The 144179-nt window shown below is 45.5% G+C and overlaps 1 protein-coding gene across 1 annotated transcript; it reads right to left on the minus strand.

Annotated features, from left to right (window-relative positions):
- Positions 1 to 41698: 41698 nt before the first annotated feature.
- LOC139268595 (cystathionine gamma-lyase-like) lies at positions 41699 to 114105 on the minus strand. Its single transcript, XM_070886979.1, has 12 exons — positions 113821 to 114105; positions 106421 to 106502; positions 94315 to 94410; positions 83842 to 83951; positions 72837 to 72968; positions 68109 to 68166; positions 65408 to 65485; positions 60896 to 61048; positions 49228 to 49349; positions 47260 to 47312; positions 43766 to 43904; positions 41699 to 42165 (listed from the first exon to the last, which is right to left on the minus strand). The coding sequence occupies exons 1-12, from the start codon at positions 114001 to 114003 to the stop codon at positions 42112 to 42114; spliced, it is 1260 nt and encodes a 419-aa protein (XP_070743080.1). The 5' UTR covers positions 114004 to 114105; the 3' UTR covers positions 41699 to 42111.
- Positions 114106 to 144179: the final 30074 nt, after the last annotated feature.

A 144179-nucleotide genomic window follows, 5' to 3' on the forward strand; every position in this document is an offset into this window, starting at 1 on the left:
GCAGGTAAATAGAATTAAGGTACGGATCAGCCATGATCTAATTGAAAGGCAGAACAGCCTCGAGCGACTGAATGGCCTACTCCTCTACTCCTATTTCTATGTTCCTTAAATGGGTACTCTCTTCATGAAATATCATTTGACCATTTTCTTTACGACTGCAGAATGTTGTGATGTAAATTATATTGAAATACATTTGGGTAAATTTTGGATTTAGTACTCTTGTTTTAGATCATCATTGCCTGCATGATTTTTTTATCCATAGACAGAAAATTGTGTGGTATAAAGAATGAATGTGCTGACTCAACAATTCCTGACACAAGTTCCCAACCTGCAGAGGTTTGTACCAAGGATATTAAGCCGTAATATTTACCTCAATGTGACATCACTCACGCCTGGCGTTGTGATGAATAATGCAAGGGTCTGCCTCTATGCCCTCCCCCAACAAGAATACTTTGCCAAATGTTTTTATTCCATAAAGATAGTTATGTGTAATCATTTCACATAGGACAGTCAGCAGAGACAGAAGCAAGTGTCCTATTAGTCTGAGTTATAATTACAGCTGGCTCCCAGAGGTATTAGAACAACTTGCTAAACCAGTATGTCTGCTAGTCATTAAATCTGTATTTATATACTTGAAACCATAAATGCTTCCAGCATATAGCAGCTTTATTTGTTTAATTTTTGTAACTAGAAATTGTGAAGAGCACAGTCATGTGAGAAGGTGCACAGTGCTTTCGGAGGCTTATTACTGGAAAAAATCTGGAAAAGAAAATTCTATGTTAAGAGGTTGATTTTAATGTGTCTTTTGGAGATGGATTGCATAATTGACGGAGAGCCATAAACCACAGGAAATTTGAATTCTATGTGTCTGGGATAGATCAAGTTCCGGTTCCGAGGAGAACAAATAATTCATTATGCTCCCTAGTGACTTTTTCTCTTAAAACATTTTCATATAATGAGGCAAATAATGTTGCATGGCATCTTTTTAAATAGATTTTTGGGTTAACTAGTTGAAGTTTTTCAGATTACAAGCAGATCTCCTGCGGCACTGCTTAAGGTAGGTTGGAGGATGAGCTGTTTTGTAAGAACAGGAGCATAATACTCTGCAGTGTACAATGCATTATTCTGCTCGAAATCAGCTCATTTAAATATTTTTGGGCCATTCCCACTTATTTCATGATGTACTTGCAGTGCCACAGGGGACTGAGGTTAGAAAGTCAGGCACCAACAGCTATGAAGTGCTGACATTTTGAGGGAGGCACCAAATGTGGTGGAGACTTCAATGCCCTTGCAGGTGTTTGGCCATTTGAAAGTCAAAATAATGATACCAAAATAGGACAGGATTGCCCTGTAAGAAAGAAAATGCCATCCTGGATCAAAGTAGGACAGATGGTCTGTTTTGGATCAGGGGCCAGAGACCAACTAAGAATATGATGCCGGGTACAGTTTGTGGAGGGAGTTGGCTTGGCAGTGAGTGCTACCTTCATGACCCTTTTCAGTACAGGAAAGGTAAACACTTAGTTTGTTGGTTGCAGCCTGCAGCAGTCCCTTTGAGGATTGTTAGACCAGATGCAGACCTATTTTTTCTGCACCCAATAATGTAGCAGGGCCTTCAAACTGGCATTAGGCCTCCTATTTGAATATGCAAAGAGCCTAATGCTTGCTTCAGGTGTGGGCCAGATTCGCTGATTTTTCTGCCGACACCAATATGGCAGGTGGCACACCTCTGGCTTGTATTGAGCGTGCACTTCCTGCTCCCCATATTAGAGGTTTTGGAGGTTGTTTAGCACTGCCTGGTCAAAAGTCTAAGCCCATGTCCTTGCTTATAAAATCCAAATGGTATTGGCCTTTTTTATGGCTTGATACATGTGCACTCAAATTTTCAAATTATCAGAGCTTTAGACAACCTGAATCCAAGTAAACATTTCTGTCATATACCGAATTTAAGCTGAAGAAGACTTATTTACAAATTAAGAACAAAAGAAAATAGAAAATGCAAGAGGAACTTTTTACTAAAAGGGTGAAAATATGTGGAACAGATTTCTGCTACAAGATGCTGGACAAGAAACCCTAATAGGTTTTAAGAAAGAACTATACAGATTCTGGTCAACAAATGGGTTTCACGGTTATTACAAATGCGCTAAGAGAATAATGAGCTACATGGACCAAAGGTCTTCTCCTGCCTGAAACATTTACTATGAATTATGTATTTGTACTTCTAAGTCTATCTGTTCCTCCAGACTCCTCTTCTGGGCTTATTCTTCTATTCCTTGTGTTCCTTCAAATTGCATTACCTCACACTTTTCCTCATTAAATTGCATTTGCCATCTATCTGCTAATTTTGCTAACCTGTCTATGTCCTCCTGAAATATTCCTAGTAAGCTTTATTAAAAGGAAGAAAGACTTGCATTTATATAGTGCCTTTCACGAGCACCGTACGCATCAAAGTGCTTTACAGCCACTGAAGTACTTTTGGAGTATAGTCAGTGTTGTAATGGTATTAAGGAAAGTTTGTTGACCCATAATCATCTCGATACCACCAGAAATGCCATGGACTGGTTAACCTTTAAACAAAACCAAAAATGCATATAGACTCTGACTTTCCTTATCAGAGTATCCAATTATAGTTCATTTCTAGGGTATAATGAACAGGAAAACTGGGCGAAGACCTGTAGTGCTTACTGGACATTACTGGTAGGGCAGATGAAAGAAGCTGCCACTTGAAACTTATTTAAAAGATCCTGACGGACCACGTTGCGGAATTGGAGCTGAGGGTGGATTCACTCTGGAGCATCCACGATGCTGAGAATGACGTGGTTAGCATGTGTAGCGAGTTGGTCTTACCGCAGGTGAAGGGTCCACAGCCAAATAGGGAATGGAAAACCAACAGGAAGAGCAGTGCAAGGAAGGTAGTGCAGGGATCCCCTGCGATCATCCCCCTGCAAAACAGATACACCACTTTGAGTCCTGTTGGGGGGGGTGACTCACCAGGGGAGGATAGCAGCAGCCAAGTTCAAGGCACCATGGCTGGCTCTGCTGCACAGGAGGGCAGGAAAAAGAGTGGGAGAGCGATAGTGATAGGGGATTCAATTGTAAGGGGAATAGATAGGCATTTCTGCGGCCGCAACCGAGACTTCAGGATGGTATGTTGCCTCCCTGGTGCAAGTGTCAAGGATGTCTCGGAGCGGGTGCAGGACATTCTGAAAAGGGAGAGTGAACAGCCAGTTGTCGTGGTGCACATTGGTACCAACGATATAGGTAAAAAAAGGGATGAGGCCCTACGAGACGAATTTAAGGAGCTAGGAGCTAAATTAAAAAGTAGGACCTCAAAAGTAGTAATCTCGGGATTGCTACCAGTGCCACATGCTAGTCAGAGTAGGAATCGCAGGATAGCTCAGATGAATACGTGGCTTGAGCAGTGGTGCAGCAGGGAGGGATTCAAATTCCTGGGGCATTGGAACCGGTTCTGGGGGAGGTGGGACCAGTACAAACCGGACGGTCTGCACCTAGGCAGGACTGGAACCAATGTCCTAGGGGGAGTGTTTGTGAGTGCTGTTGGGGAGGAGTTAAACTAATATGGTAGGGGGATGGGAACCAATGCAGTGAGACAGAGGGAAACAAAATGGAGGCAGAAGCAAAAGACAGAAACGAGATGAGTAAAAGTGGAGGGCAGAGAAACCCAAGGCAAAAAACAAAAAGGGCCACTTTACAGCAAAATTCTAAAGGGTCAAAGTGTATTAAAAAGGCAATCCTGAAGGCTCTGTGCCTGAATGCGAGGAGTATTCGGAATAATTAACTGTGCAGATAGCAGTTAACAGATACGATGTGGTTGGCATCACGGAGACATGGCTCCAGGGTGACCAAGGCTGGGAACTCAACATCCAGGGGTATTCAATATTTAGGAATGATAGACAGAAAGGAAAAGGAGGCGGGGTGGCGTTGCTGGTTACAGAGGAAATTAATGCAATTGTAAGGAAGGACGTTAGTTTGGATGATGTGGAATTGGTATGGGTGGAGCTACGGAATACCAAAGGGCAGAAAACGCTAGTGGGAGTTGTGTACAGACCTCCAAACAGTAGTAGTGAAGTTGGGGAGGGCATCAAACAGGAAATTAAGGGTGCATGCAGCAGTTATCATGGGTGACTTTAATATGCATATAGATTGGGCTAATCAAACTGGAAACAATACGGTGGAGGAGGATTTCCTGGAGTGCATAAGGGATGGTTTTCTAGACCAATATGTCGAGGAACCAACTAAGGGGGAGGCCATCTTAGACAGGGTGCTGTGTAATGAGAGAGGATTAATTAGCAATCTCATTGTGCGGGGCCCCTTGGGGAAGAGTGACCATAATATGGTGGAATTCTGCATTAGGATGGAGAAGGAAACAGTTAATTCAGAGACCATGGTCCAGAACTTAAAGAAGGGTAATTTTGAAGGTATGAGGCATGAATTGGCTAGGATAGATTGGCGAATGATACTTAAGGGGTTGGGCAATGGCAGACATTTAGAGACCGCATGGATGAACTACAACAATTGTACATCCCTGTCTGGCGTAAAAATAAAAAAGGGAAGGTGGCTCAACCATGGCTATCAAGGGAAATCAGGGATAGTATTAAAGCCAAGGATACAAATTGGCCAGAAATAGCAGCAAACCAGGGGACTGGGAGAAATTTAGAACTCAGCAGAGGAGGACAAAGCGTTTGATTAGGGCAGGGAAAATAGAGTACGAGAGGAAGCTTGCAGGGAACATTAAAATGGACTGCAAATGCTTCTATAGATATGTAAAGAGAAAAAGGTTAGTAAAGACAAATGTAGTCCCCTGCAGTCAGAATCAGGGGAAGTCATAACTGGGAACATAGAAATGGCAGACCAATTGAACAAGTACTTTGGTTCGGTATTCACCAAGGAGGACACAAACAACCTTCCGGATATAAAAGGGGTCAGAGGGTCTAGTAAGAAGGAGGAACTGAGGGAAATCCTTATTAGTCGGGAAATTGTGTTGGTGAAATTGGTGGGATTGAAGGCCAATAAATCCCCAGGGCCTGATGGTCTGCATCCAGAGTACTTAAGGAGGTGGCCTTGGAAATAGCGGATGCATTGACAGTCATTTTCCAACATTCCATAGACTCTGGATCGGTTCCTATGGAGTGGAGGGTAGCCAATGTAACCCCACTTTTTAAAAAAGGAGGGAGAGAGAAAACAGGGAATTATAGACCGATCAGCCTGACATCGGTAGTGGGTAAAATGATGGAATCAATTATTAAGGATGTCATAGCAGCGCATTTGGAAAAAGGTGACATGATAGGTCCAAGTCAGCATGGATTTGTGAAAGGGAAATCATGCTTGACAAATCTTCTGGAATTTTTTGAGGATGTTTCCAGTAAAGTGGACAAGGGAGAACCAGTTGATGTGGTGTATTTGGACTTTCAGAAGGCTTTCGACAAGGTCCCACACAAGTGATTAATGTGCAAAGTTAAAGCACATGGGATTGGGGGTAGTGTGCTGACGTGGATTGAGAACTGGTTGGCAGACAGGAAGCAAAGAGTAGGAGTAAATGGGTACTTTTCAGAATGGCAGGCATTGACTAGTGGGGTACCGCAAGGTTCTGTGCTGGGGCCCCAGCTGTTTACACTTTACATTAATGATTTAGACGAGGAGATTAAATGTAGTATCTCCAAATTTGTGGATGACACTAAGTTGGGTGGCAGTGTGAGCTGCGAGGAGGATGCTATGAGGCTGCAGAGTGACTTGGATAGGTTAGGTGAGTGGGCAAATGCATGGCAGATGAAGTATAATGTGGATAAATGTGAGGTTATCCACTTCGGTTGTAAAAGCAGAGAGACAGACTATTATCTGAATGGTGACAGATTAGGAAAAGGGGAGGTGCAACGAGACCTGGGTGTCATGGTACATCAGTCATTGAAGGCTGGCATGCAGGTACAGCAGGCGGTTAAGAAGGCAAATGGCATGTTGGCCTTCATAGCGAGGGGATTTGAGTACAGGGGCAGGGAGGTGTTACTACAGTTGTACAGGGCCTTGGTGAGGCCACACCTGGAGTATTGCGTACAGTTTTGGTCTCCTAACTTGAGGAAGGACATTCTTGCTTTTGAGGGAGTGTAGCGAAGATTCACCAGACTGATTCCCGGGATGGCGGGACTGACCTATCAAGAAAGACTGGATCAACTGGGCTTGTATTCACTGGAGTTCAGGAGAATGAGAGGGGATATCATAAAAACGTTTAAAATTCTGATGGGTTTAGACATGTTAGATGCAGGAAGAATGTTCCCAATGTTGGGGAAGTCCAGAACCAGGGGTCACAGTCTAAGGATAAGGGGTAAGCCATTTAGGACCGAGATGAGGAGAAACGTCTTCACCCAGAGAGTGGTGAACCTGTGGAATTCTCTACCACCGAATGTTGTTGAGGCCAATTCACTAAATATATTCAAAAAGGAGTTAGATGTAGTCCTTACTACTCGGGGGATCAAGGGGTATGGCGAGAAAGCAGGAATGAGTTACTGAAGTTGCATGTTCAGCCATTGAATGGCGGTGCAGGCTCGAAGGGCCGAATGGCCTACTCCTGCACCTATTTTCTATGTTTCTATGTTTCTAGATGTTGAAGTGCTGTTCTTACACCTCCATCATCTTTTTCCACTGGCAATTTGTTGTCTATAGCAACTTTAAATGAGACTGTTAAGCACCGAGCAGCGTAGACAAATTAAAAAGACCTAAACAAAACTTACTTTATCAGTTATGAGGCCATTTTTGACCTAGTTTTCAACATTTTCTGGTCCTGACGATGGGAAAGAGTTTAGCAGGAACTAGCGACACCTTCAATATACACAACACCGAATCATTTAACACGATCGTGGCTGATCCGATCATGGACTCGGGTCCACTTCCCTGCCCGCTCCCCACAACCTTTTATTCCCTTATCGGTTAAGAAACTGTCTATCTCTGTCTTAAATTTGTATCTGTAAAGAAATGGGAAAATGTTAACGCTTCAGACATAACCCTTCATCAGAACTGCCAATCACACCTCTTTCATAACTGATTAGCTACCTATTACCAATCCAGTCCAGCTCACAATTTACCTACCTGTTAAACAATTTTAAACAGCTTCTAAAATGCACAGCTAAAATGAAGTAAATTAAAATAAATTTAAATTCTAAATTCAGTATAATTTATAAATAAAAATGTCAATACTTATGCCTCCATCGCTCCCACTGAGGCTAACCTCCGTTTTCTTCTGGCCCCACATTCTCCTGAACATTAGCTGATTCATGTACCTGTCTGTTTTAAATAGGTATCCAGAGTTACTAGGGTCATGCAGTAAAAGCCTTAGGTAGGCTCTAATAGGCAACACTGAGTGCCTGAAACATCTAGTACATATTTTCCTTATACCCTGGCCAAATCAAGGATTGCTGCCATCATCCACAGTCTTGCATCATGACCAATGAATACAACAGTATTTATCCCAACTATCCCTCAATGAACTGTCATGACACCTTATAGTAATAGTTATGCCAAATGTTATTTACCCTATCAATGTGAGGTGCAGATATGTTAAATGTGCTTTACCCTGGGGTTTCCCCTTTATGACAGTATATACTGCATGGTTTCTATTTCCCAGCTCTACAACCTTTTTTAGTGGTTCTTCAGTTGGAGCAAAAAGTGAGGTGGATAGCTGCTGAGTGTCAGTGTCTGCCTCTAAGGATGGAGGTGGTTCAGTACTTCCTTGTGTTGGCCAATGGCCCTGAAACCGTAAGTGGCACAAGTATTGATACTTGCGTTCCTTGGACCGGTGTGTTATTTGGCACATCTGCCACCATTTGAGAGGGTAGCTAGGTGTTATAGATATAATGCCGACTTGTGAAATTTTGGGCTAAAAATGTTGGTGCGGCCCATTTGGGGGCGGTAACATTCACGAGCCACAAGACTTTGCGCCAGGCACAGAAGTCTCTCCTCTCATGAAAAATTAGGTTTACTGCCCTCGAAAGGAAGTGGAGCATTAAATCAAGTTGCACGGCTCAGCAACGCTACACACTGGGCCGGGTACCGTTGCCGTGTAGTAGTGGCTCTTTCCTGAATTACAGGGAAGGGCCCAAGCTGCATACTCTGCATTAATGAAAGGGTCCTATCTGGACCACCGAGGAGCAGGGGTGCCATACGATCAACCCGGCACTCAAGCAGAATGCCGGGCTGACAAATCGCGGCAAGGACCCTGCGTCCAAAGTGGCAACAGGGCACACAAGAAAACCATCCATTTTATTCTCAAACCGCAACCCACCTCCCCTTTAACTTTCGCCCCATTAATGGCTGGCCGCCCGGTACACATCCCTGAAGCTGTCGCTTTCATCGGCCGGCGCATTAGGGTGATACCCAATTCATGGTCCGGGGCGTTAACGGGGTTCTGCGCATGGTAATGACGTTAGTATCACCGGCACTGCAGAGCGTGGCGTTATGTGTTACTGCCGCTGCTAAACTCCCACCGAATTTAGCAGGAGTTGTTAGTGATGCCACGCCCGGTCATAAAGTTGTTTGCGCCCCGTTCTAATGGGAGGCATAAATGATCCGAATTTATCCCCCATGTTCTTTGTCCTTGCCAGCTCCTGTCAATCCTCTGCTCCTGGGCATTCCCTTAGTGTGCTTCATCCAGCCATTTCTCCCCCTATCCAATAGCAGGAGAACTTTAAGGGCAACCACGTCCACAAGCAGAGATTCATAATGTCATGTATTCAACCAGCATTGTAACCCATGTATAAACTGACCTAAGTTGTACACCGTGAGAACACTGACCACTAGGTGGGAGACACTCCTAACCTGGACCTTCAGGTATAAAAGGGGAAGCTCCACCCACCTTCATCACTTGAGTGCTAAAGAATAAAGGACAGGTCACAGACTGACCTTCTCTCAAGCATGGGCCTTGTGTGCATTTATACTGTGCAGTAAGGACGTATCAATGGCGACAAGAAACTGGGATTTAAACCACGCGAGCATGGCCACTAGCAGAACAGATGAGAGATACTGTGTTAAGGAATCGTTGGGACAGAGATTCAACATTGTTAAAGCAGCACACAGTTCTCCAGGCAGACAAGGGCAGTCAGGCATGCCCCAACATGTAGTCGAACCCAGAAGGGGAGTTTGACAGAGACAATGGCAAGCTGAACAGCGATTCACGCCATTGCAAGGGACAATGCGGCCAGTAATGGGGCCATCAACACCTGTTAATGGTGCACTCAAGGACAATGACAGGGGCAGTCAGGGACGATCGACTGGCAAGGGACCTTTTGTTTCAAACCGCAACTCATGCTGGAGGCGTGGAGGCATACATTCAGCCAGAGTTTGCAAAGATGAGCAAAATACCTGCAGAAATTGCAGAAATGGACACTGGGGGAAATCGCTGGAAGCTGAAGTTCAGCGAGTTCATGTGGAGCACGTAAACAGTTCATACACCAGGACGCCACCGATAATGATGAAAGTGCTCCTCAATGGCATCCCAGTATCAATGGAGTTAGACATGGGCGGCAGCCAGTCCCTGATGGGTATCAAACAGTTCGAAAAGTTGTGGGCATCCAAGGCCAGGAGGCCAAAATTATCGCCGATTTATGCACAGCTACGGACTTACACAAAGCAGATCATTCCGGTGCTAGGCAGCGCCACGGTAGTCGTGACCCAGAAAGATTCGGAGAACAGGTTGCCACTCTGGATTGTCCCAGGGAACGGTCCCGCACTAGTGGGGAGGAGTTGGCTTGCTGTCGTGAACTGGAAATGGGGCGATGTCAATGCAATTTCCTCTGTGGAGCGAGTATCATGCTCACAGGTCCTGGACAAATTTGACTCATTATTTCAACCCGGCATTGGCACTTTCATGGGGGCCAAGGTAGTGATTCATATAAACCCGGACGCCAGACCAGTACACCACAAGGCCAGAGCTGTGCCGTATGTGATGCGGGAAAAGATAGAAGGCGAATTGGACCGCCTGTTGAGGGAAGGCATCATCTCGCCAGTCGAATTCAGTGACTGGGCGAGCCCGATTGTGCCGGTGCTCAAGGCGGATGGGTCAGGATATGTGGCGATTACAAGGCCACCATCAATCGGGTGTCACTCCAAGACAGTACCCACTACCGAGAGCGGAGGACCTCTTTGCGACGCGATCCGGTGGCAAACATTTTTCAAAATTGGACCTGACCTCAGCTTACATGACCCAGGAGCTGGCGAGTGAGTCAATGAAGCTGACCACCATCACGACACACAAGGGGTTGTTTGAGTACAACAGATGTCCATTCGGGATTCGCTCGGCCGCCGCGATCTTCCAACGAAATATGGAAAGCCTCCTCAAGTCGATTCCAGGGACGGTGGTTTTTCAGGACGACATCCTCATTACGGGTTACGATACTGAAGAACACCTCCACAACCTGGAGGAGGTGCTACGCAGACTGGACCGTGTAGGTCTGCGACTGAAAAAGGCGAAGTGCGTCTTCCTAGCTCCAGAGATAGAATTCCTGGGGATGAGGGTAGCAGCAGACGGGATCAGCCCTACTGCATCCAAGACGGAAGCGATCCAGAGAGCACCCAGACCCCGTAACACGACGGAGCTGCGTTCGTTCCGGGGGCTCCTGAACTATTTTGGTAACTTTCTTCCCAAATTGAGCACGCTGCTAGAGCCGCTACACGTGCTCCTACGCAAAGGTCGCGAATGGGTCTGGGGGGACAGCCAGGAAAGGGCTTTTAATAGAGCATGCAATTTGTTATGTTCCAACAATCTGTTAACGCTATATGACCCATGTAAGAAACTTGTGTTAACGTGCGATGCGTCGTCCTATGGTGTCGGGTGTGTGTTGCAGCATGTCAATGCCAAGGGTCAGTTACAGCCGGTAGCTTATGCCTCCAGGAGTCTGTCCCAGGCAGAAAGGGGCTACGGGATGGTAGAAAAGGAGGCGCTCGCATGTGTATATGCGGTAAAGAAAATGCACCAGTACCTGTTTGGCAGGAAATTTGAGCTGGAGACAGATCACAAACCCCTAACATCCCTTTTGGCCGACAACAAGGCCATAAATGCAAACGCATCGGCCCGCATACAGAGGTGGGCACTCACGTTAGCTGCCTATGACTACACAATTCGGCACAGACCGGGCACCGAAAACTGCGCCGATGCACTCAGCAGGCTCCCACTAGCCACTACTGAGGCGGCTACCGAGCATGGTCATGGCTGTTGAAGCTTTCGGAAGCAAAGGCTCACCCGTGACAGCCCGTCAGATTAAAGTCTGGACAAATAGAGACCCGCTATTGTCTCTAGTCAAGAAATGTGTCCTGAATGGGGACTGGGCAGCCATGTACAGGGCATGCCCTGAGAAATTTAAACCATTTCACAGGCGCAAGGATGAACTCTCGATTCAGGCCGATTGCCTACTGTGGGGAAACCGCATAGTCATGCCCCAGATGGGCAGAGAGGTGTTCATCAGAGAACTCCACAATGGGCACCCGGGCATTGTCACGATGAAGGCAATTGCCAGGTCACACGTTTGGTGGCCAGGGATAGACGCAGATCTGGAACTTTGTGTTCGCAGGTGCAACACGTATGCTCAGCTGGGCCATGCGCCCAGGGAAGCCCCCCTTAGCCCCTGGCCATGGCCCGCCAAGCCTTGGTCACGCATCCATGTGGACTACGCAGGTCCTTTCATGGGGAAAATGTTTTTGGTTGTAGCAGACGCCTACTCCAAATGGATCGAGTGTGACATTTTAAATTCAAGCACATCCTCTGCCATGGTAGAAAGTATACGGGCAATGTTCGCCGCCCACGGTCTACCGGACATCTTGGTCAACAACAATGGCCCGTGCTTCACAAGCACTGAATTCCAGGACTTCATGGCAGGCAATGGAATTAACCATGTTAGAACGGCACCGTTCAAGCCGGCCTCAAACGGCCAGGCAGAACGAGCAGTGCAGATAATCAAACAGGGGATGCTCAGATTCCAAGGGGGTTCCCTACAAACCCGCTTATCACGCCTCATGTTGGCTTATAGATCCTGACCACACTCGCTCACAGGGGTTCCACCCGCAGAGCTATTAATGAAAAGGACGCTCAAAACCCGATTATCCCTTATACACCCCACCATGAGAGAAATTGTCAAGAGCAGGCGCCAGTCACAATATCACTACCATGACAGGAATGCGAGGGCACGATGTATTGATGTAAATGACCCTGTTTTTGTCCTCAACTACGCTGCAGGGCCCAAATAGCTCGCAGGCACTGTGGTTGCCAAAGAGGGAAATAGGATTCTGGTAGTTAAACTTACCAATGGACAAATCTGCCGCAAACATGTGGATCAAACAAAAAGGAGGTTCAGCAACCCCATAGAAGAAGCAGAGGAAGAACACGATATAGAGTTCACTCCACCACAGGTGACCGAACACCGGAACCAAAGGGAGGAGAGCCCAGTCACTGTGGGCAGTCCGGACAGGCCTGATGCACCGCAAACAGCAGACACTCAGGCCAGCGCCGAACAACCGGAGCCCCAACTCAGGCGCTCTACAAGGGAGTGTAAACCACCAGAGAGACTCAACCTGTGATCCCAATAAGACTTTGGGGGGGGGGAGGTGATGTCATGTATTCAAACAGCATTGTAACCCATGTATAAACTGACCTAAGTTGTACACCGTGAGAACACTGACCACTAGGTGGGAGACACTCCTAACCTGGACCTTCAGGTATAAAAGGGGAAGCTCCACCCACTTCCATCACTTGAGTGCTAAGGAATAAAGGACAGGTCACAGACTGACCTTCTCTCAAGCATGGGCCTCGTGTGCATTTATACTGTGTAGTAAGGACGTATCACATAATATATAAATGGACTGGTTGGGCTGAATGGCCTGTTTCTGTGCTGTATATTCTATGTAAATACATCAGAAAACTACATTAAATGGGAGGATATTTTTGGGTTGAATGCATGCAAGAATGTAAATAAAGGAACACTTCCAGATGAAAGCTTTGTGGTCAAGTTGTATTCTGCTGCGTAATGAGCATGCATGGGAAGCAACAAAAGTATTTTAATAAAATATATGAGGGGAGGTCATTGTAAGTGCCATATTTACTTAGAACACTGCATTAATGGAATGGAAGGGTCGTTTTCCAACTTTACCCGATCTGATTATGTCATTCAATATTTTGTGGTACTACTCCTCTGTGAGCACATCCTCTGGAGGTGACTTTGGCACTATTCACCAACTCCTCCCATATTTCTTGGCCTGCTCTTTGTGGGGCCCTGTTGCACCCATTGCCAAAATACACCAACCCTCCGCTCCCTGACCACCTGTAGCAGAATTTCTAAGGCTCTATCAGAAATATGGGGAAATATTTGCCTTGCAGTGCGCCTCAGAAATATTTTTAACCAAAGTACCTTCCTTTTATTTTATGTCAAGTTACCATGCCTGCCTTTTTTAGTTGCCAAGTGTCTTTAAGCCCTGCAGCAGTGTCAGATTTCTCAACCACCAGGAGGTTAGCTCCCAGTCACGTGGGTTTTCTATGTTGGGTACTCATCCACTTTATGATAATGAGGCTGACCCTGCAAATACATGTGGAGTTAAAACTGGCGTACTGCTGATTCCTGAAATTGTCCAGGGTTGCTAGGAACTGCTGTTTATAGAAGAGGATACCAAGGGCACTGTACTAATACTGGTAGGAGCATTTTGAGGATATTATTTACCTTTATTATTCCTTTCTTTTTGAGTTTCTGCTTGGGTGGCCAGGAGTGTTGTGTCTACTGTTAAAGACAGCAGATAATTGGAAGTCCCTACTAACAAGCCCGCTAAAAGTCTGTGGGGAACCGTACGCAGGGTGAATGCTGCTCACAGCAAATTCCAGGCTCAATTTTTTGGTCAAATGAAAATCCATATTCTGATAATATGCTGGACTTTTCTGACATAAGTGAGACTGAAGCTGAATTTTGGGCGTGTCTCTAAGAAAAATATGTTGTTGCTGTCTAGGCGTAAGGAAGTTTTGAAGTAGTGGCTCAGTGGGTGGCACTCCCACCTCTGATTCAGAAGGTTATGGGTTCATAGTCCCACTCCAGAGACTTGAGCACAAAAATCTCGGCTGACACTCCAGTGCAGTGCTGAGGGATTACAGCAATGTAACAGGTGCTGTCTTTTGGATGTGTTGTAACGATGAGAGATTCAGGTTATCTCTTTACTTGAGTAGTAACAAAAATAGATATTGCTTCAGTTTCATTGGCCCCAAGTTTCCACACGCGGCGAAAAAGGCGCACTTCAGAGCTGGGCGCCTGTTTTTCGCGCCGAAAACGGCACCGGAAAAAAAATGCGGTATTCTCAAGCTCCTTGGAGCTCGATGTCTGCTTGGCGCAGCGCACAGGGGGCAGAGCCTACCACTCGCGCCGACTTTGTAAGTAGGAGGGGGCGGGTACAATTGAAATGAGGCTTTTTGGTGCCGGCAACCCTGCGCGTGCGCGTTAGAGCGTTCGCGCACGCGCAGTCTGAAGTAAACATTGGCACTCGGCCATTTTTAAAAGTGCTGCAGAAAAAGTGAAGATTTGTTTCTTGGACCCCTGCAAAGGCTTGTATTTTAATTTTCTTGATATTTCTGTGTGTGAGGGAGTGCTTTTAGCAGCACTGCTGAATAAATCACCTGCTGAAATCAGTGAGTTCAGCTTTTCACTGCTAAACTTGCAGAACCGGTGCCTGCAAATTAAGGACTGTGTGTTTGGAGAAATAAAAGTGCCAATTCAACTTTGCAATGGATCAACTTCCACCAAGAACAAAGAATTTCTTGCATGAGGAAGCAAACCATTGCATAATATGTGGTGCACCCATTCTGCAAATTTAAATATAAAGATGTCGATGTGGCTGCCTCTACCTGTCCAAATGGCCTCAGTCAGTCCCCCTCACAGCTCGAAGGCTGCTGCTGTTCTTTCTTCGGCTCCCGACCAGCCACTGACGGCGCTGCAATCTCATGGCCGAATGGCCTCAAGTCCGTCCGGGTGCTGCATCTTCGCGGGGAATGAAGGCCTGCCTCAAGCACCACAGCTCAGCTCGAAGGCTGCTTGCTGCCTGCCGCTGCCGTCGAGACGAGACACTGACGCCACACCCCTGCCTGAAAGGCCTGCCTGAAGCACTTTCACACAGGTAGGAACATGGTTTATTTAATCTTTTCTTTGCTTATAAATTTTTATTCAGGTTGGATTTATTTGTATAATATTTGTATAAGTATAACTAAGGATTGATTGTAGAATTTAATGACTTCCCTTCCCCCACCATTCCCTACGCCTAATTTGTAACCTGCGCCTGATTTTTTAAAGTGTAGACAAGGTTTTTTCAAGCGTACAAAAATCTTCACTTGCTCCATTCTAAGTTAGTTTGGAGTACGTTTTCACTGTGGAAACTTTCAAATCAGGCGTCAGTGGCCGGACACGCCCCCTTGTGAAAAAAAAATTCTGTTCCAAAGTGAAACTGTTCTACCTGACTAGAACTGCAGAAAACTAAACGTGGAGAATTCCGATTTCTAAGATACTCCGTTCTACACCAGTTGATCCTAAAAATCAGGAGCAAATCATGTGGAAACTTGGGGTCAATATCTTTATTTCTTTAATCAGTGTACAAAGCACTTTGCAAGCCAAGTAGATTAAACAGATACAAGTACAGTAGATATAAACATGCATCCTAACATTGTACTAAACTTTAAAACACAAAATGTATGTTTTTATATAATTCTGGCCCTGTAGTGAACTCTAATCTGCTTTTTTTCCTTTGATTAGATTCCTTCTGTCACCTGACTTAATATGACACCCCCTTTAGTAATCTTCCCATGGTGTCCATTTTGAATCAAAGTTCAAGCTCCATGTCACATAACTTTCCTTATCTATTCTCTCCTCAGAACATTATCTGTCTGATTTTCTGTGTGAAAAGCAGCTGCATTTAATAACTCCTTTATCTTTCAAACTCCGTGGGCCCGACTCCATCCTCGGCAGCATTTGGGCACCAAACGCTTTTACTGCTGAGATTGGGAGCTCCCACCGACTGCCGCCCAGATTGGCAACATAAGTCCCTCTTTTGCCACCCGCCGACCTTGAAATGACCTTTTCGATGAAAACCCTGCCCAAAGTACCACCACGTACCTCGACGCCCATCGGCAGTCCTTTGGGCCGCACTTGGGCAGGCGGAGGCCTTCATCAATTCCGGCTCCTAAATATGTCAGACGTATTTGATTTTTAACCCTGTGAAATATATCTTTATTATATCAATCAATGAAGGATGGACTTTTGGATGCCATGAAGTTCAGCTGCAAATGGGACAGAATGAACAGAAAACTACACAGAAGTGGAGTGAGGTAATTGCACACAATTTTCTGTGGTCAGCTGATTTTCTTAATTAATCATGTGTAGCTTTGGCCTTTTGCAGGGAGTTAGCCTCATGCCTAAACCTGAAAATTGCATTTTAGATTAAAGCTAAAGGGAAGTGGCAATCTAAAGATAAGTGGCTGCCTCAGGAAGCAACATTTCCTGCAGCCTTTGGAAAGGCTCATAAGACATCAACCCATTGGCGGCCTTTTCCAAGGCTGTTGGGGGAGAGGGAAAGTAGTATTATGTATGTAATAACTCGATAGACTGAATACTGTAAACTAACAGGTACAATCCTGGCTCTGCTTTATTAGGGCCCAAAGTGATTACATGATGGCTTGCCTTTTATACCTGGGCTGTACAGCCCAATGACCTCTGACAGTGGCGCCACCTGATGGCTAGTAAATCCCAAGCATACATACATGACAATACCCCCCTTTAAGATATTAGTAACGGTCTTTTTACAAATTGAGATGGTCCGGGGCTTTCCGCTCCAGAGTTGATCGTCTCAGTTCAACTGCAGCCTTGAGCGAGCATTCTGAGGCTGTTATGACTGGGGGCTGGGTAGCCGATCTGATGGGAGTGGTATTGACCATGTTAGGGATTGAAAGTCCAGATTCATTGATGACAGCGGAGTCCTCTGATGACTAAGGGTAGGTTGGTTGTTCACTGTCTTCCTCAGACTGTTCCAGTTCATCCGTGTGCCATAGCTTTATCTGATTGACATGTTCCCTGCATGGTTGCCCATTCTTGAGCTGGACGATAAACACTCTGTTATCTTCCTTGGCCGTAACAGTACCGGCGATTCACTTGGGACCGTGACCATAATTTAATACATAGACAGGATCATTGATAGAAATGTCGTGTGACACAGCAGCATGATCATGATACCACTGCTGACTGACGTCTGTATTCAACATGATCATTCAAATCAGGGTGGACAAGAGAGAGCTTGGTCTTGAGACCTTTCATCAATAGTTCAGCAGGGGTGACCCCGGTAAGCGTGTGCGATCTTGTCCTGTAACTAAGCAATACGCATGACAAGCGAGTCTGCAGTGTTGAGTTACACGTTTCATAATCTGCTTGATGGGTTGGACAGCACGCTCTGCTGAACCATTAGATGCGGGTTTGAATGGTGCTGACTTCATGTTTGATACCATTGAGTTTCATGAACTCTTGAATCTCCAGACTAGTGAAGCAAGGTCCGTTGTCGCTTACAATGATGTCAGGCAGACCATGAATGGCAAACATGACACAAAGGCTCTCAATGGTAGCTGTGGATGTACTGGATGATATGATTATACACTCTATCCACTTGGAATATGCATCCACCACAACTAAAAGCATCTTTTTCAGGAAGGGATCTGCAAAGTTGATGTGGATCCTGGACCATGGTTTAGATGGCCACGACCACAGGCTCATCGGCGATTCCGCTGGTGCTTTACTTATCTGCATGCAAATGCTGCACTGATGCACACATGATTCCAGATCAGAGTCAATTCCAGGCCACCATACATGAGACCTGGCAATGGCTTTCATCATAATACTGGAATGAGTGCTATGTAGATCATGTACAAATTTCTCTCTGCCTTTCTTTAGGCATAACAACACGATTACCCCACAGTAAACAATCTGAATGGATAGTTTGTCTTTGTGACGGTTGTAAGGTTTGGTCGTATCACCCATTTGCTTGGGTGTGGCAGACTAACCACTAAGGACACAACGTTTCACAACCGATAATATCGGGTCCTGGCTGGTCCAGGTCTTAACTTGTTGAGCCGTGACAGGGGTTCCTTAACTTTCAAAAGCATCCATAACTAACAGTAGGTCTGCAGGTTGCGACGTCTCCATCTCCGGTGTGGGCAACGGCAGACGGCTCCGTGCATCGGCATAATTCTCGGTGTCAGGTCTATGGCGAATGACAAGCATAGGCAGATAATGTCAGCACCCACCTCTGGATGTGAGACGATGCATTGGTATTGATATCTTTGTTTTCCAAAAACAATGAAATGAGTGGCTGTGATCCATTTTCAGTTCAAACCAAAGACCAACAGGTACTGATGCATCTTTTTAACCCCATACACACAGGCTACTGCTTCTTTTTCTACCATGCTGTCAGCTGTTTCCGCCTTTGACAAACTTTTAGAAGCATACGCAACAGGTTGTACTTTACCCGACTCATTAACTTGTTGGAGCACACAATCAACTCCATATGATGAAGCATCACAGGCCAATACTAAATGCTTGCATGGATCATAATGTACCAACAGCTTGTTAGAGCAAAGCAGATTAGTAGCTTTCTCAAAAGCCTTTTCTTAGCAGCATGTATAGTGGCTCTAATGAAGTGCTCAATCGAGGTAGGAAATTACCAAAGTAGTTGAGCAGACCAAGGAACGAACGCAGCTCCATCACATTCTGAGGCTTGGGTGCATTTTTGATGGCCTCGGTTTTCGAGTACTTAGGCCTGATGCAGTCAGCATCAATTTTCCTCCCCAGGAATTTGACTTCCAGTGCCATGAAGGCGCTTCAATCAATCCCACTTTGTCCAGATGATGTAGAACCTCTTCCAGGTTGTTCAGATGTTCGGCGGCGTCACAACCTGTGACCAGGATGTCATCTTGGAACAAAACAGTTCTAGGGACGGACTTCAGTAGACTCTCTACGTTCCTCTGAAATATGGCTGTAGCCAAGCGAATTCTGAAAGGACACCTGTTGTAGATAAACAGTCCTTTGTGTGTGTTGATGCATGTAAGTTTCTTCGATGTCCCGACCAGCTCCTGTGTCATGGAGGCCGATGTCAGTTCCAGTTTAGTAAACGACTTCCCCCCAGCTTGTGTTGTAAACAGGTCATCAGCCTTCGGTAACGGGTTTGATTCGGTTTCAAAACTCGGTTGATCGTAACCTTGTAGTCACCACAAATTCTGACAGTGCCATCACTATTCAACGCAGGAAAAATGGGGCTGGCCCATTCGTTAAATTCGACCGGTGATATGACCCCTTCACGTTGGAGTCTGTCCAGTTCGATTTCGACCTTCTCCCTCATCATGTACGGAACTGCCTGAGCTTTATGATGGACGGGTCTTGCATCCGAATCCACGTGGATCTGCACCTTGGCTCCCTTGAAATTGCCGATGCCTGATTCAAACAGTGAGGGGAACTTGCTCAGCACTTGAGCACATGGAGTATCATCCTCTGACAACAATGCTTTGATATCATTCCAATTTCATTTGATTTTTATTAGTCAATTCTCGCCAAACAGCTTTGAACCATTGCCTGGAACAATCCACAACGGTAAATCATGAACCGCACCATCATACGACACCTTGACTACTGCACTGCCGATCGCCGTTGAGTGCTTTAGAGTATGTATGCAACTTGGCACTGACTGGACTCAGCTTAGGCCTCTCAGCCTTAGTATCCCACAGCTTGTCGAATGTCCTCTGGCTCATTATTGATAGAATTGGACATGGGTGCGAGTCAATCGGTACCGGCACACCGTTAATGATTAATGTGAAACTTGTCGGTTGGCTCTTTGTTAGAAATGAATACAGTCCATACACTTCCTTCTCTGGTATCTCGGATTTCATATCCAGATCCGCGCTATACTGGTCATCATCCTCCACGTGGTGTGTCGCAGCACGCTTGCTCAGTTGCAGACACATGCGCTGGAGATGCCCCAGCCTTTACAACTGTACTATTTAAACAGACACTGATGAGGCCGATGATTGCCTCCACAATGCCAACACTGTGAAATCAGATTCATTCTCATTGGCAGACTTTGGGCAGCCACAGGTTTTGCATACGCAGTCGAGTAGGCCCTGTCATTGCAGCTCTGCCAAACGACGATACAATCTTGTTTACAGTACTTGCCATGTTCCAATTTTTCGATTATATCTGTTTTAGGTTATTGTCCATTGTCATGCATGCTTGGGCAATCATAATGTCCTTGCTCAAATTCAGCGTCTCCACCAGTAGCTTACGCAGGATCACCTCGAGGTTGATGCAGATTACAAAGAAGTCCCACAGCATGACTCCCAACACATTTTTGAACTTACATGGTCCAGCTAGACGTCTTGGGTCGGCAACGAATTCCGACACATCCTGGCCCTCAGAATAAACATGCGTGTAGAATCGATATCGTGAGATGATGATGCCGCCTTTTGGTTTGAGATGGTCACGTACTAGAGCACACAATTCCTCATAGTCCTTGGCCGTTGGACCTGCAAGCAAGAGAAGATTCCTTGAGTCCATAGATTTTCGGATCGAAAACCATGAAGAAGACTGCCCTGCGCCTAACTGAGTCAGTGGGTTCCTCCATTTTGTTGGCCACGAAGTATTGGTCCAGGCGAGCTACAAAATCTGCCCAGTCCTCTCCCTCCACGAATCTCTCCAGAATTCCAATTGTGCTCATTTTTGCACGCAACGGTTCTCAAGTTACCTTGTCGCCAAATGTTACGTATGTAATAACTCGATAGACTGAATACTGTAAACTAATAGGTACAAACCTGGCTCTGCTTTATTAGGGCCCAAAGTGATTACATTACATGATGGCTTGCCTTTTATACCTGGGCCACACACACGTGCGCACAGCCCAATGACCACCAACAGTGGCGCCACCTGGTGGCTACTAACCCCAAGCATGCATACATGACGAAGTTTAAAGCAAACTGAACTGAAAGGAAAGCCAATGTGGAAGCACAAAACAGAATCTGCAGGAAAATGATGGAGCAGCTCAGCACCTGACCTCCTGCTTCATGGCTGGTGAAGTGGACAATGTGATGCCTGTGGAGTGTGAAGAGAGTTGTCCTCCACGCTATCCTCCCCAATGACAACAGTGCAGCATGCCCAGGGAATAAAAAGGTAAAGGCTAAAGTGACTTTCACAGTCCGTGGCAGTGCCATACCTCTGCAGTTTGGCTGCAGTTCACATTGGAGTGTACAGCACAACTCTGTCTCACCTCTCTTATGAATCAAAGCTTATGCAGGAGTGATGAGGGTACAGGCAGACAGGTACAGAGCAACTCACACAGCTTAACTGCCCAGCACCCCACTATTGGTCCTCTTCTTCCGCCAAAAATGACAAATCAATCAAAATTCTCAGTGGGGAAACTCTGTGCCAATAGTGAGGACAATTGAAAAAGACAGCGATACTAAACAGTAGACACAACACTCCTGGCCACCCAAGCAGAAACTCAAAAAGAAAGGAATAATAAAGGTAAATAATATCCTCAAAATGCTCCTACCAGTATTAGTACAGTGCCCTTGGAATCCTCTTCTATAAACAGCAGTTCCTAGCAACCCTGGACAATTTCAGGAATCAGCAGTACGCCAGTTTTAACTCCACATGTATTTGCAGGGTCAGCCTCATATCATAAAGTGGATGAGTACCCAACATAGCAAACCCACGTGACTGGGAGCTCACCTCCTGGTGTTTGGGGAATCTGACACTGCTGCAGGACTTAAACACTTGGCAACTAAAAAAGGCAGGCATGGTAACTTGACATTAAAAAAAAAAGGTACTTTGGTTAAAAATATTTGAGGAGCACAGCAAAGCAAAGCTTCCCCCATATTTCTGATAGAGCCTTAGAAATTCTGCTACAGGTGGTCAGGGAGCGGAGGGTTGGTGCACTTTGGCAATGGGTGCAACAGGGTCCCACAAAGAGCAGGCCAAGAAATATGGGAGGAGTTGGTGAATAGTGCCAAAGTCACCTCCAGAGGAGGTGCTCACAGAGGAGTAGTACCACAAAATATTGAATGACATAATCAGATCGGGTAAAGTTGGAAAACGACCCTTCCATTCCATTAATGCAGTGTTCTAAGTAAATATGGCACTTACAATGACCTCCCCTCATATATTTTATTAAAATACTTTTGTTGCTTCCCATGCATGCCCATTACGCAGCAGAATACAACTTGACCACAAAGCTTTCATCTGGAAGTGTTCCTTTATTTACATTCTTGCATGCATTCAACCCAAAAATATCCTCCCATTTAATGTAGTTTTATGATGTATTACATAGAATATACAGCACAGAAACAGGCCATTCAGCCCAACCAGTCCATTTATATATCATGAATCTCTGCTTGTGGACATGGTTGCCCTTAAAGTTCTCCTGCTATTGGATAGGGGGAGAAATGGCTGGATGAAGCACACTAAGGGAATGCCCAGGAGCAGAGGATTGACAGGAGCTGGCAAGGACAAAGAACATGGGGGATAAATTCAGATCATTTATGCCTCCCATTAGAACGGGGCGCAAACGACTTTACAAATCGGGCGTGACGTCACTAACGACTCCTGCTAAATTCGGTGGGAGTTTAGCAGCAGTGGTAACACATAGCGCCCCACTCTGCAGCGCCGGTAATACTAACGTCATGACCACCGTGTGCAGCACCCCATTAACGCCCTGGACCCTAAATTGGGCATCACCCCCAGAGGCTGCGTCGGGCAATGACAGCGACAGCTTCAGGGATGGGTACCAGGTGGCCAGCCGCGAATGGGGCAAATGTTAAAGGGGAGGTGGGTTGCGGTTTGAGAATAAAATGGACAGTTTTCTTGAGTGCCCCATTGGACACAGGGTCCGTGCTGCGATTGCTTGAGTGCTGATCGCGCAGCAGCCACGCTTCCCGGTGGTCCAGATAGGACCCTTTCATTAATACAGAGTATGCAGCTTGGGCCCTTCCCTGTAATTCAGGAAAGAGCCACTACTACACGGCAACGGTACCCGGCCCAGTGTGTAGCGCTGCTGAGCCGTGCAACTTGATTTAGCGCTCCACTTCCTTTCGAGGGCAATAAACCTAATTTGTCATGAGGGGAGAGACTTCTGTACCTGGCTCAAAGTCTTGCAGCTCGTGAATGTTACCGCCCCCAAACGGGCCGCACCAAAATTTTTAGCCCAAAATTTCTCAAGTCGGCATTATATCCATAACACCTAGCTACCCTCTCAAATGGTGGCAGATGTGCCAAATAACACACCAGTCCAAGGAACGCAAGTATCAATATTTGTGCCACTTAACGGTTTCAGGGCCACTGGCCGACACAAGGAAATACTGAACCACCTCCATCCTTAGAGGCAGACACTGACACCCAGCAGCCATCCACCTCACTTTTTGCTCCAACTGAGGAACCACTAAAAAAGGTTGTAGAGCTGGGAAATAGAAACCATGCAGTATATACTGTCATAAAGGGGAAACCCCAGGGTAAAGCACATTTAACATATCTGCACCTCACATTGATAGTTATGCCAAATGTTATTTATCCTATTACTATAAAAGGGGTCATGTCAGTTCATTTAGGGATAGTTGGGGTAAATACTGTTGTATTACTACTAGGGGGATCAAGGGGTATGGCGAGAAAGCAGGAATGGGGTATTGAAGTTGCATGTTCAGCCATGAACTAATTGAATGGCGGTGCAGGCTCGAAGGGCCGAATGGCCTACTCCTGCACCTATTTTCTATGTTTCTATGTTTCTATGTTATTCATGGGTCCTGATGCAAGACTGTGGGTGATGGCAGCAATCCTTGATTTGGCCAGGGTATAAGGAAAATATGTACTAGATGTTTCAGACACTCAGTGTTGCCTATTAGAGCCTACCTAAGGCTTTTACTGCATGACTCTAGTAACTCTGGATACCTATTTAAAACAGGCAGGTACATGAATCAGCTCGTGTTCAGGGGAGTGTGGGGCCAGAAGAATACGGAGGCTAGCCTCAGTGGGAGCGATGGAGACATAAGTATTGACATTTTTATTTATAAATTTTGTTATTTTGAATTTAAATTTATTTTAATTTACTTCATTTTAGCTGTGCATTTTAGAAGCCGTTTAAAATTGTTTAACAGGTATGTTAATTGTGAGCTGGACTGGATTGGTAATGGGTAACTAATCAGTTACGAAAGAAGTGTGATTGGCAGTTCTGATGAAGGGTTATGTCTGAAGCGTTAACATTTTCCCATTTTATTTACAGATGCTGCATGACTTGCTGAGTGTTTACAGCCTTTTCTGTTTTTAATTTTGTGATTAGCAGATTTTTCCTGTGACAGTTCGGCTATTGTGCAAATTAAGACAGTGAAACAAGTAGCGAGACATCAATCTCGAGCTGTGAGAGGAGTGTGAAGTTTAGTCTCAGCGGGAGTTCAGCTTTGTGGTGCCATTGAACCAAAGCGATGGCTGTGCAGAAGACCCTTCCGATGAGTGTGGAGTGTGATATACAGGTATATAAAAAGAAAAAAAAGAAGAGTGGCTAAAGTAAATGTTGGTCCTTTAGAGGATGAGACCGGGGAAAATGGAGATGGCAGAAACTCTGAACAAATATTCTCTATCAGTGTCCTCTATCGTAAGGACTAACAATATCCCAACAGTGTACAGTCAGGGGCTATAAGTGGCAGGGGGGGGGAGAAACGTAACATAATCACAATCACTAAGAAGGTGGTACTCAGTAAGATAATGGGACTAAAGGCAGATAAATCCCCTGGACCTGATGTCTTGCATCCTAGGGTCATCAGAGAAAAAGCGGCAGGATGCATTGGTTGTAATTTAACAAAATTCCCTGGATTCTGGGAAGGTTCCAGCAGATTGGAAAACTGCAAATGTAATGCCCCTATTTAAAAAAGGAAGCAGACAAAAAGCAGGAAACTATAGACCAGTTAGCCCAACATCTGTGGTTGGGAAAATGTTGGAGTCCATTATTAAAGAAGCAATAGCAGGACATTTGGAAAAGCATAATTCAGTCAGGCAGAGTCAGCATGGATTTATGAAGGGGAAGTCATGTTTGACAAATTTGCTGGAATTCTTTGAGGATGTAACGAACAGGGTGGATAAAGGGGAACCAGTGGATGTGGTGTATTTGGACTTCCAGAAGGCATTTGACCAGGTGCCGCATAAAAGGTTACTGCACAAGGTAAAAGTTCATGGGGTTGGGGGTAATATATTAGCATGGATAGAGGATTGGCTAACTAACAGAAAACAGAGAGTCAGGATAAATGGTTCATTCTCGGGCTGGCAATCAGTAATTAGTGGGGTGCTGCAGGGATCAGTGCTGGGACCCCAACTATTTACAATCTATATTAATGACTTGGGTGAAGGGACTGAGTGCAACATAACCAAGTTTGCTGACGATACAAAGATGGGAAGAAAAGCAATGTGTGAGGAGTATAATGTTGTAAAGGAGTATAATGTTGTTAAGGATGGAGTATAATGGATGGAGTATAATGTTGTAAAGTGTGAGGTTATGCACTTTGGCAGAAAAAAAACAATCGAAGAACAAGTTATTATTTAATTGGAGAAAAATTGCAAAGTGCTGCAGTACAGCATGAAACACAAAAGGATAGTATGCAGGTACAGCAAGTGATCAGGAAGGCCAATGGAATCTTGGCCTTTATTGCAAAGGGGATGGAGAATAAAAGCAAGCATATCTTTTCTTAAATATGGAAACCAAAACTGTTATAGAGGGTATTGGTGAGGCCACACCTGGAATACTGTGTACAGTTTTGGTTTCTATATTTAAGGATATACTTGCTTTGGAGGCAATTCAGAGAAGGTTCACTAGGTTGATTCCAGGGATGAGGGAGTTGACTTATGAGGAAAGGTTGAGTATGTTGGGCCTCTACTCATTGAAATTCAGAAGAAGAATGAGAGGTGATCTTATTGAAACGTATAAGATTATGAGGGGGCTTGACCAGGTGGATGCAGGGAGGATGTTTCCACTGATAAGAGACTAGAACTAGAGTTCATAATCTTAGAATAAGGGGCTGCCCATTTAAAACTGAAGAGGAATTTCCTCTCAGGGTTGTAAATCTGTGGAATTCACTGCCTCAGAGCTGTGGAGACTGGGTCATTTAATAAATTTAAGTCAGATAGACAGTTTCTTAACCAATAAAGGGAATAAGGGGTTGTAGGGAACAGGCAGGGAAGTGGATCCGAGTCCATGATCGGATCAGTCATGATCGTGTTAAATGATTCGGTAGCATGTATATTGAAGGTGTTTCCAGTTCCTGCTAATCCCTTTCCCATCTTCAGGACCAGAAAATGTTGAAAACTAGGTCAAAAATGACCTCAACTGTTAAAATAAGCTTAATTTAGGTCTTTTTAAATTTACTTGTCTATGCTGCTCGGTGCTTAAAAACCTCAATTAAAGTTGCTATATCATCATAGGCAGTCCCTCGGAATCGAGGAAGACTTGCTTCCACTCCTGAAATGATTTCTTTGGTGGCTGAACAGTCCAATACGAGAGCCACAGACTCTGTCACAGGTGGAACAGACATTCGCCGAGGGAAGGGTTGGGTGGGGCTGGTTTGCCGCATGCTCCTCCCGCTGCCTGCGCTTGACCTCTTCACGCTCTCGGTGTTGAGATTCAAAGAGCTCAACGCCCTCCCGGTTGCACTTTCTCTACCTCGGGCGGTCTTCGGCCAGGGACTCCCAGATGTCAGTGGTGATGTCGCACTTTACCAGGGAGGCTTTGACGGTGTCCTTGTAACATTGCCGCTGCCCATCGCCCATCTTTGGCTAGTTTGCCGTAAAGAGTTCCGCACAAAGCATTTGCTTAGGGAGCCTCGTGTCTGGCATGTGAACCATGTGGCCTGCCCAGCAAAGCTGATCAAGTGTGGTCAGTGCTTTAATACTGCGGATGTTAGCCTGGACGAGGACACTGATGTTGGTGCGCCTGTCCTCCCAGGGGATTTGCAGGATCTTGGAGATATCGCTGGTGACATATCTCCAGCGACTTGAGATGTCTTCTGTACATCGTCCATGACTCTGCTCCATACAGGAGGGTGGGTATTACTACAGCCCTGTTGACCAGGAGTTTGGTGATTTGAGAGCCTGGTCTTCGAACACTCTTTTCCTCAGACGGCCGAAGGCTGCGCTGGCACACTGGAGGCGGTGTTGAATTTCTGCATCAATGTCTGCCTTTGTTGACAAGAGGCTCCCGAGGTATGGGAAATGGTCCATGTTGTCGAGGGCCGCACCGTGAATCTTGATGACTGGGGGTGGGCAGTGCTGTGCGGTGAGGACAGGCTGGTGGAGGACCTTTATCTTACAGATGTTAAGCGCAGGGCCTATGCTTTCATATGCCTCAGTGAAAACATCAACTATATCCTGGAGTTCAGCCTCAGAATGTACGCAGATGCAGACGTCATCCGTGTACTGAAGCTGAACGACAGAGTTGGGGTGATCTTGGACCTGGCCTGGACGCGGCGTATGTTAAACAGCTTCCCACTGGTTCTGTAGTTTAGTTCCACTCCAGCGGGGAGCTTGTTGACTGTGGGGCAAAGCATGGCAGCGAGGAACATTGAGAAGAGGGTTGGAGCCATGATGCAGCCCTGTTAACCCCAGTCCGGACATGGATTGGGTCTGTAATGGATTCGTTGGTGAGGATCACAGCTTGCATGTTATCATGAAGCAGGCGAAGGATGTTGACAAACTTTTGAGGGCATCCAAAATGGAGGAGGACGCTCCATAGGCCTTCAAATTGACAGTGTCAAAGGCCTTTGTAAGATTGAAAAAGGCCATGTATAAGGGCTGGCGCTGCAGGGTGCAGTTGCTATAGACAACAAATTGATAGTGGAAAAAGATGGAGGAGGTGTAAGAACAGCACTTCCACATCTATTAAATATGTTTCAAGTGGCTGCTTCTTTCACCCACCCTACCAGTAATGCACAGTAAGCACTACTGGGTTGACTTAACAGATCTTCGCCCAGTTTTCCTTGTGAAATGATTACAAGGAACCATCTTTATGGAATAAAAACATTTGGCAAAGTATTCTTGTTGAGGGAGGGCATAGAGGCAGACCCTTGCATTATTCATCACAACGTCAGGCGTGAGTGATGTCACATTGAGATAAATATTACGACTTAATATCCTTGGTACAAACCTCTGCAGGTTGGGAACTCGTGTCAGGAATTGTTGAGTCAGCACATTCATTCTTTATAACACACAATTTTCTGTCTATGGATAAAAAAATCATGCAGGCAATGATGCTCTAAAACAGGAGCACTAAATCCAAAATTTACCCAAATGTATTTCAATATAATTTACATCATAACATTCTGCAGTCGCAAAGAAAATGGTCAAATGATATTTCATGAAGAGAGTACCCATTTAAGGAACATAGAAATAGGAGTAGAGGAGTAGGCCATTCAGTCGCTCGAGGCTGTTCTGCCTTTTAGTTAGATCATGGCTGATCTGTACCTTAATTCTATTTACCTGCCGTAACCTGTAATACCATTACCTAATAAAAAGCCATCAATCTCAGAATTTTCAATTGACCTAAGTTTTTTGGGAGAGTGTTCCTGATTTCCATTAACCATTGTGTAAAGAAATAATTACCGGGAACAGTAGCATAGTAGTTATGTTACTGGATTAGCAATCCAGAGGCCTGCACTAATGATCCAGAGACGTGAGTTTAAATCCCACCATGCAGCTGTGAAATTTAAATTCAGTTAATTAAATAAATCGGGAAAAGAAAGCTAGTATCAGTAATGGTGACTGTGAAACTATCAGCTTGCCATAAAAACCCATCTGGTTCACTAATGTCCTTTAGGGAAGGAAATCTGCCATCCTTACTTGGTCTGGTCTATATGTGACTCCAACCCACAGCAATGTGGTTGACTCCTAACTGCCTAGCAGGCCACGGAGTTGTACACAACCGGTACGAAAAACAAAATAATAAAAACAGACGGACCACCTGGCATCGACCTCGGTGCTGGCTTAGAATATGGCACAATGGCACACCCAGCCCACTAGACCCGGCAAACTGAATAACTAGGGCAGTAGACAGGGCTATAAACTAATGAAGGGCGGGGGGAGGGGGGTGGGGAGGGTTGGGAGGTTTCAGGAAAGAGTAAATTTAAAAGCAGCAAGAGAAATGTCAAAGTTCTAGAGCAGAGCAGAGTTTTGGGGAAAAATATGCAAAGCAGGTCAGGAAGGGACAGAGAGAGTAACAAAGGTAAAAAGGTATTCGTGACTAAGGTGACATCAGGGAAGAATATAAATATATCTGAATGCATGAAACATTCACAACAAAATAAATGAATTAATAGCGCAGATAGAAATTAATAGATTTGATCTAATAGCCATTACGGAAACGTAGTTCCAAAGTGGCCAAGGTTGGGAACTAAATATTCCAGGATACTTAACTTTTAGAAGAGATAGGCAAAATGGAAAAGGAGGAGGGGTAGTCCTGATAATAAAGGATGGGATAAAGACAGTAGAAAGGATCTTAGCTCCAAAAATCAAGAAGTAGAATCAGTTTGGGTGGAGCTAAGAAACAGCAAGGGACAGACAACATTGGTGAGAGTTGTTTATAGGCCCCCAAACAGTAGTTGTAATGTAGGGCAGAGCAGAAATCAGGAAATTAGAAGTACATGTAACAAGGGTAATACAGTAATCAATATAGACTGGGCAAACCAAATTTGCAGTAATAGTGTAGAGGACGAATTCATGGAACGTATACAAGATAGTTTTCTAGTTCAAAACAAATTTAAAAGGTCTATCTGAATGCAAGCAGCATTCGTAACAAAAGAAATGAGTTGATGGCACAAATAGATATGATCTGATAGCCATTACAGAGACGTGGTTGCAAGGTGACCAAGGCTGGGAACTAAATATTCAGGGGTACTTAACAATTCGGAAGGACAGACAGAAAGGAAAAAAAGGTGCGGTAATAAAAGGATGAGATCAGTGCGTTAGTGAGAAACAATACTGTCTCAGAAAATCAAGATGTTGAATTAGTTTTGGCGGAGATAACGAATAATAAAGGGAAAATGTCGCTGGTGAGTGTAGTCTAGAGGCCCCCTAACAGTAGCTACACTGTTGGACCAAGTATAAATCAAAAAATAATGGAGGCTTGTAAAAAAGGAACAGCAATAATCATGGTCGATTTTAACCTTCACATTGATTGGACAAAGCAAATTGGCCAGGGTAGCCTTGAAGAAGAGTTCATAGAGTATATCCGGGATTGTTTCCTTGAACAGTACATTGCGGAACCAATGAGGGAGCAGGCTATATTAGATCTGGTACTGTGTAATGAAACAGGATTAATAAATAATCTGCTAGTAATCATCATAGGCAGTCCCTCGGAATCGTGGAAGACTTGCTTCCACTCTTAACATGATTTCTTAGATAGCTGTACAGTCCATGAGAACCACGGTCTCCGTCACAGGTGGGACAGATAGCCGTTGAGGGAAGGGGTGGGTGGGCCTGGTTTGCCGCACGCTCTTTCCACTGCCTGCACTTGATTTCTGCGTGCTCTCGGCGACGAGACTCGAGGTGCTCAGTGCCCTCCCGGAGGCACTTCCTCCACTTAGGGCGGTCTTTGGCCAGGAACTCCCAGGTGTCAGTGGGGATGTTGCACTTTATCAGGAAGGCTTTTAGAGTGTCCTTGTAACGTTTCCGCTGCCCACCTTTGGATCGTTCGCCGTGAAGGAGTTCGGAGTAGAGTGCTTGCTTTGGGAGTCTCGTGTCTGGCATGCGGACTATGTGGCCTGCCCAAGTGTGGTCAGTGCTTCAATGCTGGGGATGTTGGCCTGGTCACGGACGCCAACGTTGGTGCGTCTGTTCTCCCAGGTGATTTGTAGGATCTAGCAGAGACAAGGTTGGTGGCATTTCTCCAGCGACTTGGTGTCTACTGTACATGCTCCATGTTTCTGAGCCATACAGGAGGGCGGGAATTACTACAGCCCTGTAGACCATGAGGTTGGTGGCAGTTTTGAGGACCTGGTCTTCAAACACTTTTCCTCAGGCGGCCAAAGGCTGCACTGGAGGCCGTGTTGGATCTCGTCGTCAGTGCCTGCTCTTGTCGATAGGAGGCTCCTGAGATAAGGGAAGTGGTATCTCTGACACAAATGCTGACTTCATTGCAACAATGACTGAACTGAGACTGAGTATGGAGATTGTCAAGATTGTGACTTTGCCATGACTAAATCATATCTCTTTTGTCTTCCAGGGTCTTCACATGTACAGAAAGTGTTGCAGGACATCCCTGAGGATGATTCCTCAGAGGACCTCATTCCTTTTTAGGATGCACCATCACAGGATTTACAGCCTTGCACCATCACAGATAGTCGCACTTCAGTGGGTCGTCACTTCAGGATGCAGCACACCACTATCACTCTGGACACATGGTTGGCGAGTACTGAAGGGCACCTCCAGGCATATCTAGGCACCTCAAGCAGACCTTCAACATTCTAATGGCTTGCTCGATAACACTCCTGGTGGTCATGTGGCTGTCATTGTAGCACTTCTGTGCCTCATTTGTGGGGTTCCTCACAGGTGTCATAAGCCATGTTTGAAGGGGGTATCCTTTGACTCCTATGAGCCAGCCCTTAAGTCTGCTTCCTGGAACAAAAAGATTGGGGTGTTCGAATGCCTCAGTATGAAGACATCATGACAGGTCCCAAACAATCCGGCCTGGACCTGGATGAACAACTTTTGGTTGCACACCAGCAGCGCAATGATAGACCAATATCACTTGCGGTTTCTAAACACTCCTGGTTGCTGTGATAGTGCTCGGATTGCCACATGTATGCAATCGATGGCACCTTGTATCTGGGGGAATCCAGCCAGAGAGTCGAATCCGAGTGCCCGCTCATTCTGGCTATTGTCATCACAGGTAAAATTTAAATAAGTGTCGGCCCTGTCAAACAACCCATCAGCGACCTGCCTCATGCCGACTGGGAGATCCTGGATAGGTCACGAGCAGCATCCTGGAAGGATCAGGAGGCGACAAAGTTGAGGGCGACGATCACTTTCACAGCCACTGGTAATGTGTGGCCACCAGGCCCAGCAGGGAATAGATCTTCCTGTATGAGACCGCAGATATCTGCCACCACCTGACATGACCACCTCAGCCTGCGGAAGCTCTGCTCTTCCGAGAGGTCAAGGAAGCTGCGCCTCTGTTTGTAAACCGTGTGATGTGGGCCGTGCCTCATATGACCTCGGGCCTATCTCCTGAACACTGAGCACTTACTGATCCCACCACAGCACAATGTCACTGCCATGGATGGTTATGGGCTTCGTCTTCTGATGTGCTGTCAAACACATCCAAACACCGGTATCTTTATCCCCTCTCCTTTTCTCATGCCACTTCCCACTCACATCAGAAGACTTTATCACTTTCTAGCTCCTGATACGGTCTACCTTCCTTGCCCGCCTGCCCTCACCTGAACACGAGTTTTGCGCCATTTGTGTTTTCAGATAATCAGCAAGCAGATGGCCAGCTTGGACCTGAGCAAACCCCCAAGACAGTGACGAGGGAGAAGAGGACCCCCCCCAAGCATCACGTCATTGAATCTCTCACCCGCAGGTACCAGCTCAGAGATTGCCACTATGCAGTCCTCAGAGGTTAGCTTAGCAGAGGGGTCTGCACTGGGTGATGCACCGGGGTCTAGCGGGCTGCAGCAAGGTCAAGGGGAAAGGGTAGCTTGGGAGCGAGCTCCCCGAAGGAGAGTTTGTGCACAATTTCTGCTGCACAGAACTCAGATGAGGACCTCGATGGGGAGGAGTCGGGGGGGCGTTCACAAGAAGGGTGATGGCCATGCACTCCGACATCATAGGTGCAATGGTAAGGATGCCCAACAGGTTCTCGACAATGGTAAGGAGCGTGGCGCAGTCCACGCAGAGCTCTGCGCGCACATTGGAGCCCATCATTTCCAGTTTGCAGACGATGGTAGACTCCCAGAGAGACCGTGCGGATCCAGACCTCAATGCGTGCCATGGGTAATGTGGCAGTTCCCATTGCAGCACAGGCGATAGCAATGCAACGTCTTAGTGCTGTAATGTGGATAATGGTTGGTGGCATGAAAGCTTAGACTGCTCTCATGCAGTCTCAGCTGGATGCCACACGAGCTCTGACTGGTGTCATCGCTGCTAGGTCCACCACAATCAACCGGTTATCTCCGTTTCATAGCAGGACACCAACCTGTACTCCAGCAGATTGGTGGGGATGCTGAGATGCTGCCCCAGGAGAGTGCCAGTGGAGCAGGAACCTGCTGTCCTCGCTCAGGAAGACAGAATTCCTGAGCCCACCACAGCCACTCTGCCATTGCACTTGTTGCTGCCCGTCATCCAGCCAGCTCAGACTGATGCCACCCAGCCTGAAGTGGTGCAGTCTACCGCCAGGCCTTCCAGGTCCAGAGCTGGTAGAGGTCTGCCCAAGCTACCCTTTCCCTTGACCGTCCTGCAAGGTCATCTGTAGTCTCTGGCCCGAACACACAGCAGCCTTCCCCCAACCATTCTTTAGCCACAGTGGACATACTGCAAAGGAGCTCCAGAATAGGTAAACCGCGTATTAAGAGGGGATGTAAGGTATTGCACAAGGGTGATTCTTACATATTAATGATAGTGTTAAATGGTAGGAGATAAATTTTTATTGGACTGCTGCATATTTGGTCATGTCTCTCATTTCAGTTTTGGGGCTGTGGTATGGAAGGGGAAATTGATGTGCTGATTGGGACGTGCAGCACAACCAGGAATTGGGCTGGAATTCACTGGAACCGAAGTCTAATGAGGTGGTCGCAGACCACTCTTGCAGAATGGGAACAGAGTGGCTGCCTCCTTCGTTGCTGCTCCTTCTCTTACTCCTCCTCCTCCTGAGGTGGTGGAGCTATGCCTGGCAGCAATGCTGCGCCCTCATGATGCCCAAGTTAGGCAGCATACAGCAAACAACGAAAAGGGACACCCACTCAGCTAAATATTGGAGGACACCTCCCAAGCGGTCAAAGCAGCGGAACCGTTGCTTGAGCACTCTGATGTTCCTGGTGGCAGCATGGCTTTCATTATACGAGTGTTGTGCAGGAGTGCTGGGGTTGCAGAGGGGAGTCATGAGCCAGATGTAGAGCAGGTAGCCCTGGTCTCCGAGCAGCAAGCCGCAAGCTTGATGTGGTAGCTGGAAAAGAGCTGGCACAACAGTCTGGTTCAGGATGACTGCACCGTGGCTGCTGTCAGGATAGCGGACATTGACTGGGAGGATTCTACCTGTGTGGTTGCACACCAACTGCACAGTGAGTGGAAGCCTTTGCGGTTACGGAATACCTCAGGATTATAATGTGCCCACAAAGCGACATGGTTGTAGTCAATGGCACCCTGCACCATGGGGAAACCCGCTATCCTGGCAAAGCCACATGCACGCTCCAGCTGCTTCTCTCTGGTCATGGGGAAGGAAATGTATTCCCTTCTCTCTCTGTACAGAGCACCTGTGACCACGCAGATCCATCAATAGATGGCAAACTGGGAGATGTTGGAGATGTCTCCTGTTGCACACTAAAAGGATCCACTGGCGTACTGATGAGAACCTTGACTGCCAGTGAGACCCGCCCTCGCCCTGGTCTGAGGCTCGAGGTCTGGTTGCAGGTGGTGGCAGGGCCCTGTGACCATGTCTTTGGTGAAGTGCAGCCTTCCAACACACTGTTCCTCAGTGAAATTGATGTAGGAGAACTGCTGCAGAACACACTGGGAGGGTGAGGTCTGTGCCAGAACACACTGGGAGGGTGAGGTCTGTTGACAGGCCTGTTGGGCTTCCTCCCTCTAGCCACACTTTGCTGCCTTTCTCTCTGCCCAAGTTTCCTCCGACGGAGAAGGAGAGCGAGTGCCAACGCACCCCCCCATGAAATGATACAAACGTTGCACTTTCAAATCTGCCCTCAATGAAAGTCATGAGTGTTTAACAGCCAGAAGACCCCTTCAACTGGAAATCGCTGAAATCTGTCAAAGCGCCTGTCTTCCTATGTGGAAGTAAGCAACAACCATTATTGGCTGACTAAAAATTTTCCCGGAAGATAGAACCTTTAAATAGTGCTGCTCCCGCCGACAAACAGCGCCAGGCGGGATCACAGGGGGAAGATAGTGAATTTAGCTTCCGGGGCTGTTATGGGATGTAATCGAGTGGGACGCGACGTGTTAGTGCCGCCTCAAAACTCCCACCCAATTTAGCAGGAAGCGCCATTCTCGTCATGCCCAGGCAAAACCCATTTGCGCACCATTCACACCCCACCCCCCAATTTTGCTACCTTTATCTTTGCCCAAAGGGTCTGGTTCTGACTAGACAGTTCAGTGTTCTGCTCTTTAGATAGTGGGGCCGAAATTCAGACCCACCAGAAACCTGGCGCACTTATCGTTTAAGTGTTTTCACCGCCGGGTAGGGTGAGGTTGATTCTTGATCGATATTCAGCTTTGTTTTTTAAATTAAAGTGGCCAGAAAATCGGTCATAATGGGGGCAGAAGTACAGCGGTAAGTGCTGGTGAGGGGCGGAACGGATTCTCTGCTGGTGATGACATCATTGCACATCTGTCATGTTATGTATTGTCCAGGTACATTAAATGTATAAGTACAATAGTGTGCCACAGAGGGCGCTGTGGTGGGAGACCTGAAAGTACCTGCAAGACAGAGTATAAAAGGCTGCCCACGACAGCTGAGAGGCACTCTGGAGTTACACTATAAAGGACCAAGATCACAGCAGTTACTACAACAGCAGACTGTGTGGAGTCAGTGATTTGAGTACTACATACACCATGTCACCCCATATCTCCCTCCTTTTAAAAAAGGGAGATTCGACAATTATTTCAGATCGGTCACTGGGCCAGCCGGGAGGGTTTTGGCCGGGCATCCAAAAGGATTGCCAGGCTGCCTGTTGGTGACCCGGCCGAATAGTCCGGCTGACAAAAGAAAATATAATGGCTGCCGCGGCATTGCGCCCTTGCCTTTAATGGCCGCCGTGCAGCCAGGGCTAACAGAGGGAATGAAAGATGCACTGACAGAAAAAGCTGTCGGGGGCACCGTTCGGCCGGCATAAGATTTTTCAGGCTGAATTTTGAGAGGTGGGGGACTCCGGGTGGTGCGTGCACAGATGGCGCATTCATGGCCGCAGCGGGGCGGAAGTAGGGACCGCCAGAAAAATACCCTTGCTGAATTTAGCTTGCGGCAGCCATTCGACCAGAAATCGCCGGCTGCTCGTCTTTGCTGCATGGCTGCCGCAATCCGGCGGTAACGGGCCTTATTCAGTTGCTGAATTTCGGCCTCCGTGTATCTTTCATTGGGATTCATTGTTATTTGCAGCATTACCATCAGTTACCCTGTTTTATCTTTTTACTTTTTTTTCTCAATACAGTTATCACACTGCACTACACTGCCTCCAGTGCAGCCTTCGGCTGCCTGAGGAAAAGAGTGTTCGAAGACCAGGCCCTCAAAACTGCTACCAAGCTCATGGTCCATAGCGCTATAGTAATACCCGCCCTCCTGTATGGCTCAGAGACATGGACCATGTACACAGACACCTCAAGACGCTGGAGAAATACCACCAACGATGTCTCCGCATGATCCTACAAATTCCCTGGGACGACAGGCGCACCAACATCAGCGCCCTCGCCCAGGTCAAGATCCCCAGCATTGAAGCACTGACCACACTCAATCAGTTCCACTGGGCAGGCCACACAGTTCGCATGCCAGACACGAGACTCCCAAAGCAAGTGCTCTACTTGGAGCTCATTCACGGCAAATGAGCCAAAGGTAGGCAGTGGAAACGTTACAAGGACACCCTCAAAGCCTCCCTGATAAAGTGCAACATCCCCACCAACACCTGGGAGTCCCTGGCCCAAGACCACCCTAAGTGGAGGAAGTGTATCGGAGAGGGCGCTGAGCACCGAGTCTCAACGTCGAGAGCATGCAGAAATCAAGCGCAGGCAGCGGAAAGAGCGTGCGGCAAACCAGTCCCACCCACCCTTTTCCTCAATGACCATCTGTCCCACCTGTGACAGAGTCTTTGGCTCTCATATTGGACTGTTCAGCCACCAAAGAACTCACTTCAGAAGTGGAAGCAAGTCTTCCTCGATTCAGAAGGACTGCCTATGATGATGATTTCCATTTTATTACAGCTGTACCACATCAAGCCTCTTTCCCCTTTGGATTTATCTGACCTTTTCCCATCTAGATTTGGCCCCTAGGTGGAGGTGATCAGTCTCCCCTCTTCTTTCTTTCAAGAACTTCCCCTTTCTATGATATCTAAGAGATTGAGGTCTGTGTGGCCAGCACAAAGGCTCCTCCACTGTTACATCAAAGCACCACACACTTTTGTACTGGTTCTATTTCCCCGATAAAATGTATACTACTCACACATAGATGTTCCTTATCCTGTGCCCTACAGTGTAGTGGTCACCATTGCAGATAGTGAAAGTAGTCTACCTCCTGTTCCAGAGCTTGTCCAAATCGAGTTCTTGATAGCTCAGGTCTTACTTCAGTCAGATAACACCACCTCCCCAGTTATCAGAACAAAAAAGGTGCAAATTCAGGCTCTGGCAGCTCGCCAATGATGGAGGTAGATAACCACATGATGGCTCTACTTGCGTAGTAATGAAGATAGTCATGGCACGGGTTTAATACCTTTGTTTCTTCAGTCAGCATGCAAAGCACATTCAACAGATGCGAGTGCAGACATGTAGACCTGCATTTCACTATTCTCTTGCTACAGTAACTTTTCTAAGCACAAAATGTATTTTTATTTGTTCTTTGTCCCCTTACCAAACTCAAATCTGCCTCTTCTCCCTTCCGTCATTTGACTCAACAAGTCACCTCCCTTTGTGCTTCTCCCCCCCATATTGTCCAGGCTGAACCAAGGCCTAGGCTATTCCGTACATAACATTCCCTTATCTTGTCTGTTCCTAACCCTTAAATCAGTCTGCTTTTCTGAGAGAATAATGGAGTCTTACTTATTACAGCTCCACGTCCAATCTGGTTTCCCAAGCAACTGTCATAAAAAGCTCTTCTTTGGCAAGTATGTGTTCAGCAATAGCCGACTGGATTTCTTAGGATTATCGTGCTCATCTACCCTGTCTAGAATAATTACTTGCTTTTCATAAAATAGTTGTCAATTTGGTACAAGTCACAGTAGCATGTACAGGTGACGAGCATTTTATACAAGGATTGAGAGTGGTGGCACTCATGAATGGTATTATTTAAGTGCCTTTGACAGCAGTTGAGATCGACCCAATTATGGAGAAACTTAATTTGATTGATTCACCCAATGTATTCAACACAACACTACTGAAGAATGAATACCGAAGAACCATTGTCCAGTTTGGGCAGACATTGTGCAGAGTGTCAAATTCTATTAGAATTTGACATTCAGCCCACCAGCGCCTGATTGCCGCCCAAAATACCGCTAAGATTGGGCAGATTACCAGCAGCGAAAACGTCCCCCCAAAAAGTTTTAAAATCCACCAAGCGAAAAACATGGGCCTTGTACCCCCATGCTGGGCGAAAGAGTGCAATTTAGGGTCAAGTGGACGGTTCCTAAACAAAATGGGCGAAAATATTTTTTTTTTAAATTTCCCCAAGGCTGCAGGTTGGGCCTAGTAGCAGGAAAACAAAAATCTCAAAAAACATCACCTAAAAATAAATCAAAAAAACATTCCCAAGACCCGTTTAAACTAAATAACTACAACAGATTTTTTAATATAATTAGTAAAAGACCAATTACTAACCTTTTTCTTGAAGAGCTACCCTATCTACCGCCCAGCTCCGCTGATCCTCGTGGGTGTTTTAAAAAAAAATCATACCTCACCTATGGGTCACTGCTGACCCAAATATCGCACCAGGGTAATCTCAGGAGGGTGCACGCCGACAGTCCGCTCCCCAGCGGTACCTCAAAATCACCGGCATAACTCAGGTAGGGAATTTTCCGCTTACCCAATTAGCACGCACAATCGCCAATACCGCCCAAAAACTGGACGGCAAGCCATAGGAAATTCTAGCCCTTGAAACTTACAGCACAGAAGGCCATTCAGTCCATCGGCCCATATTGGCTCTTGGAGCAGTCATGGCTAATCCCACATCCCTGCTTTTTATCCGTAACCTGCAAATTCCTCATCTTCAAATAATGTATACTTTAGCCCTTTACACCTATTTAGCCAGGTGTCCTGGCCAATATTTATCCCTTAATCAGAACAAAAAACAGATTATCTGGTCATTATCACATTGCTGTTTGTGGGTGGTGCCAGATTCCAGGGCCTGATCTTCAAACACACTCAGCCTCAGGCAGCGCTAGTGCACTGGAGGCAGTGTTGAACCTAGTCATTGATGTCTGCCCTTGCTGATAATAGGCTCCCGAGGTATGGAAAGTGGTCAACGTTGTCCAGGGCCGCACCTTGGATCTTGATGACTTTGGGGGGGGGGGGGCACAGTGCTGTGTGGCAGGGTCAGGTTGGTGGAGAACTTTTGTCTTACTGATGTTTAGCATGAAGCCTATGCTTTCGTATGCCTCGGTGAACATGTTGACTATGATTTAGAGTTCAGTCTCTCTGTGCACGGATGCAAGCGTCGTCCGCGTATTATAGCACGACGACAGAGGATGGGGCAGTCTTGGATCTGGCCTGGAAGTGACGAAGGGACAAAGGTTGAACAGGTTCCCACTGGTTCTATAGTTTAGTTCCACTCCAGCGGGGAACTTGTTGAGTGCGAGGTGGAACATTGCAGCGAGGAAGATCAAGGTGGTGGTTGGCGCGATGACGCAGCCCTACTGGACCCGGTCCAGATGTGGATTGCGTCCGTGGTGGATCCATTGGTCAGGATCACGGCTTGCATGTCGTCGTGGAGCAGGCGGATGACGACTACGACAAACTTTTGGGGGCAGCCAAAACGGAGGAGGACTCTCCATAGTCCCTCGTGGTTAACCCCCCTTGCAAGGTCAAAGACCATGTACAAGGGTTGTTGCTGTTCCCTGCATTTCTCTTGCAGTTGTCGTGCTGTAAAGATCATGTCCGTTGCATCCCTTAGTGGACAGAATCTGCACTGTGACTCCAGGAGGAGCTACTCAGCCACTGGGAGAAGACGGTTAAGGAAGATTCTAACAATGACCTTTCCAGTGGCTGATGATAGCGATTCCTCTGTAGTTACTGCAGTCGGACTTGTCCCCTTTTTTAAAGATGGTCACAATTACTGCATCTCAGATCTCCCGGCATGCTCTCCTCCTTCCAGACGAGAGAGATGAGGTCATGCATTCGTGCCAATAGTGCTTCTCCGCCATACTTTAGTACCTCAGCGGGGATTCCATCTGCTCCTGATGCCTTGTTCTTGAGCTGACGGGTGACCTCGTGCAGGGTTTTGCTGAGATGGTGGTGGGTAGCAAGCTGTGGGATGGAGTCGAGGACACTCGTGTCAATTGAGATCTTCGAAGTGCTCCTTCCAGTGGGTCCTGACTGCCTGTGTCCTTGATAAGTGTCTCCCCATTCTTGGCCAGCTTTGGGGTAGGGCCTTGGACTTGACTGCGGTGAAGAATCCTCACACATCATGGCTGTCGACCAGCTGCTGAATCTCCTGTGCTTTCTCCAACCACCATCTATTCTTTAGGTCGCAGGTTTTTTTGTTGGACCTCGGCCATAAGGCGTCTGTAAAGCTGCTTTGCTGCTCCAGAGTTGGGTTGTTGTTTTAGGTTCAGAAATGCCCTACGCGTGTGATTTATTAGCTCTTGGATCTCCTGGTCATTCTCATCAAATCAGTCCTGGTGTTTCCTGGTTGAGTGATCGAGCGTCTCTTCGCAGGCACTGGTTATGATGGCCTGAAGGGCAGACCAAGTGCTGTGGGCATTCTGCGTCTCGAAGTCATTAAAGGATATGGCTGAGAGACGTGGACCATATACAGTAGACACCTCAAATCACTGGAGAAATACCACCAACAATGTCTCCGCAAGATCCTGCAAATCCCCTGGGAGGACAGGCGCACCAATGAGTGTCCTCAATTTGGCCAATATCCCCAGCATCGAATCACTGACCACACTCTACCAGCTCCGTTGCGTGGGCCACATTGTTCGCATGCCCGACACAAGACTCCCAAAGCAAGCACTCGACTCTGAACTCCTACGTGGCAAGCGAGCCCCAAGTGGGCAGATAAAATGTTTCAAGGACACCCTCAAAGGCTGCTTGTTTAAGTGCAACATCCCCACCGACACCTGGGAATCCCTGGCCAAAGATCACCCTAAGTGGAGGAAGAGCATCCGGGAGGGTGCCGAGAACATGCAGAAAACAAGTGCATGGAAGCGGAAGGAACGGGCGGAAAACCAAACTCCCCACCCATCCTTTCCTTCAACGACTGTCTGTCCCACCTATGACAGTGACTGTAATTCCCATATTGGATTGTTCCGTCACCTAACAACTCAAGTCTTCCTCAATTCCAAGGGACTGCCTATGAAGGTGGTGTTTGTGGGAGCTTGCTTGTGCGCAAATTGGTTGCCACATTTCCCACATTACAAGAGTGACTGCATTCTAAAAGGTACTTCATTGGCTGTAAAGTGCTCGAGACGTCCAGTGGTAGTGAAAGGCGCTATATAAATCCGTCTTTTTTTTTATAAAATCAAAAAATAAGAAATACAAGGACATGTACCACCGTTAGAAGTTTAATATTTAGACAGCAGCCTAGAATCATAAATATTACAGGTCATTGCACCTCAATATTGTAAAAAATATTTTCCTGGTTCCCCACCACCATCATTCCAAAGAGTGAATGATAGTTTAAAAATATCTTAATTGCAACTTTTGCAAATGAACCAAGTCAGCCCTTTGCAAAGCTACTCAGAATAAAATTGTAAAATACATAAATCTGCTACACAGTTTGCATATATATTATGTTTTTCAGTTTCAATACTCAGATTATTCATCACAGATCAAAACATGTTAAGAAGCAGAAATTAAGTCTAGCTTAATCAAAGTTGATAATGGATATATGTTTTGCCACTTCTTGAGGTTTCCCCCAAATCAATAATTGCATTTCCTTCAAGGGAGCACTCTCTGGTTAATTGCGAAGTGATTTGTTGCTTTTCTCGACAGGTGTAATCACATTCGGATGCTGGAGAAACAAAATGAACAAAAGTAAGTGACGTTCTTTTCCCCACTTCACTCCCATTATTTAAATCCTACTCTCCTGGTACTTCATCCAAAAATGGAGCGCCAAACTCAAAAGGAACAGAACTGGGGCCAGATGATGGCAGGGGTAGAGGGTCCCTAGTGATGATTTTTGTCAGCAAACAGACAAGCTGACTGGGTCACCAAAGTGCTGACCATAAGAGTGCATCAACCTCCACACATCTCCTGAAAACAGGTACTCCTGTGGTAAAATTTCACAAGGGCCATAAACTGCCCTGTACCTCACCAAGTGCCCATTCTTCAGAAGATCAGTAGGCTATTTCCTCCAAACCTGTCCTCACCCGACATCCATACGCTTTCCAGAATGAGTCACGTGATCATGGAAATACATTCAGCCCAACCAATTCATGTTGGGGTTTAACTTCCATGTGAGCAAATAATTAACATGACGACATTTACCTATCAAGGGTCCTGTTCCTTCAACTCCCTTCACCCACCTATCCAATTGTAGCCTTGAATGTCAAAAGTTTCTGCCTCAACCACTAACCTTGGAAGTGAATACCACAGCATCAACTCTGAAGGTACTTCTCCTGCCCTCTGTTCCAAGTGTCTTATAATTAATCTTGTATCTATGTCCCCTCATTCTTCATGCCCCAATTACATGCTTCTATTTACCTGTCCCATCCTTAGGTCATTCTTAAACATCTACCATAATGTGTATTGTTCGAACAAAAAAGATGCAATTTTTTCAAGTCTTTCCTCACACCAGGCAGCATCCTAGAGAATCAGGATTGCACCCTCTCTAAAGCCTCCATGTCCTCCCAAAGTATATGCTAATTGGAGGTTTTGTATAGGCTCATTAAATAGCTTGGCTTTTATATTCTATACCACATGATAAAACCTAGAATTCCATTAATTAAAAAAAAATAAAAACAGCCTCATCAACCGGACATGTTGCCTTTAATGTCCTGTGAACCTGTACCCCCAAATTCCTCTGCTCTTTCACAGCACCAAACACCTACTTCTATTCAGAGTATACTTACTGCTTTAAAAAAAAATCATCTCACGCTTGCTGACGTTGGAGTCCAACTGCCACTTTCAAGTTTATTCCACCAGATCATCAATATACCTTTACAGCTTCCATTGATCTTCTAAGCAATTAACTATACCTCCTATTTTGACATCATCTGCAAATTTTGACACCGCTCTCTCTAGGTTTATATCCTAATCATTGATACAGTGAACAGAAATGGCCAGAATTGCATCCTGTGGGACACCATTACCCACTTCCAACTAGAGGCAAGAACTTGGACCGATTTCCTTCCCCAGCTATGTCAGGAACACCAAGGCCACATACAGGATCCCTATAAGAATCAGGGATCAAAGTTGGGCATCAGCACTGAACAGCTGAGAACAGGAGATTGGGGGAAGACAGGAGAGAATGGAAGCATTCCAATTTAACACTAAAGAAAAAAAAACTTGCATTTCATGCTTTTACTTAGATGGTCTGATGCAGAGGTCAGAAGTAATATTCAAGAAACATTAACTTTGATTTCCCCTTTAAATTAGATTTTATTTCTTACTGCAGCTTTTAGTGCTTGACGTAGGTCTTCAATGATGTCTGCTACATCCTCTAAGCCAATAGATAATCGGATTAGGGTATCACTTATCCCCAGCATATCGCGATCCTTCTTCAGAACAGAAGCATGCGTCATAATAGCCCTAAGAGAGAATACAGTTCATTGGTGTTGCACTGTTAATTAGGATATTTTCTGGCAAACATTTTTACTATCACGCTTCCTCTCCTTCCTGTAGTTTTTAAAAAGGAGACTGCGTGTGTGTGAAGAAAGAGGAGAGGAAGGTGGAGGAGGAATGAGCTTTCCCTGCAAGCCCATTACCCACCTCATCCCAATGGCCAATATTCAAAACGTGAACTGACTGTATGGAACAGTCAGGAGAACTGAATGATGCCCATGGAACTTGGATTCAAATCTAACCCAGATTGATAGGCTACTTGCACCCTATATGCAAGATAACATTTCATAACATTGTTTGGAAAAAGGCAGGTATGTTAGATGAAGTGAGTTAGGGCAGGTTCAACACAGCCTCTAGTTGGCATGAGTGCACAGTTTAAAACTGCCTCTAACTTGGCAATCTCAGAGGAAAACTGGGTGCTGTGGAAAAGGGAAAAGTATCACAATGGTACAGGGGATGCTTTTATGGAATGGGGGGGGGGGGGGGAAAATGTAAAATTTGCAAAGATTTGCTATGATCAAGTTTTGAAGTGAAGATTTTGTAGAGGAGATTTACAAACTAGAATTTAAATAGCACGTTACCCTGCATCATTCCTTTCATTTTGTAGAGTTAGACAAGCCTAAATAGACTTACAAACTTATTGGGCCGTATTTTGCAGCCCCTACGGGTGCGTACGAGGTGCGCGAAAACCAGAAACTTGAGATCAGTCAAGAATTTTCTTGACAGATCCAACACATCCCCGGGAAAAGGGCATCAGCAGACAGAGTTGGCACAAGACCTGCTTTTACCAGCGTAAGAGTTTAAAAAAAAAATAAAAAATAAAACATAATTTATACATTTAAAAATTTTGTACAAGGTAAGCTTATTTTTAGCCTCATTAAAACATGTAAATTTATTTTTCACTTAATTAAAGTTGTTTTAAATATTTAATTAAATACCATTTATTTAATTTTAAATACGTAATGTTTTTTTATTTATTTAATGTCTAGATGTATTTTGGGGGGTATTGCCATTTATACTTATGGGGATTCCATATATACACCCTTCTTTTATTGGTTGGCCAATGTGATCCCAGGGGCACTTGCGAACTGCGTGCTCCCCTACACACAGGTTCTGAGGCCAAGGACCGCGAATCTCTGCACTTCCCGGACTACCAGGAACGTGGGCCTTTTATTTGCAGATTGGAGGCATTTCTCTGCGGGAAACCTCCGACCACAAATTCAGGGCCAATAACTATGCCCTACATTTTGCTACATAGCAATGTCTACAGTTCAAAAATAACTAGTACGTGAATCACAGACATCCTGAGGATGTGATAATGCATGTTCTTTATGTTTGTAAATATTGATATTTTATCATAGCCAAGCCTTTTTTGGATAATTTTGCCTTTTAATCAGCCACTTATAGTGGGGGGGGAAAAAATCAAATCAGGATGTAGACGGTTAAAAGAAAACACATGGATGAACTTTTGAACGGTTTGTGGAGTGATAAAATGTACTAAATATTTTAATCCCTGTAAAAGTGGACAATAAGTCAGCAGCAAAAGAAAAATCCTTTGAGGCTTTCTGAAAACTGAAGTAGAAAAATGATAACGCGGCACTAAAAGTTACCCTGGTGCTAAAAGAACTAAATATAAACAACATTTAATGAATCACCATAACCGTTTAATTGTTCTGTTTGCAAATCAAAGAATGAGTAAAAGTAGTTAAATGGAAATGTCCAATAAAATGATTTAGGCAAAATGCTAATGACTCAATTAGCAAAATTATTGCACATTAGACAATCTTTTGAACTTTAATAAAATTTCATACAAATGGTAATATTGAAAATTAATTCAAAGGAGTTGTTGTAAAATCAAATGCATAATTGTGATCAAAAGCCAAAGTAAAATTTAAAATATAAATGGAGCAAGGAATCTAATTGAATGTTTTTTGATTATTCTGTCTGCTACAGTAACTTTAAAATAAAAGTGGCTAATGAAATTAAAATAGCAAAACGAGTTGCTGTAAAACTAAAGCATTTTTGACCATAATGACTGCACAGGCTACTGCTGTTAACTCGGTCATCTTTGCTCCAATAAATGAGAATTGATCAATTTAAATAAACAATTTTTGTTTGAAAGAGCTTTGAAGTAACCAAAAATTAGAATTAAGTGACCTTAAATTTAGTGTAGCATTTGAATTTTGTGTTTAGAAGGAATTAGGTCATAAAAATATTTCCAATTTTAGTCAAAAGTCACAAATTGTTTTTCTGCATTAATGCATCCGTGTGAAAAAAAGTCAAAAAAATCCTTCAAAATAATTATTCAAACATTATAACTTAAAAATGTTTCAAGGCCTCATGAAAATAATTTTTTCAAAAATCCTTGCAATAATGAGTAAAAGGTAATGAGTATAAAGCAAGACATTTTTTTAAATTGCTCTCTAGTCAAAAAGAATGAATGTGATTATATGGTTAAAAAATTATACGGAAGTGTTTCTCACTAATGGCTGCCTTGGGAATACTAGTAATTGGGTGGGGAGGGAGATCACATGATTGCCACAAACAGGGACATTTGATCGTCACATGCATCTCATAGATCAGATAGCACTAAATGGAGAAACATCAGGACAATGGATTTTGAAATATAGATGAAACATTTATACAAAATCTCAAATACCATCCTTTTTCACACCATCCTCAGTCCAGATTAACAAAAAAAAGTGAATCCAAATGTTATTACAGAATTGTTTTGAAACTGCAACTATTTTAATATATGCATGTGTTTACACAGTACAGCATATCCCTTCGAGCAGGTGCAACTGTAACCTTATATCTTGCAACATCCTGAGGGCTTTAATCTCATCACCAGCATAAAGGCTTTAAAAAGAACATGGACAATGAACATTACTACAGGGAGTTTCTTGCAGTTCATTGCAATTTTTTTTGTAATTGACATTTGATATTTCTTCTGTACACACATATATATGTTGTAATATATTAACAAATGTTGTTTCCTTGCATTACCTGTATAACTTATTAAATATTCATTTTCAAATAACCGATCCTTAAATATCTTTTAAGTTAGAATAGTGTGACTCGTAACTCTATAGCCCTTATTAGATGGTGCTCTGCGCATTTATTTGTTCCTCATTGTACTAAGAAAACTGACTACTGCCAGTTACCAATTTATATTTTCCTTTGCATGTTGAAAAGCCAGTCTTTCCAAATTTGAAAGTCTTTTTTTAAAAATACAAATAGGAACCACTACAACAGTCAGCCAGGCAGGGTCGGATCAATAATTTGTTTAAAAGTATATATAATTTGAAAAAAGATTCCTTACGGATGCTCCGCTAGACTTTCATATCCTCCCAAACTCTCGGCAAGAGCAAACAGCTGAAATTTAAAAAAAGTACAGCATGAAAAGTTCATTCTGCTCAGAATCTCACTCCTGATACAGATCATGTACAGTGCCCCACTGGGAACCACAACATATCTATTTACATTCATGGAATTTGAAGATAAGCAATGAAATATGCCAGATTTTTCTCCTCCATAGAAATACACAACTAAAATCCTGAAATAGCCCCATATTATTCCAAAAGTCAAGCAGCTCTGCCCAAATGTGACATTGAACCATAAAGACCAGAAAGATCAGAGGTTAAGGCACAATCAGCCTCGTTTGGTAATATCAGCCAAGTCAGCATCAAAAGAATGCAACCACTGGCTTTGATGGGGAAGAAACAAAAATCAACTGCTGAAAAGTACATCTGGGGGATATAAGGCAAGGCCAAATTTGGGGTCACCTGTGATGCCCCATCATAATCCAATAGCTTGTTGAAGAATGAGCGCCTGGACTGGGTACTGAAATACAATTAACCAAATTTATCTTACTCTTATTTTTCTTCCCTCCCCCAAAAAAAAGTTATTTCTCTTTTTAAACAAAAATTGAACAGCTGCTCATTTAATGGCCCATATGTTTCAGTGCTCAAATAGGACTCGGGCATATTGTAGACAGAAATCTAAGTGGACATAATGGGCCCAAGTTTCCACACGATAAAAAACGGGCGCCCCTCCGAGCTGGGCGCCCGTTTTTCGCGCCTAAAAAAAAAAACTCTGGAGCATTCTGCAGCTCCTTGTCTGCCTGGCGCGGCGCTCAGGGGGGCAGAGCCTACACTCGCGCCGATTTTGTAAGTGGGAGGGGGCAGGTACCATTTAAATTACTTTTTTTCCTGCCGGCAACGCTGCGCGTGCGCGTTGGAGCGTTCGCACATGCTCAATGCGAAAAAAACATTGGCACTTGGCCATTTTTGTAGTTCTTTGTAGCTGTTTAATTTTTGAACATTTTTTTAATAAAAGCACATTGCCATCTGCACATCAGCACTTGCAGCCTTCTCACTGTCTCCTCCTCCTCTCCTCTCCATCCCCCCCCCCCCCCCCGCGGGAAAGAACGGGTGCCTCCTCTCCCCTCTCTTCCCCCACACCCCCCTCGCGGGAAGAACGGGCGCCTCCCCCCCCCCACCCCCCCGCGGGAAAGAACTGGCGACTCCTCCCCCCGAGGGAAAGAACGGACGCCTCCTCCCCCCCCCCCGGCGGGAAAGAACGGGCGCCTCCTCCTCCTCCTCCCCCCCCCCCCCCGCGGGAAAGAACGGGCGCCACACCCCCCCCCCGCGGGAAGAACGGGCGCCTCCTCCCCCCCCCTCGTGGGAAGAACGGGCGCTTCAGGCTGACAGCAGCATTCTCTGTGCCTGAAGCACTTTCACACAGGTAGGAAGATGGTTTATTTAATCTTTTCTTTGCTTATAAAATGTTTATTCAGGTTGGATTTATTTGTATAATATTTGTAGAAGTATAAATAAGGATTTATTGTAAAATTGAATGACTTCCCTTTCCCTCCACCTCATTCTGGACGCCTAATTTGTAACCTGCGCCTGATTTTTTTAGTGTAGAACAGGTTTTTTCAGTTCTACAAAAATCTTCACTTGCTCCATTCTAAGTTAGTTTGGAGTACGTTTTCACTGTGGAAACTTTGAAATCAGGCGTCAGTGGCCGGACACGCTCCCTTGAAGAAAAAATTCTGTTCCAAAGTAGAACTGTTCTACCTGACTAGAACTGCAGAAAAAAAAAAGTGGAGAATTGCGATTTCTAAGGTAGTCCGTTCTCCACCAGTTGCTCCTAAAAATCAGGCCAAATCATGTGGAAACTTGGGCCCAAAGTAACATGCCCATTCTCATTTTAGAAGTGGGCTCACCAAAACACAACAATTCAGGCAATGTTAATAAGAAAGAACTGTGGCTGGAATGTCACTCACTTTTAGATTTTGAAGGAATGTCTCGGCATTTTTCAGCCCTCCTTTAATCAAGAAAACCATCATGCCAGAACTGCCAGTGCACTGCTGCTTCATAAGTTTGTATTGTGGATGAGAAGGGAGACCTGAAAAGAATTTGGTGAAAAAGGAGGTATTTTAATAATATAAAACAAAATGTAAAGGAATATAAACCACCAACACTTAAGTAAGGACTCTTCCTACTTCACCAGTTTACTTTGAAATAAAATTCTATGCAACTTTTGAGAACCACAAGCTGCAGTGTTGGAGGACCCTTTGAATAGTGCACAAACAAATTTTTCCACCCCACGTCAACCAAGATGCATGTACAAATAAGTCGAAGTTGAATGTTTGAGGATTTCTCTGCCTCCCTGTGATAGAGGTTTAGTTTCCTCACTGTCAAACCATACCAATGCCGGCACGATTAAGAACTCAGTTGAGTTTGAGAGGCTGGCAAGGAAGGAGGAAATTGGATTCGACCGTTCCATAGCAAACATCAATCTAAACTCAATTAAACAGTATGTTGGTATACTTTCTAAAATGTCAAAAATCAGAAATGCTTTAAATTCATCAAGAACAGATTAATGTTAACTCTGAGATAGACATCACCTCCACAATCTCCTACTGCTTTTTACAATAGGTATCACCATAACTTTTAGAACATATACCAAGTTTGAATATGTGTTTTTAAAACCTGTTTGGAGAAAGGTTTGTAATAAAATTATAATTCGTGTGTTAAATGCACCTCGGGTTGAAATGACTTGTGTTAGGTTAACAACGGCGCATAATTTGCAGTCAGTGGTGAACCAAAGGAGTTTGCCTCTGGCCCCGAAGTAAGCTTCCCACAAAGATCTCTATCTCTGTGGTGAAAAGTTAGGCTTTTCCGAAGTGCAGCTGAAATCAACGTAGTATAGTGGGACTCTCAGTGCGAGCTGCTGTGATGGCGACAAGCTGTCGAAGCAGCCAATCACCTTGCAAAATTCTCAGGCAGGGATCCAGGAAATAGAAAGTACTAATAATCATCAACCCACTTTTTAAACAACATTTACAGAAAGTGAAAAGTTTTTTTTTTTTAAACATCGATATTGGGTTACGATAGAAGCTGAAATATCATGAACAAACTTCTAATAATTTTTAACTTAATGGATACATTTGACGTTGCACCAAAATAAAATTAGCTTTTCAAGGCCAGAACAGCTGTTCAGAAGTTATTACATAGATCCAACGTTCCCTTAAAATGCAAAGAACCACGCATGCGCAAGTCTGAATGGGCCACGCGGCCATTAAAAGGGCTCTGCGCCCCCTTAAAAAAAAAAATTAGGGCGAACATTGCTCAGATCGCCACTAAAAACCCAGCTGCACCTCATTTGAATGTGTCTAACTTTTTATGGGGTTTCAATAAGAACATAAGAATTAGGAACAGGAGTAGGCCATCTAGCCCCTCGAACTTGCTCCGCCATTCAACAAGATCATGGCTGATCTGGCCGTGGACTCAGTTCCACTTACCCGCCTGCTCCCTGTAACCCTTAATTCCCTTATTGGTTAAAAATCTATCTCTCCGTGACTTGAATACATTCAATGAGCTAGCCTCAACTGCTTCCTTGGGCAGAGAATTCCACAGATTCATAACCCTCTGGGAGAAGAAATTCCTTCTCAACTCAGTTTTAAATTGGCTCCCCTTTATTTTGAGGCTGCGCCCCCTAGTTCTAGTCTCCCCGACCAGTGGAAACAACCTCTCTGCCTCTATCTTGTCTATCCCTTTCATTATTTTAAATGTTTCCATAAGATCACCCCTCATCCTTCTGAACTCCAACGAGTAAAGACCCAGTCTACTCAATCTATCATAAGGTAACCCCCTCATCTCCGGAATCAGCCTAGTGAATCGTCTCTGTACCCCCTCCAAAGCTAGTATATCCTTCCTTAAGTAAGGTGACCAAAACTGCACGCAGTACTACAGGTGCGGCCTCACCAATCCCTATACAGTTGCAGCAGGACCTCCCTGCTTTTGTACTCCATCCCTCTCGCAATGAAGGCCAACATTCCATTCGCCTTCCGGATTACCTGCTGCACCTGCAAACTAACTTTTTGGGATTCATGCACAAGGACCCCCAGGCCCCTCTGCACTGCAGCATATTGTAATTTCTCCCCATTCAAATAATATTCCCTTTTACTGTTTTTTTTTTCCCCCCCCCCCAAGGTGGATGACCTCACACTTTGACATTGTATTCCATCTGCCAAACCTTAGCCCATTCGCTTAACCTATCTAAATCTCTTTGCAGCCTCTCTCTGTCCTCTACACAACCCGCTTTCCTACTAATCTGTGTCATCTGCACATTTTGTTACAGTACACTCTGTCCCCTCTTCCAGGTCATCTATGTATATTGTAAACAGTTGTGGTCCCAGCACCAATCCCTGTGGCACACCACTAACCACCGATTTCCAACCCGAAAAAGGACCCATTTATCCCGAATCTCTGCTTTCGGTTAGCCAGCCAATTCTCTATCCATGCTAATACATTTCCTCTGACTCCGCGAACCTTTATCTTCTGCAGTAATCTTTTGTGTAGCACCTTATCGAATGCCTTTTGGAAATCTAAATACATCACATCCATCGGTACACCTCTATCCACCATGCTCGTTATATCCTCAAAGAATTCCAGTAAATTAGTTAAACATGATTTCCCCTTCATGAATCCATGTTGCGTCCGCTTGATTGCACTATTCCTATCTAGATGTCCCGCTATTTCTTCCTTAATGATAGTTTCAAGCATTTTCCCCACTACAGATGTTAAACTAACCGGCCTATAGTTACCTGCCTTTTGTCTGCCCCCTTTTTTTTTTATAAAAGAGGAGTTACATTAGCTGCTTTCCAATCCGCTGGTACCTCCCCAGAGTCCAGAGAATTTTGGTAGATTATAACTAATGCATCTGCTATAACTTCCGCCATCTCTTTTAATACCCTGGGATGCATTTCATCAGGACCAGGGGACTTGTCTACCTTAAGTCCCATTAGCCTGTCCAGCACTACCCCCCTAGTGATAGTGATTGTCTCAAGGTCCTCCCTTCCCACATTTCTGTGACCAGCAATTTTTGGCATGGTTTTTGTGTCTTCCACTGTGAAGACCGAAGCAAAATAATTGTTAAGGTCTCAGCCATTTCCACATTTCCCATTATTAAATACCCCTTCTCATCTTCTAAGGGACCAACATTTACTTTAGTCACTCTTTTCCATTTTATATATCTGTAAAAGCTTTTACTATCTGTTTTTATGTTTTGCGCAAGTTTACCCACGTAATCTATCTTTCCTTTCTTTATTGCTTTCTTAGTCATTCTTTGCTGCTGTTTAAAATTTTCCCAATCTTCTAGTTTCCCCACTAACCTTGGCCACCTTATACGCATTGTTTTTTTAATATGATACTCTCCTTTATTTCCTTGGTTATCCACGGCTGGTTATCCCTTCTTTTTCACTGGAATATATTTTTGTTGAGCACTATGAAAGAGCTCCTTAAAAGTCCTCCACTGTTCCTCAATTGTGCCACCGTTTAGTCTGTGTTTCCAGTCTACTTTAGCCAACTCTGCCCTCATCCTACTATAGTCCCTTTTGTTTAAGCATAGTACGCTCGTTTGAGACACTACTTCCTCACCCTCAATCTGTATTACAAATTCAACCATACTGTGATCACTCATTCCGAGAGGATCTTTTACTTGGAGATCGTTTATTATTCCTGTCTCATTACACAGGACCAGATCTAAAATAGCTTGCTCCCTTGTAGGTTCTGTAACATACTGTTCTAAGAAACAATCCCGTATGCATTCTATGAATTTCTCCTCCAGGCTACAGGTTAAAAACAGTGATAGGTGTAGACTCGTTGGGCCGAATGTCCTCCTTCTGTGTTGTACTATTCCATGATTTGTTCGGAAAAGGTGAAGTTTTCCTCGGATCAGTGATTTCAGGCACTGGAGGTGGGGGGGGGGGGGGGGGGTGGGGGGAGGGGCCGGGGGTTGGTTCATAGAGGAGCCTGTTTAGAAACAATGAATGACAGACAGCAACTTCAGGATTTACGCATTAGGCTGCGCATGTGCTAAAGCCGTGAGTTTCAAAGACAAAATGATGACGAATGCTGCCAGTTCACCACCATCAGGACCACAAGCTCTTGGCCATTGTAATGAGCTGTGCATGCATGTCGAAGGTTTTCTGTAGCCCCTCCATGTACTAGTGCAGAAGACACACACACACTTATTTTCTCAGTTGCAACTCCATTCACATACACCCACCTCTTTCCAGTTGGGATTTTTTCCATTATCTTAATTTCCAAATTCAACAGCTCCTTCACTACAATTTTTCAATCTAGTATTTTTCCCAATGACTGGATGAGAAAGTGAAGTCCCAAATTGGCTGGAATCCATTCAATTTTCTTTTCAGCCAGAGGAAATGTTAAATTAACCCCTTCCTTGCAGCCCCCCCCATCACAATAAATTGTCAGTTAGAAAATAAAATCTTTAAGAACTGTGCTTTCATATAAATGTGTATAAACCCATGTACCCAGAGGTCTGGCCTAATGATCCAGAGATGAGAGTTCAAATCCCACCATGGCAGCTGGCGAATTTAGTTAATTAAATAAATCTGGTTAAATAAAAGCGAGCATCAGTAATGGTAACCATGAAACTATTGGGTTGTCGTAAAAACCCATCTGGTTCATAAATGTCCTTTAGGGAAGGAAATCTGCTGTCCTTACCTGGTCTGGCCTATATCTGACTTCAGACCCACAGCAATGTGGTTGACTTTTAAGTGCCCTCTAAAATGGCCTAGCAGGCCACTGAGTTGTAACAAACCACTACGAAAAATAGTAATAAAACTGAACAGACACGTCAGCGGCACACCGAACCCAGTCGGCCCTGCAAAGCCCTCCTCAGGAACATCTGGAGACTTGAGCCAAAATTGGGAGAGCTGTCCCAGTGCAAGTCTAGCAACAGCCTGACAGTCATATTTAAGAAGCATACCATTTAGCCAATGTCCGACTTCTTCCATTACCATCCGAGTATGCCCTGTCCCACCAGCAGGACAGACCCACCAGAGGTGGTGACACAGCGGTATACAGTTGGGAGGAATTGGCCCTGGGAGTCCTCAACCTCGACTTCAGACCTCATAAAATCTCATGGCTTCAGGTCAAGCATGGGAAAGGAAACCTACCACCCTCCCTCAGCTGATGAATCAATACTGCTCAATGTTGAACACGACTTGGAAGAAGCACAGAGTAGCAAGGGCACAGAATGTACTCTGGGTGGGGGACTTCAATGTCCCCACTACTGACCAAGTGGGCCAAGTCCTGAAGTACATAGCTGTCAGACTGGGCCTGCGGCTAGTGGAGAGTGTGTACCAGCACAAAGGAAAAACTTAACCTCTTCCTCACCAATCTAGTAGCAAACTTTTAGTAATACTGTGGAGGAGGATTTCCTGGAGTGTATAGGGGATGGTTTTCTAGACCAATGTGTCGACGAACCAACTAGAGAGCAGGCCATCCTAGACTGGGTCTTGTGTAACAAGACAGGATTAATTAGCAATCTGGTCGTGCGGGGACCCTTGGGGAAGAGTGACCATAATATGGTAGAATTCTTCATTAAGATGGAGAGTGACACAGTTAATTTAGAGACTAGGATTCTGAACTTAAGGAAAGGTAACTTTGATGGCATGGGACGTGAATTGGCTAGGGTAGACTGGAGAATGATACTTAAAGGGTTGACAGTGGATAGGCAATGGCAGACATATAAATATCACGTGAATGAACTACAACAATTGTACATCCCTGTGTGGCGCAAGAATAAAAAAAAAAGGAAGGTGGCTCAACAGTGGCTAACAAGGGAAATTAGGGAAAGTATTAAATCCAAGGAAGAGGCATATAAATTGACCAGAAAAAGCAGCAAACCTGAGGACTGGGAAAAATTTAGAATTCAGCAGAGGAGGACTAAGGGTTTAATTAGGAGGGGGAAAATAGAGTACGAGAGTAAGCTTGCAGGGAACATAAAAACTGATTGCAAAAGCTTCTATAGATATGTGAACAGAAAAAGATTAGTGAAGACTAATTTAGGTCCCCTGCAGTCAGAATCAGGTGAATTCATAACAGGGAACAAGGAAATGGCAGACCAAACAAATACTTCGGTTCGGTCTTCACTAAGGAAGACACGAATAACCTCCCGAAAATACTAGGGGACCGAGGGTCTAGTGAGAAGGGGGAACTGAGGGAGATCCTTATTAGTTTGGAAATGGTGTTAGGGAAATTGAAGGGATTGAAGGCCGTTAAATCCCCAGGGCCCGATAAGTATTCTAGGATGCAGACTAAGGAAGTAGCCCTAGAAATAGTAGATGCATTGGTGGTCACTTTCCAACATTCCATGGACTCTGGTTCAGTTCCTATGGATTTGAGGGTAGCTAATGTAACCTCACTTTTTAAAAAGAGGGAGAGAAAACAGGGAATTATAGACCGGTTAGCCTGACATCGGTAGTGGGGAAAATGCTGGAATCAATTATTAAAGATGAAATAGCAGCGCATTTAGAAAACAGTGACAGGATCGGTCCAAGTCAGAATGGATTTATGAAAGGGAAATCATGCTTGACAAATCTTCTAGAATTTTTGGAGGATGTAACTAGTAGAGTGGACAAGGGAGAACCAGTGGATGTGGTATATTTGGACTTGCAAAAGGCTTTTGACAAGGTCCCACACAGGAGATTGATGTGCAAAATTAAGGCACATGGTATGGGGGTAATGTATTGACGTGGATCGAGAACTGGTTGGCAGACAGGAAGCAAAGAGTGGGAATAAACGGTTCCTTTTCAGAATGGCAGACAGTGACTAGTGAGGTGCTGCAGGGTTCAGTGCTGGAGCCCCACCCATTTACAATATACATTAATGATTTAGACGAAGGAATTGAATGTACTATCTCCAAATTTGCAGATGACACTAAGCTGGGTGGCAGTGTGAGCTGTGAAGGGGATGCTAGGAGGCTGCAGGGGGACTTGGACAAGTTAGGTGAATAGGCAAATGCATGGCAGATGCAGTATAATGTGGATAAATGTGAGGTTATCCACTTTGGTGACAAAAACAGGAAGGCAGATTATCTGAATGGTGACAGATTAGTAAAAGGAGGTGCAACAAGACCTGGATGTCATGGCACATCAGTCATTGAAGGTAGGCATGCAGGTACAGCAGGCAGTAAAGACAGCTAATGGCATACTGGCCTTCATAGCGAGGGGATTTGAGTGTAGGAGCAGGGAGGTCTTACTGCAGTTGTACAGGGCCTTGGTGAGGCCACACCTCGAGTGTTGTGTGCAGTTTTGGTCTCCGAATCTGAGGAAGGACATTCTTGCTATTGAGGGAGTGCAGCGAAGGTTCAGCAGACTGATTCCCGGGATGATAGGACTGACATATGAAGAAAGACTGGATCAACTAGACTTATATTCACTGGAATTTAGATGAATGAGAGGGGATCTCATAGAAGCATATAAAATTCTGATAGGATTGGACAGGTTAGATGCAGGAAGAATGTGGCCGCAGTTGGGGAAATCCAGAACCAGGGATCACAGTCCAAGGATAAGGGGCAAGCCATTTAGGACCGAGATGAGGAGAAACTTCTTCACTCAGAATTGTGAACCTGTGGAATTCTCTACCACAGAAAGTTATTGAGGCCAGATCGTACGATATATTCAAAAAGGGAGTTACATGTGGCCCTTACGGCTCAAGGGATCAAGGGGTATGGAGAGAAAGCAGGAATGGGGTACAGAAGTTGCATGATCAGCCATGATCCTATTGAATGGTGGTGCAGGCTTGAAGGGCTGAATGGCCTACTCCTGCACCTATTTTCTATGTTTCCATATCTACCTGTCGCAGATGCATCTGTCCATGACAGCATCGGTAGCAGTGACCACCGCAAAGTCATTATGGAGACAAAATCGCTTCTTCATGCTGAGGATACCCTCCATCTTGTTGTGTGGCACTGCCACCGTGCTAAATGGAATAGATTCAGAATAGGTCTAGCAGCTCAAAACTGGGCATCCATGAGGCGCTGTGGGCCATGAGCAGCAGCAGGATTGTATTTCGCCATAATCTGTAACCTTATGGCCTGGCATTTCCCTTAATCTACCATTACCATCAAGCCAGGGTTCAAAGAAGAGTATAGAAGAGCATGCCAGGAGCAGTACCTTTTTAAAAAAAAAGGCGCCAACCTGGGGAAGTTGCAACACAGGACAAAACGCATGCTAAAAACAGTGGAAGCAGCACGCGATAGACTGGGCTAAGCGATCGCAAAATCAACGGATCAGATCAAAGCTCTGCAGTCCGATCACATCCAGTCATCATGAATGGTGGTGGATAGACAACTAAGAGGAGGCTCCATGAATACTCCCATTCTCAATGATGGCGGCACCCAGCATGCGAGTGCAAAAGAAAAGGTTGAACCGTTTGCAACCATCTTCAGCCAGACCCAGAAGTGCCGAGTGGATGATCCATATCAGCAACTTCCTGAGGTCCCCACCATCAGAGAAGCCAGTCTTCAGCCAATTCGATTCACTCCACGTGATAAAGAAATGGCTGAGTGCACTGGATACAGCAAAGGCTATGGACCCCGACCAAAATCCCAGCTGTCGTGATGAAGTCTTATGCTCCAGGACTAGCCATGCCTCGAGCCAAGCTGTTCCAATACAGCTACAACATTGGCATCTATCTGACAATGTGGAAAACTGCCCAGGTATGTCCTGTCCAAAAAACCGGGCAAATCCAATCCAGCCAATTACCGCCCCAGTCTACTCTCAATCATCAGCAAAATGATGGATGATGTTGTCAACAATGCGATCAAGCGGCACTTCCTCACCAATAACCTGCTAACTGATGCTCAGCTTGGGTTCCGCCACGACCACATTACAGCCTTGATCCAAATATGGACAAAAGAGCTGAATTCCGGGGGTGAGGCAAGAGCATCTGCCCTTGACGTCAAGGCAGCTTTTGTCAGAGTATGGCATCAAGGAGCCCGAGTAAAATAGAAGTCAATGAGAATCAGGAGGAAAACTCTCCACTGGCTGGGGTCAAACCTAACACAAAGGAAGGTGTTTGTGGTTGTTGGAAGTCAATCATCACAGGCTCAGGACATCGCTGCAGGAGTTCCTCAGGAGCAGTGTCCTAGGCCCAGCCATCTTTAGCTGCTTCATGAATGACCTTCCCTTCACCATATGGTTTGAAGTGGGGATGTTCGCTGATGATTGCAGTGTTCAGTGCCATTCGCAACACCTCAGATAATGAAGCAATCCATGTTGCATACAGCTCGACCTGGACAACATCCAGGCTTGGGCTGATAAGTGGCAAGTAACATTTGCACCACACAAGCACCAGGCAATGACTATCTTCAACAAGCAAGAGTGTAACTACGCCCCTTGACATTACCTTCACCATCCTGGGGGGCAAGGGGGGTCATCATTGACCAGAAACTTAACTGGACCAGCCACATAAATAATGTGGCCACAAGAGGTCAGAGGCTGGGTATTCTGCGATGAGTATCTCACCTCCCGACTCCCCAAAGCCTTTCCTCCATCTACAAGGCACATATCAAGAGTGTGATGGAATACTCTCCATTTGCCTGGATGGGTGCAGCTCCAACAACACAAGAAGCTCGACACCATCCAGGACAAAGCTGCCCACTTGATTGGCACCCTATCCTCCACCTTAAACACTCACTCACTTCACCACTGGCGTACCATGTCTGCAGTGTACACCATCTACAAGAGGCACTGCAGCAACTCGCCAATGCTTCTTCGGCAGCACCTCCCTAACCCGCAACTTCTACCACCTAGAAGGACAAAGACAGCAGGTGCCTGGGAACACCATCACCTCCAAGTTCCCTCCAAGTCACACACCATCCTGACTTGGAAGTAAATCGCCATTCTTCATGGTCGCTGGGTCAAAAACCTCCATAACAGCACTGTGGGAGTACCTTCACCACACGGACTGAAGAGGTTCAAGGCGGCGGCTAACCAACTTCTCGATGGCAATTAGCAAAGGGCAATAAATGCTAGCCTTTCCAGCGATGCCCACATCCCATGAACGAATTAAAAAAAATTAAATTTCCCGCCACGATACACCCCAATGTCGTAGTGGGCAATTGCATTGTTCACTGTGGGACTGAGCCCTACTGACTAGGAAGGTTTGAGGTGTTAATCCCAGTCTCTGGAGCTAGCCGATTTCAGCTGGCACAGTAGTAACAATGCTAGGTTGGCATCGGGGCCTGAGTTGGAGTAGGAAAAAGCCAGGCTTCCCACTCCTGATCATTATCCAGTGATCCCTGCTGAAAAGCATGCATGTATGGATTTTAAGGGAAGGCCGCACCACCCTGTTTGAGTATCAGCAAGCTATTCTCAGTCTAGGATCTCACATGAAAGTAGCCACTTTTGCAAGGCAAAAAAACCAGTGCTCTCAGGAGAGATGAGAGGGCACAGAAAAGAGAAGAATGTATGCATATGTGGCTCAACTTATACAAAATCAAATGCAAATGCCAGGAATTTGGGATTAGAGAAACTTAACCCCTCACACCAATGTTACTGTATCGTAATGTTTAGTATTTTCAGTTTTTACTATTTGAAGTATTTGTGGCCTCACAGTAAGCTTTATTATTTATTAGATTATACTTTTGTGTCCATAGTAAATATTGTATTCACAGCTACGTGAAAAAAGCCAGCACTCTATAGATCCCATTTTAAAGGAAAAATGATCTAAATGAAGGTTGCTTCAAACTTTCACAGCTCCCTAAAGGACTCAGTTAACAACTGCACTGTCCAACATAGAACGGAGCTATACAGATGAGGAAGTCCTCAGCTTCAATCTCTAATCTGCATTGATTTAGCTGGGCCAGCAATACAGACATGACAAGTTGTCTCAGCTGTGCCTACAGCCCATTGCTGACAGCAACCAAGCAATTTCTGCTGAGAATGGCATGTAGGTAGATGCGAGCTAAAGACAGGATTAGGCTTGGTTGCCAGAAGAGAAGTGCTGTAGGACATCTAGCACTCATGGAACTGTATCCTTCCATGACTCAGCATTTCCAGAGAAAAGGGATGCTTTTCAGCAGCGGGAGGTGGGGTACAAAAGTTTATTCATCTGACAAACATGATGAAGGGCAAAAGGTTTACAGTTACAAGAACACGCTTTTTAAAAATAAAACAAAGTAGCCAAACTAAGTTTATCACAAATCCAGAAATAGTTCGCCTCTATGAATTTTCTACAACTTGTGCCACACCACTGATGAATACAAGCTGTCAATATTAAAAAGGACTTTTCGTTTTTACACTCCATTCCACAGAAATGGCAGTGCAACTCTACACTGAAATGGTTGTTTAAAATGTTGTCGATAATGCACTCAGAAGTGCAGTACAAGACCACGAGTTATTGGAATGAGACAAATGCAAACAGTTAACAGCACTAATTTTATGAAATGGAAGAGTATCTAATGAATTAAGTCACATCTGAGAGTTATTAATTGGAAGAATTATGGATAGCAAAACGACAACCAATAGAATACAAACAGTGCAAGATCATCAACTCTACGACCTCTATCCAGTTAGTTTACTCCAGAAATAGCCTGCAACATCTAATAGAAATCATGTCCGAATCACTGACCTGGAAAAATGACCTTCTCGACCCGGGGGTCTGCCTCCAGAAATTGGGCTACAATCACTGCATTCTTGAAGTGCTGTTTCATTCGAAGGGCTAAGGTCTTCAAGCCACGATTACACATGTAGCAGTCAAATGGAGATGGAACAGCACCAATTGCTGCAACACAATTAATATTCCTATAAAAAAAGATTTCTTTACACATTCTATAAATCACATTTTGCACTTCGGAAGAAGTTATTTATTTGAACAGTAGGTAAACCAAACATGGCCTAAGATGTGAAGTACAGATGGACTCTTACATCTAACACCCCCTCCCCTGCCATCACAACCCTGGAGACCAGAAGTGCACACAGTCCTCCAAGTCGGATCGAACCAAGATTCTATACAAATGTCACATTACCTCCATGCTGTTGTATTTTATTTCTCCATAAAGGAACCCTAGTACTTCTGTTTGCACTCTATGACCTTATCAATTGTGTTGCTACTTTTAATGATTTATATATCTATACAGGTGTGACATCTGAAATCCGGAAACCTCGGGACCAAGGCTGTTCCGGATTTTGGAACGTCTTTGCCTGGACTGACGGAGGGGAGGGGGCGGTCGGTCAGGCCGCCGGAGGAGTCCAGATTTCGGAACATTTTTCGGTTTCCGGACGACCCCGCAACAGATCAGCCCCCGTGTCCGGATTCAGGATTTTGGACATGGCACCTTTATTACCAAATCTCTGCTCCTCTACAGCATTTAGTTTCTAAACATAACTTTCCACTAACAGAATATAATTTTTGTTTGAACTAGGAAAATATTGTTTGACCAGAAAGATAATGCAAGAAGATTTCTGGCTAGAAGAATAAATAAGTGGAAGCAGCTATAGCAATCACAACAACCACCCCGGTGGGTATCAACAGGGCAGGGGACCCAATTAAAACTAACCAGCAGCTTTGTGAATTCTAGTCTTCTGTACCAATCGGAATCGCAGGCAGCAGCCATGGAGTAAAACCAGTATTACATGTTCTGAGGTTCCAAAGCTAGACTGATCCATGTTTGATCAATTGTATATGGCATAAAGCTCACTGATGTCCAAGGATATTAGAGACATACAAAAGGGGCAGTCACCAGCCTTGGATAGGTACATTGGGGAATTCCATATTTAAAAAAAATTGTACCCAAGTTTGGTCACAATTACTGAAAATCTGAACAAATTACTAGAAACCAAACTCTGCCAACATTCAAAGATCACTACTGCAGTGCATCATAGAAAATCATTGGCTAGGATAGATTGGCGAATGATACTTAAGGGGTTGACAGTGGATGGGCAATGGCAGACATTTAAAGACCGCATGGATGAACTACCACAATTGTACATCCCCGTCTGGCGTAAAAATAAAAAAGGGAAGGTGGCTCAACCGTGGCTATCAAGGAAAATCAGGGAAAGCATTAAAGCCAAGGAAGTGGCATACAAATTGGCCAGAAATAGCAGCGAACCCAGGGGCTGGGAGACATTTAGAACTCAGCAGAGGAGGACAAAGGGTTTGATTAGGGCAGGGAAAATAGAGTACAAGAGGAAGCTTGCAGGGAACATTAAAATGGACTGCAAAAGCTTCATAGATATGTAAAGAGAAAAAGGATAGTAAAGACAAACGTAGGTCCCTTGCAGTCAGAATCAGGGGAAGTCATAACTGGGAACAAAGAAATGGCAGACCAATTGAACAAGTACTTTGGTTCGGTATTCACTAAGGAGGACACAAACAACCTTCCGGATATAAAAGGGGTCAGAGAGTCTAGTAAGGAGGAGGAACAGAGAAATCCTTATTAGTCGGGAAATTGTGTTGGGGAAATTGATGAGATTGAAGGCCGATAAATCCCCAGGGCCTGATGGTTTGCATCCCAGTGTATTTAAGGAGGTGGCCTTGGAAATAGTGGATGCATTGACAGTCATTTGCCAACATTCCATAGACTCTGGATCAGTTCCTATGGAGTGGAGGGTAGTCAATGTAACCCCATTTTTAAAAAAAAGGAGGGAGAGAAAAAACAGGGAATTATAGATCGGCCAGCCTGACATCGGTAGCGGGTAAAATGATGGAATCAATTATTAAGGATGTCATAGCAGTGCATTTGGAAAGAGGTGACATGATGGGTCCAAGTCAGCATGGATTGGTGAAAGGGAAATCATGCTAGACAAATCTTCTGGAATTTTGAGAGGATGTTTCCAGTAAAGTGGACAAGGGAGAACCAGTTGATGTGGTGTATTTGGACTTTCAGAAGGCTTTCGACAAGGTCCCACACAAGAGATTAATGTGCAAAGTTAAAGCACATGGGATTGGGGGTATTGTGCTGACGTGGATTGAGAACTAGTTGGCAGACAGGAAGCAAAGAGTAGGAGTAAATGGGTACTTTTCAGAATGGCAGGCAGTGACTAGTGGGGTACCGCAAGGTTCTGTGCTGGGTCCCCAGCTGTTAACATTGTACATTAATGATTTAGACGAGGGGATTAAATGCAGTATCTCCAAATTTGCAGATGACACCAAGTTGGGTGGCAGTGTGAGCTGCGAGGAGGATGTTATGAGGCTGCAAAGTGACTTGGATAGGTTAGGTGAGTGGGCAAATGCATGGCAGATGAAGTATAATGTGGATAAATGTGAGGTTATCCACTTTGGTGGTAAAAACAGAGACACAGACTATTATCTGAATGGTGACAGATTAGGAAAAGGGGAGGTGCAGCGAGACCTGGGTGTCATGGTACATCAGTCATTGAAGGTTGGCATGCAGGTACAGCAGGCGGTTAAGAAAGCAAATGGCATGTTGGCCTTCATAGCAAGGGGATTTGAGTACAGGGGCAGGGAGGTGTTACTACAGTTGTACAGGGCCTTGGTGAGGCCACACCTCAAGTATTGTATACAGTTTTGGTCTCCTAACTTGAGGAAGGACATTCTTGCTATTGAGGGAGTGCAGCGAAGGTTCACCAGATTGATTCCCGGGATGGCGGGACTGACATATCAAGACAGACTGGATCAACTGAGCTTGTATTCACTGGAGTTCAGAAGAATGAGAGGGGATCTCATAGAAACGTTTAAAATTCTGATGTGTTTGGACAGGTTAGATGCAGGAAGAATGTTCCCAATGTTGGGGAAGTCCAGAACTAGGGGTCAGTCTAAGGATAAGGGGTAAGCCATTTAGGACCGAGATGAGGAGAAACTCCTTCACCCAGAGAGTGGTGAACCTGTGGAATTCTCTACCACAGAAAGTTGTTGAGGCCAATTCACTAAATATATTCAAAAAGGAGTTAGATGTAGTCTTTACTACTAGGGGGAATCAAGGGGTATGGCGAGAAAGCAGGAATGGGGTACTGACGTTGCATGTTCAGCCATGAACTCATTGAGTGGCAGTGCAGGCTCGAATGGCCTATTCCTGCACCTATTTTCTATGTTTCCATCACACCCCTACTACAGTATTAAAGGCCCATCTGACTTTTAACCACTGATTGCAAGAGTATTGCGTGGCATTGGTGCTTCCACATATTATGCAGTGACGGGGTTGGATTTGTAAAAGGACTTACTCCTCAGATGTTGGACTCCTTGCACCGCAAGTATCTCCCCATGGCCAGTGTATTGGTTACCAAGGCGACATTTAATAGAGGAGAGCAGGTGAACCTTTTCCATACCCAAGACGACTTCAGCCAATTTTAACTTCTGGCTTCAGTTAATATTATATCAGATTAGATCATCGTCTCCTCATTTGATTGGGCTCAGAGCACAAGGTGTGGATGTTAGTCCCTTCCAGACTTGGAATCCTCAGCAACTGCCACAAGAATCAAGCCTCACAGCCAAGGATAGAGTTAAGAGGATAAAGACAAGATTTCCTTATACCCACTCAACATATTACAAATAACCCTAGTTCTTCTCCTTCATCTGATGACATTAATTCAAGATTATGGCTGGATTCCTTAATATAAAAAGTTAACTGGGCAAATCAGAGGCCCATCTGTTAAATGGTAGGCACTTGCACAGTTGAAGTTGTAGGATATGACCTTACCTGATCTCCAAAAAGGGATCGTCTAGTTGTGCTTAAACACAGCTGGACCTTAGCAGAATACATTCTGCATTACATGGTCCAACTGCTTGTAACTCAAACAGCACTTCAGACTTACCACAAGCAATGTCATAGCAGATACATTAATATATTAAAACTACATAACTACACAGATATCATGCTTTTATATAGACGCCAAGTAATCTTAAAATGTTATGTGCTTTGGAGCAGAAACTGTCAAGCACATGCCAATTTGCAAAATTCCCTAACCAGCCAATCATTAAAACCAGGAAAGTAATTTCAAGGTTAACTCCACCTTGCCAGAAGAACACTATTTCACAGTAGAACAACCCTCTCCTATGGAAGCGCAGTATTGTTACCATGAGGAATGCCACAGGAGAACCTTTAACAGCTGTTACACATTATTTGTTTTTACTTAAAAAAAAACTAATTGTATCTATAGCATTTAGAGAGCTGTAAATCATTACCATTTTGCAAGAATTTCAATCTTTCATATAGGTCATCCCGATTCATAGAAGCCAAGCCCATGACTACATCACTGTGACCTGGAAATGTAAAAAGTTATTTTAAAAAGTTTTAGTAATGCACACATTGTGGTCACATGGCTATTCAAGTGAATAGCCTCATTAAAGATTTAACTGAATAAATGTTAGATAAAGCTACAAAAAAATTAAACCGTGCTAAATGCTTTGAACTCAAGATCTAGCAAAACAGCTGCTGTCTGTTACAAGACAACCAAAATTAATCTACAAAATTATAATTGCAAATTTTATTAATTTATCAAATGGCTGGAAACAAGAAGAATGCAACCGGGCGGACCAATCAGTTCTGAATAAGTCATCAAATCAGGACACGAGGAATGCACACAGCCCAGTCGACCGTACAAAATCTTCCTAACATCTGGGGAGTGGTGCCAAATTTGGGACTTCTGTCCCACAGACTAGCCAAGCAACAACCTGACAAGTCTGCAACATCCTAACTGCTTCCCGTTACCATCCTGAACAGAACCGCACATCTGACGAAGTTACGGCAGCAGGGCGGAACCAGCTACATGGAAATTCCAGGTAGTTTTTGAAATGGCAGGCCAGTTTGATGGTGGCAGCGGGTTATAGAAAGGATGAAGCCAACAGCAGTTGTGAGAGAAGTGGGAGTATATAGGTACAAACTGTGAATGAACAGTTACAACGAGCAGTGCTTAGATCAATCTGGTGCATCTGGTAAAGCATTTATTGTGGCAGGCATGATTATAGGGTTCATAGGAATATGTTATTTGGTTTCTAAAGGAGTTAGGATATGTGCTGGGGTAACAGAGCGAGCGACACACAGACACAGAGAGAGAGAGACAGAGAGAGAGACAGAGAGAGAGAGAGACAGAGAGAGAGAGAGACAGAGAGAGAGACAGAGAGAGAGACAGAGAGAGAGAGAGAGACAGAGAGAGAGAGAGAGAGAGAGAGACAGAGAGCGAGACAGAGAGAGAGCGCGAGACAGAGAGAGAGCGCGAGACAGAGAGAGAGAGCGAGACAGAGAGAGAGAGCGAGACAGAGAGAGAGAGCGAGACAGAGAGAGAGAGCGAGACAGAGAGAGAGAGCGAGACAGAGAGAGAGAGCGAGACAGAGCGAGACAGAGCGAGACAGAGCGAGACAGAGCGAGACAGAGCGAGACAGAGCGAGACAGAGCGAGACAGAGCGAGACAGAGCGAGACAGAGCGAGACAGAGCGAGACAGAGCGAGACAGAGCGAGACAGAGCGAGACAGAGCGAGAGAGCGAGAGAGCGAGACAGAGAGACAGAGCGAGACAGAGAGACAGAGCGAGACAGAGAGACAGAGCGAGACAGAGAGACAGAGCGAGACAGAGAGACAGAGCGAGACAGAGAGACAGAGCGAGACAGAGAGACAGAGCGAGACAGAGAGACAGAGCGAGACAGAGAGACAGAGCGAGACAGAGAGACAGAGCGAGACAGAGAGACAGAGCGAGACAGAGCGAGACAGAGAGACAGAGCGAGACAGAGAGACAGAGCGAGACAGAGAGACAGAGCGAGACAGAGAGACAGAGCGAGACAGAGAGACAGAGCGAGACAGAGAGACAGAGCGAGACAGAGAGACAGAGCGAGACAGAGAGACAGAGCGAGACAGAGAGACAGAGCGAGACAGAGAGACAGAGCGAGACAGAGAGACAGAGCGAGACAGAGAGACAGAGCGAGACAGAGAGACAGAGCGAGACAGAGAGACAGAGCGAGACAGAGACACAGAGCGAGACAGAGACACAGAGCGAGACAGAGACACAGAGCGAGACAGAGACACAGAGCGAGACAGAGACACAGAGCGAGACAGAGACACAGAGCGAGACAGAGACACAGAGCGAGACAGAGACACAGAGCGAGACAGAGACACAGAGCGTGGAAGAAAAAAAGATAGTTATAAACTGAAATCGAAAGAGAAAGTTAGAAATTGGACCAGGCTTTCAGATAATGGGGAACAGATGATTGGAGGAAAGGCCGAGGGAATTTAAAAAACAACTTTTTTTTCCCCCAACAAAAAAAAAGGGAAAAAAAAAACCACATGATGAAAAAGGATTTAACAAAAAAGATGGGACGGAGGGTAAATAACAAGAGGAAAAATGGGGGTTAAGCAACTGGGGGGAGGAAGGGTGTGTAACAGGAAGTTTTAAGAGCAGGTCCCTAAATTGAACCAACAAGGCACAACAGGGATTTGATGAGCAGGACAGAGAAAGGAATTAAAAAAAAACATCAGTGCAACTAGGGCTGCAGCAAACACCCAAAGTCACAAAGCAGGCCTGGCAATCACAAAGTTTAAAATATGGTGCTGGACCACAAATATCAAGCAAAATAGAAAAGAAATTCAGAAACTTGAGGCAAGTGTGTCAATTTTTATTAAGAAAAAGAGGGGTTGCATCACAGAATGCTTTAAGCTGAAGGCCATATAGATTTTGAAACTGCAGTACTTAATCATGTAACTGCAGCCATTTGAAAACTGGAACTTGGTGAGGGAGGAAGTAATACTTATGGGGATCATGGCATGTCAATTGCTTACAACCATTTATACACATCACAAACATTAAACAGATCATCAATGCACTGCAGCAGAATTTCACTTTATTTTTCAGATGTCAGATCATAACATTAAACTGCAAATATAATGCTTTATTTACCATTCATGTATTTTGTCGCAGAATACATACAGATATCAGCACCAAGGGCCAAAGGACGCTAAAGAAAGGAGAGAAAAAAAAAATTATTGCTGTGGAGACTTAGATTTCTTCTTTTAAATGAAACATTAAATTAGATATAATTTCAAATGGGATTATCCAACCAATTCCCAACTCAGCAGGATAGTCCCAATTAGAAGGAATCGTTAGCTAAATAACAATTATACTGCAAAGCTGCATTCACTCAACCACAATTGTAAAACACAAATTTTGACACAAGCCTCCTACACTTCAAGTTGGTGACTCTGCATTGGATTGATGGTCAACTAGAGTCCAATGAGAGCAGCTGACATAAAATACTATTTAATAAAGGAGGTAAACAAAAAGCAGGAAACTATACACCAGTTAGCCTAACATCTGTGGTTGGGAAAATGTTGGAGTCCATTATTAAAGAAGCAGTAGCAGGACATTTGGATAAGCAAAATTCAGTCAGGCAGAGTCAGCATGGATTTATGAAGGGAAGTCATGTTTGACAAATTTGCTAGAGTTCTTTGAGGAAGTAACGAACAGGGTGGATAGAGGAACCAGTGGATGTGGTGTATTTGGACTTCCAGAAGGCATTTAACAAGGTGCCACATAAAAGGTTACTGCACAAGGTAAAAGTGCACAGGGTTGTGGGTAATATTAGCATGGATAGAGGATTGGCTAACAAACAGAAAACAGAGTCGGGATAAATGGTTAATTCTCTGGTTGGCAACCAGAAACTAGTGGGGTGCCGCAGGGATCAGTGCTGGGACCCCAACTATTTACAATCTATATTAATGACTTAGAAGAAGGGACTGAGTGTAACGTAGCCAAGTTTGCTGACAATACAAAGATGGGAGGAAAAGTAGTGTGTGAGGAGAACACAAAGAAATCTGCAAAAGGACATAGACAGGCTAAGTGAGTGGGCAAAAATTTGGCAGATGGCGTACAATGTTGGAAAGTGTCAGGTCATGCACTTTGGCAGGAAAAAAAAAAAAAAAAATCGAAGACCAAGTTATTATTTAAATGGAGAAAGCTGGCAAAGTGCTGCAGTGCAGCGGGACCTGGGGGTACTTGTGCATGAAACACAAATATAGTATGCACGTACAGCAAGAGATCAGGAAGGCCAATGATATCACTAGGTTGATTCCAGGGATGAGGGGGTTGATTTATGAGGAAAGGTTGAGTAGGTTGGGCCTCTACTCATTGGAATTCAGTAGAATGAGGGGTGATCTTATCGAAACGTGTAAGATTATGGGGGGGGGGCTTGACAAGGTGGATGCAGAGAGGATGTTTCCACTGATGGGGGAGACTCGAACTAGTGGACATAGTCTTAGAATAAAGGGCCGCCCATTTAAAACAGATGAGGAGACATTTCTTCTGGGGGTTGTAAATCTGTGGAATTCACTGCCTCAGAGCTGTGGAAGCTTGGATATTGAATAAATTTAAGACAGAAATAGACAGTTTCTTAAATGATAAGGGGTTATGGGGAGCGGGCGGGGAAGGGGAGCTGAGTCCATGATCAGATCAGCCATGATCTTATTGAACGGCGGAGCAGGCTCGAGGGGCCGTATGGCCTACTCCCGTTCCTTATTGCAAAGGGGATGGGGTATAAAAGCAGGGAAGTCTTGCTACAGCTATACAAGATTTTGGTGAGGCCACACTTGGAATAATGCGTACAGTTTTGGTTTCCATATTTACGAAAGGATAGGCTTCCTTTGGAGGCAGTTCAGAGAAGGTTCACTCGGTTGATTCCGGGGATGCGGGGGTTGACTTAAGGAAAGGGTGCATTCCTCTACTCATTGGAATTAAGAATGAGGTGTGATCTTATTGAAACGTATAAGATTATGGGGGGACTTGACAAGGTGGATGCAGAGAGGATGTTTCCACTGATGAGGGAGACTTGAACTTGAGGGCATGATCTTTGAATAAGGGGCCGCCCATTTAAAACAGAGATGAGGAGAAATTTCTTCCCTCAGAGGGTTGTAAATCTGTGGAATTCGCTGCCTCAGTGAGCTGTGGAAGCTGGGACATTGAATCAATTTAAGACAGAAATAAACAGTTTCTTAAATGATAAGGGTTATGGGGAGCAGACAGGGAAGTGGAGCTGAGTCCATGATCAGATCAGCCATGATCTTATTGAATGGTGGAGCAGGCTTGAGGGGCCGTATGGCCTACTCCCATGTTATGTTCTTATATAAACCATAGACCATCAAAAGATCATCTTTTCTCTTCCCTTTCTCTCCCACAGCCCAAATTTCTCACTTTACATCATGAACGATTTGACCTCTTCCTAGAGTATAGGTATCTTGTGGTACTTCAAGCAATTAATACTTTACATATGTAATCTAAACAGAGAGTTGGCTGACTATTTAACCCTAGCTGCACCACAGGCAAGCTTGATTAGACATGTACTTCCAGCTGAATGTCAACAAGCACAAAACATGAAAATTTCTGTACCTAAACCCACAGCGTGACAGCAGTAAATAAAGAAAATAGGATTCTGCATTATATGGCACAAGGAATAGAACTCAAATTACAGGATGAGATATTGACCCTATACAGAGCATTGGTTCATCCCCATCTGGAGTACTGTATTTTTTCCAGTCACCATATTATAGGAAGGATATCATGGGACAGGAAAAGATGCAGCAAAAGGCTATCCAATACTTGGTGAACATTTGAGCTACAAGAAAAGACTACAGAAACAGTTTGTTTACACTGAGAAGTCGGAGGGGGTCTTATTGAGATATTCGAAGATTCTTAAGAGCATCAGCAAAAGAATGTTTATCTTGACCCCACCATCATCATCATAGGCAGTCCCTCAGAATCGAGCAAGACTTGCTTCCACTCTTAACATGAGTCCTTAGGTGGCTATGCAGTCCAATGTGAGAACCACAGTCACAGCTGGGGCAGATAGTCATTGAGGGAAAGGGTGGGTGGGACTGGTTTGCTGCACGCTTTTTCCGCTGCCTGCGCTTGGTTTCTGCATGCTCTCGCCGACGAGACTCGGGGTGCTCAGTGCCCTCCCGGATGCACTTCCCCTACTTAAGATGGTCTTTGGCCAGGGACTCCCAGGTGTCAGTGGGGATGTTGCACTTTATCAGGGAGGATTTGAGGGTGCCTTTGTAACATTTCCGCTGCCCACCTTTGGCTCGTTTGCCATGAAGGAGTTCCGAGTAGAGACCACTTGACCAAGCATGACAATGAGAGGGCCATGAAATGAAGTTCAAAGAGGGATGGTGAATGCACAGATCAAATATAACTATTTCACATAGGGGATGGTGAAAGTTTTACGCAGCGACTGGTTAGGATCTGGAATTCACTGTTTGAAAGGGTGGTGGAGGTAGATTCAACTGTGGCTTTCAAAGGGAATTGAATAAGTCGCTGAAGGAACATTTGCAGGGCTACAGGGAAAGGGCAGGGGAGTGGGACTAGCTGAAGTGCTTTTGCAGAGAGCCGGCACAGGCTCGATGGGCTGAATGGCCTCCTTCTGTGCTATAATTATTCAATGACTGAGCAGATGGACTGAAATGGGTCTTTTTATTCCATTTCAGTAATGGATTTGATGTCAAAATGCATTCAAAAGACTGTAAAATGATTAACATTTAATTATGGGCAAGTTGTATTAAAATTAGCAAAATGCTATGGAAGTCCATGTTGTAATGTATGCGCCTGTGAGTATGCCCACAGGTTAGTTGAGCGGTTGAGTTGGGAGCTGCTTTGCCAGTCACGTGATGTTCACAAGACTTCCGGACCATCAGCAGGCCGGGGCCATTGAAGGGAGCAGCGTACCGCTTCAGGGAGCAGCATGTGCTGCTTCAGGAGGGTGACGGCTGTAAAGTCAGGTCACTGATTGCAGTGCGGGCAGGCACAGCAGGAGGGGCGAAGAATTTGTAAAGGGAAGTGACCAGGACCCAGGAGATACGGGAGTTTGGGGCCCATGAGAGCCGAGGGCCCCAAGGGCAGCACAGACCAGCCCAAACTGCGATATGTGCGCGCACTAGGTCCATGCAGCAGAGCTGGTCTCCAGTCGTCTTGGGTAATCCTTGTCACTGGACCAAAACCTAGCTCTGTCAAGCCCGTGTGGTGGCTGGTGTGCAACGTTAAAAAAAAATCCATGCACAGGCATCTTCCACCCTTCAAGATGTAGTTCGGGATCTGGAATATTAGGTCCTTCATTGAAACACCTGTGAACTCATCCCTTTTTGCTGTGGAAGCAAGTCATCCTCGCTTCGAGGTACTGCCTATGATGATGATGAAAACATTAAACAAAATTATCTCAAGGAGTCTTGGATCTAGAATTATTTATAGAAACCATTACATTCAATGACCAGTGAAGCTGTAAAGTTTGCAATATGTAAAACTTAGTGCACAATGTTTTGTAGAATGTAGTTAAGATGGTGGTGCAGCTATTTCTGCAACAGCTGTATGATGCAGCTTTATTGTTCCATGTTTGTGTCCTTGTCAGATAGCAAGAACTGTTCATATTCAATCATTTTACATACACCCTTCAATTTGAGTGCAAACATATTACAGTAACCGTGGCAATTTTACAGTACAAAATACTCAGACATGCCAAGAACCATATGCAAAGAAAAAGTGATAATTGCGTCAATAAATTAACCCATGCCAAATGTTTGAAAGCACTTTCTGAAATTGAGATTAGATTCAGTAGCCTGGATATTTGTGGGCCATCACCATTACCTGGAAATAGGCTGACATGAAGGTGTTATCCACTACCAGAATGATGTCTCCATGCTTGTGTACAGTTTCTGCACAAGCTTTGATGTCAGTAACACTCATCATAGGGTTAGTAGGAGTCTCAATCCAGACAAGCTGTGAAAAAGAACCATAAACAGATTAGAGGCAGAGGTTTCTCCAAAGGGACACTCCTTTTTGAGGGGAGTGAGGGGAAAGGGAGAAAAAGGTAGTGCAGTCTATTGGTTTCTCAAAGGCTATGACTGAGATCAAAATGGATCTTACGCTGTTTACTGGGTCTTGGTATGAAAGTTTTGGAAACTGGCATGACCAAGGAAGGGGGAAGTTTGGCTGATTGATAAGCTCCCATACCCAGCTAAGTACTGCATTTCAGTATTGTGCAGTCAGGCAGAGATGCTACTGGAATGTGTCTTGGCCTGGTCAATATTGAACGCACATACGCACACACGCACACTATATTCTTAGTTTAACCAGACAAAGTTTCCCAACTGAGGTCTTTCTTCTAAGTACTGGAAACTACAGGTTACCTGATCCACCTTTCAGTTGTAACATCCCTGAACAGCTTTAGGAAGAGCTAGTGAGAAAGTCACTGCTGAGTGCGATTAACTCAAAGAAATATCAGGAACCCATTTTGGTCGACTTCTCATGAGGCTCATTGGAACATAGAAACATAGAAAATAGGTGCAGGAGTAGGCCATTCGGCCCTTCGAGCCAGCACTACCATTCAACGAGATCATGGCTGATCATTCACCTCAGTACCCCTTTCCTGCTTTCTCTCCATACCCCTTGATCCCTTTAGCTTTAAGGGCCATACCTAACTCCCTCTTGAATACATCCAATGAACTCGCATCAACAACTCTCTGCGGCAGGGAATTCCACAGGTTAACAACTCTCTGGGTGAAGAAGTTTCTCCTCATCTCGGTCATAAATGACTTACCCCTTATCTTTAGACTGTGTCCTCTGGTTCTGGACTTCCCCAACATCGGGAACATTCTTCCTGCATCTAACCTGTCCAGTCCCGTCAGAATTTTGTGTGTTTCTACGAGATCCCCTCTCATCCTTCTAAACTCCAGTGAATACAGGCCCAGTTGATCCAGTCTCTCCTCATATGTCAGTCCTGCCATTCAGGGAATCAATCTGGTGAACCTTCTCTGCACTCCTGCAATAGCAACGTCATCCTTCCTCAGATTACCATGTGAATGTTTAAAAATGTATAGAGACATTGAAGTTGAGAACATGGGAATTGTATAGGGACAGTATAAGCTAACAAAGAATTCATGGAGGAATAGCCATGACATCTCAGACTCGAGACTGCGAAATGTTACAACACTAACACATATTGAAACACAACCCACAGCTTGCAGAAAAACCTCAAGGTCTTATTAAATCATGTTATTAACCTGAAACATTAACAGAAGGTCTTTGTTTAAAATCAGACCATACTTAGGTCGGCTTATGAGTGAACAAAGGGAAAGAGGGATCAAAAGGGATAGGCTGAACTAGGATGTCACTCTAGCCCTATCTTGTTATCTTTTGCCGAAAATGTATAACCGTCGTCCCTTTACAATGTAACGTCACTTTGTCCGTAGGAGGTGAGTGCGTTCTATCAGAGTTGCATTCCTTCTGTCTGATAAGGTCCCCGATCGGGATTTGCTTTATAAATAAAAGTTTGCTTTGTTTAAAGCACAAACGGTATTCGTTTCAGTAATTTTGCTGAACCAGATTGGAGGGAAAAGAATCCACATTTACAACCAAGGCCCTGTACGACTGCAGTAAGACCTCCCTGCTCCTATACTCAAATCCCCTAGCTATGAAGATCAATATACCATTTTTGCCTTCTTCACTGCCTGCTGTACCTGCATGCCAACTATCAATGACTGATGTACCATGACACCCAGGTCTCGTTGCACCTCCCCTTTTCCTAATCTGCTGCCATTCAGATAATATGCTGCCTTCATATTTTTGCCCCCAAAGTGGATAACCTCGCACTTACCTACATTATACTGCATCTGCCATACATTTGTCCAGTCACCTAACCTGTCCAAGTCACCCTGCAGCCTCTTAGCATCCTCCTCACAGCTCACACCGCCACCCAGCTTAGTGTCATCTGCAAACTTGGAGATATTACACTCAATTCCTTCATCCAAATCATTAATGTATATTGTAAATAGCTGGGGTCCCAGCACTCAACACTGCGGCACCCCACTAGTCACTGCCTGCCATTCTGAAAAGGACTCATTTATCCCAACTCTCTGCTTTCTGTCTGCCAACCAGTTCTCTATCCCCAATACCATGTGCTTTAATTTTGCACACCAATTTCTTGTGTGGGACCTCGTCAAAAGCCTTTTGAAAGTCCAAATACACCACATCCAATGGTTATCCCTTGTCCATTCTACTAGTTACATCCTCAAAAAATTCCAGAAGACTTGACAAGCATGATTTCCATTTCATAAATCCATGCTGACTTGGACCAATCTGGTCACTGCTTTCCAAATGCGCTGCTATTTCAGCTTTTATAATTGATTCCAACATTTTCCCCACGACTGATATCAGGCTAACCTGTCTATAATTACTCGTTTTCTCTCTCGCTCCTTTTTTAAAAAGTGGTGTTACATTAGCTACCCTCCAGTCCATAGGAACTGATCCAGAGACGATAGACTGCTGGAAAATGATTACCAATGCATCCACTATTTCTAGGGCCACTTACTTAAGTACTGTGGGATGCAGACTATCAGGCCCCGGGGCTCCATCGGCCTTCAATCGGATCAATTTCCCGCCTAATAAGGATTTCCTTCAGTTCCTCCTTCTCAGTCGGTCCTCTAGTATTTCCAGAAGGTTATTTGTGTCTTCCTTCGTGAAGACAGAACCAAAGTATTTGTTCACCTGGTCTGCCATTGCTTTGTTCCCCATTATAAATTCACCTGAATGTGATTGCAAGGATAGATAGACAGACAGACAGATATATTCTTTATACACACACACACACACACACACACACACACAGTCAGTTTTTATGTTCCCAGCAAGCTTCCTCTCATACTCTATTTTCTCCCTCCTAACTAAACCCTTTTTCCACCTCTGCTGAATCTCCCAGTCCTCAGGTTTGCTGCTTTTTCTGGCCAATTTATATGCCTCTTACTTGTATTTAACACTATCCTTAATTTCCCTTGTTAGCCACGGTTGAGCCACCTTCCCTGTTTTATTTTTACTCCAGACAGGGATGTACAATTGTTGAAGTTCATCCATGTGATATTTAAATGTTTGCCATTGACTATCCACCTTCAACCCTTTTAAGGATCACTCGCCAGTCTATTCTAGCCAATTCACGTCTCATACCATCAAAGTTACCTTTCCTCAAGTTCAGGACCCTAGTCTCTGAATTAACTGTGTCACTCTCCATCTTAATAAAGAATTCTACCATATTATGGTCACTCTTCCCCAAGGGGCCTCGCACAACAAGATTGCTAATTAGTCCTCTCTCATTACACATCACCCAGTCTAGGATGGCCAGCCCTCTAGTTGGTTCCTCGACATATTGGTCTAGAAAACCATCCCGAATACACTCCAGGAAATCATCTTCCACCATATTGCTACCAGTTTGGTTAGCCCAATCAATATGTAGATTAAAGTCGCCCATGATAACTGCTGTACCTTTATTGCATGCATCCCTAATTTCTTGTTTGATGCTGTTCCCAACCTCACTACTACTGTTTGGAGGTCTGTACACAATTCCCACTAGCGTTTTCTGCCCTTTGGTATTCCGCAGCTACAGCCATACAGATTCCACATCATCCAAGCTAATGTCCTTCCTTACTATTGCGTTAATTTCCTCTTTAACCAGCAATGCTACCCCACTTCCTTTTCCTTTCTGTCTTTCCATCCTGAATGTTGAATACTCCTGGATGTTGAGTTCCCAGCCGTGGTCACCCTGGAGCCATGTCTCCGTGATGCCAATTATATCATATTCATTAACTGCTGCTTGTGCAGTTAATTCGTCCACCCAATTACAAATACTCCTCGCATTGAGGCACAGAGCCTTTAGGCTTGTCTTTTTAAACACACTTTGCCCCTTTAGAATTTTGCTGTAATGTGGCCCTTTTTGATTGTTGCCTGGGGTTTCTCTGCCCTCCACTTTTATTTTTATTTTTTCTATTTTTTGCTTCTGCCCCCATTCTACTTCCCTCTGTCTCCCTGCATAGGTCCCCTTCCCCCTGCCATATTAGTTTTACCCCTCCCCAACAGCACTAGCAAACACTCCCCCGAGGATATTGGTTCCGATCCTGCCCAGGTGCAGACTGTCCAGTTTGTACTGGTCCCACCTCCCCCAGAACCAGTTCCAATGTCCCAGGAATTTGAATCCCACCCTTCTGCACCTCTGCTCAAGCCACATTCATCTGAGCTATCCTGCGATTCCTACTCTAACTAGCACGTGGCACTGGTAGCAATCCTGAGATTACTACCTTTGAGGTCCTACTTTTTAAATTTAACTCCTAGCTCCCTAAATTCACCTTGTAGGACCTCATCCCGTTTTTTTTTTACCTATATTGTTGGCACCTATATGCACCACGATAACTGGCTGTTCACCCTCCCCCTCCAAAATGCCCTGCAACTGCTCCGAGACATCCTTGACCCTTGTACCAGGGAGGCAACATACCATCCTGGAGTCTCGATTGCGGCCGTAGAAACGTCTATCTGTTGCCCTTACAATAGAATCCCCTATGACTATAGCTCTTCCACTCTTTTTCCTGCCCTCCTGTGCAGCAGAGCCATCCACAGTGCCATGGACTTGGCTGCTGCTGCCCTCCCCTGATGAGTCAACCCCCCCAGTAGTACCCAAAACGATGTATCAGTTTTGGAGGGGGGGGGGGGGATGACCGCAGGGGACCTCTGCACTACCATCCTTCCACTGCTCTTCCTGTTGGTCACTCATTCCCTATCTGGCTGTGTACCCTTTACCTGTAGTATGATCAACTCACTAAACGGGCTATTCCCGGCATCCTCAGCATCGCGGATGCTCCAGAGTGAATCCACCTGCAGCTCCAGTGCCGCAATGCGGTCTGTCAGGAGATGCAGGATACACTTCCCGCACATGTAGTCGTCAGGGACACTGGAAGCGTCCCAGAGTGCCCACATAGCACAGGAGGAGCATGACACGTTTCCGAGCTCTCCTGCCATGACTTAACCCCTAGATTAACTTAATTTGGCAACAATGATAAAGGTTACCTACTGATAAAAGGAAAAGAAAAAGAAAAACTACTCACCAATCACTTACCCCCTTGGCTGTGTCGTCACCTTTCGATTTCTTTCTACTTCTTTGTTTACCTTCTGCCCCTGCACCAGCACCGGCTGGCCTCTGACGCTGCCCGAACTCCTGATCTCACAGGCCTTTTATAGGCCTCAGACTCCCCGGACTCCCGCCTATCCAACACTGCCCAAGCTCCTGATCTCGCGGACCTTTTATAAGCCTCCGACTCCCCGGACTCCCGCCTCTCCGAACTTCCATGTATCCCTTTCCTCCTGGACTGGTGGGGATGGAATTTTTTCAAATTATGCCTATTTTCCTCCACCACCTCAATGCAACCACTTGAGTGAACTAGTAAAGTTTATTCTAAAGATATTACCCTTTCCTCCTGCCTGCCTGCCCATTGCCAACATCTTCCAGCCGTTATCCTTTCCTATAGACCCAGGTCTGGTGCCGCCTGGCCCACTGCCCTAACTTCACGGGGTTCCCAATTCAGGGCCAGCAGATCCCACAACCTATCCAAACTGAAGCTCTGAGAGCATGGAAGCCACTCGCAGTGCTGCCAGGCCCGGAGATTTACAACAATTGTAGGAGACTCCAGGAACATCCGCAGTGCGGTCAGATAACACCACCACCCCTCTCCAGTTCTCCCAGAGCCCAGACAACGCTCCTTTTTTCTGCTACCATTAGTGCATGCCTCCCCAGAGCAAACAGGCCTGTGATTCTACATTCCAACCCCCAGGAACTACCCTCCCCAAACCCCAGTTCTGAAAAACAGCCTCCCAATCCATGATGCTGCCCCCAGAGATCATCCAAACTCCAGGATTCCACCCCAATTAATACCAAACTCTAGGACCACCCTAAACTTCAGGAACCCTCCCCAATGCTATAGAAGCTCAGATTTCACACCAGGTTCTTAACAAATTTCAAGACAACCCACTTCCCCGGAGCACTACTCCAACAACCCCTCACTATGCTACTAAACTCATGACCCTGCTGTATGCTACAAGTTCTCATCACCACCTTATCAAACCAAAGTACCCCACCCCAGTTCTGCTAAGCTCCTCTGCTAACCCCCAATACTATCACAGACCACCCCAATGTAGCTTAAGTTCCCATGACCCGTTCGGTCAATCCAGTGCTCTTAAATGCTAGGTGCAAACTCCAATATGGCAAGTCTGGTCAACCATCTTGCTCTGTATCATTTTCCAACAGTCTATCGACTCTGGATCAGTTCCCATGGACTGGCGGGTAGCTAATGTAACATCTCTTTTTAAAAAAAGGAGGGAGAGAGAAAACGGGTAATTATAGACCGGTTAGCTTGACATCAGTAGTGGGGAAAATGTTGGAATCGATCGTGAAGGACGTAAAAGCAGCGCATTTGGAATGCAGTGACAGGATCGGTCCAAGTCAGCATGGATTTATGAAAGGGAAATCATGCTTGACGAATCTTCTGGAATTTTTTGAGGATGTAACGAGCAGAGTGGACAAGGGAGAATCAGTGGATGTGGTGTATTTGGACTTTCAGAAGGCTTTTGACAAGGTCCCGCACAAGAGATTGTTGTGCAAAATCAAAGCACATGGTATTGGGGGTAATATACTGACGTGGATAGAGAACTGGTTGGCAGACAAGAAGCAGAGAGTCGGGATAACGGGTCCTTTTCAGAATGGCAGGCAGTGACTAGTGGAGTGCCGCAGGGCTCAGTGCTGAGACCCCAGCTCTTTACAATATACATTAACGATTTGGATGAAGGAATAGAGTGTAATATCTCCAAGTTTGCAGATGACACTAAACTGGGTGGCGGAGTGAGCTGTGAGGAGGACACTAAGAGGCTGCAGGGTGACTTGGACAGGTTAGGTGAGTGGGCAAATGCATGGCAGATGCAGTATAATGTGGATAAATGTGAGGTTATCCATTTTGGGGGCAAAAACACGATGGCAGAATATTATCTGAATGGCGGCAGACGAGGAAAAGGGAAGGTGCAACGAGACCTGGGTGTCATGGTTCATCAGTCACTGAAAGTGGGCACGCAGGTACAGCAGGCAGTAAAGAAGGCAAATGGTATGTTGGCCTTCATAGCTCGGGGATTTGAATATAGAAACAGGGAGGTCTTACTGCAGTTGTACACGGCCTTAGTGAGGCCTCACCTGGAATATTGTGTTCAGTTTTGGTCTCCTAGTCTGAGGAAGGACATTCTTGCTATTGAGGGAGTGCAGCGAAGGTTCACCAGACTGATTCCAGGGATGGCTGGGCTGTCATATGAGGAGAGACTGGATCAACTGGGCCTTTATTCACTGGAGTTTAGAAGGATGAGAGGGGATCTCATAGAAACATATAAAATTCTGACGGGACTGGACTGGTTTGGTTAGATGCGGGAAGAATGTTCCCGATGTTGGGAAAGTCCAGAACCAGGGGACATAGTCTTAGGATAAGGGGTAGGCCATTTAGGATTGAGATGAGGAGCAACTTCATCACTCAGAGTTGTTAACCTGTGGAATTCCCTGCCACAGAGTTGTTGATGCCAGTTCACTAAGAGGAAGTTAGATATGGCTCTTACGGTTAAGGGGATCAAGGGATATGGAGAGAAAGCAGGAAAGGGGTACTGAAGGAACGATCAGCCATGATCTTATTGAATGGTGGTGCAGGCTCAAAGGGCCTACTCCTGCACCTATTGTTCTATGTTTTCTATGTTTCTATGTCTCCTGCATTTGAAAAGTGTAAAAAGAAAAATTGGTGATTCAGAGAGTCATGCCATGGGACATCTGCTAGAATTAAAGTCTTCATTCTTTCTTACAAAACCCTTCAGAATTTTATGATCCATTAAGCTTCTCTGCTCGATAATGGAAATAGACTCAGTCTCTCAAGTATATCCAGATAACTATATAGTTTCCCGTTCCACACAGTAGAATTCCCCAGGACAGGAAAATACCAGAGCCACAATATCTGCAGCCCTCAAGTTATCTTCCCATAAGTAAAACCAGGATTCTAATCCACAGCCTGAACAATCAACTTTTGACTATTTACCATCAGTTGCACTTTGTAGCCTTAAAAGGGGCACATCATCATCATAACATTACTGCACTGTACTGCTCCTTTAATAAAAATATCTGACTTACTGTAAACAATGCTGTGGGAAATCTGTCACTAATAAAGCTTGAAACAGTACATAAAAATAACACTGGAATAAGGGGAGTGACCAATGTAGCACCCAGTTAAAAGAAAGGGAGAGAGAGCTAATCTGGGTAAACACAGGCCAGTTAGTTAAAATTTTCTCCACCACAGATAGGGATGCAATTACCACAGAGCTAGACACAGAAAATAGAAGTGGCCAATACAGCTTTCAAAAGGGACGATCCTGCTCAACAGACCTCAAACCTCAGGCCATATTTAGAATATTGTATCAAGGTTTGGACATTTTACTTTAGGAAGGATCATCATGAAGATGCAGATGAGATTTAACAAGACAATACCAGGGACAATTAGTTTTAGTTATGAGGAGCAGCTGCATGGTCACTTACCGATACCACCTTTTTATTTTCAGATATCTTAAACTGAATTCAAATTCTCAAACTACCATGGTGGGATTTCAACTCTACTGCACCCAGAAATCTGATAGAAGTGTTTATCAATGAGAGAAATATTCATAGAAACATAAAAACATAGAAAATAGGAGAAGTAAACCATTCGGCCCTTCGAGCCTGCACCACCATTCAATAAGATCATGGCTGATCATTCACCTCAGTACCCCTTTCCTGCTTTCTCTCCATACCCCTTCATCCCTTTAGCTGTAAGGGCCACATCTAACTTCCCCTTGAATATATCTAATGAACTGGCATCAACAACTGTGTGTTAGAGAATTCCACAGGTTAACAACTCTGAGTGAAGAAGTTTCTCCTCATCTCAGTCCTAAATAGCTTACCCCTTATCCTTAGACTGTGACCTCTAGTTCTGGACTTCCCCAACATCGGGACCATTCTTCCTGCATGTAACCTGTCCAGTGCCGTCAGAATTTTATGTTTCCCTCAGTGTGAATATCACACATCCAGACCCACACAGTGTAACCCTACCCCCCTTTCCTCGTGCACGCCCAGACGCGCAACGCACACCGGCCGGCGCACAGCGCGGGCAGCAGCCAACGTGTAACGCGCATGAGCAGGCACGACGCCCGCAGACACGACACACACGTACCGACAGACACCACGCACAGTCAGACAGACACAACACACACAGTCAGACAGACACAGACTGAGCAGCAGTGAGAGGGTTAAGGTTTTAAGTGGGTTGAAATCAGTGACAGAGAGTGGGGTTTTAAACAGGCTTTTAAAAGCACTTGTTCGGCACGCAACATTCAATCTGCAGATTTCGGTCTAATCTGACCTCTCACCAAGGACTGTGTTTGATCTCGCCACATTCATTTTACAAATTCTTCAGATTGGTGGGGGGGGTGAAAGGTCAGAGTTTTCACCCTCTGACACCCTGCTAAAGATTGTTGAGAGTGATGTACCGTGTCTATTCAGAATTCACCGTAGAATTACACATTTAATTCAACATTAAATGAGGTTTTATGTAAATAGGTAGCTACAGTTTCCCAAGTTCAGCAAACTAGTAACTAGAGGGCATAAATTGCAGATCATTGTCAAAAGAACAAAGAATGGAATTAGAAGATTTCATTTTTATTCATTAAAACGAGTTGCTAGGAATTAGAATGCTCACAGAAACAGTGATGGAAGCAGAATCCATAATGGTTTGTTAAAAAAATTAATGCAGAAATATTGCAAAAAGAAACATAAGACGACATGCTGGGGAAATGGGACTAAGTGGATAATTTGGAGAGTCAGCACAGGCACAATGGGACAAATAGAATCTTCTATGCTGTAAAATCCTCCAATTTTACATTTATATTGCTCATACAAGTCAGATAATAGCTTTTTTTTTTAAAAACTTAAATTGTGTCTGCACTAGATATTGTCTTGGGTTCAACATCACTGGCTACTCCTGTAAGCAGATTCCATGTTCCCTTCAATCAGGACTTTGCCCTTACTGCCCAATATCTAGTCATATGACAGTGTGCCAAGGAGTGCAATGAGACACCTTATTTGTGTGGTGAATACTGCAATCTTATGCGTGCCCCTATATGCACATCCTCCATATTCCAGAAGACAGACTAATATATCCGCCCATTATGTTTTGCCCTCGGCAGATCCTAACTCAAGTCCTGACATATTCTTTATCTACTTACTGGGGCAATAGGACTGAACAAATTAAGTTAAGTTTTCAGTGAAATTCATTTGGTTTTGTATAATGTCTTATAACATGGAAAATAAAGTACACCACTCAAATTAGCCTGTTTGCAAAAGTAAATTCTACAGACTGTCTCTAACCATACACATGTTCGTATCTCAGATGACAGACACCCCATGCTTTGCTGGCTGATGTATAAAAGGAGACAGAGAGACAGAGTAAATAGTCTTTCTTTTCATATTTAATAGTCCTGGCAAAGCATCCTACCACTCCATTCACTTTTACAATAGCCCTTTGTGCACTGATTTTAAACTTAATTGCAAAATCTTATTAATTAACCCAAAATCTCTGAGGCCTTAATTGATCTCCACACTTCAAATTGCATATAGCCATACTTTAAACTTCATGCAATTTTTTTTTTTTTTTTTTTAAACTGCATCAAAAGGAGGGGAGTGATTAGGTGGAAAGATATGGAAAATAGCTTACACCCACAAATCTCCAGTTACCTTAGTATTTGGTTTAATAGCTGCATCCAGACACTTCAATGATGTGCAGTCAACAAGAGAGGTTTCCAAACCCATTTCGGATGCAACTTTGCAGAAATATCGGTTAGTACCTGAAATAAGCGTTACACATGCATTCAGAACGTTTCCAATAATACTGTGTTTTGTAGCTATAACAACATCTTATCCTTCTTCCTTTCACTAAGGTGAAAAGAAACAAGCCATGGTTTCCAAGACACCTCAACAACAAAAAACTCAGCCACGTTCTCTCCTTCCCTGGGTATTCTATGCTGTCTTAAAACCTGTGAATGATGCAAACTTGAGTGTTTGCTAAAGCTATTCAAGTCAGCTAATAGGTACATCAAAACCTTATGGGTCAATGCCATCTCTAATTTCCCTTCCCACCTTGCAAGGAAGCACCAAGCATCAAACTAGCACTTTTCCACTTGGGTATTGGGAACTCGGGAGAATTTTGTCACAAACCTCCCACCTCCACATTTTTCCCCCCATTTTCTCCTATTCAATGTAGTCAGAGAAAACTCATGGCACTCGCCAGATTACCTGTAAACTGAAGTATAGACCCAAATGCTACTGTAAATTAAAGTACAAACTCAATATAGCAGCAGGCAATTTATGAATTTCTATACTAACTCAACCCTAGTTTTTTTTTCCCCCAGAGAAGGGCAAGTGGTCATAAGAACATAAGAACGAGGAACAGGAGTAGACCATATGGCCCCTCGAGCCTGCTCCACCATTCAATATCATGGCTGATCTGATCATGGACTCACTCAGCTCCACTTCCCTGCCCACTCCCCATAACTCTTTATCCCCTTATTGATTAAGAAACCATCTATTTCTGACTTAAATGTATTCAATGTCCCAGCTTCCACAGCTCAGAGGTAGCGAATTCCAGATTAACTACCCACAGAGAGAAGAAATTACCCCTCATCTCTGTTTTAAATGGGCAGCCCCTTATTCTAAGATCGTGCCCTCTAGTTCAAGTCTGCCCCATCAGTCGAAATATCCTCTCTGCATCCACCCGGTCAAGCCCCCTCATAATCTTATACGTTTCGATAAGATCACCTCTCATTCTTCTGAATTCCAATGAGTAGAGGCCCAACCTACTCAACCTTTCCTCATAAGTCAACCCCCTCATCCCCGGAATCAACCGAGTGAACCGTCTCTGAACTGCATGCAGCATTCCAGGTGTGGCCTCACCAATACCTTTTATAGCTGCAGTAAGACTTTCCTGCTTTTATACTCCATCCTCTCTGCAATAAAGGCTAAGATACCATGGACCTTCATGATAATAGTTAGTATGCAGGTACAGCAAGTTAAGTCCTGACTCTAATGTACTGACTTACACAAGAAACATACTGAAGTCAAGGTCTCTCAGGACCTGCACCTTTAATTCCAGCTCTCCAGTGCTGCACTTGCCCGAGACCTGCCTTTATATACCACAGTGGGACAGGTATGGCGTATCTCCTGCAAGTGCACCCCTGGTGGTAAGGTATGCTTATTGTTACAGGTCATATCGAGTTAGTCATGTATAGCATGGTAAGATAGTTATATACAGTAATGTGAGATACATGACATCACCCTCCCCAAAGGTCTTATTGCCTTTATAGATTCAGTCTCTCAGGTGGTCTGCGCTCTAGCGTGGAGCGTCTTAGTTGTGGTTCAGTTGTTTGCCTTGGTGCCTGTTTTTCGTTTGGTGCAATTGCTGGTATCTCGCCTGGGCTGTCTGTTGAGACTGCCCTTTCCCTCAGGTTGTTCCACCTGTCTGTCCACCAGGTGTGGTGTGAGTTCCACATTGTAGTCTGCCTCTGGTTCTTCAGTGTTATCAGTGAATCTACTTTTTACTTGGTCTACATACCTCCAGCAAGTTTGGCCATTGTCCATTTGTACAACCAGTAGCCTGTTTCCCTCTTTGTCTGTTACTGTCCCTGCAAGCCATTTGGGACCCCAGCCATAGTTTAGCACAAACACTTTGTCCCCTATCCCATTCCACCTCCCCCTCGAATTTCAGTCATGGTACTCAGTTAGCTTTTGACGCTTAGCCTCAACAATTTTATGCATGTCTGGGAGGATTAACAAGAGCCTGGTCTTTAAGGTTCGTTTCATCAATAGTTGCGCGGGGGGGAACCCCAGTCAACGAATGCGAATGAGATCTGTGTGCCAGCAGCAGTCGCGACAGGCAGCTCTGCAGTGTGGGACCTTGGATTCTGAGCATGCCTCGTTTAATGATCTGCACTGCTCACTCCGCCTGGCCATTGGAGGCCGGCTTGAAAGGTGCCGTCTTAACGTGATTTATATCGTGGTCAATTATAAAATTGTGAAATTCTGCGCTGGTGAAGCACGGACCATTATCACTGACCAATATGTCAGGAATGCCGTACGTTGCAAACATGGTTCTGAGGCTCTCCACAGTGGTGGAGGTGGTGCTCGAGTTTAAAATGGTGCACTCGATCCATTTTGAAAATGCATCAACGACTACGAGGAACATTTTGCCCATGAATGGGCCCACATAGTCTACATGCACCAGCGACCACAGTTTGGTGGGCCAGGGGCTTAGGAGGGGCCTCCCTGGGGGCATTACTGAGTTGGGCACAAATGGTGTACTGACGGACGCAGAGCTCCAAGTCTGCATCAATGCCAGGCCACCAGACATGAGATCTGGCTATGGCCTTCAGGAGGACGATCCCCGGGTGCTCGCGATGGAGCTCCCGGACAAACACCTCCCCTGCCTCGTAAGGGCATAACTACTCGGCTGCCCCACATCAGGCAGTCTGCCTGTAGTGAGAGTTCATGCACGCGCATATGGAAGGGTTTGACCTCCTCGGGGCAGGCATGGCGAGCCTCTGCCCAGTCACCGATTAAAACGCATCTTTTAACTAGAGATAACGTGGGGTCGCTGGTCGTCCAGGCTCTGATTTGGCGAGCCATCATGGGCGAACCTGTGGATTCAAAGGAATTGATTGCCATGACCATCTCAGTCCTGTTCATCGGACCCTTCTGTCATTGCCAGGGGTAGCCTGCTAAGTGCGTCTGCACAGTTGTCTGTGCCTTATCGTGTAATTGTAAGCCGTCAGCATGAGTGCCCACCGCTGAACTCCAACACCTCGGCACGCAATGACTGCCTTGCACTCGGATAGTAGGGATGCGAGGGGTTTGTGGTCGGTTTCTAATGCAAACTTGGCCCCGAAAATGTATTGGTGCATCTTTGACACCGTACACGCACGCGAGCGCCTCCTTCTCAACCATACCGTACCCGCGCTCCGCCCACAAAAGCAACCTGGAGGCATAAGCATCGGGCTGCAATTTACCCGCATCATTGATGTGCTGTAAAACACACCCGACCCGGTGTGCTGACGCATCACACGCAAGGACTAACTTTTTATCTGGGTCAAAAAAGGCTAAAACACTCTTGTAACATAGAAGGTTGCGTGCCTTATTGAAGGCGCGTTCTTGGGCGTCCCCCCAAAACCAATCGCACCCCTTTCTGAGTAGCACATGGAGAGGCTCCAGCAGCGTGCTCAAGTTCTGCATAAAGTTCCCAAAGCAACGGAGTAGCCCGAGAAAGGCACGTAGTTCCGAGACATTCCGGGGCCTGGGTGCCAGGCGAATCGCTTCTGTTTTGGATTCGGTTGAGCGGATTCCATCAGCGGCAATCCTTCTGCCCAAAAATTCAACCTCAGGCACGAGAAACAGACACTTGGATTTCTTAACTCTTAGGCCTAACTGATCCAATCGACTGAGTACTTCCTCAAGATTGCAGAAATGAGAGTCGGTGTCCCTGCCCGTGATGAGTATGTCATCTTGAAACACAACCGTCCCCGGGATGGACTTGAGCAGACTCACCATGTTGCGCTGGAATATAGCAGCTGCCGACCTGATGCCGAATGGGCATCGATTGTACATTAAAAGGCCTCGATGTGTGTTGATGGTGGTGAGTAGCTTAGACTCTGTCAGTTCTTGCGTCATATACGCAGATGTGAGGTCAAGTTTCGAAAAAAGTTTTCCTCCAGTGGCAAATAGGTCCTCCGCTTTGGGCAGCAGGTATTGGTCCTGTCGGGAGACTCTGTTTATGGTAGACTTGTAATCCTCTTAGATTCGCACGGATCCATCAGGCTTCATGACGGGGACGATGGGGCTTGCCCAGTCGCTGAATTCCATGGGAGAAATTATGCCTTCCCGCAGAAGCCGGTCTAGTTTGTTTTCAATCTTTTCCCTCATCACATAAGGCACAGCTCTAGCCTTGTGATGGACCAGTCTGGCATTCTGTGTGATGTAGATTCTAACTTTAGCCCCTTTGAAGGTGCCCACACCTGGCTGAAAGAGATGTTCAAAACGGCTTCGAACTGTTGAGCAGGAGGTCCGTTCCTCTGATGACATGGCGTGAACATCATCCCATTTCCAATTAAGTTCTGCTAGCCAGCTTCTCCCCAACAGGGCTGGGAGATCCCCAGGGACAATCCACATGGAAAGTCGATGCACCATCCCTTTGTGTGTGACTGAGAGCATGGCGCTGCCAAGAACTGGGATGATTTCTTTAGTATAGGTCCTTAGTTTGGTGTCGATCTGTGAGTTCTGATTTGTTGCTTTTGTGTGGCCACAGCTGTTCAAATTGTTGAACACTCATGAGGGGTTGACTGGCCAGTGTCCATTTCCATGTTGACGGGTATCCCGTTGAGTAGAACCCTCATCATAACTGGGGGCATCTTGGTGTAAGAACAGTGAACATTGATCGTGTTAACCCGCTGTACCTTGGCGTCCCGTGCACTGTTCCAACCGTCTTCTGGTCCGCTTTCCGACCCTTCTGATTTGTGTACCAACCGAGCTGCTGTTTTTCTGCACATGCGAGCCAGATGCCCTGTGTAGTTGCAGTTTCTGCAAACGGCATGCTGAAATCGACACACCCTGGTTGAGTGCCTTCCTCCACATTTCCAACAGACCTTTTTCATTGTTTCCAAAGGATGAGCTGCGTCTGGCTGATCTCCCTCGAGTTTCTCTCAATCTGTTGTTGAGTGCTCGCATTGTGGCTTGATGAGGTTTGATCAGCCATTCATGTGGCCCTTGATTTTGATGGCTTCTGGTGCCACTGTCTGCTGTTGAAGGCCTGCTCTCCTGCCTTTGTCTGTGTGGGGGTAGCGGTTTGTTTCACAATGTGAACCCGTTGCTCAGATGCCTCGTTGGTTGCCGTACTCGAAGTATAGATCAGCCTCGTTTCTTCTTCGCCTGCCAAGAACGTCTGTGCGACCAGTGATGTTGCCTCTAGAGTCAAGTTCTTAGTCTCTATAAGCTTTTGGAATATGCCTGCATGGTCTATTCCTTCAATAAAAAAGTCTCTCAGTACTTCTCTCCTTAGTTCATCGGGGAACTCACATGAACTAGCCAGCCTCCGAAGTTCTGCCACAAAGTCGGGTATGCTTTGGCCCACACAGCGTCTGTAGTTGTAGAACCTGTGTCTGGCCATGTGTAGGCTGCTCGCTGGCTTCAGGTGGTCTCTCATCAGTGTGCTCAACTCCTCAAAACGACTTGCTTGCTGGCTTCTTGGGTGCCAGCAGGTCTTTCATTAAAGTATATGTTTTTGAGCCACAGCTGGTCAAGAGATGGGCTCTTCTCTTGTCTGCCTCATCGTCGCCTAACCAGTCTTTGGTTACAAAGCTTTGCTGGAGCCTTTCTATAATCATCCCAATTATCTCCAGCATTGTATTTCTCATCTGAGCTGTTGATAGCCATTCTGTGGATTCTGTGATCCCGTAACTCGTCGCCACTGTTAAGTCCTGACTCTAATGTACTGACTTACACGAGACACATGCTGAAGTCAAGGTCACTTAGGACCTGCACCTTTAATTCCAGCTCTCTAGTGCTGCACTTGCCAGAGACCTCCTTTTATATACCACAGTGGGACAGGTATGGAGTGTCTCCTGCAAGTGCACCCCTGGTGGTAAGGTATACTTATTGTTACAGGTCATATCCAGTTACAGTCATGTATAGCATGATAAGATACAGTTATATACAGCAATGAGATACACATGACACTAACCTTGTGTTTCATGCACAAGTACCCCCAGGTCCTGCTGTACTGCAGCACTTTGCAATCTTTCTCCATTTAAATAACTTGCTCTTTGATTTTGTTCTGCCAAAGTGCATAACCTCATTCTTTCCAACATTATACTCCATCTGCCAAATTTTTGCCCACTCACTTAACCTGTCTATGTCCTTTTGCAGCTTTTGTGTGTCCTCCTCACTCATTGCTTTTCCTCCCATCTTTGTATCGTCAGCAAACTTGGCTCCGTTACACTCAGTCTCTTCTTCCAAGTCGTTTATAATAGATTGTAAATAGTTGGGGTCCCAGCACGGATTCCTGCGGCACCCCACTAGTTACTGGTTGCCAACTAGTGAATGAACCATTTATCCCGACTCTCTGTTCTCTGTTAGTTAGCCAATCCTCGATCCCTGCTAATATATTACCTCCAACCCCGTGAACTTTTATCTTGTGCAGTAACCTTTTATGTGGCATCTTGTCAAATGCCTTTTGGAAGTTCAAATACACCACATCCACTGGTTCCCCTTTATCCACCCTGTTCGTTACATCCTCAAAGAACTCTAGCAAATTTGTCAAACATGACTTTCCCTTTATAAATCCTGACTCTGCCTGACCGAATTTTGCTTCTCCAAATGTCCTGCTACTGCTTCTTTAATAATGGACTCCATCATTTTACCAACCACAGATGTTAGGCTAACTGGTCTCTAGTTTCCTGCTTTCTGCCTTCCTCCTTTTTTTTAAAAAAATAGTGGCGTTACATTTGCAGTTTTCCAAACTGCTGGGACCGCCCAGAATCCAGGGAATTTTGGTAAGTTACAACCAATGCATCCACAATCCCTGCCGTTACTTTTCTTAAGACCCGAGGATGCAAGCCATCAGGTCCAGGGGATTTATCTGCCTTTAGTCCCATTATCTTACTGGGCACCTTTGCGATTGTGATTGTGTTAAGTTCTTTCCCCCCTATAGCCCCTAGACTATCCACTGTCAAAATATTGTTAGTGTCCTCTACTGTAAAGACTGATGCAAAATATTTGTTCAGAGTTTCTGCCATTTCCATGTTCCCCATTACTAATTCCCCAGTCTCATCCTCTAAAGGGACCAACATTTATTTTAGCCACCCTTTTCCTTTTTATATACCAATCTTATCTGTTTTTATGTTTTGCACTAGTTTACTTTCATAGTCTATCTTCCCTTTCTTAATCATTTTTTTTTAAATCATTCTTTGCTGGCTTTTAAAAGCATCCCAGTCTTCTGTCCTTCCACTAATTCTGGCCACTTTGTATATCCTTGTTTTTAAATTGGATACCATCCTTTATTTCTTTCGTTAGCCACAGATGGCTACTTTTCTCTGACACACTTTCCTCCTCACTGGAATATATTTTTCCTGAGAGTTGTGAAATATCTCCTTAAATGTTCATCAATCGTCCTACTCTTTAAATCTATTTTCCCAGCCCACTTTACCCAACTCTGCCCTCATACCTTCATAGTCTCCTTTATTTAAGCTTAGTACGTTGGTTAGAGATCCAACTTTCTCACCCTCCATCTGAATTTGAAATTCAATCATGCTATGATCACTCATTCCGAGGGGTTCCTTTACTTGGAGATTGCTTATTAATCCTGTCTCATTACACAGGAGCAGATCCAAGATAGCCTGCCCCCTGGTTGGTTCCGTTACATACTGCTCAAGGAACCCGTCCCTTATGCACTCTATGAACTCCTCAAGGCTACCCTGACCAATTTGATTTGTCCAATCAATATGGAGGTTAAAATCACCCATGATTATTGCTGTTCACTTTTTACAAGCCCCCACTGTTTCCTGATTTATGCTCCGACCAACAGAGTTGCTACAGTTGGGCGTAGTCTATAGGCCCCCTACCAGTGACTTTTTCCCCTTATTGTTGCTTATCTCCACCCAAACTGTTTCAACACCCTTATCATTTGAGCCAATATCATTTCTTACTATTGCAGTGATTCCATCCTTTATCAATAGAGCTACCCAACCACCTTTTCCTTTCTGTCTGCCCTTCCGGATTGTCAAGTACCCCATATATTTAATTCCCAGTCCTGGTCACCTTGCAACCACGTCTCTGGCGACGGACAAGATACGGGATAAAATATGGCTCAGCTCAGGATCAAACAGCACACCAAGATTGTACACCAACTGGTTCAGCCTGAGGGAACAGTGAGAATTATTTGGAGCTTATCGAGGTACCAAATAAGATGGCTTTAGTTTTCCCAATGTTTCACTGGACAAAGTTCTGACTCATCCACGACTTACTGTCATACAAGCAGTTTAACAAAACAGAAGTGCTTGAAGAAGAACTGAGTAAGATATTCCAGGGATGGCTGGGCTGCCATATATGGAGGAGAGACTGGATCAACTGGGCCTTTATTCACTGGTGTTTCGAAGGAGAGGGGATCTCATAGAAACAAAAAAGATTCTGACAGGACTGGACAGGTTAGATGCGGGAAGAATGTTCCCGATGTTGGAGAAGTCCAGAACCAGGGGACATAGTCTTAGGATAAGGGGTAAGCCATTTAGGACTGAGATGAGGAGAAACTTCTTCACTCAGAGTTGTTAACCTGTGGAATTCCCTGCCACAGAGAGTTGTTGATGCCAGTTCATTGGATATATTCAAGAGGGAGTTAGATATGGCTCTTATGGTTAAGGGGATCAAGGGGTATGGAGAGAAAGCAGGAAAGGGGTACTGAAGGAATGATCAGCCATTATCTTATTGCATGGCGGTGCAGGCTCGAATGGCCTACTCCTGCACCTATGTTTCTATAGAGCTTTAGCAGAGAAGGCAGGAGTGGGTTTTCTGTGGAGGGGCAAGTACAGCAGTTTTGAAGGGGAGAAAAATGTTGCTTATGCAAAGAAAAATTAATGGCCAGCGAGCCCGAGGGCAAAGAAAGGTAATCAAGTAGTCAGGAGTTCAGTGGGGAGAAGATAGAGGAAGCAGAAGGCTGGTCACAAAAGGAGAGAAGCCAGACTGATATGGGAGGCAAGGGGAAGGAGAAAAGGGGCATGAGCGGGAAAAGGAATGAAAGAAAGAAGTAGACAAGTGGTGGAATGCAAAGTAGGGACAAAGGGGAAAGGAAAAATTTGTACTTCTGCAGTGCCTTTTAACATCAAAAGTATGGAAAAAACAAATGGCAAGTCAAAGGAGATAGAAGAGGTTTAGGAAGAAAATTCCAGAGTATGGGTTCTAGGCACCTGAAGGCACAGCCGCCAATGATGGGGCAAATGTAGCGGGGGGGGGGGGGGGGGGGGGGGGAGAATGCGCAAGGGAGCAGAGTCAGAGGAATGGAAAAATCTGCAGGCTGGGGCCGGGGTGCAGTTTGGAGGCAGTTACAGAAATAATAACGGGCAAAGCCATGGAGGGATTAAAACACGATGAAAATTTTAAAGTTGAGGTGTTGGGGAACTGGAAGTCAAGGTATACCAGCAAGGACATGGTGATGGGTGAGCAGGACTTGGAGCAAGATAGGAGCAGCAGAGTTTTAGATGCACTGAAGTTTACGGAGGGTGAAGGATGGGAACAGTCACATCTGGAGGTGACAAAAGCAGGGGTAGAGACGGGCAGCGACAAGGAGGTGGAAGTAAGCAGTCTTTGTGATGGAGCAGATATGGTGTTGGATATTCAACTGAGGATCGAATAGGACTGCGAGATTATGAATAATTTGGTTCAGCTGCACGAGTAGTCAGCGAAGGGAATGGAATTGGTGGCAAGAGTGCAAGGTTTGTGGTGTGGGCCAAAAACGATAGCATCAGATGTTTAAAGAAGACATTTTTAACTCCCAGGCAGGAAAGCAACCTAGCAAGTGACCAGCCCATCAAGACAGGTAGCGGGAGGCCCAGACTTATTAACATGCCGCTGGCCAACTTCCCGACCAAAATATCCAGGAAGTTGGAAGTGGATGCCTGGCCATTAAAACTGGGCAGCTCCAAGGACATGAGCCAGGCCAAGTAAATGTGGGCACAGGGGTTCTGAGGCAGGTTTGAGAAGGGAAGGGGTGGTGGAGGGAGAGGAAGTCCAGAGCAGGTGAGACCTATACACTCTGTGGGGCAGAGAAGCTATCTCTTACTCCTCCAGGCCCCACAAAAAAGGAACTAAAATATACTTCCGTCTGAGGGGCCTTCTCTCTGTGATTAGTATGCTTCAGCCTGGCAGGAAATCCACAGCTGCTTTCCCCATTCAGGTCAACGTTAAAATGGCAGTTGGGTCTCAATGACATCAGGATCCGATCTGCATATTTAAAGGACCCCAACAGCATCAGGCAGGCGTTCTCAGTTCACAGGAGGCCAACGAGCATGTCTCCCACTTCATTTTATCTGCCTGCCCACCTGGTTTCAGTCAGTAAAGGAGTTAAAATTCCCCTTTATATTCTTGCATAAATCCCAATTAAGATAATGCAAACTATACCTCCATACACATCATTCATGCAAATGATGTTATCACCAGACTTCAATAGATGTGCAATCGTCATCGTAGTTGCCAAACCAGAAGCAAATGCTAAACCTATGGAAAGAACAGCAAAAAAAAAAAAAATCAATGAGCTACCCAATAAAATGCAATGCAAGATATGATGGTGCAGTATTGTTAAAATGCTGTATCCATATTACCTTCACCAAAATATGCATTCTACATGGTTCAGTGGGAAAGTGTAATGTCCAGGAGTATGGCAATGAACCACACAAACCAGGAAGAGCTCCGGTTCAGTCTCTGGACTGTATAGAGGTAGCTCTCAGGTTAACAATTACAGCACTATAATTGACATCTGTGGATAAGGATTGGAAGAAAAAAAAAGCAGCTAGGATTCGGATATTTGATTGCATCGAGTAACACCCTGCTAGAAAGTGAGTGCATGGAGATGTCAGATAATCAGGCTCAAATATCTGCCCTCACCAGGGTCAGGGAGTCCAATATTCACCATCTGGGATCACGAGAGAGTCACTTTACAAAGTTATCTAATGTTGATGTATTTAGTGCAGGAAAGTATATAACTAATTGGAATAACTCACACAGAGGACAGGTCTCCGCTTTACCTGCAGACACACACTTAAGAAATCCAGTAGTAATGAGAGTTGCTCTCATTAATGGCCCCGGCCTGCTGGTGGTCTTGCAGGCCAGAACCACGCTGATTAGAGGGAGCAACGCGCGGCGGCCCAGCCCAGAGTGTTTACATACTAGTTACAGGGCTCTATGGTAAGCAATTAAATGGCCCATTAAGAAACAAAGTTTCAACGTGCCCAAGTTTCCACATGATTTGCGCCTGATTTTTAGGAGCAACTGGTGGAGAACGGACTATCTTAGAAATCGCAATTCTCCACATTTTTTTTTTCTGCAGTTCTAGTCAGGTAGAACAGTTCTACTTTGGAACAGAATTTTTTCTTCAAAAAGGGGGCGTGTCCGGCCACTGACACCTGATTTCAAAGTTTCCACAGTGAAAACGTACTCCAAACTAAGTTAGAATGGAGCAAGTGAAGAATTTTGTAGAACTGAAAAAACCTGTTCTACACATTAAAAAATCAGCTGCAGGTTACAAATTAGGCGTCCAGAACGAGGTGTGGGGGGGGAGGGGGGAAGGGAAGTCATTAAATTCTACAATAAATCCTTATTTATACTTCTACAAATATTATACAAATAAATCCAACCTGAATAAACATTTATAAGCAAAGAAAAGATTAAATAAACCATCTTCCTACCTGTGTGAAAGTGCTTCAGGCACGGAGAATGCTGCAGTCAGCCTGAGGCGCCCGTTCTTCCCGCGGGGGGGGGGGGGGGGGGGGGGAAAAGAGAGGAGGCGCCCATTCTTCCCGCTGGGAGGGGTGGGGGGGAGACAGTGAGAAGGCCGCAAGTGTTGATGGCAATTTGCTTTTATTAAAAAAAATTTCAAAAATTAAACAGCTACAAAAAACTACAAAAATGGCCGAGTGCCAATGTTTTTTTCACACTGAGCATGCGCGAACGCTCCAACGCGCACGCGCAGCATTGCCGGCAGGAAAAAAACTAATTTAAATAGTACCCGCCCCCTCCCACTTACAAAATCGGCGCGAGTGTAGGCTCCGCCCCCCCTGGGCGCCGCGCCAGGCAGGCAAGGAGCTGCAGAACGCTAGAGAATCGTGAGGTTTTTTTTAGGCGCCGTTTTAGGCGCGAAAAACGGGCGCCCAGCTCGGAGGGGCGCCCGTTTTTTATCGTGTGGAAACTTGGGCCCAACATCCCTATACCAGTATGCATTCGTACTCCATGGCTAAAGCAGAAGCAAATCAGTCAAATTCACTTCAGATTTAAGAACATAAGGAATAGAAGCAGGAGTCGGCCATACAGCCCATCGAGGCTGCTCCGCCATTCTATAAGAATTTGGCTGAACCGCAACATCAACTGCACCTTCCCTCCCACCCGATCCCCGTATCCTTTGATTTGCTTAGTGCCCAAAAATTTATCAATCTCAGTCTTCAATATAATCAACATCTGAGCATCGACAGCCTTTTGGGGTAGAAAATTCCAAAGATACAGTGAAGAATTTTCTCATCAGTCCTAAATGGCCAATCTCTTATCTTGAGACTACGGAGCTGAAATTCAGCCTCCCGAGAAGGCCAGTTATCGACAGAAAGCGACAACGAGGCGGTGTCGAACGGCCGCCAATTTTTTGTTGGATGGTCGCCGCTCACAAAATTCTCCTCGGTGGTTTTTCCACCGGTCCCAACTTCTACCCCGCTGCTGCCAAACCCTCCTACGTGTGTCATCAAAGCACTACCGCCGATCTCCTGCCCCGCAAGCAAAATTCAATCCAAAAAACATCTTTCCACTGCCATGCGGTGCCTACCCAACAATTATTTCTATCGGTGCACTGTGTTTGCAGTGCGTGCAAAGTGGTGGTGCGGCCGCCATTAAAGGGGAGGGCACACTGCTGCGGCAGCCATTTTTTATTTGTCGGCTGGGGCACCAACTTAGTGCTGTCTGCTCATTAATATTTATCGTGCATCCAGCGTTAACCGCGCTGTTCACTGACTAACCCGCATCAGCAGGGGGCCCCAATATCGTTACTTGCTAGCACTACTTAAATCTAACCTGCATCTCTTAAAAGGGAAGGTGCATTGTGGCTGCTGGAGGTGCAGAGATCATTGGGAATAGTGCTATGCAATAATCAACAATGGCTGACCATGGGAGAGCGTGCATCAAGATTTACGGATGCTGAAAGTAGGAACAATGTCCTGTATCCGCAGGGGATCAGGAGGCTATACAGGTACATGATGAGAAGGCAGTGGGAACCAGGAGTTCAGCCCAAAGATCCTGGATGCAATGCTGAAAGAAGTTTAATGACCTCACACGAGTGGTGATGTTAGTGAATGGATCTTCAAATGCCATATCCTAACAACTGCATCACTAGCCTCAGCAAACTCACAAAATTCACCTACCAACAAGCTCTACCAATAATGGGTGACTTTAATATGCACATAGATTGGGCTAGCCAAACTGGAAGCAATACGGTGGAGGAGGATTTCCTGGAGTGCATAAGGGATGGTTTTCGAGACCAATATGTCGAGGAACCAACTAGGGGGGAGGCCATCTTAGACTGGGTGTTGTGTAATGAGAGAGGATTAATTAGCAATCTCATTGTGCGAGGCCCCTTGGGGAAGAGTGACCATAATATGGTGGAATTCTGCATTAGGATGGAGAATGAAACAGTTAATTCAGAGACCATGGTCCAGAACTTAAAGAAGGGTAACTTTGAAGGTATGAGGCATGAATTGGCTAAGATAGATTGGCTAATGATACTTAAGGGGTTGACTGTGGGTGGGCAATGGCAGGCATTCAGAGACTGCATGGATGAACTACAACAATTGTACATTCCTGTCTGGCATAAAAATTAAAAAGGGAAGGTGGCTCAACCGTAACTATCAAGGGAAATCAGGGATAGTATTAAAGCCAAGGAAGTGGCATACAAATTGGCCAGAAATAGCAGCGAACCCGGGGACTGGGAGAAATTTAGAACTCAGCAGAAGAGGACAAAGGGTTTGATTAGGGCAGGGAAAATGGAGTACGAGAAGAAGCTTGCAGGGAACATTAAGGCGGATTGCAAAAAAGTTTCTATAGATATGTAAAGAGAAAAAGGTTAGTAAAGACAAACGTAGGTCCCCTGCAGTCAGAATCAGGGGAAGTCATAACGGGGAACAAAGAAATGGCAGACCAATTGAACAAGTACTTTGGTTCGGTATTCACTAAGGAGGACACAAACAACCTTCCGGATATAAAAGGGGTGAGAGGGTCTAGTAAGGAGGAGGAACTGAGGGAAATCCTTATTAGTCGGGAAATTGTGTTGGGGAAATTGATGGGATTGAAGGCCGATAAATCCCCAGGGCCTGATGGACTGCATCCCAGAGTACTTAAGGAGGTGGCCTTGGAAATAGCGGATGCATTGACAGTCATTTTCCAACATTCCATTGACTGGATCAGTTCCTATCGAGTAGAGGGTAGCCACTTTTTAAAAAAAGGAGGGAGAGAGAAAACAGGGAATTATAGACCGGTCAGCCTGACCTCAGTAGTGGGCAAAATGATGGAATCAATTATTAAGGATGTCAGAGGAGCGCATTTGGAAAGAGGTGACATGATAGGTCCAAGTCAGCATGGATTTGTGAAAGGGAAATCATGCTTGACAAATCTTCTGGAATTTTTTGAGGATGTTTCCAGTAAAGTGGACAAGGGAGAACCAGTTGATGTGGTATATTGGGACTTTCAGAAGGCTTTCGACAAGGTCCCACACAGGAGATTAATGTGCAAAGTTAAAACACATGGGATTGGGGGTAGTGTGCTGACGTGGATTGAGAACGTTGTCAGACAGGAAACAAAGAGTAGGAGTAAATGGGTACTTTTCAGAATGGCAGGCAGTGACTAGTGGGGTACCGCAAGGTTCTGTGCTGGGGCCCCAGCTGTTTACATTGTACATTAATGATTTAGACGAGGGGATTAAATGTAGTATCTCCAAATTTGCGGATGACACTAAGTTGGGTGGCAGTGTGAGCTGCAAGGAGGATGCTATGAGGCTGCAGAGTGACTTGGATAGGTTCGGTGAGTGGGCAAATGCATGGCAGATGAAGTATAATGTGGATAAATGTGAGGTTATCCACTTTGGTGGTAAAAACAGAGAGACAGACTATTATCTGAATGGTGACATATTAGGAAAAGGGGAGGTGCAACGAGACCTGGGTGTCATGGTACATCAGTCATTGAAGGTTGGCATGCAGGTACAGCAGGCGGTTAAGAAAGCAAATGGCATGTTGGCCTTTAGCGAGGGGATTTGAATACAGGGACAGGGAGGTGTTGCTACAGTTGTACAGGGCCTTGATGAGGCCACACCTGGAGTATTGTGTACAGTTTTGGTCTCCTAACTTGAGGAAGGACATTCTTGCTATTGAGGGAGTGCAGCGAAGATTCACCAGACTGATTCCCGGGATGGTGGGATTGACCCATCAAGAAAGACTGGATCAACTGGGCTTGTATTCACTGGAGTTCAGAAGAATGAGAGGGGACCTCATAGAAACGTTTAAAATTATGACGGGTTTAGACAGGTTAGATGCAGGAAGAATGTTCCCAATGTTGGGGAAGTCCAGAACCAGGGGTCACAGTCGAAGGATAAGGGGTAAGCATTTTAGGACCGAGATGAGGAGAAACTTCTTCACCCAGAGAGTGGTGAACCTGTGGAATTCTCTACCACAGAAAGTAGTTGAGGCCAATTCACTAAATATATTCAAAAGAGAGTTAGATGAAGTCCTTACCACTCGGGGGATCAAGGGGTATGGCGAGAAAGCAGGAAGGGGGTACTGAAGTTGCATGTTCAGCCATGAACTCATTGAATGGCAGTGCAGGCTAGAAGGGCTGAATGTCCTACTCCTGCACTTATTTTCTATGTTTCTATCAGGACTCATACCAAACATTCACATGCCTCACCTCACCCACTTAGCACTACTGCAAGCCTCATACCTGCATCCCACAGCTTGCACACACTGCTAGCTATTCAACCATTACAGCCACATCATAGAAACATAGAAACATAGAAAATAGGTGCAGGAGCAGGCCATTCAGCCCTTCTAGCCTGCACTGCCATTCAATGAGTTCATGGCTGAACATGAAACTTCAGTACCCCCTTCCTGCTTTCACGCCATACCCCTTGATCCCCCGAGTAGTAAGGACTTCATCTAACTCCCTTTTGAATATATTTAGTGAATTGGCCTCAACTACTTCCTGTGGTAGAGAATTCCACAGGTTCACCACTCTCTGGGTGAAGAAGTTTCTCCTCATCTCGGTCCTAAATGGCTTACCCCTTATCCTTAGACTGTGACCCCTGGTTCTGGACTTCCCCAACATTGGGAACATTCTTCCTGCATCCAACCTGTCCAAACCCGTCAGAATTTTAAATGTTTCTATGAGGTCCCCTCTCACTCTTCTGAACTCCAGTGAATACAAGCCCAGTTGATCCAGTCTTTCTTGATAGGTCAGTCCCACCATCCCGGGAATCAGTCTGGTGAATCTTCGCTGCACTCCCTCAATAGCAAGAATGTCCTTCCTCAATTTAGGAGACCAAAACTGTACACAATACTCCAGGTGTGGCCTCACCAAGGCCCTGTACAACTGTAGCAACACCTCCCTGCCCCTGTACTCAAATCCCCTCGCTATGAAGGCCAACATGCCATTTGCTTTCTTAACCGCCTGCTGTACCTGCATGCCAACCTTCAATGACTGATGTACCATGACACCCAGGTCTCGTTGCACCTTCCCTTTTCCTAATCTGTCACCATTCAGATAATAGTCTGTCTCTCTGTTTTTACCACCAAAGTGGATAACCTCACATTTATCCACATTATACTTCATCTGCCACGCATTTGCCCACTCACCTAACCTATCCAAGTCACTCTGTAGCCTCATAGAATCCTCCTTGCAGCTCACACTGCCACCCAACTTAGTGTCATCCGCAAATTTGGAGATACTACATTTAATCCCCTCGTCTAAATCATTAATGTACAATGTAAACAGCTGGGGCCCCAGCACAGAACCCTGCGGTACCCCACTAGTCACTGCCTGCCATTCCGAAAAGTACCCATTTACTCCTACTCTTTGCTTCCTGTCTGACAACCAGTTCTCAATCCACGTCAGCACACTACCCCCAATCCCATGTGCTTTAACTTTGCACATTAATCTCTTGTGTGGGACCTTGTCGAAAGCTTTCTGAAAGTCCAAATATACCACATCAACTGGTACTCCTTTGTCCACTTTATTGGAAACATCCTCAAAAAATTCCAGAAGATTTGTCAAGTATGATCTCCCTTTCACAAATCCATTCTGACTTGGACCTATCATGTCACCATTTTCCAAATGCGTTGCTATGACATCCTTAATAATTGATTCCATCATTTTACCCACTACTGAGGTCAGGCTGACCGGTCTATAATTCCCTGCTTTCTCTCTCCCTCCTTTTTTAAAAAGTGGGGTTACATTGGCTACCCTCCACTCGATAGGAACTAATCCAGAGTCAATGGAATGTTGGAAAATGACTGTCAATGCATCCGCTATTTCCAAGGCCACCTCCTTAAGTACTCTGGGATGCAGTCCATCAGGCCCTAGGGATTTATCGGCCTTCAATCCCATCAATTTCCCCAACACAATTTCCCGACTAATAAAGATTTCCCTCAGTTCCTCCTCCTTACTAGACCCTCTGACCACTTTTATATCCGGAAGGTTGTTTGTGTCCTCCTCAGTGAATACTGAACCAAAGTACTTGTTCAATTGGTCTGCCATTTCTTTGTTCCCCGTTATGACTTCCCCTGATTCTGACTGCAGGGGACCTACGTTTGTCTTTACTAACCTTTTTCTCTTTACATACCTATAGAAACTTTTGCAATCCGCCTTAATGTTCCCTGCAAGCTTCTTCTCGTACTCCATTTTCCCTGCCCTAATCAAACCCTTTGTCCTTCTCTGCTGAGTTCTAAATTTCTCCCAGTCCCCAGGTTCGCTGCTATTTCTGGCCAATGTGTATGCCATTTCCTTGGCTTTAATACTATCCCTGATTTCCCTAGATAGCCACCTTCCCTTTTTTATTTTTACGCCAGACAGGAATGTACAATTGTTGTAATTCATCCATGCGGTCTCTAAATGTCTGCCATTGCCCATCCACAGTCAACCCCTTAAGTATCATTAGCCAATCTATCTTAGCCAATTCATGCCTCATACCTTCAAAGTTACCCTTCTTTAAGTTCTGGACCATGGTCTCTGAATTAACTGAATTCTCCATCCTAATGCAGAATTCCACCATATTATGGTCACTCTTCCCCAAGGGGCCTCGCACAATGAGATTGCTAATTAATCCTCTCTCATTACACAACACCCAGTCTAAGATGGCCTCCCCCCTAGTTGGTTCCTCGACATATTGGTCTATAAAACCATCCCTTATGCACTCCAGGAAATCCTCCTCCACCGTATTGCTTCCAGTTTGGCTAGCCCAATCTATGTGCATATTAAAGTCACCCATTATAACTGCTGCACCTTTATTGCATGCACTCCTAATTTCCTGTTTGATGCACTCCCCAACATCACTACTACTGTTTGGAGGTCTGTACACAACTCCCACTAACGATTTTTGCCCTTTAGTGTTCTGCAGCTCTACCCATATAGATTCCACATCATCCAAGCTAATGTCTTTCCTAACTATTGCATTAATCTCCTCTTTAACCAGCAATGCTACCCCACCTCCTTTTCCTTTTATTCTTTCCTTCCTGAATGTTGAATACCCCTGGATGTTGAGTTCCCAGCCCTGATCATCCTGGAGCCACGTCTCTGTAATCCCAATCACATCAAATTTGTTAACATCTATTTGCACAGTTAATTCATCCACCTTATTGTGGATACTCCTTGCATTAAGACACAAAGCCTTCAGGCTTGCTTTTTTAACACCCTTTGTCCTTCTAGAATTTTGCTGTACAGTGGCCCTTTTTGTTCTTTGCCTTGGGTTTCTCTGCCCTCCACTTTTCCTCATCTCCCTTCTGTCTTTTGCTTTTGCCTCATTTTTGTCTCCCTCTGTCTCCCTGCATAGATTCCCATTCCCTTGCAATATTAGTTTAAATCCTCCCCAACAGCACTAGCAAACACTCCCCCTAGGACATTGGTTCCGGTCCTGCCCAGGTGCAGACCGTCCGGTTTGTACTGGTCCCACCTCCCCCAGAACCGGTTCCAATGCCCCAAGAATTTGAATCCCTCCCTGCTGCACCACTGCTCAAGCCATGTATTCATCTGCGCTATCCTGCGATTCCTACTCTGACTAGCACGTGGCACTGGTAGCAATCCCGAGATTACTACTTTTGAGGTCCTACTTTTTAAATTTAGCTCCTAGCTCCTTAAATTCTTTTCGTAGGACCTCATCCCTTTTTTTACCTATGTCGTTGGTACCAATGTGCACCACGACAACTGGCTGTTCTCCCTCCCATTTCAGAATGTCCTGCACCCGCTCCGAGACATCCTTGACCCTTGCACCAGGGAGGCAACATACCATCCTGGAGTCTCGGTTGCGTCCGCAGAAACGCCTATCTATTCCCCTCACCATCGAATCCCCTATCACTATCGCGCTCCCACTCTTTTTCCTGCCCTCCTTTGCAGCAGAGCCACCTACGGTGCCATGAACTTGGCTGCTGCTGCCCTCCCCTGATGAGTCATCCTCCCCAACAGTACTCAAAGCAATGTATCTGTTTTGCAGGGGGATGACCACAGGGGACCCCTGCACTATCTTTCTTGCACTGCTCTTCCTGCTGGTCTTCCATTCCCTATCTGGCTGTGGACCCTTCTCCTGCGGTAAGACCAATTCACTACATGTGATACTCACGTCATTCTCAGCATCGTGGATGCTCCAGAGTGAATCCACCCTCAGCTCCAATTCCGCAACGCGGACCGTCAAGAGCTCGAGGCGGATACACTTCCCACACACGTAGCGCCCAGGGACACCGGAAGTGTCCCCGAGTTCCCACATGGTACAGGAGGAGCATATCACATGGCCGAGCTCTCCTGCCATGCCTTAACCTTAGATACACTTAAATTGGTAATAACAATGTTACAGTTCACTTACTGATATAAAAAAAAGAAAAGAAAAGCTACTCACCAATCACCAGCCAATCACTTACCCCATTGTCTGTGACGTCACTTTTTGATTACTTTCTACTTCTATTTTGCTTTCTCTCCCGCTGTAGCTGCCTTTTGATAGGCTGCTCCCGCGTCTCACCAACTGCCGCTGGCTCTCGATCTCCCGCTGGGCCTTTTATAGGCCGCTCCCCTCTCACCAACTGCCGCTGGCTCTCGATCTCCCGCTGGGCCTTTTATAGGCCGCTCCCCTCTCACCAACTGCCGCTGGCTCTCGATCTCCCGCTGGGCCTTTTATAGGTCGCTCCCCTCTCACCAACTGCCGCTGGCTCTTGATCTCCCGCTGGGCCTTTTATAGGCCGCTCCCGCGTCTCACCAACTGCCGCTGGCTCTCGATCTCCCGCTGGGCTTTTGATAGGTCGCTCCCCTCTCACCAACTGCCGCTGGCTCATCCAAACATATTGTATGACACTCACTGACACACGTCCTCTCGTGCAGGAGAAAGTGACGCAAAACCGGAAGAATGAACCAAAAGGGAGGAGGGGAACACCTGCATGTTCTAACCCCCATGGCAGAGACAGTGATGGCCATTATGGGAAGGGCCATTGCTGAGGCCACCAACGAGGCTGAATTCATTCAAGACGATGGTATCATACCTAATCCTCCTTCTTACATCCCACAATCTCTTGTCTTACAAGCTGCAGATGGTGCAAGTATACACTTCGTACACAGTCTCCTCTCCACTCACATAACCTAATCTTTTTCTGTTCAGATACGCAAGAACTGCAACCTGCCCAGGCAGTGGAGGAAGACCAAGAAGACAGTGATAATGAAGACACACCGTCACTTGATTTCACACTCGCAGCCACCAGGTCAGATACTGACACTGTGCGCATCTTTAGAGGATAGCATTCAGGCAGGATCTGCATAGCACAGCAGCCAGCTGGCAAGAGGGCATGGTCTCACGAGATCTGGTGCAGAGAATTCAGATGAGGACTTCGATAGGCCAGGCTTTCGGGAAAGGCTGAAAATACTCAGCAGCTCAGGCCGCATCCATGGAGAGAGAAACAGTTAACGTTTCAGGTAGTTGACCTTTCTTCAGTTTGGGGCCGGGTTTTTCCATGTTAAATTTTGTGTATAAATGTGAATGGGTCGTGCTCTCAAAAAAACACACATTCGGGGAACCATAGTAATCAGTGGCGACCTGCACCATGGGGAAGCCTGCAATCCCTCATGCTTGCCACCTGCTACTATCTGGCAAGAAGGAATTAAATGAAGTTCACTCTTCAAATATATAACCTCAGTGGCCTCCTTTATGTGACAGTGCACTGCAAAGTGTGAGATGTTCCTCATATCTCCAGCAGCAATCACATAAAAGTTCATAGTTACAGTCAACCTCATAGCCACTGGCAGTGGGGTCCTTGCCCTGCTCAGAGGTTGGAGTTGTGGCTGCAGAAGTTGGTAGATTTCAGTGACAACCACCTTAGTGAAGCGCAGGCGTCTCAAACATTGATTGTCGCTGAGTTTCAGGTCGAATAATTGCACCCTGAACGGATATGGCCTCCAGAAAGAGTCCTTCTATCCCTTGTCCCGCTCTGTGTGGTCTCTGTTCATTCTCCCAGTTGCGCTCAGTTCCAAGAGGATGGCCGATTGGTGCACCATGTCTGGGAGCAACTGGTTTGTGCCAAAGCCTCGAAGACAGCAAAAAAGTACTTCAGTGCCTGCCACACCACTCCCTGTAAACTTTTGAAACAACTATCGAAAGTATAGTTTTGTAGCAACTCTGTAGAATTGTAGCAACAGCCAGAAGAAATAAACCAGCAATTGTCTAAATAATTGATGATTCCTTTAAATAGCACTGGTGGGGGAAGAGATATATCCTTCCTGCTGTTGAACAAGTGTTCAGCTGTGCGAGTTTAAGAGAGGACGTTAGCTGGAGCGTTGAGCTCCAAAATGGCACAGCTGGCATCAAATCAGCGTCACACGATGATTGACGTCATGATCTACCTGCTCAGAATATATCCGGCGGCCGTTAAGTTCACACACTAAACCCTTTACCAAGATGGTGCCCAGCGCGTGCCACCGATGCCATTTCTGAACCCTAAAGGGGACTTGTAGCACCCAAAAAACGAATCCTCTTCAGATTCCAAAATGCCATCTGCAGCGTTGTGGGGGGGGGGGGGGGGGGGGGGGGAGAATTGGGCTTGGTTGTGCCCAAAAAAGACAGGCACTACTGGACCCAATTTTGCCCCCACCCACCACGGACACCATTTTGAAACCCCAAGGGGACTCATAGCGCCCAAAAAGCAGGTGCTACTTAGCCCAATTCCCCTCCTAGTATGCAAAGCTGGCAGACTTGTACATTCACCAAATCCCTAATAATCTAAAAATACCAGTTACTGTGACCTACTGTATTTTGCTCCATCAACTGCTGCAATAGCTTTCTCCAAACAGTTCCGTGTAGGGTTTCCACTGCGGCTGTATTCAAAGCCCTGTAGAAAAATCCAGAATCAGACACTTTAGCAGTACAATAGATTCACAAAAAGGCCTTTGCAGATGAAGCGACATAAGCCTCTGGCATGTGCAGTTAAAAAGAAACAAAACCACCACCACAAGTTTCTATAGCCTACAGTTTCAGTCGAAATGCAACATACACTATTATCCCTTGACAGCTAGAAAAAAATTTTTTTTGGAAGGAAAAGATTCTTGTCCTTTCACTCACTTGCATCAAACAACCCTTGATGCGACAAGGTGACTTACCATAAGCTCTCTGTACCACCTCAGAGGTACACAAGAGTAACACTTGCAGAAACCTCTGCCAATTCCCACCCATAAGAAAATGTTTTGCTTCTGCACTGTTGTAACAGGGGGCACTTGTTTGCTGTACATGCAAAACATCATGGTCACATGTCTCTCTCCCTTGAATGCACGCACACGTAGATTGGGCTACAGACTCAGGGCTCAGCACTGGCTCCTGCAAGTTCTAACTAGTTATGCAGGTGCAGCATCTAAAAGACACAGAAAAAAGGTGCAGGATTAGGCCATTTGGCCCTTCGAGCCTGCACCACCATTCATTATCATGGCTGATCATTCAGCTCAGTACCCCTTCCCTGCTTTCTTTCCATACCCCTTGATCCCCTTAGCCGTCAGGGCCATATCTAACTCCCTCTTGAATATATCTAATGAACTGGCATCAACAACTCTCTGCGGTAGAGAATGCCACAGGTTAACAACTCATCTCGGTCCTAAATGGCTTACCCCTTATCCTTAGACTGTGAGCCCTGGTTCTGGACATCGGGAACATTCTTCCTGCATCTAACCTGTCCAGTCCCATCAGAATTGTATATGATTCGATGAGATCCCCTCTCATTTTTTTAAACTCTAGTGAATACAGATCCAGTCAATCCAGTCGCTCCTCATATGTCAGTCCCGCCATCCGGGAATCAGTCTGGTGAACCTTCACTCCCTCAATAGTAACAACGTCCTTCCTCAGATTAGGAGACCAAAACTGAACACAATATTCCAGGTGAGGCCTCACCAAGGCCCTGTACAACTGCATTAAGACCTGTACAACTGACTCCCGGAGAGTCGGAACTCCCTGAAGACAAGCCAGCATCGATGTTGCATTAATAAAGTATAACTTGGAGTAACTTGGTGTCCGTGTCAGTGTTTTCGCTAAGACAGATTGAGGGAAAAGAATCCGTATCAACACCTTCTTCACCACCTGCTGTACCTGCATGCCAACTTTCACTGATTGATGTACCATGACACCCAGGTCTCATTGCACCTTCCCTTTTCCTAATTTGCTGCCATTCAGATAATATTCTGCCTTCATGTTTTTGCCACCAAAGTGGATCACTTCACATTTATCCACATTATACTGCATCGGTCATGCATTTGCCCACTCACCTAACCTGTCCAAGTCACCCTGCAGCCTTTTAGCATCTTCCTCACAGCTCACACCACCACCCAGCTTAGTGTCGTCTGCAAACTTGGAGATATTACACTCAATTCCTTCATCTAAATCATTAATGTATATTGTAAATAGCTGGGGTCCCAGTACTGATCCCTGCGGCACCCCACTAGTCACTGCCTGCCATTCTGAGAAGGACCCATTTATCCCTACTCTCTGCTTCCTATCTGCCAACCAGTTCTCTATCCACATCAATACATTACTCCCAATACCACGTGCTTTAATTTTGCACACCAATCTCTTGTGTGGGACCTTGTCAAAAGCCTTTTGAAAGTCCAAATACACCACATCCACTGGTTCTCCCTTATACACTCTACTAGTTACATCATCAAAAAATTCCAGAAGATTTGTCAAGCATGATTTCCCTTTCATTAATCCATGCTGATTTGGACCGATCCTGTCACTGCTTTCCAAATGCACTGCTATTTCATCTTTAATAATTGATTCCAACATTTCACCACTACTGATGTCAGGTTAACCGGTCTATAATTACCCGTTTTCTCTCTCTCCCTCCCTCCTTTTTTAAAAAGTGGTGTTACATTAGCTACCCTCCAGTCCATAGGAACTGATCCAGAGTCGATAGACTGTTGGAAAATAATCACCAATGCATCCACTATTTCTAGGGTCACTTCCTTAAGTAGTCTGGGGCGCAGACTATCAGACCCTGGGGATTTATCGGCCTTCAATCCCATCAATTTCCCCTAACACTATTTCCTGACTAAAGTCCAGAACCCTCGGGGCCAAGGCCATTCTGGATTCCGGGCTTTCGATTTATCGGAAACACCCGAGCCCAGTACAGCAGCAAGGCCCGGAGGTCAAGTATTTCCGGATTTCGGTACATCAGAAAGAGGGGGGGTTGGGGGGTGGGGGTGAGTGGGCACAGCAGGGGAGGTTCCCATCAAGGAGCTGTTCGGGCCGGCCCTGCAGAGGGGGTCGTTGTCGGGCGGGGCCCCGCCACAGATATCGTCAGGCGAGCTGGCCTCGCCGGAGGAGTTGTTAGCATCGGGCACGCCCTGCCAAGGAGGCCCCGAGGTCAGGTGGGCCGTCGGGTCCAGACGATCCTGCCACCGATCATCCCAGAGTCCAGGTTCCGTAACATCCCAGATTCCGGAACTCTGGATTCTCAATGCAGCACCTGTATATACACACTTAAATAAAATGTTAATACACTTCTGAAATGCCTGGCTTTGACTTCTCAGAGGGATCAACACAACAGTATCACTCAGAATTATTATTTGGGGATTGAGATGTCTTCATATAAACACCACTGTTTTTCCAAATACTACCACTATTCACCCATTGAGTACAGAAGCATTGTATGTAATGACACACAATCTCAAGTAGTGTCTTTCTTGGAAAGCCAATCTCAAAAATACAACATGAATTAGCAGGTGGTCATGCAAACCTGACCCAAGCCTCCAACTCCCACCTTTCCCTTTCAGTCATTTTCAGGGCCTGTGCAGCTCTCTCTGCTACATCTCATTTAGCTAGGAGCCCCTTCATCATGGCTCATGATCACACCTCTACTCCACACTACTGCTCAGTCAACCTTCACTACCACCACAGGCTCGGGACCCTTTAGAACACACCCACAGACTCCCCTAGTATTATCCACCAGTTCCAGCATGGAACCAGTTACTCACTCTCCCAGAGCAGCAATTCCAACTCTGATTCTCTGCTCCCTGAGACCAGTTCACCTAGTTTGCTTCACAGGGTTAACCTCATCTTTATCCCAACATTTCCATTGTCCTTTCCTTTCCTCCCCCTACCCCACCAAAAGGATCAATAATCATCAAACTCTCTAGAATGTTTACTCTCAAAGAAAGCTCCCTCCATCAATGACCACACGATAGCTGAAACTGCTGATATCCTGGCATTGACAGAAACATAGCCATAACTACTTCCCCTCACCAAAGCCATCTGGCTGCACATTCCATTCTCAGAATGATCTTGGAATGCAACAATAACCCACAATTCCTTCTCAAGCCTTTTCTCTCTTCCAACACCAAATTCAAAAATTTCACTAATTTCTTAGACTCCCATGTTAGAAACTATTTGTAGAGCTGCCTCTACCTCTTCCCCCATTTCCTGCACAGCTTACTCCCAATTCACCCTCACTCGCATCACTCTCTATTTTTTCTTTCATCTCCCACTGCCTTCTCTCAAGCTTACTTCTCGTTTGCTTGATTGCACCCACACTCCGCTCCAGATGACTCAAATACCCCTCTTACTCATGACATGATAAACTTGCTCTTTGCTAAAGAACGATCAATGTCATCCTGAAAAAGCTTACCCGCGATCCATCCATCCTCTCCAAGTACCACCCAATCTAACTGGCCTCTAAAAAAAAAAAAAAAAAGTTCTTGAATGTGTCGCAGTCTCCATGCACATTTCTCCCAAAATTCCTCAGTCCAGCTTCCACATACTTACAGCACCCAAGACTGCCCTGGTCAAAAATCATAAATGACATCCTGACGGCAACCTTCTTGCCTTCCCCAACCTCTTGTAGCATGTGGCATTGACATTATCCATTGCCTCCTCTTACTCAACTCCATGGGACTGCCTTCACATGGTTCCTCCCCTACCCATACCAATGCACCCAGCAAATTTACAGCAATGACTTCTCTTTCCTCACATGGTGTGATCAACTTCAGAGACCCCCGTGGTTCCATCCTTCACCACTCTTCCTTCTCATCTGCATGATGCTCCTTGGTGACATTGTCTGCAAGCATGGGGTTAGCTTCCCGATGTATCCTAATGACAAGCTCTGTCTCGCCACGAGTTCTCTCAACCACAGCTATACTGTCAGACTCCTGCCTCTCTGACATCAGGCTTTCAATAAATAAAAATCTCTTCCAACTGAAATCAGGAAAACTAAAGCCATCATTTTCAGCCCCACACCCAGATATACACCAGCAGTTTTCTGCCTCCAACTTTTGGATATTCCTTCAGGCACTAATGTTTTTGAAGGAATGCTGCCCAAGTTACAAAGACATGTAACTTGCTTTCACAAATCGGGCCAGTTATTTCTCGTTGTCAAAGTTGGCGTACATGTAATATTAACACTGGAGTAGAGAGATACAAGCTTGTCACTAAAGCAAGGTGCTTACATGAATCTTATTAGAGCCGATGTAATAATCAGGCAGAGATTTTAAAAAATTGAGCTTCAGCCTTTTAAATGGAGTTAATTGCTGTTAACCACCCGAGTTAGCAAACCATCCACAGCACAGCAGCTGAACTTGGTTTCAAGTACATAGAATATGAACTTAGAACCATATAAGATTTACAGCACATGAGGAAGCCCTTTGGCCCATCATCTGTGATCGTACTTGGCTTAGAGTAATCAGAAGTTAACCCCACTGCCCCTATAGCCCTGTATTGTTCTGATTCAAATTATTCATCCAGTCTTCGCATAAAAGATGCAAAGGTCAGTCTTAACCACTCAGTCAAAGCATTCTATGCGCCAACAACCCTCTAACTAAAAATACATTTCTCCTAACCCCTCTCCTCACGGACAATTTTAAATGTTTCCTTCGTCACTGACTTCCAACGAGAAAACATTTTTCTATCCCTATTTACTCCATCAAAATCCTTTAAATTTTTAAAAGCCTCTTTTAAAATTTCCTTTTAGTCTTCTCTTCCTCAAATATTACTTTGTAAGTTTCTCCTCATAACTATACTTTCCTATCCTTAACCAAAAGATGAATTACTGTACAAATGTTGAACTCAGTCGATTTTAAAGCTGCAATCAATTATAAAATTTAAAGGTCAATAAAGTAATACACATTACTCTATTCAAAAGTTTAAATACATGTTTCAAGATGACCATAGAAGATTCTAGACAAGTTGTGCAATGTGTGAAAGGTTACATGGGTGCAAGGATGAGTGCAGCAACTCTACCACCTAGAAGGACAAAGGCAGCAGGCACATGGGAACACTATCACCTGCAAGTTCCCCTCACACACCATCCTGACTTGGAAATATATTGCCATTCCTTCATAGTCGCTGGGTCAAAATCCTGGAACTCCCTCCCTAACAACACTGTGGGAGTACCTTCATGCAAACTGCAGTGGTTCAAGGTACTGGCTCACCACCTCCTTCTCAAGGGCAATAAATGTTGGACTTGCCAGTTAAAATCAGGTTTTTGATTAAAATGCATGTACAAGGTTAACAGTGAACATGTTGTTTACTTCACGGAAGGGAATTTGAGACTGTTCCAAAATGTTAGTTAATTTAAAAAGCAACATTTTGCAAAGTTTTTTTTTTAAATGTTGGGAAAGAATATTCAGCTAGTTATTTAGGGAAATGATTAATTCCAACTTCAGAGCCAGACTGAAATAACAAATACTCATTCTTGATTATTACTAAATATTAACTAAGAAAGGATGGACAACTTTCCAATGAGATGAATTGATTATTTTTTGAGACTTTGGTTCAGGAAAGAATACTAGTCTGGACAAACAGGACTGCCTAATCTTGTTTTACTGGCTCAGGTAGAGATGAAAGTCTAATCCAAAGGGCACCACTTTGAACAAAACAACACTGCCGTCAACACTCCCAAGTCCAGGAGTGGTGCTTGAACACTCAAGCTTCTGATCGAGGGGTAACACAGTAACCAGCTGAACCAAAATGACTCTCAAAAATCAACGTTACTAGAGTTAGGAAATAAAGTGAAGATAAAATGTCAATTTCTATTAGTGTGTGCCAAAATACTTTTCCAGCAATTTGTCTATGTTGTAAAAACAACGTTCAACACATGAATTTCACTCCTATACACTCCTATATGGCTCAAATGATAACAGCACAACCCATATCACATCACTGATCAAACAAAGAGAAAATATTCCAGGTTCTATCTCTGATCTGTACTCGCCTCATGCAGTACCCTTCACATTCCAAATATTATTAGGGAATATACTTAACTAGACATTGAAATTAGCTTCTGCCTGCCTAACGCAATCTTTATAGAATAATAAATTAGTAGCACTATAAAATTGCGCACTCGGGGTGGAAGAGAGAAGAGAAGGGGGGAAAAAAAAAGGTGAATGGGAAAGACAACATTATTCAACCCATCTAGTCAAGGGAAGGGAACTCTTGTCCAGCTACTTGCTCCGCACCCCCGCCATTTGTTATCTGTAAAATGAATACACGCGAGAAATAGGAAAGCGCCACGTTAGGTTAAGTGTCTAATAGATGTGGTTTTTTTTGACAAAACCAACTTTTTTTTTGTGACTTCCAGACTTGATTTACCATACTGGCACGGCACCAACTTCAGCGGCTGAATAATAAAGATCCATCTATCCTGGTTTTATCTCTGCGTCCAATTGCAACTCTTTTGGAGTAAACAATATTAAACATTAAATCTTAAACATTAAATCGTGCCCCCCGATCTGGGGGACACTCCAAACATTTCCCAAGGCCCTTTTTTTTTGTAGTTTTTTGTGGGGGGTTTTTGGGGCTCTAAAACCATAATTCAAGTCAATTTGAAAAACTGCACCTGCAACTTATCAAAGTGAGTTTTCGCTCAAAATATAACGTAGTAATCCACAGATCAACACTTCAAAAAAAGTGTTATGTCTATGTAGTCAAATCGGAAGTGCATGATGAAATTTCACAATCCATTGACTGTTAAATACAAGATTCTTCGCACACTTCCAAGTCCTCTCGCCGGTAAGCCATCTTTAAACTTTAAACGATGCATAAGACTGGCACATTTGCATCGTTTAAATGATGTCTTTGTTTTTTCAGTAACGCTTTATTAAAACCCATGCACACGTACAGAGGCGCATACGGGGCTCTTGCCGGAAACCGAACGCTGTTTTACCTTTAACACTTACCGCATGCTTCCCCGGGGCACTCTGTTTAAATGTGGTAGACAGAGATATTGGAGGCACAACGGCCATAGACGTCCACTGCTCAGGCTCCTGCCCCACATGAAGTGCCCGGGTGGCAAAATGTTCAAAAGGCGGCTGGAACCCGCTCAACAGCTCGCTTTCCTGGTCTCCGGCAGACATTGCCATGTTTCGGCAGAATAACCCTGACTGGAAATAAATATGCAGCCGGCTTTCACCAGGACCAAGCTCAAAAGACGCAAAACAAGAGCTCCCCTTACAACAGGACTCCGCTGATTCGCAAAATCAGGAGGCGCGGCTTCCCCGCGTGACAGGACATGTTAAGCAGCCGCTCTTAACCATTTAAATGCTGCCAACTCCATCAGCTCCCTCAAATCATCATAGAATCATAGACGTTTACAGCACGGAAGGAGGCCATCGTGTCAGCGCCGGCCAACAAGAGGCTATCCAGCCTAATCCCACTTTCCAGCTCTAGGTCAGGTAACCCTGCAGGTTACGGCACGTTAAGCGCACATCCAAGTACTTTTTAAATGTGGTGAGGGTTTCTGCCTCTACCACCCTTTCAGGCAGTGAGGTCCAGACCCTCACCACCCTCTATATGAAGAAATTTCCCCTCAAATCTCCTCTAAACCTTCTACCAATTATTTTAAATTTATGCCCCCTGGTTGTTGACCCCTCTGCTAGGGGAAATAGGCCCTTTCTATCCACTATATCTAATTTTATATACCTCAATGAGGTCTCCCCTCAGCCTCCTCTGTTCCAAGGAAAACAAACTCAGCCTATCCAATCTGTCCTCATAGCTAAGATTCTCCACTCCTGGCAACATCCTCGTAAATCTCCTCTGTACTCTCTCCAGTGCAATCACGTCCTTCCTGTAATGCGGTGACCAGAACTGCACGCAGTACTTCAGCTGTGGCCTAACTAGTGTTTTATACAGTTCAAACATAGCCCCCCTGCTCTTATATTCTATGCCTCAGTTAATAAAGGCAAGCATTCCGTATGCCTTCTTAACCACCTTATCCACCTGGCCTGCTACCTTCAGGGATCTGTGGACATGCACTCCCAGGTCCCTTTGTTCCTCTGCACTTCTCAGTGTCCTACCATTTAATGTGTATTCCCTTTCCTTGTTAGCCCTCCCTAAATGCATTACCTCACACTTCTCTGGATTAAATTCCATTTGCCACTGTTCTGCCCACCTGACCAGTTGATTGATATCTTCCTGCAGTCTGCAGCTTTCTTCTTCATTATCAACCACGCAGCCTATTTTTTTTCATCTGCAAACTTCTGAATCATACCCCCTATATTCAAGTCTAAATCATTAATGTATATCACAAAAAGCAAGGGACCTAGTACTGAGCCCTGTGGAACCCCACTGGAAACATCCTTCCAGTCACAAAAACACCCATCAACCATTACCCTTTGTTTCCTGCTTCTGAGCCAATTTTGGATCAAACTTGCCACCTTGCCCTGGATCTCATGGGCTTTTACTTTTGTGACCAGTCTGCCATGTGGGACCTTATCGAAAACTTTGCTCAAATCCATATGCACTACACCATACGCACTGCCCTCATCAACCCTCCTGGTTACCTCCTCAAAAAATTCAATCAAGTTAGTCAGACACGACCTTCCCTTAACAAATCCGTGCTGACTGTCCCTGATTAATCCATGTCTTTCTAAATGTAGATTTATCCTGTCCTTCAGGTTTTTTCCCAATAATTTTCCCACAACTGAGGTTAGGCTGACAGGCCTGTAATTACTCGGTCTATCCCTTTCTCCCTTCTTAAACAAAGGTATCACATTAGCAATCCTCCAGTCCTCTAGCACCACATCTGAAGCCAGAGAGGATTGCAAAATGATGGTCAAAGCCTCTGCTATTTCCTCTTTTGCTTCGCTTAACAGCCTGGGATACATTTCATCTGGTCCTGGGGACTTATCCACTTTCAAAGCTGCTAAAGCCCTTAATACCTTCTCTCTCACTATGTTTATTTCATCTAGTATTTCACACTCCTCCTCCTCGATAGCAGTTTCTGCATCGCTCCTCTCTTTTGTGAAAACAAACGCAAAGTATTTATTAAGAACCATACCCACATATTCTGCCTCTAAACACAGATTACTCTCATGGTCTCCAATAGGCCCTACCCTTTCTTTAGTTATCCTCTTGCTCTTAATATATTTACAAAACATCTTTTAGGTTTTCCTTGATTTTACTTGCCAAGAATTTTTCATGCTCTCTCTTTGCTTTCCTAATATCTCTTGTAAGTGATTTTGCCCTTGGTGGTTTCGAATCATCCCCTTTACAACAGTTCTAGACACCAGAATTATAATGGTGAACACAAATACATAGTTATAGCCAGATCTTTCGGTCTCAACGGTCACAATGTTTTTATTCAAGTTAAAACACACACCTGCACCCAGTAAAACACACCCTGGTGGTGTAAAACAAACAAACATAGTACAACACGCAATAACCCTGGCCCGTCTGAGCAGGCCCCTAACATGAAGTACCCAAGACTAAAACACCCCTGCTCGGATTCAAAAGTGTACCACCGAATCTGTCCAACAGAATTGTGCGTACACTTACGATCCGTGCAAAAACCTTCTGACTAAACCCCTAAGGCTTGGTTGGGACACACGACACCCCTTCACACTATGCGGTGGTCTTAAAGATGTGTCGGCTGGGATAAATGCTCACCAGTTACCCCTCCGACTTACTCGCTGCTTCTCCCGATGAGCGTATCTTCTGGTTCTGTACCAACCTGTGGTATTCAAGTGCAGTCTCAAGGTCAGCTTCCCAGTCGAAGTAGCAAGGCTCTCTTTGCTCGTAGATGGTGGTTTCTTTTCTCTATCCCAGATGGCATGCTCGGCCTTTGAGTGTGTTGAATGAAACAAGCAAGCGTAGAAGAGGAGAGAGAGCAAGAGATGGCAGCCAAAACTGCCTCTCTTATACCTACAAAAATGCTTCTTCTCGTGCCAAAAGTTAGTCCTTTGCCTGAGGTAGTACAACTAAAAAGCAAATGAAACATCCTTTTCGGCTGGTGTCTTTGTCAACTGGCCTGTTCCTTGGGATAGGCTCCAACAAGTCTGGGTGGCCGAAAAGCTTCCTTTGTGTCTTGAGCACCGATCAATTTACTTGATCTCTCACTGATGGGTTCCCATTACATGACAAAGAGTCCCCCCATCAACCATCTTCCTGTGATTTCAGCCATTGATCCATCCCTACCCACCTGATGTGTATTCATGTGGAGCATGTTTGGACCTGTCCCAAGTCATGCAGTCTGCCCTTCTGCAGTAACTGCAAATGTGTCCAAAAGCAAAGTCCAAAACTTAAAGTCCAAAAGTTTATGTTTTTGCTGCCGATGTTTTTGCTGAATCTTTTCACCCTTTTAATTTCACCCTTGGACTTTCTATGCTCCTCTAGAGATTCTGCAGTATTTAGCCCTCGGTATCTGTCATAAGCTTCCCTTTTTTTTCTTTATCCTACCCTGTATGTCCCTAGACATCCAGAGGGCTCAAGATTTGTTAGTCCCACACTTTTTCTTTAAGGGTACATATTTGGCCTGAACCCTGCGGATCTACTCTTTGAATGCCTCCCACTGCTCGGACACTGATTTACTTTCAAGTAGCTGTTTCCAGTCCACTATGGCCAAATCACCTCTCCGCTTAGCAAAGTTGGCTTTTCCCCAAATTAGAACTTTTATTTCTGGTCTAACCTTGTCCTTTTCCATAACTACCTTAAATCTAACTGAATTATGGTCACGAGCACCGAAATGCTCTTCCACTGATAGCCCTTCCACCTGCCCTGCTTCATTCCCAAAAATTAAATCCAGAATCGCCCTCTCCCGTGTTGGGTTTGCTATATGCTGGTTAAAAAGTTCTCCTGAATGCATTTTAGGAATTCCGCACCCTCCATACCCTTCACACTAATGTTGTCCCAGTTAATATTAGGATAGTTGAAATCTCCTACTATTACTGCCCTGTAGTTTTTGCACTTCTCACAAATTTGCCTACATATTTGCTCTTCTACCTCCCTCTCACTGTTTGGGGGCTATAGTACGTTCCTAGCAGTGTGATTGCACCTTTTTTTTTTCAGTTCGACCCATATGGCCTCGTTTGATGATCCCTCTAACATATCATGCCTCCTCACAGCTGTAATAGTTTCTTTAATCAATATCACAATGCTCCCCCGCCCTCCCTTTTTACTCCCCTTTCTATCCTGTCTGAAAATCCTGTAATGTTGAGCTGCCATGCCTGCCCCTCTTTTAGCCATGTCTCTGTAATAGCTATAATATCATGATCCCAAGTGTCTACCTGTGCTCTCAGCTCATCTGCCTTATTCGCTATATTCCTTGCATTGAAGTATATACCATTTAGTATAGCCAGATCTCCTGTTGCCTACTTTCTAACCCTTGTTTCCTCTGTCTTTCAAATTCACTTTCTACATTTTTGCTTTCCAATTCCAGATTTACTCCCCTCCCTGCTGAATCTATTCTTAGATTCTCATCCCCCTGCCAAGCTAGTTTAAACTCTCCCCAACAGCACAAGCAAAGGCCCCCCGTGAGGATATTGGTCCCGGCTCTGTTGTGGTGCAACCCGTCCGGCTTATACAGGTTTCACCTCCCCCAGAAGTGGTCCCAATGCCTCAGGAATCTAAAGCCCTCCCTCCTGCACCATCTCTCCAGCCACACATACATCTGCTCTGTCCTCCTTTTTCTGTACTCACTAGCTCGTAGCACCGGGAGTAATTTGGTAAGAAATCATGAGTTGCTATTTTTTTCAAACATAAACCAATATAGATTGACAGTTTGTTTATAACACTGATCAGTGGCTTTATTTAATCTCTAACAGGTCACAGCTCTTTTCCTGCTTCTGAAAATAAAACTGTTTAAAAATTCTCCCTGTTATCACCACGTTGAGCCCAACACAACTACCACGCAATGCAGTCCCTGCAGCTGCCAACCAAAGGTAATTCGGAAATCTAATACCTTTCCCACTCTTCTTATTGGCCAATCAGTACAACACCCTCCAATGTCATCTACACAAATAAAAATAATATCACAAAAGTGCCCCTTTTTATCCCCATTGAGAGTCAAGCAAGTTACAACTCTTTTAAATTATACAATTCAACTATGTGGCCCCTTGTTAAAGGGGCCGACCACTAAAACTTGCAAATTAACCAAAAACGTTTAAGAAAACCAACTAATCGGATCAAAATTTGGTTGCCGGGGGTGATGATGCACTCCGGTCCCTCTGGTGCCGACCGGTCGTGGAAGGCCTCGAGCGTACCAGTAGACACCATGTGCTCCATCTCCAGGGACACCCAGGTGTGAATGTAGCTGCCTTTCCTCACCTCAACTCTTTTAAATAATACAATTCAACCATGTGGCCCCTTGTTAAAGGGGCACAACCACTAGAACCCGCAAATTAACAAATAAACGTTAAAGGGAATCTTAATAAATTACATTAAAATTCTGTTCTCTGTTGTAATGATGCATCGGTCGTGGAAGGCCTCGAGTGCGCCGGTAGATACTGCATGCTTCATCTCCAGGGACACCTGGGCGCGAACGTAGCAGTGGAAAAGAGGCAGGTAATTGGGCTGAATGATCCCCTCAACCACCCAATGTTTGGACCTGTTGATGGCCACCTTAGCCAGGCCCAGGTGCAGTCCTCTGACCTGCCCATTCCCCCCTGCACCAATTGCCCAAAGATCAGGAGCGTGAGACTGAAGTGCTGCCAGAAATCGAGGAGCAGCCCCTTCAAAAAATGGAAGAGGGTGCCCATTTTTATTAAGTTTCCTTTCTTTTGTATAATTTGGGTATTTACGGTTCAATTAAATCATAATGGCCTGGATTTTGCAGTCAGTGGCGAACAAATTCACAGAAATGACAACTTTCACGATTTAATCACAGAGTCACGCAATTTTTAATGAAAATCACCCCCAATTCACGATTCCCCTCAGAAAATGCTTGCTTTTTCTTCGCAAAGCATTAAGAAGGTGTGACCATGCCAGTAAGTCACTGACTGATTGATCGTGCAGGAATCCGCAGCAGGGGCAGTGCAGGTGTGGGCCTCTCTACCTCAGCAGTGACTGGTCTGGGAGGATGGGTGGGGCTAACTGCTTGTCTGCTGGTTGATTGAAAGTTCTGTATCTGCCCTTCCTAAGAACGCCAGGTTTGCACAAAAAAAACAGGTTCACAGGGTTTTCCATAACAAATAATCGACCGACCAAGCCACCTCCTCCCTCCACGCTCAGCTTCCTCCCCTCTGCCCCCGGCTGACGATTGCGCCACAGTCCCTGTTGTGTTGATTGGCTCCATAACCTTAGAGCCCGTCCTCCTCCTTCTCACAAATGCAATATCTTGCGCTTCCTACGGGGTTGCCGTGGTAATGGATAGGCAGCGTGAAGAGGCTGGAGCATGAGGTGAGGGAGTGAAAGAGCTGAGGATGGTCGAACAGAAGAAGATGTTCACGTCTACTCACTGTCAAGTGACTCCTTTTGGCTCATGTGCGTAAGGACGATGATCCAGTGAGGGCACAGTTTCCACAGTCGAACACCCCGGATTGTCTTCCTCATGTACGAATGGGTACTTGAGCGAGGTACAAGGAAATGGTCAACTCTCGTGGAATTGCACCCCAGAAAGAGTTAGCACCAGAGGTGGATAGGACTCTCGCCTCTGAGTCAGAAGGTTGTGGGTTCAAGTTCTCTTGAAAGTCTTGGGCACATAATCCAGGCTAACACTCCCAATGCAATACTGAGGGAGTGCTGCACTGTTGGAAGCGCCAACTTTAGATATGCGGATAGGGTGGGAGGGGGGTTCGTGTGTGGCATAATCACCGGAATGCACCTGTTGAGAAAATGACCTGTTACTGTGCTATATATTTGATGTAACTCTATTCTCAAATGTATTTTACGGTCAGAGTGAAGCCTATGTTTTTTTTTGGAACGAAGTCAAGTATTGAACCTTAAATTAATCCAGTTCATGGAGAGAACAGTATTACTTACACTTGCCCACAGACCTCATATGGGGTTTGGCATAATTTTTTGAACTAGAAGAGACTCGCAAAATCTTTATTACAACAGTACTTGTTTAGACTATTATCATCTTCTTCATCTATAGAATCAACACTGATGGCCTCCCTCCTCTCTCTCCCTCCCTCTCTCACTCTCTCTCCCACCCTCCTTCACTCCCTCTCCCCCTCTCCCTATCACCCACTCCCTCCTACTGTCTCTCTCCCTCCCTCCCTCTTCCCCTTCCTCTCTCCCCCTCCCTCTCTCCATCCCTTCCTCACCCCCTCCCTCCACCTCCCTCTAACCCCCTCCCTCTTTCACTCTCCCTCCCTCAGTCTCCCTCTCCCTCCCAACCTCTCCCTCTCATCCACCTCCCTCTCTCCCCCTCATCCTCCCTTCCCTCTCTCCCCCACCCTCCCTCTCTCCCCCTTCACATCCCTCCCTCACTCTTCCCATCCCTCCCTCACACCCTCCCTCTCCCCCTCAAGTCTGCGCCAGTTCTTCCAAAGAGCAATCCAGTGAGTCCCACTCCTCTTTCCCCATATTCCTGAATTTTTTTTTCCTTCAAGTATTTATCCTATTCCCTTTTGAAGGCTACTATTTAATCTGTTTCTACCACCCTATCAGGCAGGACATTCCAAATCCTAACCACTCGTTACGTAAAAAAGTTTGTCCCAATGTCGCCTCTGGTTCTTTTGCCAATCACCTTAATTCTGTGCACCAATTAGGACAACATTGTGTTGCCCCAGTGTCATCAACCAAAAACCAAACAAAAGTTGTGCCCCCTTTTTTAGAGGGGCACAACTAATAAAGAACTTAACCATAAAAAGCAAAGGAAACTTGTAAACGTAAGTAATAATATTGTTACTCGTGTCCACTATACGCTCCAGTTCCTGTAGTGCCCACTGGTTGTGGAAACCTCAAATTTAATGTGATTATCTTATATCCGGCTGCCATGTTTTCTAGAGTTTGATTTTTAGAAAGGATTTGGAAAAATGAATCGCCTTTAAATGGTCAGTTGTTAAAGTAAATTGTAGAAAAATAACTTGAAGAAAACTGGTTACTATACTGATAAGTTGGCTCCCCCAAAGACAATTAGTTAGCCTATCTTGGCAGTTGATAAACATATCACACCTAATGTGCTGCACAATCTCTGATCCCTTTCTGAGTGTGAACAGAGGGAAGTACACATTGAAACACAAGCAGTCAATCAAGTTTTTAATGCAGAAGCTCCAAGAAAGTTAAAGAAAGATTTGCATTTATATAGCGCCTTTCATGACCACAGTATTGTGTTCCTAACACAGATGAGACTGCACACAGGGAGGTTAAAGTAACAGTGACCTCAATCTTTATAAAGACACTCCAGAGTGAGGAACAGGCCTTAGGGGCCGGCATATATACAGTGCTCCCAAGGGATCTTCGTGGGATGCGCTCCCTGGTGGCGGAACATGGGAGTGCATGCTTTACAGATACACAACATCACTTCCCCCCCCCAAAGGCAAAGTGAAAACTATTCACAAGGTGAGGTGGTCGGGAGCCTTTCTTTCCCTGGTGGACTGCCTCGGTACAAATGTCTGTTCTGGTGTTGGCTGTGCCCTCGCTGGGCTGGCGTGTTGTTGGCCCTGCAGGGCTGCTGGGCGAGCCTGGCCTTGCTGGGCTATTGGGCGTGATGGGTTCGATTTCCTGGTCCGGCGTGGTGTCGTTGATCTTTTGGGTGTGTGTTGTGGGCTCGAAAAAGGTGGTGTCTGCTGTGGGTTGTTCAGGGCAGTCTGTGAACCGTAGCCTCGTTTGGTCCAGGTGCTTTCTGCAAATTTGTCCATTGTCTAGTTTGACTACAAACGCTCTACTCCCTTATTTAGCTATCACCGTGCCCGCGATCCACTTGGAACCATGTCCATAGTTTAGCACATACACAGGGTCATTCAGATCAATTTTCCGTGACACAGTGGCGCGACCATCGTTTACATTTTGTTGCTGCCGCCTACTCTCTACCTGATCATGCAGGTTGGGGTGAACCAGCGAGAGCCCGGTTTTAAGTGTCCTTTTCATGAGTAGCTCAGCCGGGGGCACCCCTATGAGCGAGTGGGGTCTCGTGCGGTAGCTGAGCAGTACTCGGGACAGGTGGGTTTGGAGTGAGCCTTCTGTTACTCGTGTGAGGCTCTGTTTGATGGTTTGTACTGCCTGCTCTGCCTGCCCATTGGAGGCTGGTTTAAACGGGGCCGAGGTGACATGTTTGTTCCCATTGTGGGTCATGAATTCTTTAAATTCGGCACTGGTGAAACATGGCCCGTGTGTCACTGACCAGTATGTCAGGCAGGCTGTGGGTGGCAAACATGGCCCTCAGGCTTTCAATGGTGGCGGTGGCGGTGCTTCCCGACATTATTTCACATTCAATCCATTTTGAAAAAGCATCCACCACCACCAGGAACATTTTACCGAGAAATGGGCCCGCATAGTCGACATGGATCCTCGACCATGTGCTGGAGGGCCAGGACACAAACTTAGTGGTGCCTCTCTGGGCGTGTTGCTCAACTGAGCACATACGCTGCATTGCCGTACACAGGACTCTAAGTCAAAGTCGATACTGGGCCACCACACGTGGGATCTGGCTATCGCTTTCATCATTACTATACCCAGGTGTGTGCTGTGGAGATCCGAGATGAACGTCTCCCTGCCCTTTTTGGGTAGCACTACGCAGTTACCCCACAACAGGCAGTCTGCCTGAATGGACAGCTCGTGCTTTCACCGCTGGAATGGCTTGATTAGCTCTTGCATTTCAATGGGGATGCTGGCCCAGCTCCCATGCAGTACACAGTTTTTTACTAGGGACAGCAGAGGATCTTGGCTGGTCCAAGTCCTAATCTGGCAGGCCGTGACAGGTGATTTATCATTTTCAAACGCTTCCATGACCATCAACAAGTCTGCGGGCTGCGCCACCATCAACAAGTTTACAGGCTGCGCCATTTCCACCCCCGTGGTGGGCAATGGTAGCCGAATGAAAGCATCCGCACAGTTCTCGGTGCCTGGACTGTGGCGGATGGTATAGTTATACGCTGATAGCGTGACTGCCCACCTTTGTATGCAGGCTGAGGCATTAGTATTTATCCCCTTGTTTTCAGCGAACAGGGATATGAGGGGCTTGTGATCAGTTTCCAGCTCAAATTTGAGGCCAAACAGGTACTGATGCATTTTCTTTACCCCGAACACACACACTAATGCCTCTTTCTCAATCATGCTGTAGGCCCTCTCGGCCTTAGACAAGCTCCTGGAGGCATAGGCGACAGGTTGCAACTTCCCCGCAATGTTAGCTTGTTGTAATACACACCCGACTCCATATGACGACGCATCACATGCTAGCACAAGTCTTTTACACGGATTATACAATACAAGCAGCTTGATGGAGCATAAAATGTTTCTGGCTTTCTCAAAAGCAATTACTTGGTTTTTTTCCCCATACCCAGTTCTCACCTTTGTGCAATAACACATGTGGGGGCTCTAAAAGGGTGCTTAACCCCGGTAGGAAGTTCCCAAAATATTTGAGGACTCCCAGGAACGACCGCAGCTCCGTGACGTTCTGTGGCCTGGGCGCGTTCCTGATAGCCTCTGTCTTGGCGTCTGTGGGCCGAATGCCGTCCGCCGCGATCTTTCTCCCCAAAAACTCCACTTCTGTTGCCATGAAGACGCATTTCGACCTCTTCAGCCGCAACCCTACGTGATCCAGTCGCTGGAGGACCTCCTCCAGGTTTTGTAGGTGCTCGACGGTGTCCCGAACCGTGACGAATAGGTCGTCCTCAAAAACCACCGTGCCTGGTACCGACTTTGAGTAGGCTCTCCATGTTTCCCTGCAAGATCGCTGCAGCCGACCGAATTCCAAACGGGCATCTGTTGTAGATGAACAGTCCCTTGTGCGTGTTGATGCAGGTGAGGCCCTTCGAAGACTCCTCCAGCTACTGCGTCATGTAGGCCGAAGTCAGGTCGAGCTTGGTGAACGTCTTGCCTCCTGCCAGCGTCGCAAATAGGTCGTCTGCCTTAGGTAGCAGGTATTGGTCCAGTAGCGAGAAACGATTACTAGTTACTTTATGATCGCCGCAAATCCTGACCGTGCCATCACTTTTGAGTACTGGAAAAATCGGGCTGGCCCACTCGCTGAATTCCACTGGGGAGATGATGCCCTAGCGTTGCAGCCTGTCCAGCTCGATTTCTACTCTCTCCCTCATCATGTGAGGTGCTGCTCGCGCCTTGTGGTGGATGGGTCGTGCCTCTGGGACCAAGTGGATCCACACCTTCGCCCCAGAAAAGTTTCCAATGCCTGGCTCAAAAAGGGAAGGAAATTTGTTCAGAACCTGGGTACATGAGGCCGCATCAACATGTGATAGCTCTCGGATGTCATCCCAGTTCCAGCGGATTTTGCCCAGCCAGCTCCTTCCAAGCAGTGTGGGGCCATCGCCCGGGAAAATCAAGAGTGGCAGTTCGTGCACCATGCCCTCGTAGGTGACCTTGACCATGGCGCTGCCCAGGACGGTGATAAGCTCTTTGGTGTACGTTTTCAGTTTTGTGTGGATGGGGCTCAGGGCTGGTCTGAGTGCCTTGTTGCACCACAGTCTCTCAAACATCTTCTTACTCATGATGGATTGGCTAGCGCCAGTGTCCAGTTCCATGGCTATGGGTAAGCCATTCAATTTTACATTTAGCATTATAGGTGGACATTTCGTCGAAAATGTGTGCGCCCTGTGTACTTCAGCACCTGCCTCCTCTCTCTGAGGCTCGAAATTGCTTTGATTCACCATGGACCGATCTTCCTCTGCCACGTGGTGGTTAGTGGGTTTTGCAGAGCTGCAAGCTCCTTGGAGGTACCCCATCGTTCCACAGCTCTTGCAAACATACCCTTTGAAGTGGCATGAATAGGCTGAATGGAAGCCTCCACAACGCCAACAAGGTGTGAATTGCCTTGCATTCATCCTTTGTTGGGGACTCTGAGACTCGTGGTTTCTGCCCTGTACATTTTTGCTCACAAACACAGTTCCAGTTAATTTATGAACATTGCTAGCACTTGTGTGCTGAGAGATTTGTTTGGTATTATCACTGGTGGACATAAACGCCTGTGCTATTGCAATGGCCTTGCTGAGGGTCAGTGTCTCTCCAGTCAAAAGTTTTTGTAGGATGGTTTCGTGGCCAATGCCCAGTACAAAAAAGTCTCTGAGCATTTGCTCCAGGTAGCCATCAAACTCACATTGTCCTGCAAGTCACCTTAGTTCGGCGACATAGCTCACCACTTGACGTTCAGATCGCTGGCACGTGTAGAACCGATACCTTGCCATCAGCACGCTCTCCCTCGGGTTAAGATGCTCCCGAACCAGTGTACGCAGCTCCTCATATGACTTATCTGTGGGTTTCACCGGAGACAGAAGATTCTTCATGAGGCTGTAGGTCGGTGCCCCGCAGACCGTGAGGAGGACCGCTCTCCTTTTTGCAGCGCTTCCTTCTCCGTCCAGCTCGTTGGCTACAAAGTACTGGTCTAGCCGTTCGACATAGGCTTCCCAGTCCTCACCCTCCGTGAATTTCTCCAGGATGCCCACAGTTTTCTGCATCTTTGCGTTGGATTCGTATACTCGTCGCCAATTATTGTGTTCCTAACACAGATGAGACTGCACACAGGGAGGTTAAAGTAACAGTGATCTCAGTCTTTATTAAGACACTCCAGAGTGAGGAACAGGCCTTAGGGGCCAGCTTATATACAGTGCTCCCAAGGGATGCTGGGATCCCTTGGGACTTCACGGGATGCGCTCCCTGGTGGCGGAACATGGGAGTGCATGCTTTACAGATACACAACACACAGGACATCCCAATGCACTTTACAGCCAATTAAATACTTTTTTGAAGTGTAGTCACTGTTGCAATGTAGGAAATGCGGCAGCCAATTTGCGCACAGCAAGCTCCCACAAACAGCATTGTGATTACGACCAGATAATCTGTTTTAGTGATGTTGATTGAGGGATGAATTTTAGCCAGGACACTGGGGATAACTCCCCTACTCTTCTTCAAAATAGTGCCATGGAATCTTTCACAGCACATCTGACAGTGCAGTAATCCCTCAAGCTAGTTTTTTGTGCTCAAGTCTCTGCAGATGAGGAGTTCGAGTTATTTTAATTGTAAACAAGCTGGAAAATGGAGGAGAGGCGTTGGAGCAGGATGGTCTAATCGACAGTGTTCAAGGCCTTGGAGATGTTGAAAAGACAAGGAGGGAAAGTGCACAATGGTTACTGTCACAGAAGATGTAATTTGGCCAGGGTATATTGGAATGAAAACCTGATTGGAAAGATTCAAAGATGGAGTTGCAGGAGAGCTAGGCATGGATTTATTTGTAGTTTTCAAAGTCAGAGGGGTCGAGAGTGGGTTTTTGAGGAAGGAAGTGATAACAGTAATTTTGAAAAATGGGGGGATAATACCTGAGGGGAATCCAAATACAATGCCAGTTAGCATGGGGGCCAGGAAGGGAAGTTGGCTGGTCAAAAGTTTAGTTGGAATGAGAGCCAGAGAACCTCATTGACAGGATGAGCTCAGAGAGGGAGGAAGAAAGATTTGTCACTGTTGTAATGCAGAAAACGCAGCAGCAAATCTGCACAGCAAGATCCCATAAACAGCAATGAGATAAATAACCAGATAATTTGTTTTAGTGATGTTGGTTGAGGGATAAATATTGTCCAGGACATCGTGAGAACTCCTTACTGTTATGGGATAATATTATGGGATCTTTTACGTCCACCTGAGAGGGCAGACATGGCCTCGGTTTAATGTTTCATCCAAAGGACGGCGTAAATGGAAAAGATGTAAGCGAGAGTTGCGGGTCCAGGGCTGGGGCAAGGGGCAGTCTGGAGCGAGGTTTGGCTTGGTGAATTAGGGAAAATGAGCAGTCGGCAGAGGCAACTGAACAGATGGTTTCAATCTTAGTGACAAAGTCCATGAGCTTGATGTTGAAAGTGAGGCTGGAGGGACAAGGTAAAAAGATTTTAACAGATGTTAGTAGTCGAGAAAAGAAACCCTCTGGAGTAGTGGTGACCAGTTTTGGCAAAGAAAAGTGAGGCTCGAAAGTATGATGTGCTTCAGCCAGATCTGGTGATGGATGGCTAAAACAGGTTTGTGCCATATACATTCAAGTTTGCAACACTTTGACAAGTGAAAGCAATGGTGGGGGTCTACCAAAGAGATCAACTGGAATGGGAGAGAGTAAAGGTTTTGCTGGGGACAAGGCTATCAAAGTTGGATGTGAAGGAATGGTTGAGCATTTTTGTGCAAGTCAGGAGTGTAATGGAATACTCTCCTCTTGCCTGGATGAGTGCAGCTCCAACAACACTCAAGAAGCTCGACACCATCCAGGATAAAGCAGCCCGTTTGCTTGGCACCTCATCCACCACCTTAAACATTCATTCCCTCCATCACCGATGTACCATGCATGGCTGCAGTGTGTACTATTTATAATTTGCACTGTGGCATCTCACCAAGGCTTCTTCGGCAGCACCTCCCAAACCCGCGGCCTCTACCACCTAGAAGGACAAGGGCAGCAGGCACATGGAAACACCACCACTACCACATTCCCCTCCAAGTCACACACCATTCTAACTTGGAAGTATATCACCGTTCTTCATCGTTGCTGGGTCAAAATCCGGGAACTCCCTCCCTAACAGCACGGTGGGAGTGCCTTCACCACATGGACTGCAGTGGATTAAGAAGGCGGCTCACCACCATCTTATCAAGGGCAATTAGGGATGGGCAATAAATGCTGGCTTTGCCAGTGATGCCCACATCCCATGAATGAAGAATTAAAAAAATTGACAGTTGCAGAACTATTGTGGCAAAGGCAAGTTGTTCTGATTGAAACTGTTTATGTTCACAAGTTGTGAAATATAGCAGCTTCTTGATTCATGTCTGGCCTTGTCTCACCAACTGTTTGTTTGGTCTGAACATAAGAACATAAGAATTAGGAACAGGAGTAGGCCATCTAGCCCCTCGAGCCTGCTCCGCCATTCATCAAGATCATGGCTGATCTGGCCGTGGACTCAGCTCCACTTACCCGCCCGCTCCCCGTAACCCTTAATTCCCTTATTGGTTAAAATTCTATTTATCTGTGATTTGAATACATTCAATGAGCTAGCCTCAACTGCTTCCTTGGGCAGAGAATTCCACAGATTCACAACCCTCTGGGAGAAGAAATTCCTTCTCAACTCGGTTTTAAATTGGCTCCCCCGTATTTTGAGGCTGTGCCCCCTAGTTCTAGTCACCCCGACCAGTGGAAACAACCTCTCTGCCTCTATCTTGTCTATCCCTTTCATTATTTTAAATGTTTCTATAAGATCACCCCTCATCCTTCTGAACCCCAGTCTACTCAATCTATCATCATAAGGTAACCCCCTCATCTCCGGAATCAGCCTAGTGAATCGTCTCTGTACCCCCTCCAAGGCTAGTATATCCTTCCTTAAGTAAAGTGACCAAAACTGCACACAGTACTCCAGGTGCGGCCTCACCAATACCCTGTACATTTGCAGCAGGACCTCCCTGCTTTTGTACTCCATCCCTCTCGCAATGAAGGCCAACATTCCATTCGCCTTCCTGATTACCTGCTGCACCTGCAAACTAACTTTTTGGGATTCATGCACAAGGACCTCCAGGTCCCTCTGCACCGCAGCATGTTGTAATTTCTCCCCATTCAAATAATATTCCCTTTTACTGTTTTTTTTTCCCAAGGTGGATGACCTCACATTTTCCGACATTGTATTCCATCTGCCAAACCTTAGCCTATTCGCTTAACCTATCTAAATATCTTTGCAGCCTCTCTGTGTCCTCTACACAACCCGCTTTTGCACTAATCTTTGTGTCATCTGCAAATTTTGTTACACTACACTCTGTCCCCTCTTCCAGGTCATCTATGTATATTGTAAACCATTGTGGTCCCAGCACTGATCCCTGTGGCACACCACTAACCACCGATTTCCAACCTGAATAGGACCCATTTATCCCGACTCTCTGCTTTCTGTTAGCCAGTCAATTCTCGATCCATGCTAATACATTTCCTCTGACTCCGCGTACCTTTATCTTCTGCAGTAACCTTTTGTGTGGCACCTTATCGAATGGCTTATGGAAATCTAAATACATCACATCCATCGGTACACCTCTATCCACCATGCTCATTATATCCTCAAAGAATTCCAGTAAATTATTTAAACATGATTTCCCCTTCATGAATCCATGTTGCATCTGCTTGATTGCACTATTCCTATCTAGATGTCCCGCTATTTCTTCCTTAATGATAGCTTCAAGCATTTTCCCCACTACAGATGTTAAACTAACTGGCCTATAGTTACCTGCCTTTTGTCTGCCTCCTTTTTTAAACAGAGGCGTTACATTAGCTGCTTTCCAATCCGCTGGTACCTCCCCAGAGTCCAGAGAATTTTGGTAGATTATAACGAATGCATCTGCTATAACTTCCGCCATCTCTTTTAATACCCTGGGATGCATTTCATCAGGACCAGGGGACTTGTCTACTTTGAGTCCCATTAGTCTGTCCAGCAATACCCCCCTAGTGATAGTGATTATCTCAAGGTCCTCCCTTCCCACATTCCCGTGACCAACAATTTTTGGCATGGTTTTTGTGTCTTCCACTGTGAAGACCGAAGCAAAATAATTGTTTAAGGTCTCAGCCATTTCCACATTTCCCATTATTAAATCCCCCCTCTCATCTTCTAAGGGACCAACATTTACTTTAGTCACTCTCTTCCGTTTTATATAATCGGTAAATGCTTTTACTATCTGTTTTTATGTTTTGCGCAAGTTTACTTTGGTAATCTATCTTTCCTTTCTTTATTGCTTTCTTAGTCATTCTTTGCTGTCGTTTAAAATTTTCCCAATCTTCTCGTTTCCCACTAACCTTGGCCACCTTATACGCATTGGTTTTTAATTTGATACCCTCCTTTATTTCCTTGGTTATCCACGGCTGGTTATCCCTTCTCTTACCCCCTTCTTTTTCACTGGAATATATTTTTGTTGAGCACTATGAAAGAGCTCCTTTAAAGTCCTCCACTGTTCCTCAATTGTGCCACCGTTTAGTCTGTCTTCCCAGTCTATTTTAGCCAACTCTGCCCTCATCCCATTGTAGTCCCCTTTGTTTAAGCATAGTATGCTCGTTTGAGATACTACTTCCTCACCCTCAATCTGTATTACAAATTCAACCATACTGTGATCACTCATTCCAAGAGGAGCTTTTACTAGGAGATCGTTTATTATTTCTGACTCATTACACAGGACCAGATCTAAGATAGCTTGCTCCCTTGTAGGTTCTGTAGTATACTGTTCTGAGAAACAATCCCGTATGCATTCTATGAATTCCTCCTCCAGGCTACCCCGTGCGATTTGATTTGACCAATCGATATGTAGGTTAAAAAGATTAATATTGGCCAGGACACCAGGGAGAACTCCTCGGCTCTCCTTTGAAATACTGCCATGAGATCTTTCATGGCCACCTGGGAGAATAGACAGGGCCTCAGTTTAACGTCTCAGCCAAAAGAAGGCATCTCTGACAGTGCAGCACTCCCTCAGCACTGCACTGCAGTGTCAGCCTAGATTTCGTGCTTAACTTCCTGAAGTGAGACTTGAGCCCAGAACCTTCTGACTCAGTGACAAGAGTGCTACACACCCAGCCATGGCTGATACCGGACACTAAGAAGTTACAAATGGTGGAGAACTGTTAGAAATAAAGTTTAAGTCAAAAAAGATGATCCACTGATGTGGAAAATCTTGGTTCTTAATGTTCTGTTATTTCAGGCTAGTATTAGTACACGAAGATAAATTGTAATGACTGAATTCAGTGAGATCATAATTGTTCTTCTGGTATGTTCACCTTACTGTGAAATAAAGTAGCTTATTTATTCATATCAAACTTCAACTCACCAAGTCTTTTCTCAGTTTACCTTTGTAGAGATTGAAGAAATTTGTGTGCAAAAAGATATGAATATCTGATTCAGGCCACAAGGGGGTGCTATTGTTACACTTCTGAGTTACCCCATTATACAGGCAGAGCATCATCATCATCATCATAGGCAGTCCCTCGGAATCGAGGAAGACTTGCTTCCACTCCTGAAGTGCGTTCTTTGGTGGCTGAACAGTCCAATACGAGAGCCACAGACTCTGTCACAGGTGGGACAGATAGTCGTTGTGGGAAGGGGTGGTTGGGACTGGTTTTCCGCACGCTCTTTCCGCTGCCTGTGCTTGATTTCTGCATGCTGTTGGCGATGAGACTCGAGCTGCTCATCGCCCTCTCGTATGCACTTCCTCCACTTAGGGCAGTCTTGGGCCAGGGACTCCCCGGTGTCAGTGGGGATGTTGCACTTCATCAGGCTTTGAAGGTGTCCTTGTAGCGTTTCCGCTGCCCACCTTTGGTCATTTGCCGTGAAGGAGCTCAGAGTAGAGCATTTGCTTTGGGAGTCTCGTGTCTGGCATGCGAACTATGTGGCCTGCCAGTGGAGCTGATCGAGTGTGGTCAGTGCTTCAATGCTGATATAGAGCAGATGTAGAGGCAGTGTAAATCAACTCCCATAACAGTAAAATCCTCAGCCTTGCTTACAGAAGCAACTGATGTAATTGAACTGAGAAGGTATCTATAGCGAGCCTGAATTTATAATAAAGGGCATCGATTACAAAAGTAGACACATATTGCGAAACCCATATAAATCAGTGGTTAGTCAGCAATTAGAATATTGGCATAGAAATTCCCCGGTGTAGCGCCGGCCGTTAAAGCCGGTTTTGAAGCAGTCACTTCGCTTCCCCCTGCTTCCGGTGTAGGACACGGTGCCACCATTTTGATGAGGGCCATATCATCATAGGCAGTCCCTCGGAACCGAGGAAGACTTGCTTCCACTCTAAAAATGAGTCCTTCGATGGCTGAACAGTCCAATACGAGAACACAGTCCCTGTCACAGGTGGGACAGATAGTCGTTGAGGGAAAGGGTGGGTGGGACTGGTTTGCCGCACACTCCTCCCGCTGCCTGCGCTTGATTTCTGCATCTTCTCAGCGATGAGACTCGAGGTGCTCAGCGCCCTCCCGGATGCACTTCCTCCACTTAGGGCGGTCTTTGGCCAGGGACTTCCAGGTGTTGGTGGGGATGTTGTACTTTATCAGGGAGGCTTTGAGGGTGTCCTTGTAACATTTCCTCTGCCCTCCTTTGGCTCATTTGCCGTGAAGGAGTTCTGAGTAGAGCGCTTGCTTTGGGAGTCTAATGTCTGGCATGCGAACAATGTGGCCTGCCCAGCGGAGCTGATCAAATGTGGTCAGTGCTTCAATGCTGGGGATGTTGGCCTGGGCGAGGACACTAATATTGGTGCGTCTGTCCTCCCAGGGGATTTGCAGAATCTTGCAGAGACATCGTTGGTGGTATTTCTCCAGCGACTTGGTGTCTACTGTACATGCTCCATGTTTCTGAACCATACAGGAGGGCGGGAATTACTACAGCCCTGTAGACCATGAGCTTGGTGGTAGATTTGAGGGCCTGGTTTTTGAACACTCTTTTCCTCAGACGGCGAAGGCTGCACTCGTGCACTGGAGGCATGTTGAATCTTGTCGTCAATGTCTGCTCTTGTTGATAGGAGGCTCCCGAGATATGGGAAATGGTCCACGTTGTCCAGGGCCGCGCCGTGGATCTTGATGACTGGGGGGACAGTGCTGTGCGGCGGGGACAGGCTGGTGGAGGACCTTTATCTTACGGATGTTTAGTGTAAGGCCCATGCTTTCGTACGCCTCAGTGAATACATTGACTATGACTTGGAGTTCAGCCTCTGCATGTGCGCAGACGCAGGTGTCGTCCGTGTACTATAGCTCGACGACAGAGGTTGGGGTAGTCTTGGAGCTGGCCTGCAGACGACGAAGGTTGAACAGGTTCCCACTGGTTCTGTAGTTTAGTTCCACTCCAGCGGGGTGCTTGTTAAGCGTGAGATGGAGCACGGCAGCAAGGAAGATTGAGAAGAGGGTTGGCACAATCTCGTCAATGTCTGCTCTTGTTGATAAGAGGTTCCCGAGGTACGGGTCCAGGTCTGTGCCGTTGATCTTGATGACTGGAGGGGGGGGGAGAGTGCTGTGCGGCGGGAACACGTTGGTGGATGAGGCTCATAGTGATGCCGTCAACAGCGCTGGCCTCTTAAATAAAAATTAGCTGATCGTGACCTCAATCGGCGTGTAACGCCTGACTTAACACTACAACTGCTCATTTGGACGTTCCCGCTCGCCTTTGTGTCCTAACTACACAAAGAAAAGCGTGCATGAAGCAGCCCTGCAAAGACGCTTCTGAAAGGGACACGCACATCTTTCAGGAAAGTTTGCTTTTAAGCTTTTGGAGGTTTTAAAAATATTTAATTGAAGTAGTGGCTTGGTGCAATACATTTAAACAGTTTTTAAGTGTGCAGGGACTACTGCTAAATGGTAAAGGGAGACGGAAAATGCTGAAAATACTCAGCAGGTCAGGCAGGTGGTGAGAGAAACAGAGTTATCTCAGGTCGAGATGCTGCCTGATCTGTTGAGCATTTCCAGCATTTTCTGCTTTTATTTCAGATTTTCAGCATCCGCTTGGAGGGGGAAGAGTTACGAGCAGAAGAAGAGGAAGCCACAGAAATGGAAGATGCAGAAGAGAAAGAAACACAATCAGAAGAAGTAGAAAAGGACAAAGTGGAAGGAAGGATGCAACCCAGACAATCCCTTTCTGGCCAGGATATCAGGGATTGAATCATCGACCTGTAGTATCAGTGACCACAAGCACAATTCCCCTTCCAATTCCTACACCTTACCTTCCCTCTGATATTGACCGTCACTGCGTCCTCTTGCCAACAATGCTGAAATAAAAGCCACCACAAAGCAAACGTTCCAATGCAACTTTATCCATCTATGCATCCAATATGACATCAAGAAATCAACTAATCACCCTTGTGCATTCCTTTAGTGACCGTCCTGTGTGTGCCTATCCTACTGATGGCAAGCAGTGCTACCCCAGTGGCTGCAGCATGGTTGGTGGAAGGCTACTGACTTTCTGTGGGGAACACTGCAGATGGCAGTGCAGGACGATCTTGCGGAACTGACTGCTGGGGGTGTCAAATCGAGTGACGGTGTTTCTTCTTCTTCACTCTCCTCTCCCTCTTCTTGGTCATCAACTGGCTGGGCAGGCTGGATTTCTTGGATATCTGAAATGAGGAAGGCACAAGGGTAGAATTGTGGAGAAGGGAGGGCGGAAAAGCAAGAGCTGCGAGCTTACACCATGTGCACCTTGTAAAGCAGAAGATATTGTAGAATGAGGGGAAGTGGGATGTGAGAAGGAGAATAACATATGAGGATGCCAGCATCTTGTATCTTGTCAGCCCTGCTCTGGCCAAGGGCTCAGCCATGCCCATGCAAAGAATCGGCAGCACCATCGCCTCCAAGTGGGTGAGATGAAGCTAGGAATGGGAGATGTGCCTCGTGTTTGGTACAGAGTGTTGGTAGGTGAGTGATTGGCAGGCGGGGGGGGTGGTCATGTATTGAGCAGTGTATGAGGCTAGTTGTGCAATTGGTGGGATACGGCTTTTAAAATGCATTCATTGACTTTGACTGCTCGTCTGAGATCATGAAACTTCTTTGGGCAATGGAGCCAGGTCGTGGGAGCAATACTGCTGGTAGTGATGGCTTCGGGGATGTGGTCTCACCTCGTTCTTTCTGGAGGATCTCCTTGTTCCCTGTGGGAAGAGGACGTATTTTGCAGTGTTAACACCCTCTGCACACAGCTGAAGTGCTGCGGTGAGACCCTGGGTGCCCCTTCCTTGGCTTATAGAACAATTTGTAGTCGTGCTGAAGCACTTTTACTATTTTTTACGTGTGGAAGGCAGTTCAGCTTTAAGAGCTGAAGAGTACAATTTTGGAATGTTTATATTCATTTAGAAAGCAGTTCCCATTTACGAGACTGACAATGCTTTCTAAAATAACAGGCTTTTAATGCTGTTTCGCTCCAGGGACGCTATGGCCACACAACATTGGGTCTCCTGCAGAGACTACTGCCCGAAACAGCACGTTAGAGGTAAATATTTGAAAAAGATAAATTTTACGGAAAGAAAGTTTACATTTATATAACAACTTTCACATCTTCAAGTTGTCCCAAAGCCAATTAAGTACTTTTGAAGTACAATCACTGCTGTTATTGTGAAAAGGCAGCAATCAATTTGCACATAGCAAGGGCCCACAAATAGCAATGAGATAATAACCAGATAATCTTTTTTTTTTAAAGTGGTGTTGGTTCAGGGGGTTAAATGTTGGCCAGGACATGAGGAGAAATCCTCTGCTATTCTTTGAATAGTGCTGGGGAGCTTTAATCTGAGCAGACAGATTTACCAAAATTCCCTGGATTCTGGGTGTTATGGTCAGAATAAATCCACAGGACTGTATTGCAACCTCAAACTGATGTGACCTTAGTCTCTTTATTCAGGCTCCAGAGTGGAGAAGCAACATAGTGAATCACCTTTTACACCTGCTTTCCCCAGGGTACACAGGTCTCCCACAGGTGTGCCCCCTAGTGGCAAGTCTTACATTTTGGTGAGGTTTACATACATACATAACATCACTCCTCCCCCAAAGTCTTATGTCCAAGTTATTTGCAAGTTGAGGCGATCTGGTGCCCTGCGTCCCCGGGTTGATCGCCTGGGTTGAAGTTTTGCAACGTTGCGATGGGCCTTTCGTCTTTGCGACAGATAAGTTGCAACATCCTGTCTAGCAGTTCACCGTTGGCAGGCAGTAACACAGGATCCTGGCTGGTCCAGTCCAAAGCTGGGGGGCCGTTACGGTTGACCCTTCGCTTTCTAGCACTTCCATGACAACGAGTGGGTCTGCAGGCTGTGCCGTTTCCACCCCGGTGGTGGGCAACGGTAGCCAACTGAGGGCATTAGCGTCGTTCTCAGTGCCTGGCCCGTGGCGGATCATGTTACAGTGCACAGACAGTGCTAGACATTCTTGAAACAACGCATCGATAATGGTGCCTCTGCTCTCCCAAAACTGTGGGATGGGCAGCTTGTCAGACTCGAGCAAATATTGGTACGTCCCTTTTGTCCCATGAACCCAAGCTGCTGCCTTGGTTAACTTATTAGATACATGTACAACTAGTTGGGGTTCGCCCGCTACTTTGGCTTGCTGTACAACACGCTCGACCCCCTGTGATAACACATCACTTGTTACAAGTACTTTGTCAGATACATATACGACCGGTTGGTGTTCGCCCGCTACTTTGGTTTGTTGTAAGGTGCCCCCGACCCCATATGATGGTACATCATTGGCCGCAAAAGAATGCTCACATGGATTACATAGTGCAAACAACTTATTGGAACGTCGTGGGTTCCTGGCCTTCTCAGCGGGCATTCCTCTGTTCCGTTGCGGCGACATCCCATGGTCTGGACACTCTCTCGTCCCGTGGTCTGGACGCAATTTCATCCCGTGGCCTGGACGCACTCTCGTCCGTGTCTGTGATACCGACTGCCGCGATCTTCCTCCCCAGGGATTTTGCCTCTGGCGTCGGGAAGATGCGTTTGGATCGTGTCGGCCAGAGTCCCACTCTGCATGGTCGACCTGGAGCCTCTTCCATCGTTGCGAAGAGGTCGTCGGCTTTGGGTGGTGGGTACTGCGCCTGTATCGCTGCTCGGTTGATCTTCACCTCCTCGTTGTCGTGATGAGTGGCCTATGCTTCGGGGATCTGCAAATGGATCTGCACTTCGATGCCTGGTTCAGCTGCAGGTGGGGGTTTGCTCAGCCTTCGAGCAGGGAGACGTCGTTCGCCGGAGAAAGTACACAGAGCTCTTCCCAGTTCCATCGAATCTTCCCCATCCACCTTCTACCAAGCAGCTTTGGCCCATTACCTGAAACAATCCACAGTGGTAAATCGTGCACCACTCCCTCATGGGATACTCTTATGTCCGCACGACCAATAACTGGTGTCAGTTCCTTGGTGTAGGTGCGCAGCTTTGCCTGAATCGGGATCAGCTTGGGTCGCTGTGCTTTGTCACCCCAAAGCTTCTCGAATGCCTTCTGGCTCATAACGGATTGATTCGCTCCCATGTCTAATTCCATGGAGACTGGAGTGCCGTTGAGTTCAACTTTTAACATTATCGGAGGGCTTTTGGTGCTGAAGGTGCGTATCCGATATACTTCCTCTTCATTATCAGGTTGAGTTGCCTCTCCCGCTCGTTCAGCGTGATCCTCGCTGGATCGGTCGTCCTCTCCTGACTCGGCCACGTGATGAGTCAGAGGTCGTTTGCACATTCGCTGGAGGTGCCCCATTGTTCCACAGCCCTTGCATACATAGGGCTTGAATCGACATTGATGAGCTCTATGACTGGCCCCGCAGCGCCAACATGGTGCTAATGGATACGCATTCACGCCGCACGGCGGACTCTGAGTCACTCTAGGCCTAGGTCTGGCCTCTGCAGTCGTGTGGGCCCTGCCCTGTACAGTTCTGCCTGCTGAAAACATTATTTTATGCACAGTACTTGCCGGTGAGCTTCAATTCTGTGAAGATATCTGTTTCATGTTATCGCTCGTGGATATGAAGGCTTGGGCTATCGTGATGGCCTTGCTCAGATCTAGGGATTCGGCAGACAGCAGTTTGCAAAGAATGATCTCTTGGCTGATTCCAAACATGAAAAAGTCCCGCAACATTTCCCCCAAGGATCCTGAAAATTCGCACTGTCCCGCAAGGCGCCTTAGGTCGGCGACAAGACTCGCCACGTTCTGGCCCTCGGAGCGATGGTGCATGTAAAAGCGATACCTGGCCATCAAGATGCTCTCCTTCGGCTTGAGGTGTTCCCTCACCAGCGTGCACAGCTCTGTGTAAGACTTGTCTGTTGGTTTGACCGGTGCCAGCAGATTTTTGAGGCCATATATCGAAGACCCACATAAGGTGAGGAGAATCGCCCTGCTCTTGATCGACATCTCAGTCTTGTCCAGTTCGTTGGCCACAAAGTACTGGTTGAGGCGCTCAACGAAGGCTTCCCAATCATCACCCTCAACAAATCTCTCAAGAATACCAACGGCAGCCATTACCGCATGAAAGTTCGTGATCCGTTACTCGTCGCCAATTTGTTATGTTCAGAATAAATCCACAGGACTGTATTGCAACCTCAAACTGTTGTGACCTTAGTCTCTTTATTCAGACTCTAGAGTGGAGAAGCAGCATGGTGAATCACCTTTTATACCTGATGCCCCAGAGTGCACAGGTGACCCTTAGGTCTCCCACAGGTATGCCCCCTAGTGGCAAGTCTTACATATTGGTGAAGTTTACATACATACATAACACTGGGGAGGTCCCAGCAGATTGGAAAACTGCAAATGTAACGCCCCTATTTAAAAAAGGAAGCAGACAAAAAGCAGGAAACTATAGACCAGTTAGCCTAACATCTGTGGTTGGGAAGATGTTGGAGTCCATTATTAAAGAAGCAGTAGCAGGATGTTTGGAGAAGCAAAATTCAGTCGGGCAGAGTCAGCATGGATTTATGAAGGGAAGTCATGTTTGACAAATTTGCTAGAATTCTTCGAGGATGTAACGAACAGGGTGGATAAAGGGGAACCAGTGGATGTGGTGTATTTGGACTTCCAGAAGGCATTTGACAAGGTACCACATAAAAGGTTACTGCACAAGATAAAAGTTCACCGGGTTGGGGGTAATGTATTAGCATGGATAGAGGTTAGCTAACGAACAGAAAACAGAGAGTAGGGATAAATGGTTCATTCTCGGGTTGGCAATCAGTAACCAGTGGGGTGCCGCAGGGATCTGTGCTGGGACCCCAACTATTTACAATCTATATTAATGACTTGGAGGAAGGGACAGAGTGTAATGCAGCCAAGTTTGCTGACGATACAAAGATGGGAGGAAAAGCAATGTGTGAGGAGGACACAAAAAATTTGCAAAAGGACATAGACAGGCTAAGTGAGTGGGTGAAAATTTGGCAGATGGAGTAGAATGTTGGAAAGTGTGAGGTCATGCACTTAGGCAGAAAAAAATCAAAGAGCAGGTTATTATTTAAATGGAGAAAGATTGCAAAGTGCTGCACTACAGCAGGATCTGGGGGTACTTGTGCCATATTAGGTTATTTTAAGGGTTAAGTCATGGCAAGAGAGCCCAGACCTGTGTCATGCTCCTCCTGTGCCATGTGGGAAATCAGGGATGCTTCCAGTGTTCCTGACGACTATGTGTGCAGGAAGTGTATCCAGCTGCAGCTCCTGTTAGACCGCATGAAGGCACTGGAGCTGCGGATTGATTCACTCTGGAGCATGCGCAATGCTGAGGATGTCGTGGATAGCATGTTCAGTGAGTTGTTCACACCGCAGGCAAGGTTTACTCAGGCAGATAGGGAATGGGTGACCATCAGGCAGAGCAGGAGTAGGAAGTCAGTGCAGGAGTGCCCTGCGGTCATCTCCCTCCAAAACAGATATACCACTTTGGATATTGTTGGGGGAGATGGCTCACTAGGGGAAGGCAGCAGCAGAAAAATCCATGGCACCGTGGGTGGCTCTGCTGCATAGGAGGGCAGGAAAAAGAGTGGGAAAGCTATAATGGTGGGGGATTCTATTGTAAGGGGGATAGATAGGCGATTCTGCGGTCGCAACCGAGACTCCAGGATGGTATGTTGCCTCCCTGGTGCAAGGGTCAAGGATGTCTCGGAGCGGCTGAAGGGCATTCTGGAGGGGGAGAGTGAACAGCCAGTTGTCGTGGTGCATATAGGTACCAACAATATAGGTAAATTGCGGGATGAGGTCCTACAAGCTGAATTTAGGGAGCTAGGAGTTAAATTAAAAAGTAGGACCTCAAAAGGTAGTAATCTCAGGATTGCTACCAGTGTCACGTGCTAGTCAGAGTAGAAATAGCAGGATAGCTAAGATGAATATGTGGCTTGAGGAGTGGTGCAGAAGGGAGGGATTCAAATTCCTGGGACTTTGGAACTAGTTCTGGGGGAGGTGGGACCAGTACAAACCGGACGGTCTGCACCTGGGCAGGACCGGAACCAATGTCCTCGGGGGAGTGTTTGCTAGTGCTGTTGGGGAAGGGTTAAACTAACATGGCAGGGGGATGGAAACCTATGCAGGGAGATATAGGGAAATAAAATGGGAGCAGAAGCAAAAGATAGAAAGGAGAATAGTAAAAGTGAAGGGCAGAGAAACCCAAGGCAAAAATCAAAAAGGGCCATATTACAGCAAAATTCTAAAGGCACAGGGTGTTAAAAAGACAAGCCTGAAGGCTCTGTGCCTCAATGCGAGGAGTATTCGTAATGAGGTGGATGAATTAACTGCGCAGGCAGTTATTAACGATTATGATATAATTGGGATTACGGAGACATGGCTCCAGGGTGACCAAGGCTGGGAACCCAACACCCAGGAGTATTCAACATTCAGGAAGGATAGACAGAAAGGAAAAGGAGGTGGGGTAGCGTTGCTGGTTAAAGAGGAAATTAACGCAACAGTAAGAAAGGACATTAGCTTGGATGATATGGAATCTGTATGGGTAGAGCTGCGGAATACCAAAGGGCAGAAAATGCTAGTGGGAGTTGTGCACAGACCACCAAACAGTCGTAATGAGGTTGGGGATGACATCAAACAAGAAATTAGGGATGCGTGCAATAAAGGTACAGCAGTTATCATGGGCGACTTTAATCTACATATAGATTGGGTTAACCAAGCTGGTAGCAATGCAGTGGAGGAGGATTTCCTGGAGTGTATTAGGGATGGCTTTCTAGACTACTATGTCGAGGAACCAACTAGAGAGCAGGCCATCCTAGATTGGGTGTTGTGTAATGAGAGAGGACTAATTAGCAAGCTTATTGTGCGAGGCCCCCTGGGGAAGAGTGACCATAATAAGGTAGAATTCTTTATTAAGATGGAGAGTGACATTGTTAATTCAGAGATGAGGGTCCTGAACTTAAGGAAAGGTAACTTCGATGGTATGAGACGTGAATTGGCTAGGATACACTGGTAAATGATACTTAAAGGGTTGACAGTGGATAGGCAATGGCAGACATTTATAGATTACATGGATGAACTTCAACAATTGTACATCCCTGTCTGGAGTAAAAATAAAATGGGGAAGGTAGCTCAATCGTGGCTAACAAGGGAAATTAGGGATAGTGTTAAATCCAAGGAAGAGGCATATAACTTGGCCAGAAAAAGCAGCAAACCTGAGGACTGGGAGAAAATTAGAATTCAGCAGAGGAGGACAAAGGGTCTAATTAGGAGGGGGGAAATAGAGTATGAGAGTAAGCTTGCAGGGAACATAAAAACTGACTGCAAAAGCTTCTATAGATATGTGAAGAGAAAAAGATTAGTGAAGACAAATGTACATCCTTTGCAGTCAGAATCAGGTGAATTTATAATGGGGAACAAAGAAATGGCAGACCAATTGAACAAATACTTTGGATCTGTCTTCACTAAGGAAGACACAAATAACCTTCCAGAAATACTAGGGATTCAAGGGTCTAGCGAAAAGGAAGAACTGAAGGAAATCCTTATTAGTCAGGAAATTGTGTTAGGGAAATTGATGGGATTGAGGGCCGATAAATCCCCAGGGCCTGATAGTCTGCATCCCAGAGTACTTAAGGAAGTGACCCTAGAAATAGTGGATGCATTGGTGATCATTTTCCAACATTCTATTGACTCTGGATCATTTCCTATGGACTGGAGGGTAGCTAATGTAACACCACTTTTGAAAAAAGGAGGGGGAAGAGAAAACAGGGAATTATAGTCCGGTTAGTCTGACATCGGTGGTGGGGAAAAAGTTGTAACAAATTATTAAAGATGAAATAGCAGCACATTTGGAAAGCAGTGACAGGATCGGTCCAAGTCAGCATGGATTTATGAAAGGGAAATCATGCTTGACCAATCTTCTTGAATTTTTTGATGATGTAACTAGTGGAGTGCACAAGGCAGAACCAGTGGATGTGGTGTATTTGGACTTTCAAAAGACTTTTGACAAGGTCCCACACAAGAGATTAGTGTGCAAAATTAAAGCACATGGTATTGGGGGTAATGTACTGACGTGGATAGAGAACTGGTTGGCAGACAGGAAGCAAAGAGTCAGAATAAACGGGTCCTTTTCAGAATGGCAGGCAGTGACCAGTGGGGTGCCGCAGGATTCAGTGCTGGGACCCCAGCTATTTACAATATACATCAATGATTTAGCTGAAGGAATTGAATGTAATATCTCCAAATTTGCAGATGACACTAAGCTGGGTGGCAATGTGAGCTGTGAGGAGGATGCTAAGAGGCTGCAGGGTGACTTGGACAGGTTAGGTGAGTGGGCAAATGCATGGCAGATGCAGTATAATGTGGATAAATGTGAGGTTATCTACTTTGGTGGCAAAAACAAGAAGACAGAATATTATCTGAACGGTGACAGATTAGGAAAAAGGGAGATGCAACGGGACCTGGGTGTCATGGTACATCAGTCATTGAAGTTTGGCATGCAGCTACAGCAGGCGATGAAGGCGGCAAATGGCATGTTGGCCTTCATAGCTAGAAGATTTGAGTACAGGAGCAGGGAGGTCTTACTTCCATTGTACAGAGCCTTGATGAGGCCACACCTGGAATATTGTGTTCAGTTTTGGTCTCCTAATCTGAGGAAGGACGTTCTTGCTGCTTGCTGTGTGAGGGAGTGCAGCGAAGGTTCACCAGATTGATTCCCGGGATGGCAGGGCTGACATATGAGGAGAGATTGGATCAACTGGGCTTGTATGCAATGGAGTTTAGAAGAATGAGAGGGGATCTCATAGAAACATATAAAATTCTGACGGGATTGGACAGTCTAGAGGCAGGAAGAATATTCCCGTTGCTGGGGAGTTCCAGAACCAGGGGTCACAGTCTAAGAATAAAGGTTAAGCCATTTAGGACTGAGATGAGGAGAAACTTCTTCACTCAGAGTGGTTAATCTGTGGAATTCTTTTCCGCGGAAAGTTGTTGAGGCCAGTTCGTTAGATATATTTAAAAGTGAGTTAGATGTGGCCCTTACAGCCAAAGGGATCAAGGGGTATGGAGAGAAAGCAGGAAAGGGGTACTGAGGTTGAATGATCAGCCATGATCTTATTGAATGGAGGTGCAGGCTCGAGGGGCCGAATGGCCTGTTCCTGCACCTAATTTCTATCTATATTTCTATGAAACACAAAAGGTTAGTATGCAGGTACAGAAAGTGATCAGGAAAGCCAATGGAATCTTGGCCTTTATTGCAAAGGGGATGGAGTATAAAAGCAGGGAAGTCTTGCTACAGTTATACAGAGTATTGGTGAGGCCACACCTGGAATACTGTGTGCAGTTTTG

Source organism: Pristiophorus japonicus, chromosome 8, assembly GCF_044704955.1.
Source record: "Pristiophorus japonicus isolate sPriJap1 chromosome 8, sPriJap1.hap1, whole genome shotgun sequence".
NCBI classification, from domain to species: domain Eukaryota; kingdom Metazoa; phylum Chordata; class Chondrichthyes; family Pristiophoridae; genus Pristiophorus; species Pristiophorus japonicus.

Excerpts from the sequence above, each read along its gene's own strand:
- LOC139268595 (XM_070886979.1), bottom strand. The coding sequence starts at position 114,003 with ATGGCAATGTCTGCCGGAGACCAGGAAAGCGAGCTGTTGAGCGGGTTC. Across the intron at positions 94,411-106,420 it reads AGTTGATGGAGCAAAATACA|GTTTAGCATTTGCTTCTGGT; the intron begins GTAGGTCACAGT and ends TTCTTTCCATAG. Across the intron at positions 42,166-43,765 it reads GTCAAGCACTAAAAGCTGCA|CATCCGAATGTGATTACACC; the intron begins GTAAGAAATAAA and ends TTGTTTCTCCAG.